At 42.3% G+C, this 142,423-nt stretch overlaps 4 protein-coding genes across 5 annotated transcripts; 3 read left to right on the top strand and 1 right to left on the bottom strand.

The window, feature by feature from the left end:
- Window positions 1–33,075: 33,075 nt before the first annotated feature.
- lima1a (LIM domain and actin binding 1a) lies at window positions 33,076–59,449 on the top strand. Of its 2 annotated transcripts, none has more exons than XM_069659814.1 (11): window positions 33,076–33,190; window positions 35,237–35,425; window positions 37,420–37,465; window positions 41,524–41,982; window positions 51,425–51,491; window positions 53,476–53,570; window positions 55,834–55,899; window positions 56,033–56,084; window positions 56,357–56,424; window positions 56,510–56,643; window positions 57,749–59,449. In XM_069659814.1, exons 2-11 carry the CDS (start codon window positions 35,301–35,303, stop codon window positions 58,776–58,778), a joined length of 2,142 nt encoding a protein of 713 aa, XP_069515915.1. In that variant the 5' UTR covers window positions 33,076–33,190; window positions 35,237–35,300; the 3' UTR covers window positions 58,779–59,449. The 2 variants fall into 2 exon arrangements, with proteins under 2 accessions (XP_069515915.1, XP_069515914.1); XM_069659813.1 differs by having other exon boundaries at window positions 35,199–35,425.
- Window positions 59,450–62,612: 3,163 nt separating this feature from the next.
- spryd3 (SPRY domain containing 3) lies at window positions 62,613–118,067 on the bottom strand. Its single transcript, XM_069659470.1, has 11 exons — window positions 117,981–118,067; window positions 116,813–116,940; window positions 115,779–115,854; window positions 111,807–111,931; window positions 110,903–111,038; window positions 110,587–110,775; window positions 90,437–90,586; window positions 78,898–78,955; window positions 70,010–70,129; window positions 69,371–69,516; window positions 62,613–66,150 (listed from the first exon to the last, which is right to left on the bottom strand). Exons 2-11 carry the CDS (start codon window positions 116,938–116,940, stop codon window positions 66,016–66,018), a joined length of 1,263 nt encoding a protein of 420 aa, XP_069515571.1. The 5' UTR covers window positions 117,981–118,067; the 3' UTR covers window positions 62,613–66,015.
- A 2,533-nt stretch (window positions 118,068–120,600) lies between these two features.
- On the top strand, window positions 120,601–123,317 carry igfbp6b (insulin-like growth factor binding protein 6b). Its single transcript, XM_069660306.1, has 4 exons — window positions 120,601–121,068; window positions 121,885–121,919; window positions 122,694–122,813; window positions 123,161–123,317. Exons 1-4 carry the CDS (start codon window positions 120,732–120,734, stop codon window positions 123,272–123,274), a joined length of 606 nt encoding a protein of 201 aa, XP_069516407.1. The 5' UTR covers window positions 120,601–120,731; the 3' UTR covers window positions 123,275–123,317.
- A 4,978-nt stretch (window positions 123,318–128,295) lies between these two features.
- pip4k2ca (phosphatidylinositol-5-phosphate 4-kinase, type II, gamma a) lies at window positions 128,296–142,084 on the top strand. Its single transcript, XM_069660663.1, has 10 exons — window positions 128,296–128,746; window positions 129,829–129,926; window positions 130,129–130,225; window positions 130,345–130,494; window positions 136,330–136,476; window positions 136,659–136,697; window positions 136,784–136,897; window positions 138,706–138,970; window positions 139,320–139,423; window positions 139,617–142,084. The coding sequence occupies exons 1-10, from the start codon at window positions 128,588–128,590 to the stop codon at window positions 139,695–139,697; spliced, it is 1,254 nt and encodes a 417-aa protein (XP_069516764.1). The 5' UTR covers window positions 128,296–128,587; the 3' UTR covers window positions 139,698–142,084.
- The last annotated feature ends 339 nt before the right edge of the window (window positions 142,085–142,423 follow it).

Here is a 142,423-nt window from a genome sequence, read left to right as displayed (position 1 = left end):
TGAATATAACCAGTGTCTTCCGAGTTGGACTGATGTGAGCAATATCAGATTCCAGTGTGAACTGTTCACGGTCCTGAACAGACCCACATGGGTAAAAGCCATTCACACAAACTTCACAGGCAGCACAGTGTTGTACAGATACAGTACAAATGAGCAAAATACAATGATTTAGGGTGCTTTTTCTTGCAGCCTTTAGACTTGTCGAAGTTCGAAGCATGGCTGCTATGAACAGCATAAAAGATGGCAAAGTTGTACTTAACTCTCTCAGTAAGGTGTGACAGAGTTACCCTGAACCAGCATGCACAATACAAACCATATGACTGATGTGGCTGTTTGCCAAAGAAAATAGTGGAAAATGTCCATCACAATTTCCTATGGACCAAGGCTACATGCTCAAATGACTTTTTGTTCCTAATCAATCAGCTTCATGTCACATGAGACACAGGAAGAAGCAAATTCTTGATTTAGAAGCTGCCACTTGGGAACTTTTGGTAATTTGCTTGAAAATTAAACATCAACATAGTAAATCAATTGCAGATTCATTTTCTATAAACATTATATCCTTGCCTCTACTTACTAAAATAAAGCTATTTATAATAAAGCTAGCACTATTTCCCTCCTAAAACGAAGAGGTGCAATTTCCCTGTAAGTGTGCCAGGAAACCAAGTACCTGCTGGTTTAACGGCATTCAAAGCAGCCTGCCGAACAAGTCCCTTTATTCATGAAAATGCAGAACTTAAAAGGCTTCCTGGCATTTTGGTAGACATTACATTGAATGTGAGCAGAAAAATAATTGGTACAAACTGCATGTAAAAATAGCCAACAGCCCCTGAACACTACCAACCAGTGCCTGAGCCAGCTCGACCCCATCTCACATCCTGCTCCTGCACGCAAGCTACAAACCGTACTGTTACACATCTAACGCTGAACCAACTGCAGCATCTGATTAAATATTTCAGTGACACATTTATGATTAGTAACACAGCTGGATAACCTTGAGCTTCTGTAATGAATGCACCCATCTAAGTGTCCTCTTCTCCTATCAGGCTGCACATAACAGAGCTATTTATGGCCGGCTCTGACATCAGCTGTGCTATTGTTTGGGCCAGTTACCTTAAATGGACTCGTGGATAAAGATATACAAACCACGCAGGCACTTCACATTAAATATGCATCTATATTTGAAGAAAGGCTGAGTAATGCTCGCCTGTACGCGAGGACAGGGAGAAAAATAAAGCACCGTCAGTTTTGCAGGCCTAATAAACCACAGAGAGACGATTCAGTTAGCGTTGTAATAACTAATGAACAGCCAGGTGTCAAGCTGCCCTTCATGGCATTAAGCCTGGATCATGTTGTAAACAACCGTGCTCCTGCAATCATTACACTGTCACCTTGTTATGGTAACTGGTTTACTGTGTATTTCCTGTCTCTTCACCACAAGGAACATGGTTTGCAACCAGTTACAAGACAGACACAAATTTGGGTTAAACTTGACCAAAATGCTGCATAAAACCCAACCGATACGGGATCTCAAAGGCCGATGCTGATTGTAGAGAGGGTAAAAATCACAGATTACACATATATGGGCGTGAATTTTTGAGCAAGAAGCAATTATCTTTTGATTTCTTTGCAACATTTGAGAGATGCCCCTCACATTCCTACCTAAACCTCGTTTTCTTTTACAAGATGGCTTTCTCTCTTTCATGTTATACAGCCAATAAATCCAGGTCAGAGAGGTCTGACTTAAATCAACAAGTGCAAGCGTGTGAAGCAACAAACAGTCAACCTGATAACATAAGAAATCAAACCGTCAGCACGCCCCTAATGCTCACGAGCATTCAGGAACTTGTCACTTCCTTAATACTCGTCTCCTCTGTTGGTGTCAGTTACCACACATTCACATTAACAGCTGACCAACACGCACTACAGACCTCCACATGAACCCCAACAGTCATAAAATAAACTTGACCTTGAGTTCAGTCTTCAGTGCATGTCTGTTTGATCCCACACAGTTAAAGAAAGCGCACAGTCAACACAGCCTATCAAGGCTGCAACGAACAATCGATTAGTTCCCAACTAAATTAAATCCATTGCCAGATATTATGATGATTTGATTAATCGTTTTGAGTACTTTTTAAGGGAAGAAAGTCAAAATTGTTCGATTTAAGCTTCTTAAATGTGAATATTTTCTGGTTTCTCTATGACAGTAAACTGAATTTCTTCAACTTGGGGACCAAACAAGACATTTGAAGACGTCATCTTGGGCATTTTCTGACGTTTTATAGGTTATACAACTTCATTTATCAAGGAAATAATCAACAGATCAATCTGCGTTTAAAATAACTGATAGTCGTAGCCTTAAACCTGATGATCACTGAATTTATTTACAAGAAGATATTACTTTATATGGGGTTAGTTAATGGTTATTAAGCCAAAAAAAGTCCCTCAACTTCCAACAGACAGGAAAAATAATTGATTTCAGCTGGGAAATCCTTATTTTCTGTCTCAAAATCTTCACAAGAAGCTGTCTGGACCCATGGGGTTTTCTAGGGTTGTGATTAAATCCAAAGAAATGTCACACCCCTCAAACACTACAGCCCACGCAGGAGAGTATATTACATCAAACGACAGGTCACGCAGTGGCCAGAGAGTGAGACTGGCAAACACTTGCTGGGCCTCTCGTGTTGCTCTCAGTACTTGTTTGCCATGAAGCTGCGTTCCTCCAATGAGCTCGCTCACACACAGGCATGCATACTCCCACACGCTTGTGCAAACACTCATTCATTTCTCTCTCGGGCTGTCACTAAAGCTTTCATCTGCCCCACTTAAGATACAATTTAAGAGGGGAAACTTTTAACTAGATTTCTACTAACCAAATGACCAAAGCTCAACTAAAACAAGTCCTATCTTTAGTGAGTGAACGACACATCTGTGCTAACGTAACCAGCGGTTTCCTAATCACGGGTCCTGACCTCTGCTGCAGCGCTGCCTTCCTGTACTGAGGAGGAATGTGATGACTACAGGAGTAATGCTTAAACCAACCCTCCTTTAGTTGTGACTTTAAGCACTCAGGAAAAGGCTGCAATGACTTCAAAACAAAACATACTTTTGAACCTGTCCTTATTAGATTTTACTTGATTCTCAAGGCTTCCCTGGGTTACAGCAATGGTTCACCAACAAAGAAAAGTCTACAGTAACATAATCAGCAACTATCTTGAAATCGGTAGAGTAATTTTTGAGCAAAAATACCAAACATTCCCCAGTTATAGCTTCTAAAATGTGAGGATTTTGCTTATTTTTTTTCTCTGATGCTAAAATAATCAAAATGTATTTGGATTTTTAAGTGTGGGAGGGAATAAACAACATATTTATTTAAATGTATACACAACCAAACCTAATTGAGAAAATAATCAAACCCTACTGACAAAATAAATGAATGTAATCATGCGTAAACATAAATTATACAGTTTCGAGCATTTAAACAGCATGTGTTTACTTGTGTACTGTGGATTTGTATCTGTTTGTGGTCACTTGTAATGTTTCTGTTTCTGCACCTGCAGACAGACAGCGGACACAAAGATTTGTGCTAATCCTGGCGTGTTTACATCCTGTGTTTTTGTTATGATGTTCATTAACCCACTTTGTCCCTATTAAATAAACAAATAGATGGTTAAATTATGAGTAAAAGGGCAGTCTATTAATACATTTCTGAACTGTCATTGTTAGTGAAACTGCAGTTAAATGGAATTAAACAGTTAAATGAAGAAACACATTAAGAAACAGGATGTTCCTGCTCTGCAGACCTACAGTAGTCACTGCATTATGAACTTTCATTTGACCTGTTTTTAGGCCACACATGGAAATGGGGTGAGCACAGGAACGCACTCATACGGATGTTCGCTCAACTTTCTGTGTATTTAGTGATGTTTGACAGGACAGATCAGGATGACACTTACACTGATGTAATCACTCCAGTTACGACGCTGATATGAGGTTAATGATTGTTTCTTATATTTGGGGCCAAAAACGTGGACTTTGAATGGATCCTACAGTGATGAGCACGGTTAGTATTGATGACTGACTGATGCTGACAGCTTACATAAAAGGCTTTTATGTGTAATGTCAATCAAATTTATATCAGAATGAATACTTGTTATATAACTTCCTCTGTGTACACTTCTGTGGAACCATTTAACACAATTTTACGCTACATACACCTACACTTCCCGACACATCAGACCGCCCCAACAAATGGCAATATATAGCCTATTGGTGCAAGTGTGTGTCCTCTTACGCAACTTTCTTTTAACTAAATCATGGAAAGGCTTACAGAAAAAAGGTGAACAAAATCTGCCATTGAGGATTGTTTTGGTTTTAAACCAGACACAACCCACAAACCTAAGGACCTAAATGAGGCAAGTTGTCATCTTTGCAAAGGTATAGTGTCAGAAAAAGATGGCCGCCTATGTTAACAGCCTCAAAATGAACACCCGGAGGGGGGAACATTACCACAGTTCTTGGTCTAAGAATTAGATACGATTAAGCACCACATGATTGGACAACTTCCACTAAAGAATGTTTTTTTTGTTATTTTATCACTGAAGAAAATCAGTGCAAGAAGAGCATGGAGAACATGGCCAAAATCCATATCCAGTTCTTTGCACACAAGATTTAAAGCGCACTTTAAAGATTAATAATTAATCGACTTCCTGAGGAGGTGGACCATTATATTAACAAAATAAAACATCAAAAATAGCCTCCAACAAATACCTCTAAAGAAACAACCGCAAGTGAACTCAGCCGATCACTTAGAGCTGAAGTATTCATCGCATTACTCTCCCTAATTCGAACTCAAACAAACACAGTCACTCCTGCCCAGCTCCAGCAGTTCGCCCTTGACTTCTGACACCCTCACCTCCCTCACAGCTCTCATGACCACCCCCCTCATTCTTCACGTGTTTCAGCCATGTTAATACCTATATGATATTTATATATGTGTGTGCCCGGGCTTCTGGCGGACATCCAGAACTGTAGTTATATATGTAACTCTGATTTAAACGTTTATACCGGCTGGTTAACGGCTCGCATTTCACTCATGACACATACGTGTCTCTTCACATGTGAAGCAGTGAAAGTGACTTTAGTCTTAAACCTTCACGGAGGGCAAACAGAGTTTTTGAGCCATTTCACACTTATGTTAACAAGGCTATGGAGGATGACAGAATAGAAGTAGGGAGGATGTAGTAGTTGAGGTTGTACTGCTGTAGTATTTACACTACTCTCGGTTGCAGACTCCAGATGTTCATATTGCAACTCTTCACTCTCCACATTAGCGATTTAGTTGATTTAGGGGGTGTTTAGAGGGTGGGGAATTGCAACAATTAGACAATTCATCAATTACTCACATTTAGAATATGAATTGTTCAACATTACAGATCATTTTAGGCAGAAACTGTGACTAAATGTTACATATATGTACCGGTTCCAGCATCTCAAATTGCAGGATTAGCTGCTTCTCTTTGACTATTTGACTTTTGGTCAGACAAAATCACACATGGTTGGCATGTATGCACGTTTGTACTTAAAAAAAAAATCATCAAACCATTTAGTTATTCCTATCTTTGAGTCCATTTGACCTCCATCTAACCTGGTCATGGACCGACTTGGGACCAGGAGTTGCTTATGAACTTGGGAACAGTGAGGTCACCAAGGGCCCAGGCTGGCATGCAGTCTTCTCAATTACTCCTGGGGTGACGAAAGGGAGGGGGAGGTACAGTAGACCATAACCATAATTCTCTTTCAGGGCTGCACAGTTAATCCAAAAGTAGCCTTTACAAAACAAGATTAACTTATGTTTCCTAGACTATAGTTTTAAAGAGAACCCCACATTCAACACAAAGGTCAGAATTAATTATTTAATGGCTGTGGTCCTAAACTTAATCGAGTGTTCACTTGCTTGCACAAGACATAAAGTCCTAGCAGCCAAACAGAATTTTATTTCTTTTCTATGATCCTACTTGTAAACTAGCTCCAAGCTGCAAAACAAGAAAAATGCTGTTTCTAAAGTTCCATGTCTTCTCTATGTCTTATGTAGCTTCAGTCTTTCAGCAACTGTTGCCATCAAGTGGATATTAAGGATCCGTTTGACAGGGTTCTTGTTTTAAAACATGGAAACATTTCAAGTGTTTTTAACCAACTTATCAGGCTAGTGTTAGCTAGATAGCTACTCGGGATGGGTCATGGTTTCTGAATATTCAAATAGTCATTAATTTATAAATTAAATGTTCATGTGACTATCATCTCATCTTAAATAATATTTTTTTCCACTGTTTTTACCAGCACCTGGTTGTAATGCGTTGCTACCGTCAGACGGTGGCTGTACCAAATCTGAAAGATGTTTACTAACCGCTATTAAATAACAAGAGAAGAAGAAATAGTATTAGTGCCAGGTGCCGGTAAAGTGGTTGTGCCGCTGTGAGATTTGGAACCAGAGAAAAATGTGGAGACTTCTGCGGCTGTCGAAAATGAGAACAAGTGCAACTTTGTCATGTAAAACTAGCGTATAAGTGTACAACAATTATGCACAGTCATGTGAGAGCGAAATAAAACCAACAGAGTTGTGAAAACGTAAATGGGTCTCTCTCTCTTTATGTTTGCGTGTGTTTTAATGGTCGAATAGTTCCCAGTGAATATCGAATAGTATTATTGCTTGAAATGCCCCTCCCTAATAGCTACTGCTGATACAATCTGCTTGTGACAGTTGATAAAACCCCAACAGCTGCCAGCTGGAAATGAGAAACCTGCTTTTCTTAAGCCTTTGAAACCAAGGAGCCATTGTTTCAGAAATTAAAGAAAATGTGGAGTTATAAGTGTCACAGTTTTATGAATGTAAACTGTTTATGTGCTGTGTGGGAACAGCTAGCTTGACAGACTTGACAGTTACTAACAGGGGTGGGGATTAGCAGACTGTAAATTGCTGTGCTTCATAAATGTCCAGGCAAGGAGCTCATGTACAACTGGAATCATGGAGCACAGCGTGGGCTAGAAACCTTTCTACAAGTTTTATATATCACAGAGAGAGAGAGAGAGAGAGAGAGAGAGAGAGCGAGAGAGAGAGAGAGAGAGAGAGAGAGAGAGAGAGAGAGAGGACCCACATTAGTTGTGAAAACAGAAAAAAGACAGAGGGGGAATGCGATATGCAGTTGGATGCCAGGCTTTAATGGAGAGCAGGCTTCCCCACTGGGAATGGATTTATATTGCCATCACCCTCAGGACCCACTGCTCTGTGCTGGATCTCAGTTAGGTGTCTCTGTGTGTGTGTGTGGCAACCATGCAAAGCAGGACAACTCCTGAAGGATTATCAATGAGGCCATTCATTCTGCAGTAACAAATACTCCTTTAACCGAGGGCCAGAGTTACCTGGAAAATCCCTTGAACCAGTGGTTCTCAACCTTTTTGCCTTGAAGTAACCCCACAGCCCTGTGAGATTCCTTCACGTACCTGTTTAATTACTCCTACCTACCATGTTCAAACACTAGTGATTGTGTAAAAGTGAATACTGTTGGGATATATATTTCACTCTTCTGCTTTTTTGCATGATTTCTGGCTATATATCAAGTTTATCCATTACTTTAGCTAAATATTTAAACAGTTTATCCCCTTCCTCTTGCTAATTTCTAAAACTGTTTATCTACTACCATTTAGCTTACAATCTAAAGTCTTTACCCATTACTTTGAGCTAATCTTTTCAACCGTTAGCTAATTATATCAATCATTTATCCTTTGCCTTACTATTTCAACTGTCAGCCAACTCATGTAGCCGTTAATCCGTTACTTTAAGCCTATAATTAAACCGTTTATCCATCACTTTAAGCTATCCCTTTAGACTTCTCTGCTTACCTTAAATACACTGTTTGTGATTGTAACATGTATGAAGGTGCTTTAGCTGACTGAACACACGCATCAATTGTTTTATTTTAATTATTATTTCTATTTTTGGAAATAATTCGAGCGAATATCACAACATTTCTGGATATGCATAGTTGGAAATCGCTGCCATAGTTTCAGCTGATGAAATGTTGCACATTTTACACCAAATACAAACATCCCAAAGCCTCACACTGTAGTTTCCTGTACTGTTTCTGGATTAACTGACTCATCCAGCCATTTATTGATTCAACTCCAGGAGAAACAACAATCACAACAATGACTAAAGATGCTTTGTCTGTGTGTGCCTGGCCTGCTGGATTTCCTAAATTTACCAAGTGTTACACAAAGACAGCATACAATGGCACAGTTAGAAAACCTATGATGAGTGAGAGGAAGGAAGGAAGGAAGGGGGTGAGGTATTAGCAATGGTGCCTTTCACTCTCTTTATGAATGAGTGCAATTTTACAGAGTCATTGTGACTCCAGGATTTTACTCCAACTCTAAAACACTCAAATAAAGGAAAGACACAAGGAATGATCAGATCACAACACCTCAATCAGACGCTTCTGTGTTTAACACCTCAAAATAGACCACTTAGTCCTACAACTAAGCTATATTTGTTCTCTACAGTTAAATGTCTGTGTCATACTTGCTAGCTTAGCACTAATGACCGCTTAAACCTCACAGGCATGATGTTGCCCCATACATCCTTCTCTCACACACTCTACTGTAATCCTTATTGCACGAATGGTCATACATCCTCACCTGCTTTAACATGTGCAGCTTGGCCAGAACAAGAACACAAGAAAGCTGGCTCAAAGACTCTGAGTTGCACACATGTAATAATCGTTTTACATGTATTTACTTGAACTTGTACTCAGGTACTCTGTCTTCTTTCCATTTTCCTGTAAACACTTCCTGTGCACTGGCCCCTCAATGCCAGAAGACAAGTCTACTATGCAACCATGCTACTTTAGCTTTAGGGCTCTTTCCTGCTCCCTTAAACCCAATTTATGGTGCCCTTAAATGGGGTTTAGTTTTGGGCGCCCTGGCAGCTCTCATGGTAGAGTTTGTGCCTCATGTACTGAAGCTGAATTTTAACTGCAGCAGTCCAGGTTCGATTCAAAGTCTTTAATGTGCTGCATTACATTTCCTGTCTCTCTTTTTACTACGTGTAGGGAGGCACATTCCTTGGTCAATACTCCTTTGCGTTTCCATCATTACACTATCTGTTGGTTAGATCTGCTAAATTGATGGTCTCTGTGGCTACTAGATGTCTACAGTGATGTTAATTTGGTGTACATGTTGAGGTAGCTTAGCACCCTTGCGATCATGCACACAACTTCCCGTAATGTAGTCCTGACGAAAAGGTAACTCCATATGAAGGCAGCATTCATTTGTGAAATGTAGCTGGGTAACGTCTTGGATTTATAGGCCTATAAATAAAAGAAAGAATGAATGAATGAGGCCTGGCAGAGACTAACAACTTCAGACATAATCTCCCCACATCTGGTTCTACTTGTGGCTTTCTGTCTTAATCATTACCACACCACCTTTCACACACAGAGACAGTAAGAGGGAACAGCAACACACACCACTAACATTCTCCACTCATTTGCCGTCCCTTCCTCTAAGCTTCAGGCTCAAGCTAAACTCCATTTCAGTAACTATAGTCCAAACCAGCTCTCCACTTATTACACTGATGCACCTCTAATGTCTAAAGACTTCCCATGTCATCCGAATCCTCAGTAATAAAGCTGCTTCTCTGATCATGTATTTCAGACTGCATGGTTTCCAAATCACGCTCATAGTGGGCTAAATAAGCAACAAGTCAGTGAAGGTACATTTGTTGCAAGAAGCATCCTTTTCCTGGCTTATCTTTAATAGTAACAAGAAAAAACAATAAAGATTAGACACAATAATAAACCCACAATGATAAACTTCAAAGTACATTTTCTGCCGACAGCTAACCAAGCTGGAATGCCAAAACCTGTGCAATTAAAAGCACCCTGATGAACCAAATCCTGAGAACTGAAATGAATCAGTGAACGAAAAGAAAAATGTGACCCATTTCAAACCATATTCTGTTACGTAACACACTTACATCTGAAATGCTACATAACAGAAAGGTCAAAAACCTGAAACTACAAATAAGAGACGATGTTTTACTGACATCCAGAAGGAAAGATTCAAGGATCAGTCCACCACAGGGGACAAAGTCTAAGGCACACACCCCAGGAGCTGGTCTACTTACAACATGACAGCTACTTTGAACTACTAACTCCACATACCATATCTTATATTTATACATTTATATGCATCCTTAGATATGTTCATATGCATTTAAATATCCTTTAATCTGTACGACACAAATGTTATCTGCAACTACTCCAAAGTCCTTTCTATCGATAAGTGAAGTGTGTAAACTGAATGCAGTTTTTACTATTATTGCAACATTCCATCATTGCTGCTTGTATCTTTATTTCTGGCTTGTTTAATCTTTTACTTTCTGACGTTTGAGCTGCAGTAAATTCCACCCATGGTGGATCCATGAAGTTCACCTTCATCCATTCACTCACCAAGGGGAAACCTTAGCAGGGTGGATGTTTGGATGAAACCAGGTCCTGCACATGTCTTTCTTTAGATCACCCTACCATTACAGATGGAAAATTACATAGCAATCACTCACTTAGTGCACCAACATTAGAAAGTCACACACTTATTAATAGATAACAAGCAGCTCTGGCTGTTTGGGGGACAATGGGGGCTGCATGAGAGGCAGATGGCATGTGATCTTTCCATGAGCGTATACCTGGGTAGGGACGTTCGGGCCATGATTCTTCCAATATCCAACAAATACTTGGGCCTAATTGTTCTTTGCATTTATTTTGTATGTCTTTCATTGTTAACAGAGACTCCAGGCTGCAGTTAAGTTCATAGACTTCACTGATAAACCAACGTTAAACAGAGCTGCATGAGGCTTCATGAACAAATGAGAGGCATTTGTTGACTTGGGCCTTTGCTGCTATATGCATGCTGGAACTTCTCTCTCTCTCTGTGGAGCTAGGGAAGTACATTAGCCCTACATTTAAATATTTTTAAATCAATAAAATGAATGCATTCTTGCTCATTACATATTTATGCGTGAGTTACATGTGAGGAACATGTGAGGAACTTTGGGTTTGTGTTGATTTTGGTGACCCCTGTGGACAAAACCTTACTTCTTATCTTTTTGCTGATTTTTGTCCTGTACATGCAAAAGTGGTGGTTTTTAACCAAAAAAATAAAGGTATCCTGCTTTCTTTAACAGTCATATGTCTCACTCACTTTAAACTACTCAGAGATAAAATGACCATTTGAATAATGGAAGTTGAATGTGAATTCCATGCATGAAGTAACAATCATGGACATTTCTATCTCGAATAGGTGGAAAAAAACACACCAGAATACAGGATATAAAGGGTTTGACACAGAAACGTTCATGGTGGAGGACCCCAGGACCCCCCAACTAAAACTATGCGCCCTCACCAATACTAAAACCAAACCTACGCCCTTGGCTCTGACCCTCACAGAAGAGCCAGCATGTGAACCTCATTCAGCTCTGTACAGGGTAGATAACACATTAGAGGCCGCGGTCACATGCACTGTAACACAAAGTGGAAATCAAAGCTCTGGCGGAGGATCACCTACTCTCCTCTGTGTCTGTAAGCTGGCCGGGTTTTGGCTCCGTGCCGACCCCACTCGCTCTGTGACCCGGGGCGACAGGCTGTCAAACACGGCAGCACCCGGCCGGTCGGATGCGGGCAGGCTGCAGCCTCACATGTGAATGTAAAAATAGCGCCAGCATCACGCCACACTGAATGAAACAACGTCGGTTCAAAACTGCCCTATAAAAGCAGTTATTTAAATCATGAGGAAAGGAAACATTAGCTGAAGCAGAGATGAAGCATAGAGAGAGCTAATGGAGGAAGAGGAGCTAGCTAATTAACAACATAGCTGCCCAATTAGCTAAAGTTGAGGTACTAACAGATCTAAAACAGCCGTTAATTTCAGCAGCCTCTTTGTCTCGATACAGCACGCGCGGGCGGCTGGTCTACCGTTCACACGTTCACTCACCGAGGTAGTTCGGCTAGGTCCGGTAGAGGTTCGGTTCGGTGTCTGTGAGCGTCGTCCGGGGTGTCCTTGCTCTTGACAATGGCTACACGTAGATCCACCAGCAGCACGGGGTACCACAGACTGGACAACTTCTGGGATGGTGATGATGACACTAACCTCTCGTATGGCGCATGCGTACGAGAGTCTTGAGCTCCAGTGGAGGAATCTGACTGGACTAAACGCACGTGCGTGTAGAGGGGGCGAGACACAAGCTGAGTTAAATACAGTACAGCCCAGAAAGAGTTAATATCAAAGTAAAGGACGTATTCAGATACCTGAGTATAGGTAGGGATACCAAACAGTGAAAATACTTCATAACGAGAAAAGTCCTACACAGAAAATGTTAATGAAGTAAGAGTACAAACGTTTATTAAGGAGAATAAGGAATCAAAAGTAAAAGTTCCGGTATTCAATGCAGAGAAATGTCCCCCGTGGGTGTATGTCTTGTAGATGATATAGCACTACATAAAGTACAAAAACATTATCAGGAAAACGTACTTAGAGTATTGAAAGTAGAAGTGCAGAGTATCAAGTATCAAACGTAAAATGAGTCAAAGCAGATAAATGTCCCCTGTGAGTATATAAGCTATAATAATAATGATATACTTTATAATAGTAAAATGGAATTCATTGTGAATGCACTTAAAGTTAAAAGTACTCAATACATAAATACTAGTCTACATAAAGTGCATAAGTATCATCAAGGTAAAGTATTCAAAATAAAGGTAGTCAAGACTGACAAATGTGTAAGTATAAAATAGCTAATGATACACCACATAAAAGTACAAAATAATTATAAGGAAGTGTACATAAAAAGCACTTAATACAGAGAAATTGCCATGTGAGTGTGTGTAGTATGTAAGGTATACTCGACAACATAATAAAACAGTCAGTTTTCATATCAGTGTTGTTTGTCATAAAGAAACAACCCTCCATTGTTGTGTTTGAAGAACTAACTAGGTGGAAACTATTTGTTTTATAAACCTTTGGCTGTTATAGAGGAATATTAATTATATTAACCAGACAATTTTCTTTTTTTACGTAGTCATAGTTCTTTAGTGTGACAAAAACAACACAGGAAATAGATCCAAGAACGTAAGTGACATAAATAAGATGTTTTTTCTTTTTTTTAATATTCCCATCAACCTTTCTCATTATTGCCACCTTTCCCCTTGTTGTGCTTTGTAACTTTGCAAATGTCAAATGTCTTAATCGCAATCTGGAACCAAAGTAAGGAAATACATAAGAGATAATTGTGTTTGAATAAAAAGCCATTACAATGACTTCACACACTCACAGTTCAGAATGGAACATGCAGTTGACTCAACGCCTCTCTTGCACAAAATCTTGCATTGAAAAGAGGTCCAGGGTATTTTTTAAACTGCAAAACAGATCTATGATCTACAGAGTCAAAAAAAAAACTACAGTGTTGAAACCTGGTCTTTCCCTTTCTATTTCTAACGTTTCGCTGGAAGATGACGCAAAATTACCAAAATGGGAAATGACTTGAGGGCAAGACTGGGTGTGTTGCAGAAAGAGGCAGTACAGGATTATCAAATCAAAACTACACTGAAGCTGTAGTAAGAACTGTAAGTGACAGTCACCTTTTCATTCTGCACTCCTGCCCTTTTTATCACTTACAGGCGATGGCCTGTTATCCAAAGGAGCAGGAAAGGTATCTGTACTTTTTAGCTGCTGATAAAAATAATTCCAGAAGTCAAAGCCTTAGACAAACGACTGTAGCTTCTTCCTCATTCACCCGGGTGCGTTCATGTGGTGTCAGAATAATCTGCTCTTGCTGCTTTTTCCGGTTGGTAGCTTATCTTTTCGAATATTGCAACACATCACGGCTGCAGGGAAGCCTCAGGAACCCACTGAAGTCGGAAGAATTACCTCTGAGTTTATGTGCTGCTTGGATGCGCAGATCTCCAAAGTTGGAAATTAATTTTTCCAACTTAGTGTGTCGGGACGTTGGAGTCTTATGTGGGAACAACATGACGGTACAAAGATAATATGTTATGTTTTGTTAGCACTCAGAACTTATTTAGGTCACTCTACCTTGACAGCAAATAGCCGTGTTAACCAAAAACATAACATCCAACCATTCATCACCTATACCGCTTATCCTGTTCAGGGTCACAAGGGGGCTGGAGCCTATCCCAGCTGTCATTAGGTGAGAGAAGGGGTACACCCTGGACTGACTGCCCATCAATCACAGGGCTGACACATAAAGACCGACAACCATACACACTCACACTCATTTCTACGTGCAATTTTTTTGAGTCACCAGTGAACCAAACTGGTACCCGGAGGGAGAACATGCAAACTCCACACAGAAAGGCGCCCTACGCCCAAACCGGGATTCTAGCTGTGAGGTGACAGCGCTAACCATACATGACTTCATGAAAAGATTCTTACCTTCAACCCAATATTTGCTTTCGTCCACCATGTTTGTGGTTAAAATGAAGTCAAGTTGGATCCAACTATCCAAGTTGTTGTTCCAACTCGAAGGGCCTTGACGTGAATTTCACAAATCTGGAACAAATGTTTTAATCGTCCTGACATTTGATGTTTTGGAATCTTTCATGTCTGCCACGATCCCTCCGAGCTCTGGGAGGAGCAACATGCTCTTCCACCAACCAGACCTGTGTTCTCCTTTGCCTGCCAGGTGCGTCTACAGTGAGTTACAATTTAAAGGTATAATAAGTAGGATTTTTCCTTGCATCTTGTCAACAACACATTCAAACTGGGCCCCTCCTCCTGGGCTCTTCGTCCCCAGAAGTTCAGAACACACCCACCCAGCCGAGCTAACACCGACAGCGTCACAGTTGCATGCTAACTGCTGGTTACCTTTGCGCTAGCATGCTAACCGCCAGTTAGCTTGTCCTACCCGGTTTGAGGCACATACCTGTCCAACAGAAAGAAGGCCAACTCTGCATTGCTCTTTCACCATGTTCGCCGGTCTGAATGGGGCCCAGTTGCTAATTTGACTTATTATCCCTTTAAGGTTTATTAGTTTGATGATGCCGTTTATTTAAGCTCAATTCGACTTACTGTAGTGTTTAATTGATGTATTTTCCTGTGTTTAAATATTAATCCAACTTTGAGCTAATGATCATTTCACATGTTCATTGAGAACAGTCATTAAGATAATTAAAGACATGGATCTGACCATTATTTTACTCTCTGTGTAAACACAGACCCACCACTTGACGAGTTAAAGGTGCAACTGTTTGCCTAAAGAAAGTCCTTTTCTGTGGAATCTGCTGTCTCACTGCCCTTAATTTGGATGCCTCATGCCCATTATTCGACGTCCCTAAGCTCCAGCCCTTCTCGATTAGGTTTCACCTAAAACAATATGAATGCAGGGTGAAGCTCACAAACACTCTGAAATCTGAAGAAGTACGTCCCAACTTGTGAAATGGTTTTATCCCAGCAGCACACAAATGCAGCACAAATCTTTACTTTATGGCCTCGGCTGTGTACTCCCAACATACCACAAACCACTCTCATAGTTTATTGAATTAACATTCCTCACCCTAAAAAAAAAAGAAACCACACGCTCTTTACCCTCTATCAGTTGATGTAATTTGACCTGCCCTTCCAAAGACCTCTGACACTCCCTGAAAAGACGAACTCTCTGCTCTGCTCTGACGTGATTCAAGTGTCTGGACCTGGAACGGCTCCACCTGTTTTAATACGCTTTTGTCTGAATACTGCAACCGTCACCATCTTCTGTCAAATGTTTCCAGCTGACAGCATGGGAGGGAGCGCTTGGCACAGCGATGTGACAGTCCCTAATTGGAATATTCACTGTTTCCGCTAATGAGGAGAGGGAAGAAAGGGACAGCGACATAGTTTGGATGAGGACGCTTTTGTTTGTTTGAAAGGAGTTTGAACTGTCCCTAAAAATCCCAAATCAGGACTAAACTATTGAGATAGCCTTGATTTAGCTCTGACAGGGTCCTGCAAGTTCTGTTGGACTCTTTCCAACCAGGCAGCCGATTTCGCCTCAATATTTATCTGACCCTGTATCCCGCTACAAGCAGTCTCTGTTTCTGTCTGTCCGCAGGATTTCGAAAGACAATAAACAGTTCAAAGAAGATGAGGACACACTCCTGTTTTGTTGCTTCATCACAGACCGGGGAGAGAAAAACAAAGACAAGGGGGGGGAGACCTTAACGAGAAAACAAACAAGGGTGAGGAAGACGGGAACAGGGAAAACTGAGAATTAAAAACAGATTTAGTTTGCGGGGAGGTTCAGTGTGAGATTTGGGGGTGTAAAGGATGCACGCTGTGAGTGAAAACGGTGTTTGTGTGCCTGTTGTAATCTCTCCTTGTCCCTCGTTCCCAACAGTTGAGTCATTCCAGCCCTGTGAGAACAATGTTTCCATAGTTGGAGGATACTTTATCATAACCAGACAAACTCAGAGACCATAAAAACTTCCAATGTTAAAGTCCGCTGTCTGTCATTCACGGCACACATGCTCCTATTGAAGTAACACATGCATACACGCAGATGAGATTCTCTTACATGCAGGGGCTGCGATCCATTTGCTCTCTGTTGTATTTTCAGGATTCTGTTCCTTTGATTCTCTGAGTGTATTTGTTCAGTTAGTTAAATATACCTGAAAACATTCTCCTGCTTCTTCTCTGGATTATTGGTCAATGTTCAGGCTTATATTTGAAGTTGTCATGGCAACAAATACAGTATATACACATACATTTTGCACATACACATACAGCAGTTTGTCATGCTATCAGCTCTTTGAAGCTGCACTTTGGCACAGCATTAGCCCACTTTATGGTAATGCTAGCGTCAGCATTCTAACATGCTTACATTGATAATGCTGATGTTTAAGAGGTGCAATGATTGCCATGTTCACCATGGTAGCTTTGCGTGTTAGCGTGCTAATATTTGCCATTCATTTGCCATTCATTTAACAGTATAGACAAATTTCAAGCAGTTTTCAGGCCGTTGCCATCTTGGTTTTATGGAGCCAGAGGGGAATATACATGGATGAGAGGTTGACAGAAGTGACGCCACGGCAACCTGACCCCCTGACTGCTACAGTCCACATGTCAAAGTGTCCTTGGGCAGGCAAGACACTGAACCCCAAATTGCTCCCAAAGGCGTAGCCATCAGGTATGAATGTGCATATATCTAATTGGAGATTCACACTTTACATATCAGCCTTTGCCATTAGTGTATGAATGTGAGTGTGAAAGGGTGAATGTGACGTGTAGTGTAAAAGCGCTTTGAGTGGTCGGAAGTGGTCAGAAAAGCACTTTATAAGTGCCGTCAATTTACCATTTACCTAAATATAATTGAGTTTCGTGATTTAAATAACTAATTCCCCCATACAGTTGTCATGAATTGGGGAATGAAATCTAGACACCAAAACTGTTGTGTGCCAATGTTGTTACCATTTTTACTCCTGCTCTAAAGTGGGGCATTTTAAGATGAGGGCGTATGGGGATTGACTCACTTTTGGAGCCAGCCTCAAGTGGTCATTAGAGGAACTGCAGTTTGTGGCCCTTCTGTGTTGGCTTCCATTTTCAGCCTCGGAGGTTGCTGCATGTGTTTACTTTGTTTATTATCTTACTTTAGTGTTTATAAAGGCTAACATTTGAGGTTTTCGTCATAGTCACTGGTTTTGAAGGTGTCTGATCATCAACCACAGTACTGACATTTTGATCGAACAATGGCACCAAATGTCAACGAATCATCAGTCATTGGATTCATCCTCTGGTCACCATGAGTCTTTACTATATGTTATAATAGTAATGTACATCTAAGGTGTGGAGATTTCACTAAAAAACAACATTCAACCTCAAGTTGGCTTCATCCTCTCAAGTGGTGTCGACATTTCAGTTCCTACAGCAACTCCACAAGTTTGGCTAAAAACCAACCACAGTACGGACTCCTATGAATACATTTACGCAACAGGGCTTGATTAAATATCTTTTTTTTCCTGAATTATTCCTCTAAAGTTTCAAGGACGAGAAGCAGACTTCTTAGGGCCTAAACTATAATTCATACTTTCACCTTCATGTAACAAGTAGGCTACACAAACATCAGTAAGCATAGGCGTGCTGTTTGTGTCTGTACAGGTTGAGTCTACGTGCTTTCATGCGTAGATCCAAAAATGACATCCGCACTGTGTGAAAGATCAGAGAACACTGAGTTTTTTAGGTCATAGCTGGAAACTGGTCAAACAGTATTGATCTGTTTATCTCACCCACTTTGAAATTGAACTCTTTGACTTCCCCCACCTTTTGTCCTACAGATAGTCCCCGTCTACAGACCCTCTTACCTTTGTCCCGCTCACTTTTTACCCACATGTTACCCTCTCAACTCAATTCACCTGAGTCAGTAGGCTTCATTGGGATGACATTGAGCAAGTTTTGCCAAAGCATTAAAATTATGATAGTAAGAAAAGACAAAAACAAGTAGATAATGGAATCTTCCCATGTCTGTTCTACCAGACTTTGTCTTTCAGTCTGGATATTCACTGTCAATGTCTCTCTTCCATTCTTATCAGTTACTGTGGTTTTAGTGCCTGTTTATGGTCAAAATGTTTTTAGTTTTATGTTGTGAGCATGTAATATAATTTTAATAAGTCATGCATTTTTCTTCCCACCCTTACTGATGAATCATTCTCCATTTAAAATCTCTCCTTTAGTCTCTTAGACATAAAACAGCTTTTCAGTTTTAGATAAGAGCTTAATCTTTTTGGGGTCAAGGCCTGAACTTCTAACCCAATGTTTCCTGCAGTTTACATTCTCTGTCATAAAGTGTTTCCTTTTCAAAAATATAGTAAACTTAAAAAACAAATTCACATACGAGGCTACAACTACATTTCACTGTGAAACCCTGTGTTGTGAAATTGCTGTTGAATGGTAATAAAATAATGTTTAATAGTATGACAGACAGTATCTTAACTCCTTTATATTCTGTTGGGTGGTTTAGGGCCTGTGGCAGCGTCCACGACCTCTCACCAGAACCTACTGTTGCTAGGTTACGAAAGCTGACTGGCAGCACTTCCACTTTCCTTGGTAGTGACCAATGACTGTACTTACAGATGGACAACTCGTCTCCATCTGCTCTCACTGTACGAAATTGAAGCCAAAATAGCCCCAGTGAGACGCGAAGTAGAAAGATCCTGCACACCGACGTAGAACAGCAGCAGAACAGCTTCTTGTGTCGGTCTGAAGCAGATATTCACGCTTGTGGAAAGTTCAATGACTGTAGTGTTAGTGTTCGTTACGTCTCCTCTCACCGTTCCTTCTCTACTCTGCTACGGGAACAGAACGCTGCAGGAGCCCCATTTGTCAACAGAGCTGTCAATCATGAGGCCACACCCCCTTTTTATAGCATCAAATAACTAATTAAAAGTAAACTTGTCAGAAAAATGAACACTGTGACATAAATCAGCATGATAACAACTAACTATAATGACAGAAACCATGTTTGAGAAAAATGTATTTGACTAATGTATTTTGATTTTAAAGTTTGACTCATGTCCCATCTATACTGCAGCTAGTCAGCAGGGGGCGATAGAGAGGGTTCGGCTTCACTTTTAAGGAGCTGTCATGTTGGCCATCTTTTTATACAATCTATGGTAGTGAATTTTACAAAGAAAACATAAAAACAGTGGAAAGGAAGCGGGTCCTGGCATTAGCAGCAGCTCTACAACAGCAAACTGTACCCTCGAAAAAACGAAAGGATTAATTTCACCTCCGACATTGTTTTTGACAAAGTTGATATCTGAAGTCCCGCCCCTTCTTGATTTAGGTTGGTTGTAAAGTGACATTGACGAGCGTGACGGTGTTCCAAAAGTTGAACTATTTTCAACTATGAGCGCAGCGACAAGAAACAGCTGGCGCTGGAGGAGATCTTGCGCTTCGGATGCTGAACTGCATTGGTTCTTTACGGAAAATGCCAGCACAAAAAACACCGTTAGCGGACACAGGCCCTAAATCTACAGCAATGCATCATTTTATGTAAGATCAATATGCTCGTGGTCTTGTAATCCTGTGTGAACTTTATCTCTCTAGAATGCTTCGTCTCATGAGCTCAGAAACACTGCCCAAGTTTAACGGAAATGTTCTCAACAGATAAATAGACTTAATTGGTAAAGTAACTAAAGCTGGAAGACAACTGCAGTGGAGTGAACAGAAGTACAAAAGTTGCCTCTGAGATGTAATGGGGAAGAAATGAAAGATAAACGTACTTAGCATCTCACTCCTGCTTAAAATAAACATGATTCACATCCAGGAGCAGAGAAAAGACAGTAAGCAGGTCAGAGCGGTTTCACTGTCTCAAACTGCTTGGTCACTAAACTCCCTCAGCTCTTTCTGCTCATTCTGCTCATTCAGGCATGAAGCCACCCTGTCATCATTACACCAAACAACACAATGAAATACAGTTACAAAACAACACAATTACCAGTACATTCCTGCTTTTTTTTCCCAGCGCTGGAATCGTGTGTTTTGTGTCGGCCCACTCAGGAAAAAGCTGGATAAAGAGGTACATGTGTGCAGGAAAAAGGGAGGAATGCTGAGTGTTAAAAAAGAAGGAGTGGGGGTTGGGGGAACGAGGGAGGGTCTCTGGCCTGTGCTGGGGCTCTGAGCTGAGCTGAGGCCTCTGCTGTCTGACACATGAGTGAAATGACATTTATCTGGAATGGTGGCGCATGAATAGAGAGACTAGGACTTGGTGCTTAGGGAATAATACGGCATTAAAGTTCAAGGTCAGATGAAGTCACTGATAAAAGCAGGGTGGTCTACAGTTCATTCATTCAAGGGGGTATTTGAGAACAAATGAGGAGTCTGTACTCATGTTTTTCCATCTTATGACACTATTAATTCCTCTCCACTGCTTTCAAGAGCAGAGTATTTCACATTTTTAAACTCCAAAGATATGAAGAAAACGAAAACATGGCACATTATCTCGTCTAAATCAATTTGTTTATTTGTCAATTCATAAAAAAAATCGATCAGTTACTGCTTTAAATATAAATTGTCATGTTTTGTGCAAGAATGCCTGAAACACCAACACCAACTCTCCAACTGAAACTGGACTGTTGTTGCCAAGCAACCAAAACATTCTCCTGCACTCTGTGTCTACAGGTTACAACAGATCAGCTGTTTTTTATCACGATCAGTTATCAATTTGTTTTAATCTGTCATCAACCAGTGAAATAAGAGTCTGCTGTGTGATTCAGAGGTGATTAATGTAGACATACACAGGATGTGTCCCAATCCACGGGCTGCAGCCTTCAAAGGAGGCGGTCCACGGAGGTTGCTCCATTCATAGCCTGCATAGACGGTTAAAGCCGAACTGAAATGAGACGGTCTACCCTTCAGGCACCAAATGCCGCTCCTGTCGCCTAGCAACAGGTAACTAGCTAGCATAACTAACATCGCATAACCTATTTGTTTCAAGTGCCCTTTGGTTGACTTAAACTTGTGTAACACTGGCTATTCGACTGAGTTGAAACCAAAAACATTTACATTTTAAAGTGTATTCCTCGGCCCTTTAAAAGTCTGCCATTTCGTTTATATTGGTTCGCTATGCATCTTGGTATACAGTGGGCCCCCGATGGATCCTTAACAGCCCGGGAAACGGAGGACACATTTGTCGGCCGCATCTGAAGGAGCCTTCAAATGGGACAGCCTTCAACCCGCTTTAGTGACGCAATCGGCCTTCGAAGGATGCAGTCCCTGGAATAGGACACAGCTACAGTCTGCTGTAATGTTAATTAACAGTTTTCAGAACACCTGGCTGAGGCGGAGTGATACATAGAGTGATAAGTCCCAGTGATATTGTGCCTCTTGTCCAACCAGATTACTTGGTCAGAACTAGCTGTGGTGTAATGATTGATAAACAAAATAATCAGCAGATGTATCCCTAATGAAAACAATTATCAGGTGCAGCACGATGTAAAGAAGTTAAAATTAGCTTTGCCTGAACTAGCAGAGAAGTCTTTAAAATCAATGTATGAGAAATAATAATCTAATAACAGAGTATATGTTGTTTAAAAAGTTACATATAGTTACTTGGGTTAGAGACAAAGTTCTTTATTCAGATAAACTGTAGAAATCTTATATTTAACAACATAACTTTGTGTTTGTTTTTTTTAATGACATGCAGCAAAAGGCCGAGGGCGGGGGTCAAAGCTGCAGCCGCTGTGGCGAGGACTGTGGCCTCTATATATGGGACGCCTGCTCTACCCACTGAGCAGCACGTACTTTGTTTTTTATTTGTTTGTAAAACTTTTGAGTTAAGATGTATGTTTTTGTAAAAGAGAGAGATCTTTAACCCCATGTGGGCTGAGCCAGAGGCTTTGCAAAAAAAAGGTAAAGATTTACCCACAGAGGCCATTTCTCAGAGTACTTTAATATTCTTATAGTATGTTCTTTTTTTTAAGTGAGTAAGTAAAATGTATGTACATAGCACTTTTCACAGATATGTCACAAAATGCTTTACAGGGACATCACGCACAAGAATATAAAGAAGAAAGATAAGATGGTCGTGAGCCACACAAATAAGCGTGCAAAAAGTTTAAAACAATGTCCCCAGATTCCACACATACACAGTATTAACAATACGTCGGTTGATTAACCAATGTTTTGTTTTTAAATGAAGACGACAACAACAGATTCAGCCAAACGAAAGAATGTGGGCAGAGCATTCCAAAGTTTGGGTGCTATGGCCTGAATAGCTCCATCACCGCGGGTCTAAAGGTTTGTACACAGAACAGATGTAGCATGTTTGACCCGAGGGAGGGAGTTGACAGGAAGGGGTGAGTAAGTTCAGCCACATATTCCAGGGCCTGACCATGACGGGATCTGTGGGAGGGGTTCTAAGTATGGGAGTGATGTGAGACTCTTTCAGCAGCATTCTGTATAGACTGCAGGCGATTTAAAGCAGACATGCTGAGTGAGGAGAGAGAGCGTGAGAATAATAAATGCGAGATGAGAGGAAGGCATGTATGAATGTCGGACTTTTACTAGTGCTGGTGTACTTTTCCTGTGCGATATTTGTTCTTCTCGCTTAAAACATACGAGACAAGCAGCCACACATCACGTCTCTGATGATAGGGATGGTGATGATGAAGAGCATTACCATCAAGGAAATGAGTTCCAGCTGTTGAGAAGATGGAAAAAGTAGGGCAAACCTTTAACGAGCACAACGTAGATGCACGCAGTAACAATAAAGGCAAGATACGCATGTGGTCCTCTCAGCCAACACAGCACAACAAAAACCAAATAAAACTTAACGCAAACCAGATGAAGATTTCGCAAGGACACTTGGTGCACATGAGGCCTCAGAAATTCACAAAACAGTACAAGTAATCAACCTCAGACTGCTCGGGATGAAACAATTAGACACGATGGGTATTCCTTTTTTTTCTCCTCCTGACTTTACAACATTTTCAGCATGAAAAAGGACATCAAAGCCATGTACAGAATACTCCAATCACAGCAGAGGTGGAGCTGCAACGTCTGAACCCCCAAAAGTAGGTCGCTGCTTTTCTTTTTTTCCTCATGAGAACATGTGTTTGCATGTGACTTTGAGTCCCGTCCTTCATGCCTTTATGTGGACACGACCTTTACAGCAGGTCTTTGATGTCAACGTCCTCCACTGAACATGCTCTGTAAAACACACACATACTAACATACATACAGCAGCCTACTTATGTGTTTCTGCATGTTAACAGAGACATGCTCTCGTAAGCGCAGCATCATCTGCCATCATCTGTCCTTGACCTGGTAAAAAGCTCGCTTCGGCAGGAGTTTTGTCTCTTTCGAAATCTCTCATAAAAACGATGCAGTGACTGTCAGGTGTGTTGATACTATGAATTAAGGTATGCATGCACTAAAATAATGTAACTCTTGTTATAACAGACTGTTGCAACAAATTTGCTGTGTTTGTAAAATAACAATTGGGCGAGAGGCGGGGTTACACCCGGACTAGTCACCAGTCAATCACAGGGCTGACACACAGAGACAGACGACCTTTCACACTCAAATCTACGAGTCATCAATGAACCTAACGAGCATGTGTTTGGATTGTGGGAGGAAGCCGGAGTACCCACGCATGCACGGGGAGAACATGCAGACTCCACACAGAAAGGCCCCCTACGTCCAAACCGGGATTCGAACCAGGAACCTTCTAGCTGTGAGGAGACGGCGCTAATAAGTGTATCACCATTCTGCCCAAAAAAAAAAAGTGATGGGGACATATTGCAGAATTCAAACTGCTCTACAAACTGCACTGTGGTGAACTGTGCTGAAAATTAAACAGGAATATACTGTGCTTACGTAGAAATTTAAGGCACTTGTACTCTACATTAGTATTCAATTTTATATTTCTACTCAAACCACATTTAAATGTGAAACTAATACTTTTTAGTCCACAGTTCTACGTGTATGCGCATACTTACTTATGTTTCAGAATAAGATTGTACAGTAAAAAATATAATACACTTTTTGGAATTACAGTTCGAGGCCTACCAAACTTAAACTCTTTCCAAAATAGCAATGCTTGGAGAAAAGTGTTCAATATGAGTATGTGGGACTGCTGATTAGCAAATTAGCTTGAACGGAAATCTGGTAAATTTGTGAAATTAGCATTCTGCTGTTCAGTCCCTGACAACTCAAATGTAATAATAATAAACCTGAGGAGCAGAAATGTGCTCGTATCAAACGTATCAGTGCTGTATGCAGCAAAAAATCTGATATAAAGACTGTTTCTAAAGTATTGCAAACATATTTTGAATTCCTTTAAAACATCTGTGACAACCAGCAGCATTTATCGGCCAGGCTGATTTATCGGTCAGGGTCTAAATGTTCCCTCATTTCCCTCCGTGCATTCTGCATGTCATTAGCTGTAAATACCACATTAGCTCTTGCTTTGAGCATGAGGAGTCTAAAGTCCTCATGTTGTTGTTGTGTTACTGCTGAGTAGGAAATTTATGAGCAAAGGGGTAAGCAGAGGCAGGGGGGCCGCAGGAGTTGAAAACACCATAAAGAAGGTCATACATTCATGTGTGTGTTTGTGGGTGTCGGGGGCAGACACGTTCAAGCCTCGGACGTCTTTCAGTGGCACAGGAATTTCATACATGTGTGGAGGGGACGCACACATGTAGGAGACGGGTGGTTCCCAAATGTTTTCTGTCAGCCCCCCCCTTGAAAATTCTTCTACCATTTCCGCAGTGAACTTGAAAGAGTTCAACTGTTTTATGAGAACCACCTGTTTTTGTTTACACTTGTTTATTCACAAAGATAACAAAAAAGGCCCTTTTTAAAAAAATGAAGGACAGTGAGAGATTTCCTTCTTTATAATTAGAGTACTACCATTCCCATAATGCAACACAATGTTCTCTGCCTCCTAAATGTTCTCTATTTTAACCCATATACCTCCATTTTGCAATCACAAATTTATTTTAAAAAAGAAACAAAGGATGACATAACCCCATTGACACTATTCACAAAGCAGCCATTTTCGTCTGATGTCATCTTCAGGGTGGGAAGCTGAAATGTGCTGTTGTGCTCCAGGAGTTGTATAAATGTAGAGTCTCAAAATAATCATTATCAATGAACTGCTTATTGATTGATCAACAACTGAAAAGACAATGGATGATGAAAATAGGCAATCTGGCAATATTATGAGTTAAAACAACATATTTGATAACCTATTAGCTATTGTCAAACAACAGCTAGCATTCAGCTACTTGCTAGCTCATATTAACATAAGCCAGGAACTGGCTGAAGTCTTATTACATTTTACATTTTGGTAGTAATACACGATAAAATAGGAATGGTAAAAAAATGTGATAATGAAATGTTAGCAAAGTATTTCCAAGCTAACTTAATGTTGGCTAGAAAGGGGTTAAATGCTAATCTTAGCTGTAAGTAACAATCGCTAACTGGTAATCAAATACGTGGTTTTACTTTTAAATATTTCCCTCCACATTTTCATTATCAATTGTCTTTACATTTGCCACCTAATCAGGAAGCGTTGACATGATGATTTGTCAGATTCCCTACATTTAACAACCCTGGGATACCGCAGTACAACATTATAGGCCTACCTGCATTTGAGCTTCCCCCCTGAACTGTGTTAGCATTTAGCTTCCTAGCTTATATAAAAGCTAGGAAGTGGCTGAACGTTTACATTAAACTTGGGTAGTGTTACAGGATAAAACAGGAAAGGTATAGATTCTTAGATAACGAAATGTTAGCTAGAAAGTGGTTGAATGTTAAGCTTAGCTGTTTTCTGACAGTAGCTAATGGGATTTCAAATAAGTTGTTTTACTTTGAAAAACTGTCTGTTGTCCCGCTATATTTTCACACTAATTGTCATTTCATCTGCCCATTAATTGGGAAGCACTGACACGATGATTTGTCTACATTCCCTACATTTATACATTTTTCAACCTGGAATACAACAGTACAACATTAGACCTGCATTTGAGCTTCCTATATCAAATCCGTTAGCATGCAGCTACTTTCTAGCTTATATAAATGCAAGCTTGGAAGTGGCTGAAAGCCTAAATTACCATTTGGTAGAGTTCCAGGATAAAAAACGAAAGGTAAAAATTCCTAGACAACATAATGTTAGCTAGAAAATGGTTAAATGCTAACCTTAGCTGTTTGCTAACGGTAGCTAACAGGTTATCAAATAGCCTACTGTTTCAAATACTGTTTTACTTTAAAATCTGCCCATTAATTTGGCAGCATTGACATGATGATTTGTCAGATTTCTACATTTATACAATTTACAACCCCGGGATACAGCAGTACAACTTGATACCAGCATTTGAGCTTCCAACACAGAGTGTGATGACAGAGAAAAATGGCCACAAAATGATTAATTGTAAACTTGTCTAATTCTTTGGTCTTTGTCTCCCTGGTTTATGAAACTTCTGAAAATGTCCCTGCACAGTCTAATGTCTGCTTCTGTGTAAATGTTTCCCAAGTAACAAACCAAACAAACTAAATATAGTGATTAAGAGTGAAGCTGCAGGACACATAGCTTAGGTAAGTATGGAGGTAGGTTGCCAGGTATGTGGATTGACATAGAGAACAGGCCAGTCATTGTTTAAACTGAAAATATCCTGAGCGATGTTCCTCATAGATAGATAGATAGATAGATAGATGCAACACATACTGTTCATGCATGAAGGTCAGTCTTATGGTTGTTGTTGTCTGCCATCTAGTGGCAAAACAGAAACATTGCAGAATAAACCTCCCATACACTTAATTTGTATCCCTACAGCGCTACCTGCTGGAGTAAGGTGGGGGTTTTTTTGTCGTGCAGGTCCATGGAATTACTGCCAACTAGTAACCGATATACAGCTCCTAGCTTTTTCATGTTTCCAATGTTTACGAGTTGGTAGTTGGTAATTTTGATGAATTGATTGAGGCCTACTGATGTCACTGATTATCCTTATTAAAACAGTAAAGATTGGAGTAAATTGTATATTTCAAACTAGCTCTACCTTCACTAAAAACAGTAAAATGCTACTTATTGATCATCCGTACTTAATCACACATTACATAATAGGCTTTAGTTTATATTTATATAACATGTTCAGCGCTCTTAAGATTGAGTAAATTAATTTTTAATACCTTAAGTGCTCTCTGCGGATATTACTTAGATACTATAAATTAAGTAGGGTTTTGAATGCAGGACTTTTACTTTTTAATGGAATTCTTTTTTGGATATTTTTACTCAAGGTATGGGGCTGCACCCAGTACAGATATAGAATAATATCTAGTAGTATTGTCCAAACTGTGTCCAAAAAATAGGCCCTCTACATAAAGTACTACCCACTTCACAAGACACCAAAGCCAAACCATGAATTTTCCTATTTTATGGATTCATTTTAAATAGTAGTCCATAATGTTTATAGTTTTTTAATGTTTTTGTTTAAATTAATGTATTAATTAATATGTCTAATTAAATAAAGTGTTTTTTGATTGATTGATTTTTTGATGTGTGATTGATAAAATGTATAAAATTACAAATCTACCAACAAACGCCAAACTGACCGCAGAACAGCCCAGCTCAGGTATCAATGCGCTGACAAACAGCTACTTGGCGGAGGGATATCATTCAACCAACGCGGCCGTATCAATTATCGTTGGTTAAAATTGGCCGTTAATTGTTGTAACACTGAGCATCCTGTTAGCTAAAGCGTACCAGTGAGTCAGTGAGGAGCGAGTAAGCCCCTGACAAATTACCTGTGGCAGCTCAGGTGAGTAAGAGCGCCTTTATGAAACACGACTGATGCAATAAGTGCATGTGTAAAGAAAACGTGTTAAGAGTTTTATCATAAATCAGCGTTTTCCTGTCGAGACAAGAGCGTGAGTCAGTGTTCACCTGAGCTGAACCTGTCTCGCAGTCAGGTGAGACCACCTGTCTGTGTGATTGTTGAGTCACTCTTTAAAACGAACAACTTCAGCCTTTTATGGTGTGTTTTTAACTCAGCCAGAGTGAATGTAGCTATCGTTGGCTGGTGTGGGAAAAAGTGTTGGTTAATCTGGTCCTGCCTATCTGTCTCATCTTGGGAAGTGGCCAATAGTTTACAGCAGGTGTTTTTCTCACCTGTACACCTGGAGAAATATATAATATATCCTTATACAGACGCTCTACAATTAAAAGTACTTGTAACTCAAAGAAGCTACTTACCAAGGGGGTGTTAAGCTAACTCAGTTGTAGCTTCTTTGCTAGCTTTGTGTCTTTATATGGTTGGTTTGTTTGTCATTCTGGGAAGCATTTCCACGACTTTTTGGTGGATTGTCTTCAAATTAAATTCGTTGGTGCCTGTGGGATGAATTCAGGTGACTTTCTGGTCTAGTTGTCCTCTAGCGCCACCATCAGGTTGACATTTGGTAGCAGACATTCATGGTCTTTTGTTAACTGTCAACTTTTCTAAGTTTTCCAGTTTTTACCAAAGAACCTACAAAAATCCCCACTAATATTCAAAAATACTTATCATAAAAAATGTAATCTACAAACCTTATTATTTCATCATACTGTAGCCTCATATAAAAACTGTATTTCTGTATTAAAACGTAAAGGACTTTTTGGGTAACTCTTACTCAAGGTAATGTGTAGTCGCCATGTTTTTTTGACCCCATATTTTATCTGTAAATGGCCTTTTACATGAAACATTTGTTGAATTATTTACATTTATTCAATGTATTATTTATTGCTAACTTTAGCAGGTAGTGTGCTCAAATAGTAGTAATTCCAACAGACTTAGCTAGCGGCTAACTAGCATCTGTTGTCTCTAGGTAGGAAGCCCAAAAAACATCTTTTTGTTGGACTCTCCCTGATGACATCACCAGAGGTTACTTTCTCAGACTTTATAGCCTGTCTGGTGCCACAGAAAACATTGCACAACTGTTTATTTGAACTTCCTGTGAACTATAAACATACGATCTGGACTCCCCCAACAGTAAGTCATAACCAGGCTGTAGATATTCCAACATGGACTCTGTGTTACAAAAGCCTCTCTCATAAACATGAGCATTTTTTACTTTCTGTTTGTCTAAACTCTCTTTGTTGGGAGAGATCCTGGGAGGATAAAAATATGAGAAAGGATTCATTATTTCACTTTCTTGATGGCACTGTGAGTCACGACAGACGCTGATCTGTGCTGGTGATATCATACCTGAGATAAGTCTGATGATGGTGTCTCTACTCGCACTGTGAAAATATCTGTGTAGCTCATTGTCTAGCGTTTTACAAGTGAACAAGAGTCCACACAGGAAGTGGGTTTAGCTGCTAAATGGAACCTACATTTCAGACTTTTATGAGGTCAATAATGTGCTTTATTCTTGTAATTATGACATCAAAGGCCACTGGACTTTGTTGCTTCCTGCACGACCCAAGCAACTTCAAATGTGAGACATTTGGCACTTTAAAGTGGCATGGCATGAAATCATGTTTCAGACCTTATGCACCTCGTCGGAAATATAGACAGTTGGCAAAGGACCATGATTAATCTGCAGATTAGTTTAGAGTCAGAATCAGGTTTATTGTGTTTTGATGTAAAAACTATGAACAAAGGTAGTAAACAGCAGCATCCCTACTGTCAAAGTCAATATAAAGTCATAAAAACTATATGTACAATAGGTGTAAGGGAAGAGCTGCACACAACAAAGTGCACTGAAGCGACCGTCCTCGACGCCATCTTGGATCTTTTTTATGTAAAACTATAGTGAAAAAATTTCTGCCACAATTTTTCAGATCTCAAGGTGACTCCTTTTCAAAATTATTTTTCTCTGACAAACCGTACAAAACCTTAAAGTTTACAAACATGGAAGAGAAAGTAGAACCTCAAATCCCCGTAACTTCCTGTTTAGGTGCTCCATCAGTACTCTCTGTTTAACCAATTTACTGCTACCAGCACTGCCAGAACACTGAAGGTGGAACTGAAACAAACGTAAGCTTTTACCTTGAAATTCTCAGGAAGCCTGAGTTCAGTTATTGTGTAGGTGGGATGAGGCCCGCCCCTCTCCTCAGACGTCATGTGTTTGGGATTAGACTGACTCACTGTTAACGTGCCACTGATGGAGCTGAAAGTCTCTCCACCACAGAGGTCTAATCATCCTTGAGGGCCTGAATGCACCACCTCAAACATGGGGGCAAATAAGAGAATAGAAGAAGTTAGTTTTAAGATGATGATTAGCAGGTTTGTATAAAGAAAATTAAACGCCATGATCAGCAACTATTGTATTAACATTTTTAATTCATTTTTTGAAGCTAAAAGTCAAAATAATTGATGGTTTTGGCTTCTTACATTTTGCTGCCTCCAGTTTCTTGAATTTTTAGCTAATTTAATATTTTTGGAATTGGGACAATTTTGTCGAACAAAAAGAAACAAAGATTTTCTGACATTTTTCTCTATTTTCTGATATTTTATAGACCAAAAATAACCCATTGATCTATTAATCTGTGACATAAGTCTTCAGTTGCTGCCTTAGCAGTGTACAAGTAGGTCTAAAGATATTATTTCACATAATATAATATGACTACAGTCATTTTTGTAAAAGTTTCTAAAGGTAACAATGGCCAATCAAAACCTTATTTCTAAATAATTCAGATAAAATGTAATGACAAATCACAGTATCTTTATGATCTTGATGATTTGTCTAGTTTTACGATGTATGACAAATATTCCTGCGCACTTTCCAGCACTGAGTTTATAAGAAATCCAGCATTTTCAAGGAACTAAAAAAGACATAAAAAACATTTAGAGCATTTAGAACAATCACTTTCTGCTGTCTTCGGTGCCCATATGAGCATTAAAAACAGGTTTTACTTGATGTAATCATTAAACGATGGCTTCCTGTCATGCTTCAGTGCAAATGATGAGGGATGAAACCCACAGTCGTAGTGCAGACGTCCCACTTTTTGTTTCACAAGCAGTAGGTTCATTTCTGATCACCTGTTCTTTTATTTGCCTGTTAAATACGTACTGTTTATTTAAGTGTATTCAGTATGTTCCCGGTCAGTTGCAGCCATCTTGGTTAGTTACAAGAGTTAGGTAATGTTACTTTTACAAATGATCTCGTTACCTAGTGAGAAAAGTAACACGTTAGATTACTTTTACTTTATCAAAAATTAAACCCCCTGCAACTCGTTACTCATGTGGGTTATATAGTCAGGACGGCGTGTAGCCTGCTGTAAGTCTACCTCTGAATGTATTGACTCTACTCTAATTTGTAACTCTGCAGCCTAATAACATGGATTACAGACGCAGTATAACCTTTACAGCTCTTTATTATGCTAACAATCTGACAGTGAACTGGACAGAGGCATACAGTATTAGGCACAGCTGTTTCCATGACACAACACAGGCTCTTAGTCCCACCAGTGTTGTGGAGCTGTGTTTAGCTGCAGATTCTTCTTCACATTTGAAGTCGAGCTCTTCACAGATGACGAGCACTTCTCCTCCAGACACAGCTTACATTTCACCGTCATGTTGTTCTCGTGCCTTTCACCCAAACATTCTGAATAATGTGAATATGTCCACAAAATAAACGCTGTCCTCTCTGACATCTCGCTGGTACGCAGCGACCTGCCAAGAAAGAGTGAAACAGTGCTTTGGGGATTTTCTGATTCTGTGGAAAGAAAAGGAAAAGAGAAATACAGCATTTTATTTCCAGTAATTTTAGGATGGAAATCTGTCCATCTGGGAGGGGAGCAGACGTATCTGCCAGAGCAAATAAAATGTGAGTTTGCAGATTAGTTTGGTTCCTAGTCTAGTTGAGACAGACATAATTTGTCCAACATGTAATAAAGTTTAGCAAAGAATGAGGACAGTGAATTTTGTCCACCATCACTTGCATTGAGGGATGTTTTAATTCAAAGATAAACAGGAGGAATTATACATCATTTACAGACTGGTTCAAAACATTTATGTGCACCTTACTTTTATTTTACGGCTTTAAGCCTTAAATATGTGTCTATCCTTTAAATCAAATTTTCCCACAGGTCAGATAGTTACGTCTCTGTGCCTTTTATAAACCACTCTTTTAATCTTTTAAGCAGCGTGTAATTGTCTCGTTTCACCCCCTTTTCTTCCTTCAGTGGAGTCACTACGAATGTGTCACATCCTCTAAAGTCTTGACCTTGTGAAAAAGTAGGCAGTCATTAGTCTGCAGTTTGCTCAGTTTCCAGGAATCCATTGTGGGATTCCCCCCTCCCCCTCTCCTCAGTCCTCCCCCGTCTCCCCCCTCCTTCTCCTCCATGCTGCTTGTCTGCCATGTTGCTCAACGCCGGGGCCTCGGGCTGCTTGTCTCACATACCTCCATGTTGCTCTGCACTCACACTGCACTCCAGCTGAGCTGCTGATTGGACGCAGGAGGGAAGAGAGCTCGTACCTGCCAGGTGGAGGTGTATTCTGCTTTGTTATAGGCTAACGGGAGTTAAATAGTGTTTGGACTCCGCCTACTTCTCTTTTTCTTCTCAAAAGCACCGGTGGAAGCAGCTGAGGAGCGAAAAGAGGAAATATAAAAGCAGTGGACGTCTGAAACACGCAAGCGTCAGGGAGTAAAACAGCAGTGATAATCACAGGTAGGAGCTGTGTTTTTAAAGGTTTTATTCTCCTTTTTTTGACTTGATAATGTGAGAAAACGGCAGGTTGAGCTGTGTGAGAACTTAAGCTTCTTTACCGGGTGATTCTTTGAAGTTTGAAACTCAACGTCCAGCTTTTCTTTTCATCCTTAAAGTTTGAAATCAGGCAAAGCTGCTCGTTTTCTTCTTTTATGCTAAGGAAACATGTTTATTTGTTCTTGCACATTTCTTTTTGTCTTCTTTGATAACAGGACTTTAAAACGCAGCTTTTGCATTTGTTTATAATCTAAAACCTGTGAGCTGAACTGAAGCCTGGACAGAGACACTATCATCCTTCATTTGTTTTTTTACCTGGTGGGAGGAGACAACTGTTGCATTGAATCAGGTAGTGATGATGTGAGTTTGACATGTCCGTCGAGCTAGCTACAGCTGACATGATGAGTCTAATATTTGATAAGTCGATCAAAGAGACAATTTTAAGAATTGATGAATAGCTTTGGTTCTTTTAGCGAGAAAAAACATTCGCAGCTTCCTGCCTCTAAAATGTGAGCGGTTGCTGCGTTTGTGTTTCATTTTTGAGCTGAATATCTCTCTCGGGTTTTGGATCAGATAAAAGACTTATCTTTGAGTTTAGAGGAACAGTTGCCAAACATTTGTGGTTGTAGGAATGAAGTCCGAATTATTTGTGCCAACATCTTACAGTGTGTGAGAAGTGATTAATAGTTTTTACTCTTCATGGTTTAAGCCCGCGTTCCAGAATTAGCTGATCTCTCGTCCTCATATTGTTGAATTATTTGTTTTATTTTTGGGGGGTGTTGGCCTGTTTTTAAGACAATAAGACGTATTATGGCCACATTGGACAGGCATTTTATACAGTTATACGATTATGAACATTATTGTTGGTTGCTGCCTGAAGCATCTGATAAGGGACACCAGACGGTGTGTGATAAAAAGTTAGTGTACAAAAGTTTGAGCTGTTAATTGTTTTAAGTAAAAATGCTGAAACATTTGATGGTTTGAGCTTCTGTTGGAGGAGAATTAACTGATTCTTTTGTATTTTAATCATAAACAATTTAATGTTTTTGGACTTTTGCCAAAGTAATCAGTCTGAAAGTGTCATTTTGGGTGAGTTTTTTCACTCTTTTGTGATGTTTTATAGATGGAAAGATGAATGAATGAATCAAGAAAGAAATCGGAAGATAAATAAAATAAAACTACCACCTGTTATGGGTTTTAATATCTTATTTTAAAGTCATTTAAACTTTCCCAATTGCAAAGAATGCTCGCAGTGTTGTAGAAATCAACAGACCGATCTCTAACTTGACAACCTCCCACAATAGTCCACCTGCTGAGTGACGTAGGGACCCTGGAGGCCGTGCCGTCATCGCCCTCATTGTTTAATTCACCCGGAGCGTGTATAACTCACAGATGACAGTTACCAGTTGTACGCTGACGATGCCGCTGCTCCTGCGTGTGTCTGCTTGTTTCTCGGCCTCGAGGCTGTGAGGTTGCAGAGGAGGCGAGCAGGTAGAGACGTGTTTTTGTGTGTGTGTGTGTAAAACTACAAGAGAGGTTTTGTGTGGTGATGCAGGAGTATCAGTTGTCTAGTCGCCCTGGAGGCTCAGTTAGGGCAGAGTCACTGAGGGAACAGATGGTCAATGGCTGTGTGACGCGCTCTATTGACTTTCTGACTCAGACACAGGGCCCGTCCGTGCTGCAGTGGTGACACAATCAAATGTGTGATGTGGCAAAATTGATTGATTTCTGGGTGAAGTTTTGTACTGGTATAAAAACCTAATTGCCAGGTCAGATCGAAAGCCTTAACTACATGTATGAAGTGGTTTTAGCAGTGTGTGCAGAGTGTTTAAGTGTACAGGAAGGCTTTAGACCGACAACTGAAGGTGAAGTTGGTCCTGTTGGTTTCCACCAGCTCTTCTGCTCATTTGCCTTTGTTTTCCTTTCGTTTGGCTGAACCTGCTCCTTCTTTTTGTGTCCTCTTTCCACTCAGAGTTACGACGCGTGTTCCTGTGTCCTCTCTCCTCTCAGAGTTACGACGCGTGTTCCTGGCAACCTCACAAAGGCAGATTGATCGCTCAGACGTGCAGCAAAGATGGCCTCCGTCGCTCCGTTCAGCCGCAGACAGTGGGCGTCCCAGTCTCTGAGGGTCACCGCCAAGGAGCTGTCCATCGTCTCCGCCCGGGGGAAAAACAACGCCATCGCAGAGCGCTTCTCCAAGTGAGTCCCACCTCTCCTGTCCGGCTTCCTGCGGGAGTTTAATAATTCACCAGCAGCCACTCAGCAGATTATTTTATCTGTCACCTCACCCTGACGTCTCCTCTTCCTGTAAGAAATGAGGTCACTGGTCCTCCTCACAACACTTTCACCACTATGATGCTTTCAGTTTCCTCTTTTCTGAAGAGACGTTGTTATCGCAGCGTAGGAAACCAACCAGTTCTGCTCGTTTCATGTCTGATTCTGAGTAAAACTGAGGTGAATTCCATACAAATAAATACACAAGCATCCAGGGCTTCCCCTTTTACATATCAAGTCACTAAGTTGTAAAGGAAGCTGCATGGTAGGACGTTTCCTCTGTGCAAATACACTATCTGACCACTAGGAGTGAGTACAGCTCTGCATGACTGACAGACATTCACAGTTTGTCCTCCGTGTGTAAAAAAGTGTTTTCAGATATTAACTTCTACGTGTTAAAATTCAGGACTTCTGTCACTGATCTACATCTTAAGAGTATTTGGTCTTTAAACATACTAATAACATACTAAGAACAAAACTAATTCCCAAATGAAAATTATATTATTTAATAAAATACATTTTGCTGTATCAGCCTGAGAGTTTGAAACCTCGAGGGCATCATAGAAAGAAAAAGTATGTTCCTTCTGTTTGTGTGTTGTTGTCGTATGTTGTTGTGTGTGTGTCTTTCTGTTGTCATGGAGTGTGTTTTGTTTTAGTGGTGTGTTGTTGTTGTTGTGTGAGTCTTGTTGTGTGATTCTTGTTGTGGTATGTCTTGTTTTTTAGTGTTGTTGTTGCTGTTGTGTTGTGGTGTGTTGTGTATGTATGTGTGTCTTGTTGTTTAGTGTTGTTGTTGGTGTGTATCTTGTCGTGGTGGTGTGGGTCTTGTTGTTGCTGTTGTGGTGTGTGTGTGTGTGTCTTGTTGCTTTGTGTTGTTATTGGTGTGTGTCTTGTTGTTGCTGTTGTTGGAAAAATGAATTAATACAATAAACATTTTGATATTGGCCAACTCCCATCTTTGATGGTACAAATAATTAAATGAAAGTCATTAACTCGTGGGTTAAGGGAGTGTACGGAAAAATACAAGACATCAAGGGGTGAGCGTTATTTACAGTGAGCACAACAAAGGAAAAGTGTCCCATCATCTCTTTGTTCAGTTGTGAAAGGGTTTCCTGTCTCTAATCCCGGCTTCTCAAGAAGTTCTTTGAGCTCGTAGCCGGAGAGAGCAGGCCCGTTTCTGAGGAAAAATGTCTGTACTAACAAATAAAAGAAGAAAGGGCTCTTCAAAATAAAAGAACCTGGGGTTTAATGACCACATGCACAGGATATGAAATTAATTCTTCTTGCATTTGATAAACAACCTATTGTTTGTTAACAGTAAAAATGGCCTTGGAGTTCTTCTTCCCTCCACTGTCTCACGATCAAATATAAATCTAGTCTGGAGCAGGAACCCTTTTAAGATGTGCAATTTCAATTTGTTAACTTCTTACATTTAAACATCATGAATACCTTTGCAGATATGGACATCCAAAGTGTTTGTACATATTTTTTAGACTTTATCACTGGAAACTTCTGCACAATTTGGAGAGATAATAATCCGAGTAATGAGTCAGATGTGGTTAGTGAAACGTGACGTTTCTTAGGAGTCCGTGTTGCTGATGTCAGCTGCAGTCATGATCAAACTATTCTTGTGGTAAGAGGTTTTGGTCTTGAATGGCTGCAGCTTCCTGTCTGAGAAGAGTGGGGTGTTTAAGACAAAAGGTTTTCTCTGAATTTAGAGGCAGAGGTTGCTAAAACATCAAACCTACTCCTCACTTCCTGTTCCTCATCTGCGTGTCTAATCGTGGGCTGAAGATTTTCCGTTCAGACTAACAGCGACACATGAAATTCATGTTGATTTCCTGGGTGTGTTCAGCAGGACGAGACAGCACCAGAGGTTTGTGATAATAAAAATGTTCTCGTATTATCTCCTGTTCCTTTAGGTACCAGATGGCAGCAGAGGAGGGCAACGCAGAGAAGAAGAAAGCAGTATGTATCAAAGTCAAAGTGTCAGTGCTAAGATGCTACCGCAACAAAAGTCCTGGCTTCAGAAGTTGCCTTGATTAAAATTGCACTCAGGATTATCAGATGAATGAACTTAAAGTTATACATTAGATTTTCAGTTAAATACATTTCTGTTCAGTGTGATTGAGTGGGTGAAAGTGGACGTCCAGGTGACAGGAGGAGTAGGCAGGAGCTCTGTACCGTTGTTAGCTGCAAGTGAACGGTTAAAAAACAAAGAAAAATCCAAAGAAAAAGAAACAAATTCGACGTTAAGATGAAGACAAACAGTTGAAACCAGTCAGCAAGGATGCTGTTTGGATCTATGTTTCAGTGAGGTCTAAAACACTCTTGTAATTACTGCTTAAATCCAAAGGTGGCGCCACAGAGTAACCTGACTTTTTGGGACGCCATACAAATATATAGAGATAGATTGTAATTACTTATTCCTAAAATAGAAGCAGTATTTTTATGTAGCAGCTTGAAAGTACTTCGCTGCCTTGTACTTGTATGTTTATAACGCTCTGCACACTCCCATGTTTCACCCTCACGGGCATTTTAACTTATTTTAACATGTTAAGATGTTTTTAGGACCTTTCAGATAAATGTAGTGAAGCAGTACTTTGTAGTAGCATAGTACCGCAACCTTGCATTAGAGTAAATCTCCCCTCCCGGGTCACACAAACTGTTTAGTCTACTCGCACACCTGTTGATCCACGTGCTGCAGTTTACGGCTTATAACAAGCTTTATTAAGAGACATCAATCTCAAGGTGAAGCATCTCTTAAGCAGAGTCTCCAAACACACCAGCAGCTAAAGTAGGAGAGTCGTATTAGCATGTGCTGTCATGTAGCGGCGGTAACAAGACGCCTCTGCCCACCTGATCTGTGTAGGAGGGAGTGTTAGGAAACTCTCTCTGGGGAGGGTGCAGGGTCAGAACGCTTCTTTACAGCCTCAGGTAGGTTTGTTGCTCTTCATCTTCTTTATATTCTTCTTGGTTTAGTTAATCAGAGTAAGAGTTGTTTTTGACCTTTTCCCTGCATTCTGTGTGCATACTTTAGATACTTTGATTTTGTATTTCTGTGCGTTTCATGAGGTCCAACAGCTTTTTTTGTGTTGCTATTTACTGCCCTGTTTTTAATGCAGATCCTTGGTGCAGAACACTTTCTTTAGAGTACATGGATTTGTAGCAACTAGTCCTAAACATTGAAGATGTTAAACCTTGTAACTGTGGGCATGTAAGCATTGTATTTGAACATGCTAGTATGCTGATTTAGCATTCAGCTAAGAGACAAACTTTGGACTTTATACTAAAGTCCATACTGCATCTCTCCAAGCAGGTTCTTTCCATGCAGCCTGCATATAATCGGTGCATGCTTCTTTGTCATAACATTGCGCCGTGGCCCTCCTCGTTAAGCATCTGTCTAAGTTTGTAGTGCAAAATTTGAATATACAATGTTTGCCTTGAAGATGCAAAACAAACATTTTGCCCCTCGTCTCTCTTTGTGGCTACAACAATTTGACGTATTGCAGAGGATTGTGGGTCGGAATTGCAAAAAGAAAATGCGTGCTGGCTTACATATTATAAAATAGACAACCAGGGGATGTAGTAGGACATCCTGGTTATTATGGGGACACTGCAGAATCAGAAATTCTTTATGTATCCCCAGGGGGGGAAATTCGGGTGTTGCAGTTGCTCTTATAGAGGCAAGAAGCATGAAGAAATAGGAAATATAAATAGAGTAAAATAAGTGAGTTATAGATACATGTATTAGGACATGCTACATCTTTTTTCTGAGTTTTGAACGCAGCATGAAGCTTGTTTAGTTGGTGGTTACTTGACAGAAGTGGAAGCTTTTGTGTGTCTAGTTTTCTTTGTTGTACTTCCTGTTAATTAGTACATTTCCTGCATCCTTTTCAGTAGCAAAAGCAAACGGAGAGTAGAGATGGTCGAAGGTCTTACTGCTGAATCCCTTACACAAACACCAGATAGAGATAACAGTCAGCCGGGCTTATAACAAGTTTGTGTTAATCCAGGTTATTCTGCCCTCTGCTGAAGTCTCCGGCACTCTCTGCCTCTCTACCTTTTCTCTCATTTCCTGGACTTATTTTCACCGGCCGTCTCTGTTTCTGATTTTCTCTCCCTCCCCTCCCCGCCCCCTCACCCCCTTCACTCCCTCTCCGTTTCCTCCTTCCTCCCCTCTGTGTTGTAGGGGGTGGGCTTGTTACTTCATGCTGCTCTGATCACTTCTCAAGTCTCTCACATCTGGGACAGCTTGTAGCGTTTCCAGCCGCACACAGACACAAACGCACACACACACTGGGAGCGCACAACGCCAACTGGACAGCCGGGTCTTCAGCCTCTCTCTCAGGTTTTTAACTCTTCATTTTGGCAGCTTTTTCCAGAGTTTTTCCAGCTCTGTCGCTCCCCGTTGCGTCTCCTGCAGATCCAGGTTTACAGACGTGCATGCTCTTTGTCTTTTTGTGCAGCTGTTTCTCTCTCTTCCCTCTTTTCTCCTTCTTGTGGAGCTGGAGTCAGTACGTAGATTAACTTGTGCGCGCGTGTGTGTGGAGAGTGTTATATTTAGCGTTTTTTAGCTTCATTCAGCAGCGGATCGGAGGATCTGGTGGCTTGAGTCCAACATTGATGGAATTCATTGAGCAAACTAGAACCAGATTCAGAGAGCGGCTTACATCCCTCAGTGGGAGTCCTCTCTGACAAAGCTAGAAAAAGTGAGTCATCAGATATAAACTTTCTTTGTGTGGCTGGTAGTTTCTGTTCTCTTTTTTTTTCCTGCTGCGTTTAAAAAGTCTTTCTTACCTGCTCATATTCTGCACGATTTTCTGTATAGTCTTCATGTTGGACGTCAAAGTAGATCTATATTTCAGTTGCAGCGATTAGTAGGTCAACCGGTAATGATTGAAAAGTCTTTTCTATGTGAAAGTGAGCTGAATATTTATCTGGTGCAAACTGTTGGTCAGACAAAGATCTAATCTTCAGTCGAAGGGTTCGTGTAACCGAAGTTTCTTCCACTTTTTACAGTCAGATAACTAATATACAGTTCTTCACTCATTGTCAAAGCCAGCCTCTTTCTCTTTTAGATTCAAAACCTCCTGAGTTCATTCATTGTTTGGTTTTGGTTGAAGGAAAATTATATGGCAACTATTAGAAACTATGAACTTGATTTTCAAGACGTCAATATTTAGATAAAATAATAACAGAAATAATCGTTCAAGTTGGGCATGGGATGCTCTGGAAATTTAAAGTAATCTCAAAGCTTTTCATGTAAATAAAGGTCTGTTAAGTATCGCCGAATAATTTAACACAATGGGGATTGAGGCAATGGACCACTGATGAATAAAAGCCTTTGCATTTGCAGTATTACAGACTGGGTGTCTGTGGCGACATTAGTGGAAAGAAATCACAAGCGGCGCCCAGTTAGTGACGCGTTTTCCATCAGCCAGCAGTGGTTGGTCTGCCAGAGAGGGTAGGCGGAGCTAAGCGGCTGCTTTTCCGCTCTCTGCAAGTGTTGCGAGTAAACAGTAATCTACTATGGCTGAACAAACAAAGAAAAGATGGATGACTACAGATACAACTTCAACAAGAAGTGAAAATCCAAAGAAAAAGAAACAAACTCGACGCTCAGATGAAGCAAACAGTCTGAAAAGGAAAGCGACCGTCAGCCAGGAAAATCAAGAGTTACAACCGGAGACACTGTGTGGCTATCTGGGAAGTGTGCTCCTGCAATTACTGTTTCTCGCCATAGGAGCCGCCAAAGAGACTGAAACTGAGATCTTTGAGATTATCACTTTAAGAACCCCATATTTTTATTGAGTGATGCATAGGACATGCTTTTATTTTACATCCTTTTAGGACATTCATGATTATCCCGATTTACAATAATCTCGAAAATGAAACTTATCCTGGATTACTTCATTAATAATAAATAAAATCCCTGGGGCCCCAGATTAAAATGCATGTTGCTTCTCACACCTGATAGGATCTTTAAGTGTGAATATCAGCTGATTGTTTATGTTTCCCTGCAGGTTGCAGAGCCTCTACCCTCCACACTGCGCAGCGGGAATCTGAGTGTTTTAAAGAAACGCTGGGAACAACAACAGCCGAAATCCAGCCTCAGGGAACAACCCAAAGCTTCACCCTGCAGCCCTGCCGACCCTCAGACCCACGTCAGTCAATCAACAGGATCCCAGTCTACACCCACGTCACAGATCCAGAACCGGTCCTACTCCCTGAAAACCACCACACCATCACAGGATCAGGATACACCTGAGCCGGAGACGCAGGTTCACTCTGAGACCAGGGAGACGAGCTTCAACCAGCTGCAGTCGACTCACCTCGAGGATCTGACAGAGATGGAGGAGAAGCCCAGCAGAGATCCAGAGGAGCAGGAGGGAGCAGCAGCGCCTGAGATACCAGACGTGGAGAAGCCCAGCGTTCCTCTGAACAGCCTGAAGATGATGTTTGAGAAGGGAGAGACGGACAGGGTGAGTCTCTTTCTCTGCTGACCTGCAGGTTCGGGCGTTTTGTCCTCATCTCTCTGTTAACGGAATCAGACAGCTCAACAGGAAGTTCTTTCATTAGAAAGGATCCGGCAGTTTTGTTTCTTTTCTATGTGTTTTGTGTGTTGCATGTGCAGCTTTCATTTGTGTGATTTCTGCTCCTTCGGCGTGAACGTTAAACAATAGAGGGTCAAAAGTGAATGACGTGTACGTGAAGAGTCAGAAACAGAAACGGAGGAAGCTCCTGATTTGTTTCACTTTGAGTAAAACCATTCTGCTTCCCTTCAAAGAGGTCCGTTCCCTCCGGTGCTGGCATGCTGCGAGTCACATGATGCAGCTTCACCTTAACACACACACACACACTCAGCTGACTTGCACATCCTCTCCACAAGCATCAGTAAACCCGAGCCTTGTTTCATGCACCCCCGGGCAGCTAATTGTTTTTTGTTGAGTGTAAAAGTCTTAAACGCCCAGTCATGCGTTTCCTTGAGGCGTGTTAGATGTGAAGTGCTCATACTCGAGGTGTGACGTGTTAACAACGGCCACGCTGTGTTTCCTGGACACAGAGCGCTCATTTATGACGGGAAGAGAACATTACAAGCATTTTGTGGCTTCAAGAAGGGAACTGATGTTTCATTATTCAGTGTGTCTGGCTGAGTGGTGTGCTGCATGTTGTTGATTCAGAGTCAGCATGACTGCGTAGTATATCTAATCAATTTATTTCAAGCGTTTTACACTCTGCATTATGCACTGAATGACTGCTATTGTCGAGGTTTTTATATCAACAATGGATCACAAGACTACATGTATCTGAAGAGGCTCACTTCTAGTGACACACGTTAAAAAACTAACAATTCTTCAGTTTCCCTGAGGTCATCACGAGAATTGTTATGGTTCACTTTCAACACTTACTGGCTTCATGTATGGATTCAGGGTGCAGCAGAGTTCAGTCAAAAGCTCTGTAAGCCCTCTGTATGCTACCTGCAGAGCACCAAACAGCAGACAGACACAGTTAGCAGCTAGCTGGGGAAAAGAAGAGGAGCATTTAGCAGCTAAAGAGAAGAGAAGTCGGTGGAGACCAAAAACGGAGCTGAAAGGAAATATTGTGATAATTCCGTTAATGGAAATAATGACGATAAATGTAAATGTTCGCTGACGAGCTAAAAATAGATCTTTGATAATAACAACTCTGACTACACTTATGTTTTGTTTTTGCTAACGAGAGGAGACGGGACTAAAATGTTGTGGTGGCTGTCGGACATTTAAAATCCATATATCCTAGCCTCAAGCATCAGTTATTGATAACAGGCATCACAAAAAGGTGATTCTAAACTTTGTCTGTGAACTCAGGCTTTCTGCTTCAGGCTCTGTGCGCTCACAGAAAAAGGGGCGTGTCACATGTCATTCGACGCTTCTTCTGCACAAAGAGGAGCGATCGTCGGCTGTCTGCTTCAGTCAGACTGTTTCAATGAGAAGCGATGATGAAAAGTAAACATGCTGCGTCTGCATCGTTCTTTTACTGTTTGGATGATCTGCTGTAATTTAAAGTGTACATGAAGCTAACGGGTAAAAAAGAGAAAAGTAATGACTAAAATGTTTTGGGTTGTCATCGACTAAAACTAGACTAAAACTGTAAAGGGTAAAAATGACTACAATGTGACTAAAACTAATGAGATTAAATCTAAAATAGCTGCCAAAATTAACACTGCACTTACATTAAACAGTTGGACAAAAGATCTACCCTAAGTGAATGATAGACGACAGCAGCACATACGTTCTGCACCCATGTGAGAGGAAATAAGAGGTGACAGTGGTCTGTATATCCGCCGTCTTAGGTCTTCCAGTTTCTTCTAACCCTAACCATTTTAAAACTGTCACTCACCACAGACACAGCTTCTTAAATGGCTATTTCTAATCAATAATGTTGAATGTTGAATGAAACTGCAATCAATCCTCGGAAGAAGAAACGACGAGTCAACCAGAGTGAATTCTGTCACCAAACGTTCTGGACACACCGCAAAAAGTGAGGCCGCAGATGCTCACTAACAGCCTGACAGACGACTTTTTGCCTGGTGTGTCGGGGTCCTTAAGCTTATAGGTTCCTACTGAAGATGTTAAGCTCAAAACGCATAGTTACAGGGCGCCGGGTTAGCTCAGCGGTTAAATTCGAGCCACGTATACAGAGGCCACAGTCCTCGATTGTCCAGCCCCGCGCTCAGCTCCCATCCTCGGCCCTTTCCTTCCCCTGTTTCCGACACTATCCACTGTCCTCTGACTCTGGATAAAAAAAGGACTTTTGATAAAAGACTCAAGCCTGTAAACTTGTAGTTAGACTCAAACAGCCAAAGTTTATGCTACAAAAACATATCAATGTGTACAGTATATTTTGCTTCCCCTATTAGCTTAAAATCTGTAGTTGCAGTTTTAAGTCTGATATTCTCCGAGCGTCACTCCACCGAAGAGAGTTAAGACAAAAGAAATCTGAGAGCAAACACACTTAACTCTCTGTGTTATTTTTTTGTTTCTTTGCCTGATGGATGCTGTGAGCTGCAGATACCAGCAGCCTCATTAGAAAAAGTTCAGTGAGCAGATGATGCCTTCACACTCCTGTAACTTTCCAGTTCCCCAGGCAAACAGCCACTCCTTGAATATTTTCTGCTCCATCCATCTCTTTAACTTTTTATCTTATGAGCTGGAACATGTTTTTTTTTCTGCTGTCAGGTCTGCCAGATGAACAGGCTCAAACATTTCCCCACACAAGTATGTGTTGATGTTTTTGTATACTCTTCTTATCGTCAAAGTATCTCGTGTAAAGACCAGAGAGCAAGCATTTGTTACTCCTGCAGGTTTAGGAAATTGCTTCATGTTTGTACAAAAGAAAGAAACGGTAGTTTTTAAAGGAAGTTTTGGCATTTTGGGGAATTCACTCTTTCGATGCCACTTGCATGTCTGCAGGTTGTAGCTTCACATTTACTATACAGAGCGTTAGCTTAGCATAAAGACGGGAAACAGCTAGCCTCTGCCCAAAGGTAACACAATTATCCTCAAGCTCACTACTTAGCTTCCTGTTTAACCACAACTTATCTTTACACACTGGTTTTTGTGTGGGTTAAACAAACATGTTATGTATTAGACTGCAAAGCTAGCTGTTTCCATGCTAAGCTTACTAGCTAGTCGTATTTCCTGTACAGCTTTGACAGAGGTATCTTCTCATCTAACCTCAGAGAATAAGTGAACCGTATCGCCCAACATTTCAAGACATTCCTTTAACAAGTGTTTCTCAAACGGGGGTGAATTGTGTGTTCATACGCAGCAGAAAGTAGTTCCCAACAGATTCACATTTGTAGCTCTTGCACGTATTTAAAGAAACAGGATGGCGTATGCTGGACTGACTCCAAACACTACAGTCCCAATGTTCATCATGATGAATTAAGATGTCACCAAGTATAGCCGAGTGGCTCACTGATGTGCTTTTAATAGTTTTTGAACAACAATGGCAAAAAAAAAGATGTATCAGGCTTTAGTTAAACAGAAAATACTTTAAAAATGGGGGAGAAAGCAAAGCAGTTTCACCTTTTTGAACCTAAGCAAGTTTTTACTCAGATTTTATTGGATCCAGTACCAACAAAGGAACGGTTCTTGGCAGAAAAAAGCGACCTGTAGTCACAAACAAAAAAAACGATGTGCAGCTTTAACAAAGACTTCCAACTTAACGCTGACCTTCTATGTGGTCTCTGAAAAAGTAGATCAGGCAGTGCTGTGGGGAGTCTTTTATTGCATGTTGCTCAGTTGTCTTACGAAAGGCCGGATTGTGTAGTTGAATCCTTGAGGAGTAATAGAGGATCTTTACAGTCCTGTAGACTCAGAGTTGAGCGGTTTTGTACAATAGCAGTCACTGTAAAGCCGAAGCCGTCCGGGCCTCCTGCTTCTCTTTGTTGAGCTTCAGAGCACAGATGATGTCATGCTGCAGGCTGGCGGGCTCATGACTGCAGACAGCTGATCTGCACTCTGAGCCTCTTCAGACCGTCTCCCCTAAAGCCATCAAAGCTCCCCCTCCTCCCCTCCCACCTCATCAATCATTCCTGTTGTCCTCTTTTTCTCCGCTCCTCAGCGCTAAGTCCATCTTTTCACTGTTTTCTCTCTCACACTCCCTCCTCCTCCTTTTTCTACACATCTTCATAAACCTCCACTTTCTTCCTTAGCCACGCTAGCAGTGTCTTTCGGTCACTTCATAACTTTGGTCCGAACTGAAAAGTCTCAAAGGATGATGGAAGTTTTTTTCTGTGTTCATTCATGATTGCAGAGGAAAGACCTTAATGCCTTTGGTTATCGTCTGACTTCCCCCTGAAGTGCCACCATGAGGTTTACATCTGTGATGCTGCGTGAAACAAATCAACGACCGTAATATGGATTAACCATGAAATTTGGCACAGAAATCCTTTTCTCCCTTAGGAGGAAAAGTAACAACTCTGCGCTATTATTAGGTTTAAAGATTGTTTGTTTGGTTTGGGCTCCGGTTTAGCTCGGCGGTTAAATCGGCAGCCCGTGTACAGAGGCTACAGTCCTTGATGACGCAGACCCGGGTTCAACTTCGGTGTGTCACTCCACATTCTCTCTCTTTCCAACACTATACACTGTCCTAGCTATTTTTTCGCCTTTATTGATCTTTAAAAAAACGGCTTGATTTTTGACCAAATTCCTACAAAACAACATTCCCATTAGCCTCCAATGTTCTTCCGTTTTAGTGGTAATTAGTAAGTGTTAGCATGCTAACAAGCTAAACAACAATTGGTAAATGATGGCACGATAACTTATTAAGATTTTAGGGTGAACAAGGTAAAGTTCACCTGCATGCGTGTTAGCATGATACGTTAGCATTTAGCCTGGCTGTGCCAAAGTACACTGTCAAAGGGATGCTACTGTAGCATGGCTGTAGGCAGGTGAAAACTAACGCCCCCTTGCGGTACGGCGGTTAACCCCCGCCCCTGCCCCCGCAAAAAAAAACTCAGTATGTAGGGTTTATATGTTTAAAATGTTTTTTGTCCTACGTAAAAACATAACGACTTTAACTGATTAAATACGACCCAAGACCTGAGCCAGCTGTTTTTCTTCTGTTCCGACTGTAAGCCCGTCAGTCAGGCCTGTCCCTAGTCCCCTACAGTTTGTTTGCAGTGATGTCGTTGGGTCCACCCCGCGGTTAGCGTCACTAAGCTAACTGCGATATTGCGGTCATGTGGGCACCATCCCCGACAATTTTTCACCATTTTCCAGATTTTTATGGAGCAAAACATGAATGTAGAAAACTCTGAATCTGTTGTAAAATAATCATAGGTTGCAGACCCTCTGTCGACTCTTAGTCATCCCCCAGCACAGATGTTAATAAAATCCTCCTCCATCTTTCCCCTCCACAGACCAGGCAAAGCATGCAGTCATCAGACACTCTGAAATTAATTGACCCCTCACCCTCCTTTCCTAGCAATCCCCTCCCTCCCACACACCCAACTCAGCCCCACCCTTTCTACCTCCCCTCCTCGCTCTGCTTGTCCTCCCACTATCCCCCCTCCCTGCACCAGCTGCTCCATCACCACCACCCTCCAGTCCCACCCTGTACGCCCCCACCGCTTTATCCATCGACTGTGTGCACGGTGACACAGTAAAATAGAACAAAACCAACTGCACGCGCACAGATGGATACAGGGGGGGTAACACCATGGCACACTTTGCCTCCCCCTCCCGCTGTCATCCCCACCTTCATCTGGCCACACCCCCTTTTTGAACCCCCCCCCCTGTTGGAACACCTGCTCCCTGTCGCCTTTTTATTCCCGGTTTATGTTCCCCCCTCCTCCCCTAAACCATCACTGGAGACCCTACCCCAAATCTCCTCTGTCATAAGCCACATCAGGCTGCTGCGCTCAGTCTGAACCTCCTCTCTGCTGGATTCACTCTCTGGACTTGCTTCACCTCCGTCTGTCTGCTGACTCTTTTATCCCTTGTGGCCTTTTTGACGTTTTTCCTGCACAAAGGTAGCTATGCTGTTTCATTCATTTGGTTTCTCTCGCTTTCTTTGTTTGGCCGCCGAACAGACGCTCGCTTCATCGCCTAAAACAGACCCTCTACTTTTACTTTCTGTGTGTTTTGGTTGACTTGTCTTTGAGAGCAGATGAAGGAGGCCTTTTAGACGGCCCTGCTGTAATAAAAACAGCTTCTGAAAGGCCACTTCATGGGCTAACTTTATCAGTAGCTCCTTTCATCTGTGTTTGCGCCCTTAAAGCAGCATAACTGAGTCGCTTTTGTCGGGTTACTTTGTTTTAAGGCTGTTAACTAATGCAGTAGATTCTTTCTTCTGTCTTTGTGTTGGTAAAGGTATTGTCGTTTGTAAAGTGTGCGTGTGTGAGGTGTGTTCAGGGACAGGGTGGAGTCATGAAGGGAACTGCAAGTCAGCCGGTCTGTCTGAATGAGAGCTTTAATAGTATCAGGATTAGCAGCAGATTCTTTGTCTAGCTCGCTGATCATCCCGCCTCCTCGGACCTCGTTTGGTCCGGCTGCTTGTTTACATCCCGCTGACCCCCGCATGTTTACACCCCTCCGCCTCATGTACAAAAACCAGTCTGAGACCACCCCCCCCCCCCCCCCCCCATCCCCATCTCCACCAGTCTCTGGACGATAATCCACCCTGGGGGATAAAACCGTCATTATGACGATGATGATGGTTTCTTTTGTGTCTAATGCCAGACACGAGCACACGAACAGTCTGAGTGCTCATTTGAGTCCCTGCGCACAGTTATGATCCAGAGTAGGTGTGTGCTATAATGCATGTATATTATTTATGAGTGCATGCTGACTCAGACTTTCAGATTGATGCACTGGCCCTCACATGACTTCATCTGATCAAAGCATAACCTTTCACCTCAGAGGTTTTAAGATAACAAATAATGGAGCCTGAATTTGCTTTAATCAATATTCTTTTTACTAACGAAGGATCAAATTACTGACAAACGACCACAAACCGAGCTAAGAGGGAGCTGGTGCTCATGAACGGACAAAAAACACGGCTCAGATGAAGGATGAAGTCGCTCTGTATCTGTTGGATGTGTAAAGAGGAAACTTTTTGCTAAAAAATTTGCCATATTAACCCTAAAAGGTGATTTAACCTGCAGAAATACATTTCATTTTAAAATTGTGTCATGCACGAACGATATGCCCAGCCCGAAAAAGGCTTACAAGTCACCATCAGGAACAAAAAAAGGAACCAAAAGTAGACGGTAGAGATAAACCATCCTGATGTTTCTTCCAGGCTCTAGAAACAAAAGTGGCCAACTTATAAGAGTTAGAATTAAATACAATACATTAAAAAGAAACTGAATAAAAATGTAAATAGAAAAAAGCCTTAAGAAGACGTTTACATTCATGTGTCTATCTTTTCTTTTAAAGTGGCCAATAATCAGTGTTTGCAGGTTAAAGTGCTAATCTCAAAGATCTCAGTTTCGTTCTCTTTGGCGACACCTGTGGCGATTAATGGTAATTACAGGAGCACACTTCCCAGATATCCAGACAGTGCTGCATGTGTGACGTCCACGGTTGGCTCCGGTTGTAACTCTTGATTTTCCTGGCTGACGGTCGCTTTCCTTTTCAGACTGTTTGCTTCATCTGAGCGTCGAGTTTGTTTCTTCTTCTTTGGATTTTCACTTATTGTTGAAGTTGTATCTGTAGTCATCCATCTTTTCTTTGTTTGTTCAGCCATAGTAGATTACTGTTTACTCGCAACACTTGCAGAGAGCGGAAAAGCAGCCGCTTAGCTCCGCCTACCCTCTCTGGCAGACCAACCACTGCTGGCTGATGGAAAACGCGTCACTAACTGGGCGCCGCTTGGGATTTATTCTGCTAAAGTCACCACAGACACCCAGTCTGTAATACTGCAAATGCAAAGGCTTTCATCAGTGGGCCACAGGCTCAGTCACCATTGTGTTACCTCATTAGGTGATAGATAGTGACATTTATTTACATGAAAATCTTCGAGAGGATCACTTTATGTACTTTGTTCTCTACCTAATGGAGTTTTGACTCTATATATGAAACTTAGCGTACATTGTAAAAGTAGTTAGACATCTATTTGCAGCGCAGTTTAAAGGAAATGGCTGTGGATGCACTATATTGTTTATATTCTCAAATCCCATGAAAATCAACAATGTTAGACCCACTGATGATGTCATTAATATATAATCTAGTTTTTTTAAAAGGCATCATTTTCTCAGGCAACTGGACACTGTGATGTTACTCCAGCATGAAGGATTAGTGCACTTGTTGGGTCTATTTTCAGCGGCGGATTAATATAAAATTGGTGCTTGTGTGTGTTTTGGGGGCAGCAAGACGATGTATGTAGAAATAAAGTACAGCCTACAACTCTTACGTTCTGTTTTTTACACAGTATTTGTTGACAATAAAATGAATATATAAACCATCAACAGACTTACACTGTTGAATAATAACTGATTGAATATTAGACGTTCTTTTACGTGCAACAAATAGAAGCTATGGGTTAAGTTGTGTTAGAGGAGGAGAAGAAGTTGTTGAACTGATGAGCATCAACTTGTCCGATCCCTGCTTATCATATTTTGCAGTCTTCACCTGCCTAGTTTCACGTTGTGAAATCTTCCCCGGCTCTACTTGCTGCAGCCTGCAGACGCTCTTTTGGCAGCTCAGGTGATTCTTCATCCGTTGTGTGAGCCAAGAAGCGTCAGAGTCGAGATCTGACCTGTTGTGTAATCTGTAATTTAATTGGTCTGAGGAGAACGATGCGTCCTCATGACTGCTGCAGGAGAGTTGAGACTTGTCGGCTATCACGAAGAATATTCTTTTAAATTAGCTCCTTTTTATTTTGGAGGGTCGACAGTAGCAGCCCGTTTCTTTAGAGACTGACCAGATACTCAGCCGCCACGCACATCAAGTCCAGAGGAAGATTTTTAAGAATTCAAAGAGTTCAAGAGTCGTTTTTGTAGTTTTAAGTCAATTAAACGAAATGTCTGAACTTAAAATACACAAAAAAAGGATGATTTCTTTGTTTTGTTTTGGCGGGTGGCTGTGGACAGACGGGTTGTCTGTCTGACGCTCTGTCTCTCTGAGCTCATAAGGGGATTAAAGTGGTGCTGGACGAACACACACACACACACACAGCTCTGTACCTCAGTGATTCAGCTCTCGTCTTTGTACGTCTCGCTACACTTTGATCTTCCTGATGGACACTGCTCCTTCAAACCTTTTGGCTCCACTGGCTCAAACATGTGAGCATCAGATGGCCGAGTGTCTGTGTGTGCTGCCATGTTGGACCCAAGCTGATTCCGTTTCAGTCCCTTTGACGTCTGTTTATCGCCTTCTGCCTGTTTGTTTCTGCGCCTCTGACTGAATGTGTATGTTTGTTTGTTTTTTGTAGGCGTCCAGGGAGCAGACGAGTAGAGGAAGCAGCAGTAACACTGCCAACATGGACCAGCTTCTAGGAGGTACGGATTTTTATTATTTCAGGTATTTCAAGGTAACTTGATGCCTTTCATTAGAGAGATGAAAGGAGTTGGAGTTGGGGGTATACACTCAAGTGTGGCTGTGCTTAAGGATTGAAATCAGCTGATGGCCAGAAAGAAACCCTAACTGAATGCTCATGTTGTTAAAATAAGCTCCCAAGATGTTTGTCTTATAAACGCTACAGGGTGATAAGTTAATATTAATACTGTTTACCTTTAGTTTAATAAAGGTTAAATAAGAATATACACATAATTGCATGTTGCATACATCTATTTAAAAACTACCTACAAATGACACGCAGTATAACCTTTACAGCTCTTTATTATGCTAACAATCTGACAGTGAACTGGGCAGAGGTGTAAAGTATTAGGCACAGCTGTTTCCATGACAAAGGTACAACACAGGCTCTTAGTCCCACCAGTGTTGTGGAGCTGTGTTTAGTTGCAGATGCTTCTTCACATTTGAAGCCGAGCTCTTCACAGCTCACGAACACTTATCCTCCAGACACAGCTTACATCTCACCGCCATGTTGTTCTCGGCCCTTTTACCCAAACTTTCAGAATAATGTGTCCTCTCTGACATATCGCTAGCTGAATTAGCTAGCTACACATGCGCACTGACACAGCTGTGTTTACCTTCTGCTGGTGCGCAGCGACCTGCCAAGACGCAGGAGAGAAACGGAAACAGAGCTTCGGGGAGTTTCTGTTTCTGTGGCGACAAAAGGAAAAGAGAAATACAGCAATTTATTTTTCAAATAATGGATTACTTTTATGACAGAGTAACTAAATAACAGATTACTTAACTTGCAGAAGTAACGTTACGGACTGCCAATGTTCTACCTTATCTCTCTCCATAAGAGTTAGGCGGTGCCCCAGCTTGGATGGCTAGTCCTCACCTCGCTTAAAATGTAAACCAGCTACAAAACTACGACAAACTGTAAAAATGTCATCCTAAAATATGCGTGCAGACGACAGACGACGTTACAGACGAGAATAAACTTTAGACTGTTTTTGCTACAGCAGAAGAAACGTTAAGCGAGGCTACGGCTGCTTGCCAACAACGCATTACATAACAATGGTACATGTAGGCACACATGTAGGCACACATGTAGGCACACATGTAGGCACACATGTAGAATTTACTGCTTCAATTCACTACATTTTTCACAAACACTGATTGGAGATTCGCATAAAACAGTGCGATAGTTCCAATTAAAAAAAAAAGTGCAGGTTTTAACAAGAACTTGTTTCCACTGTCCCAGAAATAATCTGAAACAAAATTAACACATCATCTTTTTAAGAGTAAAGAGCTGAAAGTCTGTCTTCTGAATTATAAGAAGCAACTTTATGTAAATAAATTATGTTTCCATTGCAAACTTTTTCTTTCTCCAAGAACGATCTGCGATCCCTGTGATATTAGCTGCTGTAAAAACACCAGTCAGAGGCCAGCTGCTGTTTGACTCAATCCATTGTTGTCCAAGCATTTGTCGTCTTTTTCCTCGGGATGGATTACATCCTTCCCAGAGGTGAAAATCTCAGAAGTGACGACACAGACGGCCGTAGAGCCGCTGTAATCAGCAGACGGGAAGAGACAAACGCCTGTTTTCCCTCCAACACAGCACACGACCCCTGACCTCGCGTTCCTGTGCACAGCCTGCATGACTAACCGGCGCAGTCTGCACTCGGCCTGAACTGAGACGAGTGGAAAAAAAGTCAACGCTCACCAGGAGTTATTGTCCTGTAATGCAGAATTCACCAAACTTTCCCAACAATTAAAGGATACAGATGCTTTCAAGCTGACTGGTTTTACAAGCTGGAACGTCATTTAAAAGAACGATTACCTGCTTGAAAACGGAGCCCAAAGCCTTTAACAAATCAGCTGCAGTGTTTGCTCTCTGATGGAGGTTAAACTCTTAAAGTCTTAATGTATCTGTCATCTCACAAACATTGTGTGTTTTTGTACCAGATGGAAGTCTCGCAGAGTCCACTCCTCTCCGGGACAGGATGGCCCTCTACCAGGCCGCCATCTCCAAACAGGAAGTCACTCCCACCTCAGTCAATGTGAGTAGTCCTGTCAATCATTCTCAAAACAACACGTTTCGTTACAGCGGTTTTCTGCAGACATGTTACCGTTGAATGTGGCAGAAGAGATGCTCAAACCTTCTAGTTCATTCACAGAATATTTCTACTTTTACATTACCTGAACATTTGAGCATTTTTCAAAGTAAAATCACAAAAATAAAAGCGTCAAACTTTACTCAAAGCACTAAAAGTAAAAGAACTTTTCACGCACAACGGCTCGTCTAAAGGTTTAATATATTATTTAATTGGATCCTAATTCAGAAATAGGTCTCCTCACAGTCCACCAGCTGTTCTGTGTGTACGTAAAGATCAGGTGATGCACACAGCTCCGGATCTGTGAAAGGGAAAGCGGCTTGGACTGAGCGACACGACATGATTCAGCCAGTTAGCCACAGGTATCGTCCGTACACGGCACCCCGACCTCTGCCTCTGCTGACCCCTCTCCCTCCCTCCCTCATGTCCTCGCCTGAGAGGAGCAGAACTTAATCATGATCGTGATGGGAATAGCCTCCCTGATTAAAGCTGACTCAGCCTTGGCCAGCAGGCAATCCAGATTCACCATCTTGCTGTTTTAAGTGACTTGTTAGAGTCGTTTCCCCTGGCACTGTGCGTCTATTGACTTAGAGGGCGGAGCTTTAAAGAACGAGCGATGGAGAGGGTGTATTTGTTTTGATTTGGGTTCAAGTGTCAACAAAATATCATTTAAAATCAGCCACGGGGGGTGGAGCCTATCCCAGCTGTCATTGGGCGAGAGGCGGGGTTACACCTGGACTGATCTGCAGTCAATCACAAGCACATGGACACAGACAACACTTTACGCTCACACGACACCTACGGGCAATTTAGAGTCACCAGTGAACCTAACGAGCATGTCTTTGGGCTGTGGGAGGAAGCCGGAGTCGCTGCAGAACATTTAAGAATAAAACCCACGCATGCACGGAGAACATGCACACAGAAAGGGCCCCTACGTCTGAACCAGGTTTCGATCTAGGAGTCTTCTAGCTTTGAGGCGACAGCGCTCACCACTGCACCGGCCCTGGTTAAGAATCCTCCATTATTCATCATTCACAAGATTTTTCCTGGAAGCCGAATTATCCGGAGATCTCGTCCTCTCCAAATCGAAAAGACATGGACATTAAAACCAATAAAAACACTGACTGAAGCAGTTTCATATTAAAATTGATGCGTTTCCTGAGCGCCAGTTTAGCTCAGCGGTTAAATCCTGCGTCCCATTTACAGAGGCCGCAGTCCTCGACGCAGCGGCCCCGGGTTCGATTCCTACACTCGGCCCTTTGCCGCGTATTATCCCCACTCTCTCTTCCCCTGTTTCTGACACTATCCACTGTCCTCTCTCCAAATAAAGGAGTAAAAGGCCGACTCTCTGAGACATTCAACAGACAAAACACAGAATCAGTTACAGACGAGCAAATAAGTAACGTGAAGTGCCTGATCTCGATTTATCTATTAATCTAAACCTGTGCCACGTGTCTGTATCACGATGGCTGTTAATCCCTTCTGTCCATTATATTGTCAGTAAGTTTCCAAGGCAACCCCGGAATAAAGATTTTCCTCCGTGTTTTGGGGGGTATTTCATGCCTCCATTAGGGAGTCAACAGAGAAAGAGAAGAGTGTGTGTGTGTGTGTGTGTGTGTGTGTGTGTGTGTGTGTGTGTGTGTGTGTGTGTGTGTGTGTGTGTGTGTGTGTGTGTGTGTGTGTGTGTGTGTGTGTGTGTGTGTGTGTGTGTGTGTGTGTGTGTGTGTGTGTGTGTGTGTGTGTGTGTGTGTGTGTGTGTGTGTGTGTGTGTGTGTGTGTGTGTGTGGTTTAAAAGTTGAGGACAGGGAGGGTTTAACAAATCACATTATTGAGTTGCATCAGAGGATTTTAGGATCAAGGCAGTAAAAATCTGATTAGTCAAAATCAAAGCATTCTTGGCAGAGATGGATCCTGTCGGTTTGATATTCTACTTTCCCACGCTCCTGAAAGCACCACAGCACCTGAGGTTTCTTTACATTACATACACACATCTTCCCTACCTGGCCTTAAAGCTGGTTTAAGTTAACTACAAGGTAAACACTCTGCAGGGGCGGCCAAGATCTCATCACAGGCTCGTACACAAATAATCCTGCAGCTCAGTCAAATTATCAGTGATGAAAGTAGGTCGAGGTGTTGTGATAAGGAGCTCTGTGGGTCAGGTGCTCTTGTATCTCGTCACTGAACTTCCTGTCTTGTTTGTGTCTCTCAGAGCGATCAGCTGGACGGCTTCTGTGGGAAGCAGAAGGAGAACGTCCCGCCGTGCTCTCTGGACCTGGTGAGGAAGCCGACTTTAACTAAACCGATGAGACTGAAATGATTATAAACGACTTATTGATGCGTGCTATCACAATAAGGGCGAGCAGAAAATATGAAGTAATCCTGTTTACTTTATGTCTTTGTTGATGCAGAGTCTGGAGGCTGAACCAAGCAGCAGGAAAGTTTTAACAGCAGAGAGCAACGGTAATCAACTTTCCATGTCTTCATATGACTCGAGAGGACAGGAATTTACTCCTGTAATGAGACCTTGGCAGCTGCACCTTCATTAGAGGGGATGTTAATGGAAAAGTTTAAGCACCTTAATTGGATGATTGTCAATCGTAAAAATATGGAGTTATCGTTGAGTTATTCATTTACTTTATTTATCTACATGCCAGTTCATTGTCTTAATGATTAAACAGCTCCATCTAGTGTTCAGAACGTGTTACTACAAGCTGCTCATTCTCTTCACACAGGCTCTGCTAACAGCACCCCGTCATCCTCCAATCATAGAGACTCCTCTCAGGCCAAGACGACCCCCAAAGTGAGTCCTCACAGAAACACCTTCACATCTCCTTTTTTTTTCATTAATCTGTGGGTTAATTAATTAATTTTCTGTGTGTGTTCAGGGCTTCCGGCTGCCGGTGAGGGAGACGTGCGTGACGTGCACGAAGACGGTGTATCCTCTGGAGAGGCTGGTGGCCAATGAGCACGTCTACCACAGCTCCTGCTTCCGCTGCTCGCACTGCAACACCAAGCTCAGGTGAGGACGACACAGACAAACACATTTCTCAATAGTCAGTAATAATTTTCCTTCATTTGTTCTACTTTTAGTTTCTTCTTCTTGGTGCCTTTTCAGCCTGCTTTGGGCTGGGCATATTGTTTATGCATAAAATCAACTAATGTTTAAAAGTCCTCACATGCTTTCTTTACGACATGCAGCTCAGCACAACAGTTAAAACACACATCTCAGGAAGTGTCAAATCGTGTCATGCTTGTATCATCTATTAACCAGCATCATAACGTCTCCGACATCTGCCAATCAATTGTCAATCAATATTTCTTTATATAGCCAGATCATAACAAAAGCTGTCAGCTTAACGCTATGATCATCAAATTTGTGTTTTTATCACAAGGAAGGACTCTGCAAATCAAAACATGAACGCACACCGATCGTGTCACTGAACACTGATTGCTGTTTAAGGTTCTCAAAGGTTCTTTAAACCCTGCACGAATATCCACTCTGACTGAAGTAGACGGCAAACGTGGTCAGTGTGACGTGTGAGACAAAGTCTGGGTTTTCTTCCTCCCCCTCTAAATGACGCTCAGCTCGGTGCTGCCCTCTTGTGCCACATCTCATGAATCACACCCTCATTTTACTGAATTGTTTTGAACATTTTTCTGGTACAGGATACAAATCGTCCACTCCAGACAACTTACATTTTAAAATAATATCACTCACATTTCAGCAAAGCAAACAAGATATCCTTCACTGACCAGAATTCATCCAAGTTAACTGAAGGAGCCCGCACTACGTTCTCTGGAAGCTCGTTCCCTGCTCTTACAGCATGGAGTGTGAAAATAAGGCCACTTAGTCACAAAGCAGCAGATTGACCACGACTGACTGGAAAAGCTCTTTAGGTCTGAAAAGGAAACGTTTGTGTACAAATACAAGGACATTGACATGAAGTTGCTCTCAATGTTAGATAGACAAAAAGGACAACAAGGCTGAACAGAGGTTAAAATCAAACACAGTAGAACTTCTGTGCCCAAGGAGACAATAAAGGTTCCATGTTATGTTGGAAACAATTACAGCTCATTTATATTTTCTAATCGCATCATTTTGTATTTCTCTTCTCCACCTCTAGTTTGGTGAACTACGCCTCCCTGCACAACAACGTGTACTGCAAGCCGCACTTCTGCCAGCTGTTCAAGGCCAAGGGAAACTATGACGAGGGCTTCGGCCACCGACCGCACAAAGAGCTGTGGGAGAGCAAAGGGGACAGCGCTGAGACCTCCCCTCAGTCCAACACTCAGACCAAAGCGAAGAGCCAGAGCCAGACCCCCGTCTCCGACCTGGAGAGCCCCAGCGTGGAGGACTCCCCGCTCGCTAAAGTCAACGTGCTGATGGCCACCATGGAGGCTCTGGGTCAGGGTTCATCAGAGAAGAGCGAGAGACCAGCTGAGACCCGCAGGCTGAAGATCTCCTGGCCTCCTCGAGCAGAGCAGGAGGACATGACCAAGACCCCAGACGGGGGCTCCGCCAGCAAGCCCATCCGAGCAAAGTGGCCCCCAGAGGACGAGTCCCCCTCCTCCCCCACTGAGCAGACCAGAGAGCCGCCCAGCCTCCGCCGCACCTCCTCCCTGAAGGAGCGCAGCAAGCCCTTCACACTGGCAGGAGGAGCCAGCAATGCTCCTGAGGCCAGAAAACAGAGTCCACCTCCTCCTGAGGACCCCCGACATCTCAGTCCCGAACCCTCCTCCATGGAGCTGCAGCACCAATCCTCCGACAGCCACACCCCCACCGAGGACAGCTGCGCGGACGTCCTCACCAGCTCAGGAGACGAGGAGCAGGAGGGCGAGATGAAGAGCGACAACAATCCCGACACTCCCGATGAGCAACCTGTGCATGAGGAGGAGATGGAGGAGGAAGATGGAGGCGTGCTGGAGGAAGAGATGCCTCCTGTGAAACGTCAGGAGACACCGACGGACATCTCCTCTCCTGAAGCGGAGGTGGAGGCCAGCCGGTCGTCTCAGGATGTGGGCTTCTGGGACAGCGAGGAGGTGGACGACAAGGAGGAGGAGCAGCAGCAGGAGGTGCTGACGGTGGAGGAGATGATCAAACGGAACCGATACTACGAGGACGAAGAAGAAGAAGAGGAGGAGGAGGATGTATAAACTGATGTATCAATAACGCGACAGCAGCCATGGACTCTTAGACGACTTCACGCCATTCCTTCTTTTTTAGTCTTCTTCTTCCCTGCTTTAAACAAATGTTGCTGCAGTGACTCGTCTGAACTCTTTGTGCCTCTTTCACTTTATAAAACCTTTAAAGCCATTTCTAAGGGATAGTTTTTACAAGACTTTGACACGATTTGTTTTTAAATGTACAATATTTAAATAACGCCCCGTGTAATAAATATTTTTAGATCAGAAATGTCCGATAATTTAGACGCACAGAGGAGCAGTTTTATTTTTGTCTACGTGGCTTTTGTAATTTTCTATCGTCATTGAACGCCTCCTAAACTGAACTGACACACCGAGTATTACAGCTGATGTAGCTCTTGTCACTAAATGGCCTTTAATGGAGAATAGGAAGTTAGAGAAGACGTGTTAAAAGGCCGCTCTGTTTGAAAAAGACGCCCAGCACTTCTCAGAATAATGGGTTCGGTTAGTCACTTTTCTTTACAGTTGCCATTCTGTATGTACATGTGGAAAACACGCTTCATGTCCCTTTTTTGATTTTCAATTTCAAGAGTAAGAACTGGATCTGAAAAATGTTGTACTGTTGTTTTTAAACCAGGGGACCAAATATCCTAGATTGCTACTGTTTAAATAAATTGTTGTATACAAAATGTTTTGTTGGAGTTGCTTATTGTTTCAGTCAACTGAAAAAATGCTTCGACAAGAGATATAATCTAGAAGATTTTCATGTCAAATGTTTAAGTCACTATCACCAAATGAGGTAACACAATGGTGATTGAGCCTTTGCATTTGCAGTATTACAGACTGGGTGTGCGCAAAAATCCGAACCGGCGCCCAGTTAGTGACGCGTTTTCCATCAGCCAGCAGTGGTTGGTCTGCCAGAGAGGGTAGGCGGAGCTAAGCGGCTGCTTTTCCGCTCTCTGCAAGTGTTGCGAGTAAACAGTAATCTACTATGTCTGAACAAACAAAGAAAAGATGGATGACTACAGATACAACTTCAAGAAGAAGTGAAAATCCAAAGAAAAAGAAACAAACTCGACGCTCAGATGAAGCAAACAGTCTGAAAAGGAAAGCGACCGTCAGCCAGGAAAATCAAGAGTTACAACCGGAGCCAACCGTGGACGTCACACATGCAGCACTGTCTGGATATCTGGGAAGTGTGCTCCTGTAATTACCGTTTATCACCACAGGTGCCGCCAAAGAGAACGAAACTGATCTTTGAGATTATCACTTTAACCTGCAAACACTGATTATTGGCCACTTTACATTCATGTGTCTATATTTTATCTTTTAAACATCTTAAGGCTTTTTTTCTATGTACATTTTTATTCAGTTTCTTCTTAATGTAAAGTAATGTTAACACTTATAAGTTGGTCACTTTTGTTTCTGGAGCCTTGAAGAAACATCAGGATGGTTTATCTCTTTAATATCATTTCTGTCTACTTTTGGTTCCCCCGCATTTTCCGTTTATCGCCGTAGTTGCCGCCAAATAGAACGAAACTGAGATCTTCGAGATTATTACTTCAAGTGTAACATATCTGCACTGGAGAGTCTGTTACTTGGAATATCGACATCATATCTAAGTGATCATTTAATACGTGTAAAATAATTAAATTAATTAAAACAACTTGGCAACAACAAATGTCGTTCTAAATACTAGACTATTACTGATCAGTAAAAGTGTTAAATATGAAGTTAACTTTAAACCCTGTTTTACAGAGTGACTTGTAGAGTAGTTCCACATTTTGTAAAACAATTTCTTCTTTAATGGTACATTTCTATGGAAGCCCTAAGTGGACATGCCTCCAAACATTTTATTTTCTCTGTTTTCTTGTGATATCGACTAATTCATCTCGAGATGTCAACGCTGCACCGTTGAGCGTCAGACGATCATAACTCTGAAAAAACACAAAACAAACACAGAAACGGGCTGAACTGACCTCAGTAGTGTGGGCGATGGCAGCGTGGCATGTCCTGCTCTGTAATATCACAGTGACCCGCCTGTTTTGTTTTCTAGATCAACAGAAATTTACGAGAAAACCAGCTTTGATATCTCGAGAAAACAACCGGAAAATGAGTCGTTATTACAGGAAAACCGAGTGAACAAATGTATGGTTGTATGTCCGCTTAGGGCTTCCGTACATTTCACACAAAACAGTCCATTACTTTCTTACATTACTGAAACCTTTATTGATGATCACACATGAACTGAACAAGGCCTTTATAGTGCAAGTCAACAAGGTGAGGATTATTACAGGAGTCCTTGGTGAGTAAAGTCAGAGACGCTACAAAAACATTGAAAACCAGATTGAACTCTAATTTGGTTGACTTTTAAAACATTTTGTAAACTTAAATTCTGAGTAAACTTTAACATAAGTGACTTTAATACCCTGAACTTCGACGCGGCAGACATGTCCACGTCAGTGTCTCATTAATATCTTTGCTCTGTCTAGCTTTACAGTTTAACAGTTCAGGCTGCGACAGCCTGTTTTTAAGTCTCTATCCAGCCCTGCAGGAGAAGAAAACAAGACCGATTAACATGAACACACACCTGTAGACCTGCTAACATTGTTTCAAACGGCTCCACAACAAAAGCTAAAAACAAACATTCAATCTCCAGCAGATATGTGATTTAATAGTTAACCCTGTGTAGTCATTTTACATCACGTTATAAGCCTAGCTCTTGTATCCTCGTGTGTGACGTGCGTCCGGTCTGAAAGCACGGTTTCTTTATGTTACAGGGCTGCTGAAATTGTAACGGACTACTACAGATGATGAGGAGTACTGATGAAGAGGTTAGCTAACCGTTATAGCTGATACAGTATAATAATCATTCCCTTTAAACAGACGGACAGAAAACTAAATCATCATTCTGAGTATTTTGTGTGGAAACCAGCTCCCACTGATGCGATATTCACTCTGCACAGATAGTTTCAGCTCTGAGGGGCTGTATCACAAAGGAAGAGGAGCTTAGTCGGTTTCTGGATGACCTGAGGGGTGGACTACGAAGCGAGGTTAGAGGGTCTGTCGGGTCTGTTTTCAGGGTCATGAAGCTCTCTTTTAACCCGGCTGGATCACCATGGTAACTTCCTCTGTGAAGCTAACGTGGTTGGAACCCGGTTATGTTCACAGTTTCGGCTTTAAAGTCGAGCTGAAACGGCATTTCCGAGTGAAACAGGACGTGCAGGCGGGACATATCATTAGAGGGATTTGATTTGATCGTTGAGAAGTGGGCGTAGACAGACGTTCTCCACAGCGCAGTAGCTAGCTAACTGACCGAGCGTTCTTGGTGCTCTGCGGCTAAATGTTGCAGAGTGATTGGTTGAAATTGTTTGGTGCTAACTTACGTAAGCACGCGTGAAATTTAGTTTCACCGGAAGAAAAAATGATCGGATTTTGATATAAGAATACGAAGAAATGGATTTTCTGTATTTTTTTTGGCCTATATTGTCAAATAGACGCACAATATTACCGGGGATGTGATCTAAAAGGATTAAAATGACATTTTTCGTTTCACCTCAACTTTAATTCGCCTACAATCTCAGAACCCGTCAGCTATCGTCTGACGACCCTACATGCCTCTCGGAACGACGGCCAACTTCTGTGTATTTCTGGTTTAGCGATAAACGACTTCCAGCTCGGCCTTCCTTCTCCGTGCGCTGCTTTGTTTACAGTCCAGTCAGCAGCTCGAGAAGCGACCGTGTGTTCAGATCAAAGTGAAGTGAAATTCTCCCTCCAGATATGTCTGCAGAATAAATCATCTCTTGGTTCGTCCCATCCCCCGGAGGAGCGCCCGTTCATCTGAGTCTCAGTCTCACTGTAAACAGTAAGTTACACAGAGGCTGCACTCTGGCTCACTTCAGCGGGATGAAGTCCAAACAGAAACAGATTTTCTGGTGATCGACTTTAATTAACGGCTCTTCAGTTTGCTGAAAGAACATCAGGATGCAGATTAGGAACAACATGAAGCTTTGTCAGGTCTGTCCTCAAGAGGAGAAGAAGACGACTTTAACATCAGACGTTTGTTGAACAGAGGGCGGAGCCATCGTTTCCGATGCATTCGAGGAAGTCTGGAAATCTAAACGCTAATTGAATTGAATTTTTGATCTAGAGCAGATCGTTAGCTGCACCAACATGCAGAAATCTGTTTATAGGGATAAAACAATAGTTGTCAGATGACGCCGATGGGAGCCGGGATGTCATTACCGCTGATTACTTTCCGCCTGATTTTGCTCTCTGTTTTTCCCGCATACACAGAAGCCTGCTTGGACTACAAACGTACTACAGACAGAAATATAATAATCTGCATGTCGAGATTCTACATTTTCATGTAGAATCTGTAGATAGAGATTAATTGGGCTAAACGTGTTAGAAATGCCACAGAGCGCAGCCGTGCAGCGACAGCAGAGCAAACTGTTCATGCATTCAGTTAGTGATGCACAAAATCTGATCCCTGCAGTCTTTAGACAAGAGTAAAGCCCATAATGCACTGGACCAGAATTACCTACTAATCTAACGTGAAACTAAGTCTGTTACTCGGAGTATTGACGTCATATCTCAGCGATAATTTAAAGGTCCCATATTATACTCCTTTTCAGCAAGTTCACGTAGGTCTCAGAGGTCCCAGAACAGTCAATCTGAAGTCTGTTGCCTAAAAACCCTATTTGTTCCTGGACTTCAGCCAGCCTGTAACTCCCTCTCCTGAGCTCTACTGAGAATAAGCTGTTTCTGTGTCTGTAGCTTTAAATGCTAATGAGCTGTGCCTGTCCACGCCCCGTTCACGCCCCTCTCTGGAAGAGGTTGTGGCTTGCGCTCCGGTACTATGCGCTAATGTTTACGGGGAGTGCGTAGGTATGGCTCGTAGAAGCGCTGTGGTTCAGCCATATCAGTTTGATCCAGAATCTGGTCCAGAAGGAGGAAATTCAAACTCTGCGGCTGCAGCAGGACGTTTCGGAATGGTTAGTTACAAATATTATGTGTCTTGATATTTTACTTTGTTCGTGTGTGTTGTTACACAGTTACTTACATGTAGCTACGTAACATTAGATAGCGAGATTCTTGCAGTCTACGGAAAAAGTTTTGTCTTCAGAGGACTGTTACTAGCCTCAACTACTAGCCTATGCTAACTTAGACTGCTACAAGCGTGTAATGTCGAGACTACTAACATTTGTGATCGATGCTGACAAAGTAGGCCTAAAAAAATCTTGCGTAAAAAAAAAAGCGTAATACTGTTAAGGGGCAACCACATAACTCTCAAGCCTGTCGAGATACATCCCTCTCTCAGTGCTGCCACTCATATCATCCTGAGATTTCACTCCTCTGACGGCTCTGACTTTGCTCTTTCTATGAATCTGTCTCCTCCTGCAGAGCAAAACGAATTTACACCTAAAATTATGTTCAAACTTTAATTTGTAACGAGGCTTCACTCTGACAGGAAGAGACAAAGAACTCGACCCTGAATCACCAAAATGACATCACGACCTGTGTCATTTCCCCCCCGTTTGCTTCAGGTACTTTGAACACCTCGTTCACGCGCTGACAGAATGACGAGGCAGCTACAAACTGCGGGTCACGTTTTTACGCTTGGTCCTGATTTCCTTACACTGCTGCTCGTGCAGCCACGACGACGATTAGAGGATTGATTAGTCTGTAGGTATTTATCACAGATTATATTTCATCCATAATTAAAATCTTACTATGATTTGGCTGCATGTTACGGCGACTTTAACCCCAAAGAAAGATGGCGAACCAACCAGTCTACCTTTGTGATACAGGCCCTGCAGACGCTGCAGACACACATCGATACAGTTTGTTTTTTTAACATGCATCACACACACCGACCGAACATCATTGTCTTTATCTTTTAAAAAATAACATCCAGCAGTTAATTCATCACGTATGGCATCACAGAGAGGACGTCATCCTCTGATTAATAAAGCAAAGATTTGTTTAAAGTCTCTTGGCTCTTAATAATCTTTTAAACTACCTGCAAAAATATCACATTATTCTAACTGACTTGTTAAAGACGAGGAAATAAAGGAGGGAGATAATCCTTCATATTGAGGGTAAACATGCAGTAAAAGGAGAAGAAAACAATAAACACAGTATAACAGACGACAGTCTGATGCAGCCAACCGAACGGCCTCGCTCCTGATTCTTCTGTTTTTACTTTCAGAGCTTTTAACTCTGTTGTTATTTTTCTGAGCAGTGATCGAGGCGTCGAGTTGAACTGCGCTGTACTGGAAGGCCTTTTTTATAATCACGTCTCATCTTCACGTTCCTCTCATGTTCTCAAAGTGCAAAAAACAAAACACATCCCTGAACTTTGACCCAAAAAGATAATTTCAAACGTATATTTTGCAGATCGATTGTAGAAAATATACCTGATGTCTTTTTATTTATAGTCTGGCTCCAACAAGAAACTATAAAAACACTCTCTTCATTCTCACGCTGCTCAGCATCTCAGATGTGATGTTGTGATTACCAAACGTGTAATAACCCTCTTTACTAATAACAGATCCACTGCTCACGTCCAGCCAGCTCCAGGAGAGCAGCGAGCGAGGTGGGGCAACAGCAGGTCCCTGATCGCTCACAGGAGGGCAGCCTCACCCAGAGAGAGAGAGAGAGAGAGAGAGAGAGAGAGGGAGGGAGGACAGGGAGAGGGAGGGTGAGAGACTTAAAGAGGAAGAGGAAGAAAGAACAAGGGAGAGAGAGAGAGAGAGAGGGAGGGAGGGTGTGTTCCCTGAAACACAAACCGCCGACGAGCTCTGACTCGGCACAACTCCTGGCCTCGCTCTGCTTTGCTTGGGGTCGTGACAAAAGAAATAAACAAAGTGTGCCAGACCTCATGAGAGGGATTTAACAGCTCAGTGTGCATGCAGGAGGAGGTTAGATGTGAGGATGGGAGCGGTACAGATTGCATAGAATTAACAGTAAATATCTTCCAGGAGTTTTAATCTTCGAGTTGCAGCTGCAAGCTACACAGCCCACGCACCGTCTCCGCTACATTACAACCACATCTGATTGTAATTCATTGAATGTACAAGTCTTATAAATTAAAGCCGAGGCAGTGTCAGGGAAGACGTGCATGAGTGCGGCTGAGCTGAGTGTTTTCTGGCGAGTGTTAGCAGCATGCTAGGCTACCGTGGGTGAGCTCTACAGTGCAGCCAGCTGTTTGCAGGGCGTCACATGTCCGGTCAGCGCCCTGGGCTCATCCACTGAGAGGATGCAGGTCGACCTTGACCTTCTCTCCGCTGCTCAGCATCCCTACGGTGGGGTAGAGGCCGCCGGGAGGAACCGCCATCTCCCTACGACCCATCAGCTTCCCGTTCCTGGTGAAGAACACCTGCAGGATCACAGGGGGGCGACAGCGAGTTTAAACACAAACGTGTTCGAGAGGGGAACAATTAGTCATGAGAGGAAAGTCTTATAAACGACCGATAGTTACAGAAACTTGATTTGAGCGAAGCAGAGACGGGAATTATGTGCAGTTAGGAAATATGGTTAAACAAACAGGTGACAGAGTAACGTCTGCCTTCTTACGAGGGGAAAAAAAGCCAATGTTTACAGTACATGTCTGTACCAACTCAGCGAGTGATGAAGCATTATCCAGCTGTCCTCAAACGAACATCAACAAGCTTTTCAATGCTAATACCGAGGGCTTCTTTCCAAGTCTGAGAGCAAATACCGACACACTGAAACAACAAGTGAAGTAGCGAGGAGTGTGTGTCTCCGATAAATCAAGCTGAGTCACATATCAAACATTTACTGTACCACCCACTCGAAAAAAGAAAGGCTTAACCGCTATTCAATTACAGATGAAGGCTGAGTGTAACCCCCCAACACGTGCAGCCGTGCCCACAGAGGCCTCGCTAACGTCGAGCAGCGCTGCATTCAGGCTAATTTGTCCTGCTGAATAAATATTGACAAATCCCTGGATTACGGCTCGGCCTGTTCTGTTCTCACCCACTTGGGTTTCAGTGCTGCGTGCGCTCACACCCGCTCAGTGACCCCCCGGCCTCGAGTTGCACAACCGTGTGGGCAACTTCTTCCAGCGGCTACGAGTCAAGACAAAGTGAAGCACGGCAGTAATTAAAAAACGATCACAAACAAACAGCAGAAGATTCAGCGGTTAGGCGATCGGAGGGTGAAGTTACAGGCTGGACGGACGATGCAGAGAGGCGTGCAGGAGGTCACAGCGATCGACCAGAATGTGGACGCTGTGATGTAAGCTGAACTCTCTGCTCCTTGAAGTCTGCAGTAATCCTGCTGTTAGATTTGCTCCACAAAGTCAATAATCATAGCCATGATACTCCACAAACCTTTGATGCTAACAGCTACTGTTTTGGGCTTTTGTTGCCCTCCACGTCTCCACATATAGAAAAACAGGAGTTCATAAACATATACATAAGAAGTCCAACATGTCTGAGCTGGTTGGAGTCTTTCGGGGTTGGAAAAACCTGCTGACACACTAATGCAGCTTGATCGGGGCCCTGAGGGATTGTGGGATAAAATAAGGTCATATTTGAACTCCTTACTGGATTATGGGTAATTGGTGTGAAATGATGAGCTACAACAAGAATTACTACGACTAACAGAAAGGAGGGAGCTTATCTTGCATCTTGTTAAAGATAGAATGTCTCAGAGACACCTGTGGTCAGAGATATCTTCGATACGTGCAGAAAAAATGGGATGTAACGCATCACATATCCGAGATTAAGCACTTTAAGACATTAAATTTCTCCTCGAGGACACATTTGAAAACCACTAATGTAGCTTATTACACGGACGAAATCCATCCAAGCCTTGTTTAGTGGTTTGCAGTTTTCCTTAATTCTCCTACAGTTTGGATTTTGTTTACATTTTCCTTTTTGGCAGAGCCGTCCTCATTGTGATCTGGAATGTGCTGCAGAACACAAACCAGCTGACTAAACTCTGCATACATCTAATGCATCTTTGCTGTTTAAAGCTGCACTAATCAATATTTCTATACCAAGAAAGGATCAGATAACAGGAGGTGATGTGGGAGGAGCGGCTGGTAGTAACAAAACCACAGAAAAATCCCCCCACTCTGCAGTTTCCCTCAAGTTCTCACTGCTCTCATTAACCCAGTTTTTCCAGCAGCAGCAGGCGGCGGAGGAACACGTCTAATTAACCCTCCGTCCTCTACCTGCGCAGCTATAAACAAAAACTGGAAAACGACCATTAGCTGCTGGTAAGCTCATCTTGTTTACAGCTGCTGTAGGTACAAAATTCAGGAAGTCGTAACACGTAAACACGTCAGCATTGGCTGAACGTCGGAAGCTGCACAGATGCTGTTTTATTACCCTGCAGGCTTCTCATTGTGCAATTGTTTGTTCAGAGGACAAGATTATAAAATAAATCTAACAGAAGTTACAAAGTAAAAACAAGAGGATATATTTTCAAAGGTAGATTTTTTTGTTTTCTTGTCATTTACAAAATTAAACTGCAAACGTCAAAGTGCTTATTCAAACTTAAAGGGATAGTTCGGGTCTTTTAAAGTGTCGTACGTACGTAGATAACAGTCAGCGCAGCCCCTGTTAGGAGCTCCTACACAGAAGGTATACGGTACATCATAGACTCTATAAAAGATGGCTGACATGACAGCTCATTAAAGTGAAGCCAAACCCTCTCTATCGCAGCAGCAAACTTCAGTTCTGACCTTTGGGACAGACGGTAAGAACAGGTCCTGGGACCAAAGACTGGAAGCTCTTCTGACTGATGTAGTTTAGAAGTTACGAGGCAAGCATACCTAAGATCGACTTCAGAATAAGAACACACCAGTGTTTTAGTCTGCGTGTGGACCATAGACTGTATAAAAAGATGGCTGACATGACAGCTCCTTAAAAGTGAAGCCAAACCCTCTCTATCGCCCCCTGCTGACTGGCTGCAGTATAGCTCATAAGCCCCGCCTCCTCCATGTTAACAGATGGGACATGAGTCAAACTATAAAATCAAAATACATTTTCTCAAACATGGTTTCTGTCATTATAGTTAGTTCTTATCGTGCTGATTTATGTCCAAGTGTTCATTTTTATGACAACTTTTAATTAGTTATTTGAAGCTATAAAAAGGGGGTGTGGCCTCATGATTGACAGCTCTGTTGACAAATGGGGCTCCTGCAGCGTTCTGTTCCCGAGTAGCAGAGTAGAGGAGGAACGGCGAGAGGAGACGTAACTAACACTAACACTGCAGTCATTGAACTTTCCATCAGCGTGAATATCTGCTTCAGACCGACACAAGAAGCTGTTAGTAAGTTAAGCAGTGTTTTGGTTAGTGGAAGTGGCTACGCGGGCTCCACTCGCCGATCTCTTCACTTCTCTAAGATCTTACCCTTTGATTCAGCCTCAAAAAATCACCAGGGTCTAAGTTATGAAATTACTGCATGTATAAGTAACTACTTTAAACACAAGCACAGCAGACAAATGTTTTAGATTATGTTGCCCCACAGTGGCACAAAAAGTAGTTTGCTTCATCATAAAATCATGCTGTGTTTATAACATGTAACAATGGCTCCTGTGTGTGTGTTTACGAGTGTTCCTCACCGTGACCTTCCTGCCCTCCTGTCCCTGATCTGCTTCTTCCCCTTCTTCTTCCTCCTCCTCGTCCTCCTCCTCTTCGTCGTTGAGGTACAGAACGTTCTGGACGCCCGCGGGACCCGGACGGACGTCCAGCCAGTCGTCCATGTCACCTGAGGACAGAACAAAGCACAGTGTGTTTGAGTCACAGGTTGTACTCGCTGATTAATTACCAGGACTGGAAGCGGGGAGCACACTCAGGAGGAAGCAAAACATGCTGGTTAATGACACAACCCGAGAGAGTGTGCTTTGTTTCATCTTTTAAACCTCTTCTTGAAACACACTTTTTTGTAAATGCATCATAACTGTCATGATCAGTTTGTTAATTGAAAAACGGATGTTCTGAAACCACCTGAGAGCAGGAAAGCCCATATTTGTCTCTCCTGGAAATTAGAGGAGGGGGGGTGAGGAATTTCCCCTTTAAGTGACTGTTTTTTTTTTTCCGTGCGGGGGATCTTGGTTTTCATCCAGTTTCTTTCCCACACGCGAAACAATGTACCCAGTTAAGACCGAATGTTGCCTACGCTAAACCACGATAAGCCTCCCACTGACGCACCAACCGCAGTAACGAGTGTAACTGCAGCACCTGAAACCCTCTGCCCTCACCTTCTCCGTCCAGGATGTAGTCGCGTGGGAACATGATGCCGCAGCCCATGATGTCCCCTTTGAAGCAGCGAGGGCCGAAAGCGTCTCCGACACCGCTGCCGTGGAAGATCTTACCGTCATCTGTCAGAGAGGAGGACGGAGAGTGATGGCGATGTAAATTATAAGACTTAAAAAACCTGCATTTTAATACCTGTTACAAGAGTATGTAGACTAGAGAATGATTGAAACACCAGTGCAGAGGATATGGCCAAGATTTATCTATTATAACATCTTTTGGTACCTATTTGGTTAACCTGACGTAAAAGAGATCGATGCATTAAAGGGATTGTTTGGGGATTTTTAACCTTCCATCTGAGTTAGATACAGAGTGTGAAAAACACCTGCGTTCGTTGTGTCTGTGGAGTTGGTGCCCAGCAAGAACTACAGACTATCTCTGCACTGCAAACTTTCATCGAAATGGTACGATGCACAGCAAATATGGTGTCCCAAAAAACAAGTACAGATGATGTCATGGAGGAGTGTAATAAAGATAATAACTTTATTTATACGGCACCTTTAAACACGAGAGTTTACAAAGTACTTTGACAAACAAGCGATCGTGAACACAGTAGGTAACAAAAGAACCAAAACAACATGGCGGACACAGCGAGACAATTCAAAGCTACAGACGATATGAAGTTAAAGCAAAAGGACAAAAGATGTAAAAACACAGCAGAGAGAAAAACAGCATAAAAAAAACTCTGGTTGCTGCCACTTCTACGTCTCTGGACACTGTGTGTGGAGCACTGAGGTTCATCACTAATTTTAAAGCCCTCACTCATCACTGTTTGCTGTACGCACGTGTTGGGTGGTCTGCTTTGTCCACACCAATGACTGTATATAAAGATGGACGACGCGTCTCCATCTGCTCCCATTGTACGAAATTGATGCCAAAATAGCCCCTGTGATAGGCGCTGCCATCTTGTGATGGTGACGTCATATGGAGCCAGCGTCTGCGCAGTAGAGATCTGCGGGTGGCTCCGCCATAACCCAAACACAATGACTGTGTGATTGTTTTTGTTACGTCTCCTCTCGCCGTTCGCCTCCACTCTGCTAATCCAGAACTGATCGGCTGCAGGAGCCGTATTTGTCGACAGAGCTGTCAATCATCATTTTTACAGCATCAAATAACTAATTAAAAATAAACCAGAAAAATTAACACTTGGACATAAATCAGCATGATAAGAAGTAACTATAATGACAGAAACCATGTTTGACTAAAATGTATTTGACGTGTATTTTGATTTTATAGTTTGACTCATGTCCCATCTGTTAACATGGAGGAGGCGGGCTTTATGAGCTATACTGCAGCCAGTCAGCAGGGGGCAACAGAGAGGGTTTGGCTTCACTTTTAAGGAGCTGTCATGTCATCCATCTTTTAATACAGTCTGTGGTCCACACATAGACTAAAACACTGGTGTGTTCTTCTTCACAAGTCGCTCTTAGGTATGCTTCCCTCGTAACTTCTAAACTACATCAGTCAGAAGAGTGCAGGAGCTTCCAGTCTTCGGCCCCAGGACCTTTTCTTACTGTCTGTCCTAAAGGTCAGAACTGAAGTTCGCTGCTCCCTACACTTGGAAGGAATTACAGAAAGACCTGGAACTGAAGGAACTGGTCTCATTGGATGCTTTTAAGGTGCTCTTGAATAACTCAGAGGAAGACACATCTGGCTGTAGATGTTCTGCTTGAGATATTAATGATTGTGGTTGTTTTAGACAAAGTTGGACTGGTTTCACTCGTTATTTCATGTCTTTTATTGTATTATAGTCACGTATTCTGTGTTGTGTTTGTATGTACAGCTGCTCATAGTTTGTCTGAAACTTTGTTAATGTGCTGCTGGCTGTCTTGGCCGGGACACTCTTGAAAAAGTTTTAATCTCAAGAACTTTTTCCTGGAATTAAAAACAATAAATGAAAAAAGAATGAAATAAAACAAATACAACAAAAAATAAACTGCCAAAGAAATGCAGCAGAGTGAGGCTAAGGCTGAAGATGCTCCCATGCAATGCATTCTGGTATATGTAGGCAATATTCTAATCTGTTTTATTCAATTCAAATGATTAATTGAGGCTTTGCTGAAAATGAAATACTCTACCCAAGGATTGAACAGCCATTTGCAGCACTGTCACAACAGTCAGTTAGTTTAAGTTATAACACCTCCAGACAGCCAATAATAACTAAAGTTAACGCACACTGCCAGTAAGCAATATTTGAGGCTTTTGAAAATACCTACAAAGTCTCAAAAAGTCTTAGTAGGTCTCCTGTGAGGTCATTTGAGCCCTCCTGAAACTCATCCCACTGCTGAACGTGACTTCCAGGACAGCGCCTACACCGCGTCTGTAATGTTTTTACCACAGCGTGCAACATGTGCCCGTACAATCTAGCGCTAACGTTAAGGACATCCTGACATTCCAGGCAGATGATGATGTGTAAAGGCGAAAGCAGCGCTAGTAAAAACACTTAAAAAAATCGACAACATCCAAAGGAAATCATCAAAACAACACATACTACAGTTGTGAAAGACAACAATGGAAAAAAGGGCAAAAGAAAAACATTGCAGAGGTAGCCTGCAGACGAGCTCTCGTCAAGCGGAGCGGCGTGGCTGCTGCTGGTAAATATTTATGGAGTTGTCATGGGACCCGTCCCCGGCTCAGGATACTGTTTAAACAATCTGTATCTGAGCACCAGGAGGGAGACGGAGACACTGTATCATTACGGCTCCCATGCGGGCCCTTGTCACAACACCACACACTAGGCAAACAGTGGAGCCACGCCGGCACAGGCGCAGCGCGACTAAAAATAGCAGAACACGGCTTTGGAGAGTGAAAAGGGCTGGAGCTGGAGGTGAGCTCTGGAGTGGAAGTCCAGGTTTGGGCCTGAGGATGGAGGCTAGATCACCGGGACAGAAGAGGCAGGAGAAGCCTGGAGGAGCGACAAAGGCAGGAGGGATGTGCGCTGCAGTAACGCAAGCTACTTCTAATTTCTTGCAGCTTTTCTGCAAAATGTATTCATGGATTAAACTGCCTGAACTTACTCTGAATTTTACACTGAATTAATGTGATAAGCCTGTAAACAGCTATAAAAACAGGACTGTTCCTCTCCCCTTAACTGAGGAGTGTCTGTAAACACTGTCTGCTGTAAAAGCATGTGATTCTAACGACAATGTTATCTTTGTTCTGTGTTTACAAATGTTTATTTCTTCAATGTCCTTAATACATAATAAGATTAGAGATGGAAGGATTTCAAGATCAAAAGGACATTTTTATAAAACCATGAGGGTTGGAGCGGCTCCGGGAACATGTGACGGGTACAGTGTAACATTTGAGGAGGTTTAATCTACGCGACCTACCAGCAGTTAGCAGCTAACCTTCAGCGATAAAATGTCCCAAAATAAGGGAGACAAAGAGGTCAGGAAGCTTCTTCCCCTTTAGAGGAGAGGAAGAAATGAACGGCCAGATAACAGGGCCGGGGTTTGCATGTTCTCCCCGTGCATGTGTGGGTTCTCTCTGAGTACTTCGGCTTCCTCCCACAGTCCAAAGACGTGTGTGAGTGTGAAGGGTTGTCTGTCTCTTTGCGTCAGCCCTGTGATTGACAAGCGATCGGTCCGGGGTGTAACCCCGCCTCTCTCGCCCAATGACAGCCGGGATAGCCTCCAGCCCCCCTGCAACCCTGAGCAGGATAAGCAGTATAGATAAAGGATGGATGGATGGATAACTAACAGGAACGATAAAGGGCTGTTGTTATTGTTCAGAAAGAAATGCTGCTGACTGACGTGCAAGTTGCACACTATAAGTCACAACAGACACCGACGCTGTAGCATTTCACGTCACAGCTCTTTCTGAAAGCCGGCATGCTGTCTGAAGTCTCACATTATAACAGCAAGATACTTTTCCAGATTGAAACTGCAAAACTGGCGAAAGCTGTGCCTTTTTAATGGCTTTATTATTGCAGGATGTCTGTTTCAAAAGGGCAGATTAGAGTACTGCAGCAGTTTATATTTGCACTTAAGTCCTTAAAAAGACTTCTTTTAAAGAAAGGGTCTAAACTGAACAAGCGACTCTTTTTGTCACTAGTGTTGCTCCCCCTGATTGTGACTAAAGTGTGAAAGTTTAATTAATTGTTTGGAAGAATTCAACAAATGATTAGCAGATTATAAAATGTACCAACACTCGCAGAAATGAGCAGATATTCAGCACAGCAAACATTGTAATAGTTGGGGATATTCTAAAATTAACTCTGGCCCACAGTTGTGTAAGACTACAATAAAATGTTCTGTTTCTCAAATGTGCTTTGGTGCTTCAAGGTTGGAAATCGAGAAGCAGGAAGCAGACTCGACTTGGAGCTACACTGTGGCGGAAAAAGTTATAATTTGTGTTGGAGACTGGAGAGTTTAAAATTAGCATAGAGGTGTTGACCAAGGTTTGGCTCTGAGGCCGGTGAGAGCGTGTGGCGCAGAGGTCTGGTGATGGTGTTAATGCAAAAGTCAAGATCATAAAGTGAGGCTGTCGCTCGGTAAAGCCAACAATGGCAGCTACTGTGACGGCCACCAGGTGCTGGATCTTAGAGGGATCCGAGCAGCGAGAGGAAGCTGAAAACTGGAGCTGGTTTTTGGGTTTGGAGCCGGGCCCGCAGGAGGAAGAGGGAAGGCTCCACGGCTACGAGAACCTGACTGAGCTCTGAGACCAGCTGGGAACAAGAAAACAGGCTTTCTGGTAACATGAGAGTTTGTCTGGAAAGGACTGGGCTTCCCTGCCCAGGGAACAATGACTTCACAGACTCCTAAAACAAGGATATTAAAACTAAATATTGATATTCCTTCCATGATTTCACACACGTGTGTTCACACATGTTCCTAAAAATTTACTATAAATTCCATTATGCAGCTGCCACATGAGTTTACTTAAAACAGCCTTTGGTTAGAGAAGCTGCAGAATGAAGAAGCACAGCCTGAGTCTTTTTAGCTGCTGTACAGACTCTTGAGTTTTATGTCACTGGTCAAGTTCCTATCGTCTGTTTAGCAGTGTTTTGGTTTGAGGGCTGATGTGACAGGAAAAGTAACTTGAAAGCAGTTGCACATAAACTTAATACCTCTTAGTTTTGGAGAGTTGTAAGAAGACGAAGAAGAAGAGGTTTTTCTTTATTGCTCCTCAGGGGGAAATTCAATGTTTTCACTCTGCTGTTATTAGAAATATGCTACACACACAGGCCTAACATGCACAAACGCACAAACATGCATGAATGGAGAGATGTCAGAGTGAGGGGGCTGCTGTTTTCCATGATCGATAACATCGTGCATGTCTCTGAGTTTCAGACAAAGCACTACGTCAGCTTGTGCTTTAGGAAACTGCCATTCATCTTTAATAACGTTCAGCTACTTAAAAGACAAAGATAAGTTGCAGATTAGTCACAATGAGATAATAGTCCCTTGTACATCCTGTGGTGGTCGGGGGAACATGCTCCGTTAAGATAGCAGTGATCAGAATCTCTTCGTGAGACTCGTCATCCATTTTTGTCCCATTAGGTAAGAAGGTAATATAATCCCCCGACACGACATGATGGTGTTGGATATTTTGTTTGCACAACCTGAGCTGAGATCAGATTAGACCCCGTCACTGATAAAGAGCAGTTCGACTGAGCTCTATTATCTGGGCTCGGTGTTTGATGGCCACCTCGAGCTGCTGGCGTTGAGTCATAGCACGTGTGAGTCACTGATGGAGGGATTGGAGGGGGTGATGGGGTTAATGAAGCTTACTGAGGAGCACTCACTGGTTGGATGGCTGGTTGCTCCTGATAGGGTCCACAGGGGCGCAACAGGGGCCCCGCGGTGCCCCACGGCCCATTATCTAGCGGAGCCGGGTCGAGCCAACGCGCGGGATGGAGGTCCGCACCGGGCCGGCTCCCAACACAAACACTCGCGGTAACACCAGCGCCGGCCAAAGAACTCTCAAACTATACAAGCTATACAAAGGAGCGGCGATACGTTTGGCAGCCCTCTGTGTGTATAACTGGAATATATCTGGAGTAAAATCACAACCTTTAAAGTTTATAACACACATCACATGTGATCCAGGTCAACACTGGTCGCGTGCCCAATATAACGCACCATAAATCCGGCTGATAGAAACGCAGCTCAGTGGTCAATCTGTACATGCAAAGTATAAATAAGACAAAGAGGAATGCTGCATCAGATCGTTATGTAATTTATGTGTTATGGGAAATATAAATCTACAGCCACTGTTTTCTTTGAAGCCAGCGATAAAAACCTTACAAACATTCAGAGTGCACGAAGAACAGCTTATTAAAAAGAGCTTTAACACTCTATATGAAGATTAGGCCTGCCAAGAGGACTCTGGCAGACATTTGGCCCGCTGAAGTCAAACACAAAAACTGACCATAAAGTTAATTTACAGAGGAACCACGTGTGACAGAAACACCTCTCGCAGCATTCTTGGCTCAAACACGCAGAAAAACCAAGGTAACAAAGCTAAAGTCATTCCTGCTTTAAGCAATTTCTGCTGTGGTTATCTGACCCGGGGTACATAATACTGTGTATACATTAAGTCTCTGTCACTCGGCCAAAGATTGCTGTATGAAATTCTTGAGGTTCCTGAGCGGCTCGGTAGATATCTGCATGGAGGAGACTTGAAGAAGAGGCCCCGGCTGTTGATTTTAAGTAGCTGGATCAGAGCCGGCACCTTAACCCAAGCATGGGAAGGCAGACCTCATACGCACAGCGTGGAAAACCGCATACATCATTTTAGTCTCTAACAAATAAGATTAATGGGAGCTGTGCCGGGGCGTGCACATTTCTGTGGTGTCAAACGCACAGCGGCCAAACCAGGCGCACCGCAGCGTTAGGCCTCTGGGACTGGCATGGTGAGCCCCTGTGAATGACTGGCCCCGTTTGTCACTCAGCGGCGAGGTATCATCCACAGGCCCCGGCAGGACGTACAGCATCAACTGTTATTATTATTTAAGTATCTTAAGTATAAATGGAATCTGCAAAGGGATATGGGGGATTCAGGACTTTAAACATCTTCCTGAAACATGAGAGGAATGTGCCGAATGAAGGAGAAAATGTGTTTTGATAGATTCGGGGGTCAAATGGAAGAAAATAACCGTCTAAAAATAAAATCACGCACGTTTTCTGGTGGAAAAACTGGCGACAGAAAGTGACATTTGTGGCGTGTGAATCATTCAGAGCGAGAGCGGCTGAAATCCCTCAACAATGGGAGGCTTCAGACCAAAGTAATGCTGATAAAAGTCAGCTAGAGGTCTGATTAGACTAACAAGATCTTCACTGTGACAGCGGGTTGTCAGATAAAGAGCCGGCTACCTACTGTAGCTTGTGCGCTGTAATAACAACCACCTACCTCGCTGCCGCCATTCTCATATCATGGCAGCAGCGTTTGATAGCTAATCTCTTACTGATAGTGAGGGGGGGGCTGAGGCCTGGAAGGGGAGCTGTGGTGGGGTCTGTGCAGATGCCTGTACGGATAATGTCCACAGGCCTGTCGTCACAAACAAACGTGTGAGTGGGCGGCATCATAGGAAGATAAAGATATCTAAACTCAGATTTTTGTGTCTTGTGTTTTTTTGGTTCACTGCATAACGAGATAAAAAGATGACCAAACGCCCACGGAGAGAGAGGAGAAGAAAGAGCGGTGGAGATACGATCCTTCTCCTCTTTCTGATGCTGTCACTGTCTGCTGTATCTCTTGGCATCCTCCCTGATCTCTGTTTGTGCCAGGCACCTTGACATCCTGCACAGATGATGCCCCGCGATGTTTCCAGCTAAAAACGCGGTAGATAGATGCTTTAGAGGAAGTAGATCAGATTTATGTATTTCATTCAAGGGGAATTCCAAACTCGCCGAGTAAATAAACACACAACTTTCTTTCTGTGTAGAAAAAATGGACGGCATGATTTGGTGATATTTGCCAGCCAGCCTCTGTCAGACCAACAACCAGTGACTGTGTATATATCTGGTATGAGTGTGGCATGCACAGGAGGCTGGGGGGGGCCAATTTCCCAAGTAAGTAGTACCGGCAAAATACAAAGGACGTCTTTGCTGGCAACCTCCAAACGAAAGAAACAGGTGGGGATAAAATTACTATGCGATTAAAAAGTCTGAATGCAGTAATTGGTTTACTCCTCAAATACAGTTTATAATTTTAAGCTGCTTTTCAGCACCAATCGATCGGACAGCAACCACTAAAGACGGCTTTATTGCCACTAAGGCCGTGCCCTGTTTTGTGAAAGATAAGAAGCAGTGCAACAAAAAGATGCAGATGAATTCTTTGGAGTCGAGAAATGAGAAATTTAATTTTACACTGGCTCCCTGTCTATCAGAGAACAGACCGATACTACTGTTGGTTTACAAAGCGCTGAATGGTGATGAGCTACCGACACAGTACGAACCATCCCGACCACTCAGGTCATCCGGGACGGGTCAGCTTTCTGAGCCCAGAGTCAGAACCAAACATGGAGAAACATGGCACCTGTTCACAACTGCCTTTCATTGAATTATTTTAATACATTTATTTAAATAACTAGTTTAATTTTTTATCACTGTAACTTATATTTTGGCTTCTGTTTTCACTGTTGATATTTTATCTTCACTTTGCCTTTTAATGTCTTGTTTTATGATGTGTTTCTTTGCTTCTGTTGTCTTGTGTAAAGCTCTTTGAATTGTCTACTTGCTGAAATGTGCTAAACTTAATCCTAAATTGGTCAAATAAAACGACAAAAATCACCTGAACTTTACAACCAGCTATGGTCACTTGGTATCTTTGCCCAACCCTATCGTAAGGAGAGGAAGAGAAAGAGAAAGAGGGCTTGAAACCTCACCAGCATGGTACGCCACCGATCCTCTGCTCCATCCCGGGTGTCTGTTCCTGGGGTAGTCCTGCACACACACAAACAGTCACACAGGTTACAAATACAAATCAAAAAGTTTTTGCAGTTTTAATTTATACAAAAACAACACCAGGTAATTTTACTGTCTACCAGGGAGCAGAAGCCACATCCACAGCAACTTGGGAATGACAGTCTTATAAATACTTTGTGGCATGATTGCAGAGCTGTGAGTTAGACTATAAAAGCTTGGAGGTAATACTAGGTTACTACTCAGGCTGAAAATAATGACTAATGCATTCTCAATCGAGCAGTTTAATCGTTAAGGTTATAACTTGTCTCTTACTGATGTGAACATATCACTGAGTGCGCTTTGGACATCTGTCAGTGGCTGCTTCTCCTCTCAGAGGTGAGGATCTGTTTGTCTCTCTCTCCATCTGTCTGCATGTACAGTATGTGAGCCTCTCTCCAGGTCGCACCATGCCAACAGAAATAACCAGTGGGCCAACTCTGGGATAAGATCAGAGCATGACTCAGATATAATTACAAGAGATTTTTATCTGTCCTCCAGGCTGCACCTCCATTACTCTAGAGACACACAACTGAAGAAGAGACAACGGAGGAGGCAACGCTTCATGAAAAATGGTGCTGTTTAATACAGTAGTGTAAACAGTACAGTAGTATAAACAGTGTAATAGTCAAGCAAAATGACCAGCAGTGCATAAGAGGAAAATATTTCTTCTACAATTCATTCAGTTAACGGCCTTTTTCTCAAAGTGCAAAATAAATGCAACGACTGTCGTTGTGTCAAGAACGGAAAGTAACTGTAGCTGGGATCAATGTAGACATAGAGTGTGAATAAACTACACTACTACTGCATGCACGTCAGAGGAAACCTGTGTCCTTCAAAATAAAAGCACAGCACTGAAAACAGCTCTGCGACCCACTTTTGGGTCCCGACCCACAAATTGAGAACCACTGATTTAAAACATCATAGTTTTGCAGCCACAAAGGCCTGTCCCTGTTCTCACTGATGGGGTATTATGGTACAATATTATTGCATTAGAATTAAATAAATATGTACATGCCGGCGCAAACAGCTGACTGCAGGCGGAGTGAAAGCAAACCTAATTGAGCAGCTTAAAATGCCGTACAGCTACAAGTAAGTAAATGTGGCTAATGTTGCGCTAGCTAATCAACAGACACGAGACAAAACAGCAAAGATTTGTTTCAACAACAACAAACACCTTTAGTCACTGGCACGGGAGGATTTTGGTTACATGATGAACCAGGCGGTTGTTCAAGAAGGATTTCCATTACGCAAAAACAAAGCTTTAAAAAAAAAGTCACTTCCAGGTGTCCAACATCTTCACGATCACCATTAAGTTAAATGTACTCAAATGAAGATCATACAGAAATAATGACATATGATATAAATAACTAGTTAAAAATGATATTCAATCAATCCACCTTTATTTATACTCGAGAGACCATTGAGGGGGAACCCTCCATCACTGAAGCAAACAGAAGACAAAGCGTTAAAAGAACCAGAGAGATGATAAAAGGCCATTAAAAACATAGGTGTGTAAGAAAAACCCTAAAATGTACTAAAGTAATAATTAAATTAAAGCCTTGTGGTTGTACATCTCCATCATTTAGTCAAGTTTTCTCCTTCTTGTTCGTTAAACAGAGCAGGAGAAGAAGTGTGCACCGTCTTTACATTGAGGCTCCCCAGAAGGGGATGTAATCCTGTCAGGGGCATAACACCTGCTTTCTTAATTTTTACTTGATTAATAATAAATAAACAAACTAAAGAGTAAAACAGAATTTTCTCAGGCCATTTATAAAAGTACCTTTTGGATATTTCTATCATTTTTATTCATCTTGTATTGTCTGTTTGAACTGTATCGTCTGTTAACTGTTACGGACAAAGAAATGTTGGGATGATTTCATGATTTTACACAACCATGTTATGAAACAAATCAGTTGTGCTAAGTCAAATGCTAACATTCTTGCATCCCTAGTATTAACAGACAAAAGGGCATCCAAAAGATCTTTCATTGTGACTCAAAGAAATTCTAAATATGACCAGGAAGACGTCCAAAAAACAAAGAGGGAAAAAATGGGCAGCCTGAAGAAAGTCACAGTTTAGAGAAATATGCTTTTAGTGCTGCTACTGATCCGAAGACGGAGAGCGGAGAGCCAACACGTAACACAGAGACAAATCAGAGTTGAAGTTATTACAATAAGCACTTGTATACAGCAGTGAAATGAGTAATAGGGACACTGTCTGCCTGGACCGACCGGCCTGTCTGTCTGCAGAGTGCAGCATTTGAGGACAGGACATCAGGGAAACATCCACGATCCTGTCTGACTGCCCCATTGGGGCGACAGAAACAGGAAATGGAGATGGATGGGGGAAAATCAAGAGAGAGACGTAGAAGGACGGAGTGAGACATCAGCAGAGGAAGACAGAGAGACATGGAGGAATGCAGCTACTGCTCCAAGCCTGAAACCCCTTGATCCGCCAAGTCTGCTCCTCTTCCCCGCTCGTCTCGACCACAAGCCGAGGATTCCTCGGGCTGACTGGCATGTGGGCAGAATCTCCTCGAGGAAGACAGGAACGTCTGGGGGTTTTGCTCCCTGATTGATGACCCACAGGCACCGTTCTGATCAGGACGAACATTAGAAATGGCTACAGAAGAAACGGGTGGATTAACAGAGCTTTAATGTGAACCGCAGACTTGTGTCTGATAAATGGATCAACTGTTAAATGCCTGTTTTCATAGCTGCCTTCTTGGTAATTGTTGTGTCCATCATCTCTAATTCAAAACATCTTCTCAGAGTGCTCGATTCATCAAATAAATATGGTGGTTTAGTGAGAATAACTGAGACAGAAATCCCTTCTGTACACTGAAGCTGAGTTACAGAGTCTCTTAGCAATGAAGAGCGGGATAACAATGTCAGTTGTTATAAGACTGGTCATTTATTAGCTGGCTAGCCTCAGCTGAAAGATCTTCTACTGACGTGAACGTTTACCTCAACAAGGTTGGCTCAATCAGCAGAAATAAAACGCAGCGTTAGTTGACCTCTGACGACACGTAGTTGAGTTGCAGATCTGACATTGCCATCATCATGAACTGCATATGCAATGCAGGAAAGCTTGACAGGTGTAGCGCCTGTAACAAGGGTGGGTGCGGTTTAGTACAGAATCATCCCTCCATTATCTATATCGCTTATCCTGTTCAGGGTCGTGGGAGGCTGGAGCCTATCCCAGCTGTCATTGGGCGAGAGGCGGGGTTACACCTTTGACTGATTGCCAGTCAATCACAGGGCTGACACACAGAGACAGACAACCTTTCACGCTCACACTCACAGGCAATTTTAGAGTCACCAATGATCCTAACGAACATGTGTTTGGACTGTGGGAGGAAGCTGGAGTATCCGGAGGGAACCCACGCATGCACGGGGAGAACATGCAAACTCCGCACAGAAAGGCCAAACCGAGGTTCGAACAAGGAACCTTCTAGCTGTGAGGAGACACCGCTAACCACTTAAATAAATGTGCAAAACTGCAGCTGCTTTTGTCGACTCGATACCTTAAAAATAGGTAAAACAATCCACTTTGCTATGTAACAGCAGCCCATGTGGAACCACCACAAAAACATCCTTATGAAATCTTGTTTTTTTGCCAAGTTTTTATCATTCACTGTTTCACAAAAGGGAAAACATTTTTATACAGGATGTTCAAGTACCTGAAAAAACAATTTCATGGTGTAAAAATAAGATTTTAATCTTTTGACTCTTCTTAGTGTGAATATTATGTTTTCTTCCCTCAGTTACAGCCCGCATAGATTCTGTAAAGCAGATAATACTGTATTGTTTTGTGGGACTTGGCTTTCCCCTTCATAAAAGAAACATTCAAACTTATTGTGGTTTGGAAATTACAACATTTAATGCTGTGATTTCTGTTTTTCAATCGGTGGTGGCGCCACTCAATCATACATACACTCCTTCTCTATCAACATATGATGGAATGCATGTTAGATATTGGACGCCATGTTAACCAGCCGTCTCTCATGAATTGCAAACTTTCAAAACACTTCTAGCGTCGGCCTGCAGAAGCCATCAGTGCAAATAAAATCTGCTTCTAAGAACAACAAACACCTGTGTTTCTGTCCACAGCATGGCGGGGCGAAGGCTGCAATATCTGATCCACAGCAGCTACACCGGTGTCATCAGATCAGCCTGCATTTCCACACGGTGGCAGAGTAAACAAGTCTGAAGATGCGGGCGAGAAAGAGAACCATGAAGTAGCAGATAGCCATCATCCGCAGCAGCTATCACTCTGGGATATCTCAGAGCCGACTAAAAATATAACTAAAGCCATGAATTACAACAGATATGAGTGTTTGGGTGTGTTTTGAAGGTAGAGTTAGCGGGGATGGAAAGTAGTGTGTTTCTGTTTGTACGTGCCCACACGACCTCACCTATAGGGGTTGGGCACAGACTGTAGTGAACTAATGCAGGTCTGTTTGTTTAACCTCGTGTCATCAGGCTAAAACCTTCAGCTCCCCACGCGATAGCAGCAGCCGTCTGACATTAGCTGATGATCTGACGGGAGTTAGGAGAACAACAGCCTGTGTTTGGGCATGTTCATCACTCTTTATGGATGCTTGCCTGATACAAACACATTAAACTAATATTACTAGGTTTGTTCTGTTATTGTTATTGGGTGGAGGAACATCTGACAGGACGGAGTGCCCATATACAGGAGCAGTTAGCTTAGCAGGGTTGTACTAACATTGACCTGCTGTATACGTAAGATAACGTTGCACTATATAAATAAAAACTGATTGACTTCTTGATGTAACACAACAAATTCCCTATTTGAAATCTGCCACATTTAATTCTCTACACCTTTTGGGAACCTTTTAGGGTGTTCACTAAGGTAGCTGGTACTCTCCAGAACCTTTAAAGTAGAACTGAAACAGCATTTCCAGAGTATCTAGCTTCCGTATCGTGACGTATTTCCGAGTGAAACAGGACGTGCAGGCGGGACATATCATTAGAGGGATTTGATTTGATCGTTGAGAAGTGGGCGTAGACAGACGTTCTCCACAGCGCAGTAGCTAGCTAACTGACCGAGCGTTCTTGGTGCTCTGCGGCTAAATGTTGCAGATTGATTGTTTGGTGCTAACTTACGTAAGCATGCGTGAAATTTAGTTTTACCGGAAGAAAAAACGGATTTTGATATAAGAATACAAAGAAATTGATTTTCTGTATTTTTTTTGGCCTATATTGTTTAATAGACGCACAATATTACCGGGGATGTGATCTAAAAGGATTAAAATGACATTTTTCATTTCACCTCAACTTTTGAGGATGAGTTTCCAGGAGAAGCACAAGCCATTGGATGGCTACAAGGGAACATATTTCAAACTGAAAGTAAGCAATTGTTAGTTTTATTATAACCTGACAATGCATTAGCTTATTAATCAGTGAATCGTTTCAATAATCGATGACTTGTCTGCTATTAGAACAGTCGTTAGTTGCAGCCCAAAGGAATATGTAGATGTATTGTTTACGGATGCAAAGTAAATGCTCTTTACTCTCAAAGTCTTTAGGCCTGTCTATCAGCAGTTTTTATAGCCGTGCAGTTGTGCTTCCTTAGCGGCCTGATGAGATGACAGTGAACATGTGGACGGTACCTACAACTTAAGTTGTCCACTCGTCCACAGGTTGGACGTTTGGATTCTAGCTGTGTCTGTTTTGGTGCTGAGCTGGTTTTAGTGCCTTCTCACTGGAAACAGCTGCCGGCTCGGCTGAAAATGATTACACAAAGGAACACCTTGTACATTTTTGAAGTGCAGGTTGTTCTCTACATGTTCTTCAGCCGCCAGTGGCACAGTGACCTTGCCTTTGTTTATCCTTGATTGACCCTCTTAGAACAAACAGTTCGACGGAAGCGGCGCTTAAACACGGTTAGTAGGACTGCTGCATCACAGGAGGAAGAGGAAGAGGAAGAGAGCTGTTCCCAGGACCCGGTCCCGGGACAAACCAGGACAGAGGAAACGCCGGCAGCGGTTTTATGTCTTTTTTTGTATATAAGAGTACATACCGTTTCTGTGTGTGTACGTTTATGACTGTTTATGTTCATGAATGAGTCATGAGACAGAGGGTCATGGGTGAACTAAGAAAACCATCAGTTGTATGCAGACTGTGGTGGCAGCTGAATCCCAGATCTGTCCCTTCAGTCCTCCATCACAGCTGTGACACCAGTCCATCCATCTTGAACCTTTTTTAATCGGATTTTAAGGGTTTGGACACGAGGCTTTTCCTGCTTATTTCCTGTATTTTACATTTTCAGAATAGCTTCTCTTTATTTCTCTACCTCCAAACTTTCTACCTCACTACCCCACCTCCTCAAACCCCCCCTCCACACTCCAATCTACCAGCTACACTCTTCCACCACATAACTTAGCCTAGATCTCTGTTTGTCCCACAGCCTAGCAACCGCTGTGTGTACCGGATGAAAAACAACCGTGCTACCAAGCATATGCATGCTGTACATTCATGGAGACTCTTATCTGCACAGGAATGAAGGAGGAAGCTACAGGTCATGCCAGGTCTTGGAACTGCAGTGGGGTCAAAACAGATCTGAGATTACAGGCGCATAAAAACAACACATTTACCTTACACACAAAGCATTCAAACTTATCACATAACAGAAATTCCTCTGACTTCCTTATTGGACAGGAAACTGGCAACAGTGGCTGAGGGGATTAAAAGAATTAACTTCCACCTTTTTTAAATGAGTTAATTTGATTTTTACGTGTTCGACCTCAACTTTCACTTTGGCATCTTTGGATTTTCACAGCACTGAAACAAATCACATTCAGGGCAGTTGTTTGTCATGCAAAAAAGACTCAAGCCTGCAGTCACGCTGGCAGCTCTGCGAGGCTGTACTTAGGCACAGAACCAAATGCATTATTACACTGACAATGTCAACATGCACCACCTTATAATTAGCAGGTTATCAAGTCACTATGAAGTCACTACAACCTCTCTACATTGTCCTACGGTCCACCACAGCATGGACGGTGATCGTGGCAGAGCTCACTGTCCCATAGGAGGGAGGGATGGTCTTTCAGCTGAATGTAGAAAAGCACGGTGGTCAGCTGTCAACTACCCTGTGGAAGTCGTCAGTAGACGCTTCATGGCAACGTCCACCCAGCGCTTATTGAGGAGTGTGGGAGTGTCTGGACCTAAACTCAAGAAGGCCCTCAAAGATCTGGACGAGGAGGCAAGAGCAAGGTAGCTTCTGGTTCTGGCTTAGGAGGCAGGATCAGGCGTGGGGAAGGCAAGGGTGCTAGGGACAGCTTCAGGGGGCGGTGGGGAGACGTCCTACAGTTGCTCCACCACCACCAGATGTTTCAGGGTTAATGGAGAGAAAGATCAATGAAGGGGGGCACCCAGCTGATGACCCTGCAGCTTTCCCAATGGCACTGTCGGAGGTGCATCAATGCCCAGCAGGTAGCCTTTTACCTGTGCTTCCATCCATGCTCATGTTAGGTAATAAGAACAAAACTGGTCGAGCATTGTTCCCCATGTACTAAAGGCTGTGTCCTCTCTCTCCTCCCTGCTTCCTGTCTCTCTATAACTTTCACTGTGGTGAAGTGGATCAACAAAGCAGGCTTGACGGTGTAGTTGGTGTTACATGAGCTGTGTCTCAATTCGTGTGCTGCATCCTTTGAAGGCAGCGGTCCACGGAGGATGAGTCATTCGTAGCTTTGTGGACCGCTAAAGCCGAGCTGAAATGACACCGGTCTGGTCTACGGAGGATTTCCTGTTTGGGTCACCAGCTGTTCCCGCCCTGAACCTTGCGTCACCAAATGTGTCGCCAAAAGTGTATTCCTCGTCCATTTAAGAGATCGCCATCTCACGCAACGAATATTGGGATACGTTGGCCTGCGAAGGATGCACTCGATGTATCCTTCATGGCCCTGAAAAAAAGGGGGGTGCATTTGTCGGCTGCATCTGAAGAAGCCTTTGAAATTGGACAGCCTTCGACGCAGCGCTGTGACACAATCGGCCTTCAAATCCGTCTTTTAAAGGATGCAGCCCCTGAATTAGGACACAGCTATTGAGTTAAGTGAAGACACAATACAAACCGATTAAATTAATTGTCCATCAACGTCAATATTGTTTTTCCTACTTTAAAAGCATCATCGACACATACAGTAGTTGGAAAACAACTCATCGGAGCAAAAGAATAAAGAGAGTTAGCTACTTGACCAATAAGACAGTGGCAGAGGATCTGTTGTTAAGATAGGAGCTCATATTTTAAGGCTCATCTTTCGTCTTGTAAAATGACTTATTTAATCTGTAATAAAAATGTTACCAAAACTTTATTACGTGTTCGTAAACTTCCTCACCTCGGCATCCCTACACCAAAATAAGCTTGGGGGAAATTGCAAAGTGGGAAAAATTGAGTGCAAAGTTGAGCCTGAAGTCATCAACCACAACAAACAGGAGAGACAGACAGACAGAGGGAGAGACAGACAGGCTGAATGTGACAGTCTGAGATGCATTAACGAGTGGTTTACATTCAGGCCAGCTTTCTTACCGGGGGATGTTACGTGAAAAAAAGACCAGCATGCACACTTGAGACTGCTGTTGAGTAAACAGTCATTACCCAAGCCCTTCAATTTGCTGCTTTATCACCTCTCCTGGACTTAAGCTTAATGTCTTTATAATGAAACCCAGATGCTCAGAGAAAAGTAGTGGAGCAAAAAGAACGGAGAGGAGAACTCTGAGGAGGTAATGAGACTGGAGTTATCACCACTCAACTTCTTCCTCACCCGTGGGAGCAGCGTCTGTGTGTGTTTAACTGAGAGCATGTGTGTGCACATTTGTTGGCTGCATCACGGACATCATGGAGGTATTTTCTTTAAATTTACAGGCAACAATTCGGTCGAGACAACCCGAACAAGAGCATCGAAAACAGATATATTTAGAGACGAATATCTACTAATTTTCCAAACTTGCACGGCTTGCATGGAAAGCTCTGAGTGGGGTGCACACCTACAGAGCAAGTATATTTCTTCTGCTCAGCCTCCCCTGTCTGTGTGCATCTATAGCTGTCATTCTGTGCATCCCTCTGTGTTATATAAACTGCCTCTGAGACCTTGAAAGATGTTGTACAAGTTTCATCTTTTATTTTTGTTATTAAAAGGAGCAGAGTTTTGACCCTGGGAGACACAGTGCTGGCAGCGCTCCACGGGCCTTGGCTTCGGCAGTCGCTAATATTTCACATTCATAACACTTTCGAGGCTCGACCTACGGCGTTTAGAAAACTCACAAATCATGACCCCATACTGTCGAAGAAACAGTTCCCGAGTCACAAGAATAACATTAAGGTAAAATGGAATGCGAATCCATCATCAGACATTTATACGAGTATAATCCTGTCCTTTACATGCTTAGTAAGGAGAATTCAAAACAGCTGCAAGACCCTCAACTATTACAGCGTAAACATCTTTGCAGCTGTGCATTGATATTTCTTCATAAATAGCTTTTGCTCTACTGTTTCTCTGCATCTATTAGTGTGTTTCAGTCTTTCTGGATGCCTAAATAAAACTACAGGTTTGTCTATATTATTCTTCAAAGCTGCTCAACATGGTAATAGCCACTTAGAGCTGCAGTGCTAATGCAGAAATGGGAACCGCATGTGCATTCTTTGGAAAAAGAAATAAAGGCTCAAATGAGAGGTGTTAAAATTTCTCTAATTGTATTTTCCTCTTGGAGGTGTTTCATCTACCCAAAGAAGGCCATTAGATCCGAAGAGAAAAGCTAAGGTGCTGGATAATGGGAAGGAAAGTAAAGCTTATGAAACGCCACATCAAGTTGGTTTTTGACCAGCAAAAGTCACGGTTAGGACCTGGTGCCTTGTACATTTTTGGTATCAATTTGCCTGAGGTTGCAAGAAAGCTCATAGTTGTTAACCCATGTGTGTGGAGGGTTGGTTGTCAATTTTTGTTGGTCACAACTTTAATTTGGCAAATCTTTTTCTTTGCATGTTAAACAAGGAAATCCAGGTCCGTGACAGTGACTTTGTTTCCTGCAAACGCTACGTACACAGCATGCCGTTTAATACGTAACAAAACTTTCATGAATAAAAGTTCATTGATTATATCGTGCTTCATAAAGGTTTTGCTTTTTAGTATCGCATTGAGGACACAAACACAGCTCAGAACTGCTTCTACAGCAAGCAGGTACTATGTGCAGTGGAGAACAAGTAGAGAAGAACCCATCCCAAGCAGAGCCTATACAGTGCTCTGCGGAAAAATGGCTGAAGTCAGTGTCCTGTAAAGTGGGGTACACACTACACAATAATCAGGCCAATTTTGGGCCTGATTCACGCCTTCACACAAAAGTAAGCAAAGTCCCGATTTTTCGATTATCTTGCCAGATGTTCCTGTGGTGTGAGGGATGTTTAGGGTGATTTTACTTCCCCCGATCTGCTCGGAAGAACGTCGTGGCCGCACCGATTTCAAATCGTAAATATTAAACATGTTCATTATGTACAATCTGATATCCTGTTGTGTGGGGGGAACCCAGAGGACAGCCGAGCACGCGCTCTGTGGATCGTCATGTGGAATTAAACAATAGCCAAATGGGAAGCAAGCTGACTGAAGAAGGAAGCACAACAACCTTTACACCACAACAACATGCACAGCCCATGTTCACGCCGTCTCCACCACTTCATCCACAGTTTGTTCTTTTTTCTTCCTGAATTTTCAGTCAAAAGTCCAAAAACTATCATCGCCAATTCTTCCTGCCTGTCGGCCGCCATGTTTGTTTACTCTAAAGTCTGGTTTCACCACGAGAGATTCTGTGAGATTTCCAGCTGTGAGAGTCAGACTCTGGTTTTTGGTGAATGAATGTGTTAGTGTGTGGTGTGCTGTTTGGGTCATATCATTGCTCTCCGCACACTACAGGAACAAAACTGTTCAATCAATCATTATTGGTCGTCATGTGTGGGCTCTCTCACATTTTCAACATCTGTTAAGATTTTAAGAATCTTTTAGTTTGGGCCAGGTCTAAAAAGGGCTTTCATACTCATACGATATAATCTATTCTTCATTCACTACAACTTGAACGTATGCGGGGAATCACACCTTTAAACTGACAGGTGTTTTTCTGCTTGTCTTCCATCAGGACAAGTTTAAAACGTTACCCAGAGAAGGCCTGAGGAACACTTTGCACGTGCTTATTATCTGCCCTGTCTCAAAGTTTTCCATCATTGGCTTGTTGTTAGCACAATGACCTGTTGAAGTATGGGGCTAAGAGGCAGGGAGTGTAGGAAAGCAGAATGGTGGAGCCCTCATCCCTTGTATTCATTGAGCTACGCTGCTTTATGCGTGAAACTGTGGAAAAACAAGGGGAAAGGGCCAAATGCATAAAACCTGCTTCTCCGTTGAGTGTAGGTGTGTGTAAAGCTGTCAGGCGATTTTCCTAGAGAGCTCACCCTTCTTGCCAGGCCGAGGGCAATGTAGCACTTCTCCCCAGCATCAACAATCTCCAGTTCATAGTAGTGGCAGCGGGTGGTGAGTGGCTGTCGGGCCTGGGCCAAACCCACGTCCATGATGCTCTTTCCTTTGCCAACGTACTCCAAGAGCTGAGGAAGGGGATAGAGGAAGAGTAGAGAAGAAAGAATTGGGTTTAATATATTGAGGAATAAAAACAAAAATGTTCTGACATGGACTCACATTACCACCTGAGTTATAGCCTTAGAAACCCAAACCATGAGGCTCGTCCACCCAAAGACTGAGAAGTTGCTCACTGTCATAATAAAGGATAAAGGTGTTCATGTATCTCAAACTAAGTGGTCCCCTAAAACCCCCTCGCATCACACCTTTCCAACACTTGCATTAAGAAGTCAAACACATTTTATAACTTTCCAAGATCAATCCATAAATCACTCCCACTTCACACAGCGTTTGGGTCGTCTTTCTCACACTCTCAAGCCAAGTCGCAGCACCTAATCGATCCACCACATCAAACTGAATGTCTCAAAAACGATGCTCTCCAACGACGGCGTAAAATGACTTCCCGACAGTTCCTCGAGCACTTCCATGAGGTTGATGTTTTTGGATTTTGGGAACATGGCTTCAAACTAACGGATGGATTTCCAGGAAATTTGTTTCCGATATCCAAGGTACCAAGAGGATAAAACCTGCGGACATTGTTGCCATAAAGTCAGTTTAGTAAGTTGGGCTACAGCTTTGCAACTTGAGCCCTGTTTTAACTACCTCTAAATTACTTAGTTCCCATTGTTTGTGTACCTGTCCCTCTCTCCTCATGCAGCACCTTTGCCTCACGTCTCTCCCTTTGTACCCCTGCTAAAAGCCCCAAGAAAACCTTGATGAAAAGTCTATGAAAGTCTCGATTTTACCTGTCCTGTTAAATCTCTTGCCAGCTTCAGGATGGATTGGCAGAAAATGTGGTTTAAAGATCAACTATCAAACATCTTCTTGACTGTCCAAGACGATGTGTCCTGCTGACTCTTGTGAATTTGTCAGTTTTCCTCTAGCGCCACCATGTGGTGATGGTTTTTAATGAAACTACTGTTGGATGGAAAGTAATGAAATTTTGCACCCCAAATATGGTAAATGGTAAATATTCACCCATTCACACACTGATGGCCTAAGTGCCAATCACCAATCACGATCGATGCATTAATGGCTATGCCTTCTAGAGCAATTTGGGGTTCAGTGTCTTGCCCAAGGATACTTGGACATGTGACTGTAGCAGTCAGGGATCGAACCCCTAATCTTCCGATTGAGAGACGACCAACTCTACCACTGAGCCACAGCCGACCCGTCGAATCATCAGGTTTAATTTGTCAAATGCTTTTGTTTATGATCAAATACCTGCAAAACTAAAGACAATACCCCTAGCTAGGGGAGACAGTCTGTAGGGAGTCGGCTTGGGAACCGGATGGTGGCCGGTTCAAGTTCCAGTACGGACCAAACATAGAATTGGGGGTGGTAGCTGGAGAGGTGCCAGTTCACCGCCAAGGTGCACTTGAGACACAGACTGCTTGGGGCGCATGTCCATGTGCAGCCCCCTCACATCTCTTCCTTAATGCATTAGTGTCCTGTTTGTGCGTGTGTGCATTTCGGGCCTATGTGTGTGTAGCATGTTTGTAATAGCAGAGTGAAAAAAATGAATAAAGTATCTTCAGCTGTTTGTTCTGTTTTGTGCTTTAAGGCTTTTAGCAACATGCTAACATGCTTAACTAAGATGACCGACATGGTAAACATTATACCTGCTAAAGCATGCTAGCCATGTCGGTGTGTGCGTGCCATGCTGATGTTAGCATTTAGCAACACTTTGCAGTCTCACAGAGCAACTAGCCAGACTCTAAACAAACACTTTTGTTTCTTTGTGTGTGTACAAACAAGTGCAACACCATTAATACCCTTTCAGAAAAGAGAAGTGCCTCGCCCCTCTCTATAGCAGCAGGGCTTTAACCCCACCTGTAACAGTGGCCATTCAGAACAGCTATAAATAATTTAGCCCTCAGACGAGGTGGGGCCACATGTCATTGAAACGACTTTGTTTCAAGCATACCTCGGCCTTAAGTTTCTCAGTAAACCTTTTTACTGCTGTTATATAATTATTCTGACTTTCTTTGCTTCAGCTTTACTTTATTTGTCAAGGCGACCAGGCCCAAAGCTAATTCCAGTCTTTGTAAGTGGGTAAATTGATGGGAGACACAGCAGATCAAGCTCGGGCAGGATCTTCACCCCGAAGTTTTCCAGAGATGAGGGACTTTACCACGCAACTTTTGCAAGTGTGTCCTAAGTGAGTGGGCACCGTGACAGACTGACACTTCCAAACCCAGTCAAACCCGCACTGAGCCGCCCATGATCGCTATCCAACAAGTACCGACATACACTTGAGGTTGCATCTACAGTACCTGATGATAATGCAATTACTTTCAGGTCTATTTTGGACTTAATCATCTAACAGGTGAAGATGGGTGGGTACAGGTGAGTAGGTGGGCAGCTAGGCAACCACAAAGCCTTTAGGCTGCGCAGGGTTTCCACAGATTGAGTGTGTGAAATTGTGAGTGTGTGCACAACCAAGAAAATGGCCCCAGGTTGAAAGGATAGGATGACAGACAAGGTGGGGGTGGACGAAATTACTTCTGTATTAAGCCGTGTGTGTGTGTGTGTGTGTGTGTGTGTGTGTGTGTGTGTGTGTGTGTGTGTGTGTGCGTGTGTGTGTGTTCCACTGGCCAGACACTTGAAGGACACACCTGGTGGGAACAGCTATTCAACATCTACGTCATGAAAAAGTCAAGTGTCTCAATTAAGTTATTACCATTTTCTCTTCTTGTTATTCTCTGTTGCTTAGTGATACATCAAAGACATTTGAAAAAAGAAAAATCATTTCAGCCTGTGAAGTTGATGATGGATTAAAATGCTGAGAGCAGAGCTCCACAAGATTCAGTCTTGTGCAAACTTAAATTTCAAGTGATCAAAAACAGGTTGTTGGGAAATGCATGCAGCACTTAAAACTGCACAGACACGAAGAATATGCGACATTTTATCGATGCTTTAATCTTCAAAAACATGAACGACTGCGTGTAAAATCATTTACATAAGACGTATCATGGTCCTTTATCGCTTGCCATCCTGATCTTTCTCTCCTCTATTTTCCTGTTTGTCTCTATTGTAGATTTTTAATCACATAACAAAAAAAGTATTAATAAAAAACACCTTTAAAGGGACATTTTTAATGCATGTGTAGCTGCCCACATCCAAACTTTGCTCCACAGATATGCAGGTGGTAAAAAACTTAAACATTATTACTGTCAGAAAAAAGCAGCTAAACAGAAGTTTTCTAAGTGATTTCTTTAATTATAAGTGCAGGAATATCATATAAAATTAATATTATAGTGTATAAGAAATAGTGCAAGCTCTAGAGTTGGCTTTGCATCATCTTTCAGCCTGTATTTTCCATCAGCTACATCCAACCTGGTCGCATACAGGACCTGTGTCCACTAACGACATATTTTGCGCTGTCAGCGCCCACAACCTCAATTTCAGAGCGTTTCTCACAGACGCTTTATGTTGCTAGGTTACGAAGTTGTCTGGCAGCACATCTGCTTCCCTTGGTAGTGACGGTTAAGTCTTAGTTAATCGTTCTGTATCCTTCATATTTGTTTTTATTCAAGGACATTTTACAAAGAAAACAATGGAAAGGAATCGTGTCCTGGCGTTAGCAGCAGCTCTACACCTGGAAACTGTACCCTCAAAAAAAGAAATGATAAGCTTCTCTTCCGCCATTGTTGTTGACAAAGTTGATATCTGAAGTCCCGCCCCTTCTTGTTTTTGACTGGTCAGTGAGGGAGAATTGACATTGACGAGCGTGGTGGTCTTCGAAAAATTAAACTATTTTCAACTGAGAGCGCAGCGACAAAAAACAGCTGACACAGAGGGCGTTTCTGTGCTGAGGACACTGACCTGCACTGCTTCTGTATAGAAAACAGGCCCTAAGGCTGCAGAAATATTCTGTGTATTGTTTGGTTGAGGTCCATTTGTTACAATTTCAACAGCAAGGAAAATGCTGGCAGACATGTGCATCATAATCAAACATTAACATTGTAAGAATAAAGTAATATGTAGTTCTGTACTTTGTCTATTGTAATTAAAAGAACACATTTTTGTATCTGTAGTTCATTCTGCAGGATAAAAGTTGGTGCCAACTTCTCCCTGTTGTCCTTTAGCAAGGCACTGTTGCTATGCATTATTAAACTAATAGAAACAAAGGAAATCTCGTCTGATTCCTGGAACCAAAACAATATTTCTTAATAGTTTCTTTACAGCACTGGGCTGATTAATTGTTCACGTGGATAACAGTATTAGCCTCCACCTATTTGTTAAATACTGCCCTTTCATGTGTACTCTTGTGTCTCCCTAACCTGCTGCACTTTCATGCCTGGACAGCTGCACTTCTTTTGGGAGAGGAGGAAAGAGTTTCGATGCGATGAGCTCTCAGTCACGCCTTTTTTTTTTTTTTCTGCTTCTTGCTGCTGAGTAATGGAAGGAGGAGAGCGACAAGAGGGCAGAAAAAGAGACGTAGCCTTGAGCAAAGCATGCCTCACTGAGATCGCTGACAATCTCTCTCTGTCTCGCTCTCTCCTTCAGTCCTGTAATTGTGAGAATGGTGATGGTGGTGTGCAAGGCCGTGTTTTGTTGAGCTGCTGCTGGGAAACATGTAACGCCCAGAGGTCGGTCCTGCCAGTTTCCTGTCACACCTAATGGGAGAACTCAAAGAAATTTGAAACTGAAATAAAGAGACATCATGTTCTTCCTCAAGCTGTCAGCTGAAGTCTGATCTGTTTAGATGTCACGTAACATTATTAACTTCTGTTTTTATTACTTTCTGTTTTGTGGGTTTACGTCTTTGTGTATTTCTTACCGTCTGTGGTCCTCTTAAAGTGCGTTTCGTTGTTTAATTGTCGCCTTTTTCTATCTCCTATCTCTCCTAAAAGAAATCCTTACAATTTCTCTGTTTAAAAACCACAACATGGACATTAAAATGTTAAAGATTTGGGCAAAACGTGCTGCTTAAATATGAGCAGAGGCTGTTCCCTGCTTTAAATCTTGGGTTAGCTGCCTTCTAGCATCTAAATCTGACTTGACCATCAATCATTTTGTGTGCATGAGATAATCAAGATGAACGAGGGGCTGACACCCTCCGCCATAATGTCACAGCCGCACAGTCACATAATGCCACTCTGTCATTCCTGCCTTTGTAAAGCAGCAGCAGCTAACAGGTGATGTGTGTACTGAATGCATCCACTACTGCTGAACGGTGTTAAAATAACCTCAACAATGGCATTAAAAAAGATCAACTGAAATACAACATGGGAATGACGTTGTTTAGCTTGTTTAGGACGAGGCTCTTATCACCAAAACAAGATGCAAACATCAAAACACAACCTGTAACTACCATGGCGCTGACCCGAGAGTGAGGTATAGCTCCATGAGCGAGTATTTACGGTTGGAAGACAACACGATGTTTGCTTAGATACACGCAGCATCCCTTCTGGCAACTTTCTCACCACAGCAACACTGTTTAGAAGTCTGCAAGCTGACTATCTTTATAATCTGACAGTGATCGCATACAGTAAGACACACAGGCAATAACATCTGAACACTACGCAACCACCACAAGTTATCTAACAAAACAGCGCCCTAAAACAATCAACACACGTGATCACTTTGCAGGTTTCATCAATCAATCATCCCGCTGTGATTTCTGTCGAGACCTGTGAGAGACAAAAATCAACACCGTCGCCCCTCACCAACAGCTCATCACTCAGTGGCCAAGTGGAGCTTTTCATCACCTGTTAATACACTTCTTTTTTTTTTATCTCTGTTATCACTGCAGGGAAGATAAACCTGAAACTCACATGTTGACCAATACTGGCTTTTCCGTATGATTCAGTTATTGTTTAACAGGAAGGTTGCCAGCTTCGAAAAACATGTCAGTTAGTTAGTCATGATTGAGAAATAGCAACAGATAACACGCATGGAAAGAGATACAGAAATAAAATCCCAGTTGTTGTACAAGCAAGAAAAACCAGTGAACCAGCAACCAAGTAATGGGTGGCCAAGGCTCACTGAGCCCTGGTGTCAGAACACACAGAGCATCACAGTTTGTTGTGTATGAGGCTGCGTAGCCGCAGACTGGTCAGGGTGCCCATACTGACCCCTGTCCACCACTGAAAGCACCTACAATGGGCACGTGAGCATCACAACTGGACCACGGAGCGATGGAAGAAGGAGGCCTGGTCTGATGAATCACGTTTTGTTTAACTTCATGTGGATGGCCGGGTGTGTGTGCGTCGCTTACCTGGGGAAGACATGTCACCAGGATGCACTATGGGAAGAAGACGAGCCGGCAAAGGCTGTGTGATGCTTTGGGCAACGTTCTGCTGGGAAGCCTTCAGTCCTGCCATTCATGTGGCACCTCGACACGTACCACCTACCTAAACATTGTTGCAGACCAAGTTCATGGAAACTGTATTCCCTAATGGCAGTGGTCTCTTTCACGCTGCAACACACTGCAAAAATTTGTGGTTTGAGGAACACAACAACGACTTCAAGGTGTTGACTTGGCCTCCAAATTCCCCAGATCTCGATCCAATGGAGCATCTGTGGGATGTGCTGAACAAACAAGTCCGATCCATGGAGGCCCCACCTCGCAACTCACAGGACTTAAAAGGACCTGCTGCAAACGTCTTAGGGCCCGATACCTCAGCACACCTTCAGAGGTCTAGTGGAGTCCCTGCCTAGATGGGTCAGGGCTGTTTTGGTGGTAAAAGGATGTCCTACACAATATTAGGCAGGTGGTCATAATGTTATGGCTGATCGGTGCACTTTAAGTGCTGAGCTAAACCAGCGCAACTCTAACAGAAATCAAATCTTAAACAATGCCGGAGCTTGTTTAGATGTAGAGAAAGACTTTTGTTGGCCGTCCTAACCCTGATGGTTTGCACTCAGATTTGTTCCAACGCCTTTAGAAAGCCTTTAAGAATTGCCTGTCTGGAAATGTGCCAAGAAAGTGCATTCCTGCACAGCGAAGAGATGCAAGCAGTTTAATTCTACATAAAAAAAACCTTCTACTAAAAGGAATGTAATGAGATAATAAGATAAACAGCAACATGATTAGTAAGTGTAATCAAATCATATATGTATTGTTGGTTACTGTAACTGATTTGTTTTAAAAGTATGTGTTTAACACAACCTCACTCTTCTGTCAGTCTGACAGTGACACTCTCACTGACCCCTGGAGTTGATCAAAAGGTTTAACTCTGGTCATCTTGTGTGACGCAGGTCCATTCTGCCACAACCAGCCAGCCAGCATCCCCTCCAACTTTCCTTGAATCAAACTATTCGTAGTTTCCTCTTTTCTCACGCTGCTCACTTCACAAACTGGTGGCGACTGCGATGGTGCCACTGCTCCGCCTGGAAGGTTTCACCCACAACAACTTGATGAGAAAGTCGTGAACTTTCAACCAAGAGCAGTGTCATGTTGGGATCCATGACTATTGTTCCCAAAGGAAGGAAGGAAGGAAGCAGGCAACCTCAGAGGGGCGTTGGTACCAAACGGGCTCTGGCTACTGGAAACGGTACAACAAGGAACGGAGCAAAAGTTATTGTAACTTGTCAATGATAAACTTTCAGATGGGACAGAGGAGGAGATGCTCTGGAGAGGAGTTTAAAAACTTTTGTGCACCTCTGCAGCACAAAATAATGTGACCGAAGGTAAGATACAAACATCTTGAAAGACCTTTAATCTCACCCTGGATGGGGGAGGTGGAGAGAGGGGTGGAGGTGAGATATGGGCTGTGAGGGAGAGCTGGTACACTTGGGAAAACTGATAACTGCAGACTCAGGTGCTGTCCACTTACTCGTGGGCCCGCTCATCCGCAGCTGAGGGGATTAAGTTGGTGGGCACAGCGACTGCTGTGACAACAGGAGGCAGAGGATTGGAGGCTCGTGTTCGCACTGAGCCGCACGTACGCAGTGCAGAGCCGGCCAAATGTCTCCTCGTAATAAAAACAGCCGAGCAGGAGCATGGTGGTGAGCAAAAGAAAACACCATTCATGTGGATTATTATCAAACATGTTGCCTCAGACACCTTCAGCTGACAGTCATGACAGAGAAATAATGTATGTGCGATGATGTCATCTTATAGAAATCAAGACGTCAGATCGCCTGCAGAGGAACATTACATTTATGGTGTTAAACAAAAGTGTTGAGGACCGACGCCAACAGATCAATCAAATCCTTCTCAATGTGTTGGCGTCTTGATTCGTCAGAGAAGATTAAGCTGCTGTTTTTAGTTTATTAACCCATAAGAACAGACGCACTGCAGGCAGACCCAGGAGACCGTTTGTACATACTCATACATAGCGGAAAGCCTTTTGCATCATCATGTTTTTGATGATGTCATTACGTTAGGTTACTTGCGGTGGAAAACAGGGTGTTAACCCAAGCGTAGTCGCAAGATCATCGTTAACATAAACCTGTTCAAATTCCTCTAAAATATAACAGCTACAACCCTAACAGCTCGAGCTTTTATTCCCTTACCACAGAAGTATGAGGCTTCTGTCTTTCACGTCGTGATGTTATGCTACATACAGTGAAAAACATGGTGAAAACACACACGTGGCGGAGGGCAGCTGTAATCTTGTTGCGTATAATCCTTCACATTCTTTTTCCAGATTGTTGGAGAAGAAAAACAGTTAGACGCTAACTTACATAACCTTTAGTTTTTACAGATTATCGTGTAATGACGCATTTGTACAACAAGCTCAAATACCAATGTAGGAGACGGCGGAACATTTCCATTGCAAAACAAAAGCTGTAAGGGTCAATGGAGTAACATTACAAAACTGCATCACTGCGCTGACCTGCTTTGGTTGAAAGGTGAGTGTCTGTTGACCCAGTTTACTGTTGTCACTTGAGGTCTGTTGTGCTTGTGAGCACACTTTAACTTAACCTTAGAGGTGCTAATAAACAAACAGCATATAATGCTTCTCTGACCAACCTTTTGCCGTCAGGTTATGAGCTCTGACAGAAGTAGTAAGTAAGGAACATCATTCAACCACATCGGAAATCTGCAGTGTTTTTAGTCGGTCCAAACGGAGGGCAGAGTGAAGAGCCAGCTGCTGGAGAGGGACGAGACGTTTAAATACCGGGCACACTTTCAGACAGTCTCTCCTGGAAGGTGTTCAAGTGTTGCACTCAATTGTTCACATGAAAAGTGCCACAAATGATTGTGTAACAAGTGAAAAAAACAAGACAGCTAGAGACAGAAATCTATCTTACTTTCTCACCTCCGCACAGCCGGCCAATCACAAGCTAAAGAAGGGGGGAATGTTGAATGAAGTGTTTTGTAAAGTTACAGGAATGTTTGGACTGGACTCGTCTAATTTTCATGAAATATATCAATCAATTAAAGTTGTCACGATACCAGAATTTCAAACTTTGATACGATTCTAGCAAAAACAAACGACCTGTTTCGATACCGCTGCAATAAAAACAGAAGTTTGTTTTTAATTTCCACCTTCACACCGTGCTGGTACAGAAAAGAGTCACTAAACAGACCGGCTCATTTGAGATACTTTAGTTTCCAGTTATTAGTAATGAAAGGCTTAATGAGCAGGGTGTTTCATGTTAAAATATTCCCTCTTAAGCATCACTCATCATCCAGGAGAAGTGTGAGCTGGTGCCTGTATCTGCAGAGGATCTGCCCTTCAGCTGTGTTTCTATTGTTCTTATTATTCTGCGGTGTTTGGGACATTTCTAGACGTCCATCACCGAGCAGTGGACTGGAGCTAAGCCAGCAGTCCGCAGGTCGGGACTACATGAAAACATGGCTGTCTCTCTGCCCTGCTCTCTGTCTGTGTGTAACAGACAGTATTGTAACTTTTGCATCTTTATGAGACGTGATTTGTCGTTCTGTGAATGAGAAAAGTCTGTGTGTCGCTGCTGTATAAGAGCTGCAGGTGTGACAGAGGGCGTAGCAGACAGACACACACAGTCGGCAGGATGAAGCGACTTCAGCATATAAAAACAAAACCCTGTACCTTCCTGCGGGTAGTATGGAGGTGTAGGCGTGTTAGTTTGTTGTTTAACCGCAGTGAAACATCTCGAAAATTTTACTGCTTTGTTTTCATCAACGGTGCTCACTCTCTTCACTTCCTGTCTGTCGCTCTTTTGCTCGCGGCAGCTCTGGGTCGAAAGTCTGACTGAAGATCTGTTGTTTCTTTTCAAAGCTTCGGTTCCTTTAGATACTATCAAACGTAAAAATAACAGAGATTTTAAAACACGTGGTGTCGAAAAGTATCCAAGTATTAAACATTTTGTTTTGTTGTTGCAGCTCTCCTATATTTTATAGTGGTACAGATTTAACCCACTGCCCTTAATTACCATAAATGCATTGTTAAGTAAGGTATTTAGTTACAAATTAGAGGCTATATTAAAACCGACTTTGTTGTCATCACACCACAGAAAGATCAACCTTAAGTTCAAGTGGAGTTGCTCTGAAGGAGAGTTTTCTGCTGCTTTGGCAGGCGTCACAACCATTATGTTTACAGTTTGGATAATGACAAACCTGCTTTCATCACATATCACGCTGCCAGTAAAACTCTTTATAGGCAAACCCGAGCCAACAAGGGCAGAACCATTACATAAAAACTCACTCAATTTACTTTACTTTCCAGACAAGTCGAACCAGGACGTCTGAATATTCATCACCCCGACCAACACGGCCTTCAGATGAGTGATAAAAAGTGGAGAGGAACAGAGTTAAATAAAGGGTGATGAAATGAAAGGGAGGGAGGCCAGACAGAAAACCTCCCTGAAAAGTTTTCTTTTATACCAACTTTATCCGAGCAGTTTCAAGGGCAACAATATTTGATAACAGACAGGCAGAAGACGACACAATAGAGCAGGAGGGGGGGCAATACTGGGCAAGGCAGGTATGATGATAGTGGGCAGAAATCTAGGATCAGATACCCACCTATCTAAACTCAGCTGCAGACGAGTCACTACCTTCACCATTGTCCTGTGTGCATTCTGCGGCTTTGCACCTCTCAGCCCGTCTCGTCAAAAGCATACCAGTCAGAGGAGTCATTAATCTTCCAGCCGTCTTTTCCGTCACCCCGTTTCCCCCCGTCTGAACAATCAGTAAGGATGGCTATCGTACGGAACAATTTGTAAACAGCAATGTGTGAAAGCTGTTTAGAGGAGTCAAGAAAAGAGAAGAAGGGAGGGGAAGAGAGAAGACTAGGATGGGAAAGGAGACAATGAGATGGAAGGGGAGAGGAGTAAAGGTTAGAGGTGAGGGGAGGATTAAAGGACAGAGGAAAGAAGAGGAAGAGAAATAACGATGGAGGAGAAGAGAGCAGGAGAGGAGAAGATGAGTCAAGAATAGAGGAGAGATGAGGAGAGGAGAAGGGAGAAGACAAGGATGGGAAAGGAAACAAAGATAGAGGGAAGGAGAGAAGAGAAGAGGAGAGAAGTAAAGGTTAGAGGTGATGGAAGAATTCAAGGACAGAGGGGAGAGGATGTAAAAGAGACAAGAAGAGAGGAGAAGAGAGCAGGGGAGGATGAGAGGAGTCAAGAAAAGAGGAGAACAGAGGATCTAAGGGTATATGTGAGGGAACCATTCAAGGTCAGAGGAGAGAAGATATGTCAAGGACAGAGTAAAGGAGAGGAAAGAGGGAATAGAGGAGAAGGAATAAGAGGAAATGAGACAAGGATAGAAGAGACGAGAGCAGGAGAGGAGGAGAGGAGTCAAGAAAAGGGGAGAAAAGAGGAGAAGAGAGAAGACAAGGATGGGAAAAGAAACAAGGACAGAGGTTAGAGGTGAGGGGAGGACTGAAGGACAGGGAAGAGAAGATGAGTCAAGGACAGAGGGAAGAAAGGGAAAGAGGAAGAGAAACAAGGAAACAGTAGAGTGCAGAAAAGAAGTCAAGAATAGAGGAGAGGAGAGGATAGAAGAGTAGTCAAGGATGGGTAAGGAAACAAGGATAGATTAAAGGAGAGCAGAGGGGAAGGGAGGAGTCAAGGATAGAAGAGGAGACAAGGATAGAGAGGAGGGGGGGAGTAAAGGTTAGAGGTTGGGGAAGGATTCAAGGAAAGAGGAGAGGGGAAGAGAGGAAATAAGATGGAGGCGATGAGAGCAGGAAATGATTAAAGAATAAGAGGAGAGGAGAGGAGAGGAGACAATTCAAGGACAGAGGAAAGGAGAGAAAGGGAGAGGAGAGGAGAGGAAAAGGGATAGAGTACAGGAGAGAGGAAGAGAGGAAACAAGGATAGAGAGGAGAAGAGTAGAGTAGAAGAAACATAGTTGAGGCCAGAAGGAGGCGAGAAACAAAGATAGAGGACAAGGAATGAGGAGTGGAGAGTAGGAGATGAGACAAGATGTCAAGAAGAAACGAATATATAAGAAGAGAGAAGATCAGACAAGAGGAGAGGAGAGGAAAGGGGTCAAGATGTAGGATAAGAGACACGGATAAAGGAGAAGAGGAATGAAGGGAAGGGAAGAGAGACGATAATGGGTGAGAGGTGAGAAGAAAGAAGAGGACAAGCAACAAAGAAAGATGAGAGGCGACAAAAGAAGAAGAAAAGGGAGGATAGAGGAGAAGAGTCAAGGATAGAGGAGAATAAAAGAGGAGAGGAAATAAGGGGAGAAAGGGAGAGGAGGGTAGAAGAGAAGAGATTAGGAGAGGAGGAGAGGAGACAATGAGAGATAAAGGACAGGAAACATGGATGCAGGAAAGGAGCAATGAGAAGAGTCAAGGAAGCAGGGGAGAGACGAGGATAGAAGGAGAGAAGATGAGTTAAGGGAAAATAAGACAGAAGAGAGGCAACGATGAAAGGCGACAAGAGAAGAGGAGATGAAACGAGGATGGGGAGCAGAGAGGATAAGAGGAAAGAGGGGAGAGAGTTGGGGGAGGCAATTATATAGGAGGAGAGGAATGGAGACGAGAGAGCAGCTCTAGGTTCAAAGATCCAGAGTTGGAAAAGTAGAGAAAAAACAGAGACGGTGAAAGTTTCTGGTTAAAACCACACAATGAATAAAATGAATTAAAGTCTAAACCGTTGAGGAGATTAAGTGAGACCACCTTGTGCCTGACAGACCGTTCTGCCCTTAAAGCAAAATCTTTCCTCCAACTAATCCTGCTCCTCAAAGGTTTCTAGCCTTAAAAACAAACCTCTTTTATCCTTTCACTTCTGCTCCTATCTGTTCATTTCCTCTGCCACACTTTCCTTTTCTTCATGCTGCTCTACAAACCAAACTTTCACCCCCCCCCCCATCCTTTCCTGTCTTCATTCCCTAAAACCTTGTACTTGCCCAAACTTGACAGGCTTATCTGTTCGAGCATTATCACCTGCACAATGGTGACAGCATCCTGGAGCTAAAGGCTAATAGTAGCATGAGAGAAAAACAAAGACAGAAATTAACTTCTGGACGTCTGAGTGGACCATTCAGACGGGCACCCCAGCTGTGAAAACCTCCAACCACATGAGAGAGAGTAAAAGATTCCTGCGAGTCCCGTTACTCCACTTATTGAATTTTTACAACCTGGTGGACGGCCAGGCACTTGGCTCCACCGACACACTCCATGCCATCGCCGCCGCTCGGTCCAGAAAAACAGAAGGAGAGACGGCGAGCACGACTGCTGGTTGAATCATCCCTCTCTGCTTTTATGACCCGTCTGCTTTGAGAAAAGACGATAGCCTCTGTTCTGTGTGTGTGGCAGATGATCGTACCGCCGCGGACAGACACGTTTATCACGTAACCACATACGGGACCCACACGCAGCCTGGCCTCCATCCCTCCTGTGTCAATGACAGACCTGCTTTTAGTCTTGTGGTTACTTTCAGAGGAACCTGGAGGAGGGGGGTGAGAGCTCACACCTTAACGCAGAACAAAGGTGCTACAGTTCACTGCTGTACATCTGTTGGAATACGGCATTGTGATACCGCTGATGACACAGCAGCTGTTGCCAACTCTGAACTCGATTGAGCGACCGACAACAACCACCTGAGTCATAGTTCCAACGAAAACAGCCCTGAACCGAGTGTAAATTCTGGCAGCTGTTTTAGATTTAGTCTTAGTCTTTAGATGAAAATGCTGATTAGTTTTAGTCGACAACTCAAAACATTTTAGTCCAGTTTAAGTCAAGAAAAAGTCACATTTCAGTCGTTACTTTTAAAGCTTTTCTCTCTTTAAACTTCAGGTTTCAGAAGCAGTGTTAAGTTTGTTAAAGAAAATAATGTTCGTCAACGATCTTTTTTCCATGACGATGACGAGACGTTGACGAGCTAAAAATAGATGATTAACAAAAATTCTGAAGAAACGTTTGTTGTGCCACTGCGTGTCTAATCTGTCTGTCAAAATACATGTAAATCAGTAATCCAGTTGTAGATATCAGGTATCACAAAGGTGGTGAACTTTCTGCTTCAGGCTCTGTGCGCACTCACAGAAAAAGGGGCGTTTTAAGCGTCATTTGGCGCTTCCTCCGCACACAAAATCATCTGTCGGCTGCAGTCAGACGGTTTAATGAGAAGCGATGATGAAAAGTTCTTTTACTGTCTGGATGATCTGCTGAAATTTATAGAGGTAATTTTACCTGAAGCAAACGAGAAGAGGGAGACTGGACGGGGGGTCATATTTTCTCAACAAAGAAAACGTTAGACTAAAAGTAGTGACTCAAATTTAACGACTTTTTATTAACTAGCAGCAGACAGCCAATGATCGCTCCTTTTTGTGCGGATGAAGCATCAAATGACGTGTAAAACTCCCCATTTTCTGTGAGCAAGCAGAGAGCCCGAAGCAGAAAGCCCGAGTTAGCAGAAAGTTCACAACCACCTGCACGATACCTGTTATATCCAAACAGGTTACCGAGTTACAGGAAGGAATTGCTTGACAGACCGATTAGACGAACAGGGAAGATATGCATCATCACTAACATGCCTTCAGAGTCTTTATTAACCATCTATTTTTAGCTCGTCAAAGTCTCGTCATCGTCATGGAAAAAAGATTAATGACAAACATTTTTTCGTCATTATTTTCGTAAACGAAATTCGCTTCTGAAACCTCTATTAGGCTAATAAATAAGTTTTAAAAAGGGAAAACGTCAAAAAGTAATGACTAAAATGTCACTTTGTATTGACTTAAACTGGTTTAAATTGTCGACTAAAACTAGTCTAAAACTAATTTTCGTCTAAAGACTAAAATAACACTGATCAGGAGTTGGTATCAGAGTGTTTGAATGTGTAAAACACCATTTCGCTCTCTTTACACTTTTACTCGTGTAATTCCTCGTGGATTCCTTACCTTAGATAATCTAGCCTTGACTCTCCCACCGATTCTTCCCACATCATTTGTAGCCACAGGGGGTCTCTCCGTGTCCCCTCACTACAGTGCATTGTGTTAACAATACATATATCTGCTTCTCGTGCTAATTTATTTTTTGCTAATTTTCACACAAGTGTACCACTATTATCGACATTGTAACCATAAGTAGGGATGCACGATATTGGATTTTTTGCCGATATTTTACAACTCATTTAGCCGATTACCGATACCGATATTTTTTTCCCGCACACCTAATTGCAGAGATCATCAACTCTCTTCTGTATTGGAATTAGCGTACAGTATAATGGTGATACTCTTATCACATTTGTTACAACGGTCGGGGTGACGGGTCTGGAGATGGTTAATCAAGTTTGTAGTGTTGAAAGACTTTGCCTTGGCTCCTCCTCGCATCACCGAAGCTGAGCAGTCATTGCAAACAGCAGTTTTGTTATCTATTTCGGACACTTTGAAAAACTTCCACACCACGGACATTTTGGCTTCTAACTCTCTCATGCTGCAGGTAGACACACGTGACGTCATCACGCTGCGCCGCACAGGTGTTCTTCGCGCCGGGGGACATTGCGCCGAGGTCGGGCATTTAATCAAGTATGCAGCAACCCATTATTTTATCAGTTTATTATATCGGCGGATATCGGCGATAATATCGTGCATCCCTCACCATAAGTATGTCTTACCTGTTGTTGTTCATGTAACAAGAACATATGTTGTTGTTGCTCTCTTTGCCTGTCTCTATCCTGCATCTCCTTCTATCCCATTTTTGGCCCATCCAGTCGAGGCAGATGTTCAACATGAGTCTGGTTCTGCTCGAGGTTTCTGCCTGTTAAAAGGAAGCTTTTCTGCCAATGTGCCGAATTGCTAAGTGCTACTCATGGTGATTCATGTTGGGCCTCTCTTTAAATAACATAACAAAGAGTCGGTCTAGACCTGCTCTTTCTGTAAAGTGTCTCGAGATAACTCTGGTTATGATTTGGCGCTATACAAATAAAATGTATTGATATACATAGAGTGTGTGTAGATATCTGCTCTTTTTGTTCATGTAGTTGTCAAGCTGCCGCTTTGGGACATCATCACCGGTATGGCTGGGTCAGATTCAAAGGGATCTGCACACGCCCTTCAACCAATTCAAGCAGTTACAGAATGCTTTGCTTGTATTTTGACAGATTAGACGCACAGCCGGGAAACTACTAAGATTTCGTCTCGCCTCGTTAACAAAACCAAAACATACATGACGTCAGAGTTTTGATTTGTCAACGATTAATTTTCATCTCATCAATGTCTCGTCTTCGTCATGCCTGAACCTTAGCTCCAATCCTCTAAATCGACAACCAACAAGGCCAAATATCAGTCAGGATTAATCACTGTTAACGCTTGACTTCAGCTTGGAACAAAGAGAAAGCAAGAAGTTACAATGGATGGACGTCAGTGTATTTTCTTTTCAGTGGCCCGACACCCACTAATCAGTAATGCTAGGAATAATAAAGGTGACAGAGTCAAGGATGCTCTGAAGTCAATTCTGAGAAATCCTGCACACCCACTCTCCAGCCTGGAAGTGATTCAGCAGAGCACGTCCAGTCACAGGCTGATTACACACAGGTGCAGGACTGAGCGCTACAGGAAGTCCTTTCTGTCAGCTTCCATCAGGCTTCAGGAATAAAAACAACAGTGTACACTCATGTACAGGAAACGGCGTAAATTTATACATATAGTTCCTTATATTGGGTTTTTTAGATTTTTAGACAATAGAGCCTCTTTTGCACACTGAATACTCTTTATCACATTTGTTAAATTTCTTTTACTGTCTCATTCATAATTTTTAATCTGATTTAGAGACTTATTTAAGTATTTTTAGGTGCCTAAATGTTTTTATGTTCAGTGTACGATGTGGTGTCTTGACTGTGATTGAAGCTGCTGTGACAGAATGATTTCCTGTAAAGAATTAATAAAGTATTTATCTGTCTAATAGCTTTCTGGTGTTTCTTCATAGAATCAACCGAAGTTGTTTATTCCGTCTTTGGCTGTATGCAGGAAAACAGTCTGTGTGGAGACTAAAGAAACAGAAGGCACTGGCTGTATACATACAATCCCCAAACCCCTCAACTATTGTCAGCTTTCAGTTCATCTCTGTACGCAGATATCTGCAATGATGAAGTGACAGCTAGTTGTTGTGTAGTTTTCTTTTGCGACAGCAGTCCAGCAGTCGGTGGTCAATGGTAGCGTGTGTGCACCGGCACAGTTAGCTCATGCTTCTTCTCCTCAAAGGGTTTTTCAATATGTTTAGCCAAGCATCAGCCTTGAGGGATCCCCATCGAGCTCTTTGAGTGGCAGCATACTGGTCTCAATCTTTCAGCGCACCATTTGGGTGCTGGCTTTGGACCAGTGTGCATCACACGTTCTCCTTCCAGCGAGCAGCTCAATGATTTTTGTTTGCCAGCGAAAAGCGAGTACTACCACTAAGATGACAAGTTGCATCATATGATTAACATTTCACATATTGCCTTAAGAGGAAACGTTCCCACACACAGCTTCTTTTGGTACGCTTCATTTTTCAACTTTACAGGTCAGGCGTTGTTTTCTAGTTAGTTTAGTTTTACTGTGTGGATGTCTTTATTGTGACCTGCCAGGGAGTGCAGACGAAAGTTAGCTTCAAGCCATTTCTGGTACAATATCAAACAGCAAAGTCTATCCATCCATCCATCATCTATACGGCTTATCCTGTTCAGGGTTACGGGGAGCTGGAGCCTATCCCTGGACTGATCGCCAGTCAATCACAGGGCCGACACATAGAGACAGACGACCTTTCACGCTCACATTCACACCTACGGGCAACTTTAGAGTCACCAATGAACCTGAGGAGCATATCTTTGGACTGTAGGAGGGAGCCAGAGTATCAGGAGGGCGCATGCACAGAGAGAACATGCAAACTCCACACAGAAAGGCCCGCTAAAACCGGGGTTCAAACCAGGAATCTTCTAGCTGTGAGGCAACAGCGCTAACCACTGCACCACGGTGCAGCCCCAAAGCAAAGTTTATGTTTAAAATTGTGCATGTTCATGTTACAAATAAAACAAATATATAAAAAGTAGACAAATAAACATGGGACTATTATGAGTGCAAATTATGACTGCAATCAAAATGATACCAATGTAGTAACCTTTCTACAACGTCCGGCAACCAAGAGACAATTTGCATCAGACGGGTCTGGAGGTCCCGTCCCGATTTCTCTGTACTTTTAGCTCGTGTGCTTGAGCTGTTGCATAATCCCCGAATCTTATGCAGAAAAAAAGGGAACAAAACAAACACGTCTTCACTGTGAGTCTGCTGTTGTGCTGCTGGACTTGTTCTCCGCAGAGTGCAGAGGAAAATCCCTGAGCTGATGTCATGAAGCCGTCTGTAAAAACATTCCCAAGGTGACCCAAATCCAGTCATGACAAGATCCTACAACAACTGAGACAATAATATTCAAGTTATTGTGTCGAGAGCTTTCCTTGAATTTCAGAGAGCATTAAGTACAGTTGTCAACAAAGAGGGATTTGCTGCAGAACAGACAGCTGAAGGATCTTGTACGAGTACAAAACAAACATGGGGGACTGGCAACAACTAAGCAGACGTACAAGCAGCAGACACACTCTAATCCGTCCCATTCAAAAGACATATGCTACAAAAACAAACAGTATATATGCAGGGTTTTTTCTGCCTCGGAATAGGCCACTTCCAGAGAAGGCACTGAGTGTTACCTTATTTGACAGAATCTATGCATTTCCTGGTATTTTTGTCCCTTTGAAAAACTCCCTTTGAGTTGTCACACTACATTTACTCGCACAAGAAAAATCCCCAGCTTCTTTTTAACTGGCTGAAACATTGTTGGGAAAAAAGGTAACTAAGCTCTTCTTGTTTGCATGCGCCAAATTGATTTAGGACACGCTCAATTTATAAGAAAAACACAGTTTATGTGGTGTTTTTGTCTGGCTCAAATGGTCATTGATCTTCTGTTGACTGGCTTCTGGTCAGATCTGACTCAGATAAGACTAATGCATCAGTGATTTAGATTTTAGAAGTCGACCCTTGGACTGTATCTGAATCAGAAGTTTCCAATTCCACTGAGTCACCAGTGGTGGTTGAGTTACAGCAGCCGCCCAACACTAAGTCCAAGATGAGTCTGTTGTACCTGCAACACTCGCTATATAACCTAGTCCTCTAACAGCTCTGTCAGCAGGTGAATCATCCTTAGTCAGGGGAAGAGGAGGTTTACAACCACTTTACTAACATTCAGCAACGGAAGCAGCCAACAGAAGGTAGTCGTGTGCTCTGCGTGTCTCTGCTTACAACACAGCATGTACTGAAGTATCTGAGACACAACTGAGTTTGTTAAAGCTTACAGTCGGCCATGCTGTTGTCCTTCATTGCTTCAATGTTCAATGACTCAATGAAAAGAAATGCAACGATCTGATGCCATGAGATCCACCAGGGGAGTTTCCTAACTGATGATTTGAATCATAGACGTTTAGGGGGCGGATGATTAAAAATGAGTGTTACTGGCAGTCTTCTTTGAGCTGTATTTACCAGCTCATATTGACGATTGTAAGTAAGTTGGTCACATATAAACACTTAGCATAAGATAACTGAAATGTCCCTCAAAATGTCAGAGTATTGATTTACCAGTGAGGGGGGGAAAAAAGGTTCTTTTCTACTCACCGTGCCGCTCACCCTGACGTCGTGAAGCCGCCCCCAGTCATCTTCATGGCTGTCCACCATCATCATACTATCATCTTCCTCCAGGAACCACTCGGCCTGCAGGTCAACCTTCACCTCCTCCCCCATGGAGTGCATCCCCACTGCAGGGAACAGACCCTCTGCAGACACAGGAACCTCCACTGAACCCACCTGCACAGAAGAGAGGTGTGAGGAAACAATAGGTTAAAAAACAGAGACACTTTACGTACATAAAGTCCGGCTAATGCATGTTTGAAATAAAGAATTACAAAGTGCCTTCACGATTAAAAACACCTACCTCTTTGCCGTTTTTGGTGAAAAAGACTGTCGTAAAACCTGCTTCTATATTCTCTGAGTGTATTCCGCAGCCGACGCGGTCACCACGAGCACACTTTGGCCCAAATTGCTGTCCCACAGGGTTGCCATTGTATAACCTAGGACAAAAAATAAAGAGATAAAAATAAGGTGAAGTGCTTCCAACTTAACACAAAAAAATAACATATGATTGACCCTAGAGCTGAATTTAAACGTGTGCACTATAGAATAGGAGGTTATGGCAAAGCAACAAAGAATACTTGTGTGGGCTAAGCTGCAGATAATATGCATCCTCTCAGAAATATACAGCGAGTTCAGTATCAACCAGGGACAAGCATAACAGCTGGTCAGCTTCCTGCTTGTGTTTTCTCCTGCAGGTGTACAACACCAGAGGAGTAACATATGAGTCAGGTAAAAATACAAAACAATTACTTTTCCCAGATGCTAAATAAACTTTTATCTGAAAGCTCTGAGTGCCTTTTTTCTTTATTAAACCAGCACTAAAGAAAAGCAGAGTTTGCTAACTTCCGTCCCCAATGTCTGATGTGTTCTCTAGCGATTTCCTTGTTTCCCAGGTAGATAGGTACGCAAAAGTTTAACATATTTTATGTTTAATTGGCCAAACAATTAATCGAAAAGGGAAGAAAAATCATGAAATTAACCAATAATAAAAATGTAGCTGTGCAAGGTTCAGAAGCACTCAGCCAACATTTCATTTTTTTCCCAGTTAAAAATGAAAATAAAAAGTAAGCGCGATGGAGAATGAATTACTGTTACTGTTGTAGTTATGTGTGGAAGCAGCATGAGCAGGCCACAATCCATTATGTCAAACCGTGCAAGAAACCAGAGCTGCACTGTAGAGTATAGATGACTGTGGTTTGACTTACTTGCCGTTGTCAGCGTGGTAAGCTACAGAGTATGGCAGCCAGCCAGGCTGGTGGTCCAGCCTGTAGAATTTAGGCACCAGGCCCACAGCAATGGTCCCCCTCACCCCTGTGTCTACTATTGTCACCTACAAACACACACAAACACAGTTGTTAGAGGGTATCTTAAAACCTTTATTTTGAAAGAATACAAGTTTTACTATTTCAGTGGAGTGAAGTCTGATGTGAGGAAAGTGTTTTTTTTGCTTATATGGACGTTCCACAGATAATAAGAAAAGCATGATATGTAATAAATAAGTGTTTATAGAACCACTTACAGTTTTTTGATATATACTGTAACCGTACTGAAAATTTGGCAATATCGTCCGACCCCTAACAAAAAGTTAAAGGGCCAGTTTGCAGATTTTCAACCTCAGCCCTATCATGTTATTATGGCGAGCAAATGCATTTATGGTCGGAAAAAAAATGTGTTATGCCTTTGGAGGACGCTTTCCACTTCTCCAATGGGCCCAGGAAAACCTCCGGTACGCTATGTAAAGCGCATCATCTGTCGGAGCCTGGGGAGCTCGCTAAACTACACTTCCACCTTCCACCACCTTCGATGTCATGTCTCCTTCAAAATCGTCAGACGATCCACCTGTACATTCTTGTCGTATTTCACATTCTGTACCGCTCTGAGCCATTGCCTGCTGCGAAACGGTAGTATTTCACTTCAGTGTCTCTCGCTGGGTCATTCCTTTCGGAGGGAGGGGCGCAATGCATGCTGGGTGTTGTAGGAATGTAGAATCCCCTAGAAACCACATGGTATTTGTACAACTTTCTCCACAGCTATGGCGCTAATTTCAAATATTATTGCTTCTATTGATTACAGAAAACACCAGCTTTGACTGACAGTGGCTTTTTCCAGGGGTGAACTTCTCCTTTAATGATTACCCTAACACTACCTTTAACTTTGTTATTTTTGGCCACAATCACAGAAGCATGTCAACATTGTACCAGTACACATTCCTGGTACAGAGCTTCTGCAGCAGCAGGGGAAAACATCCACAATCACCTCACCAACCCTCAGACACAAAGCCAGCCTGCTAGCTGAGCCCAATCAGAGCAAAGTGACACACGGTCAGAATTAGGTGAAAGGTTAATGCAGGCAAACACAGGAGAAGAGCCCCATCCGGTCTGCATTTGTTCCCTTCCCTTGTCAATGACCTTTCCAACTCTTGGGCCACCATCCACACTTACCTGTCCTCCCTCATTCTCTACCTCCTCTTCAGCCCAGACTCCCAGCTCACTCCTCCTGTAAGACCACTATCAATTCATGTGAAACCCTACTCTTCGATTTTCCCTGACTAAAAATTCCAGGCACAGAATCCTTCCAGTTTCCAGGTACTTTAAGGATAAAACTCTATACCACTCTTTTGTAAGAGAACTAGATTCTTGTCCTTGGCAGGTTACCACTTCCACACTCAAACTGTTTAAAACCATTTGTGTCAGTTTGAGACAAATAAATATGTGAAAAACCTGAGATTAAAGAGGAGCAGGAATGTGCTCACTGATGAGCCGTTAAGTTATGTTCATTTGAATTTTTGGAATACATCTTTTTAAGCGAGTGGAACGCTGCAGGTGTTCAGCTGCATTTAAAGAAGATGGATGACTAAAGCTGGAGAACGTGCGGCAGTGATGACGGAGGTGAAATGGATTCCTTGCGAAAGCAGAACGAGGAGAAACACGAGGATACCGGTGACGCATTCGGCGACGGAGGCTTGACCTTTACCTGAACAAACTCGGCCAAAAAATTCAACATATCTGGGAACTGACTGCATGTGCGTCACAGTGCCGAGCATAATGTAGCATAAAACTCTGGGTAATGACCACACTAAAATCCCCTTGTTTAAATGTCAGGGAGATCTAGGAGGACTCAAATGTGATTCTCATTTAAATAGAAACTTTGTTATCTGACAGATTTCCTCGCTAGGGAGAGAACAGAGAGATCCGGAGGTCAGAGACTCAGAAACTTGGGCGACACACCGTCACAGGATAATGTGTAGCCCAAACATTTATAAAGAAATGTCACATCTGGCCCGGATTTGGGACACATCAGAGGCACAATAAATTTCAACAAAGCACATTGTTAGCGGCTCGGCCTGTTTAAAATGATACTGAAATGTTTCAACACATGTCCGAAGTCGTGCTTCTCATCTCAAAAACAAATCTGAGAAAAAAGTGGGAGAAGTGACTCATTAAGAGGAGAGCTGGCTACAGCTGAGCGACTCTGACGCTGCATCGTGGTTCCTGTCTGGCTCTATTTGCAGGTCAGCAGAATGACGTAGGTTCACAGGATAATGTGTGGCCCAATATTGTTCTCCTGAAGCCTACAAACACAGACAAGGAAGTATGCCTGCATCACGTCACAGGGTCTGCTCTGACGCGCACCATCCACAAACAAGCTGGCTCATAAATAACACACTGCAGCTCAATGCAGCTAATTTATGACTGAACTTTTGCAACTTTCCTGAGGTAAATCTCCGTTATACTTTTTCCAACCGACTTTGTTACGAGGCAGAAAACCTCAGTCAGGTGCTGCAGAGATTTGTGCGCTCCCATTCCTCTTGTTTCACCTCACCACCACCGAAAATGGTCAATTTAAAGTACATTATAATAGCTAAGAAGGAGTAAACAAACGCTGTGGAAGCAGTTCCAACTGTAGAAAGTATGTGACGTACGTACACATGTTCAAATAAATACTTTGAGTCATTTATGGATTGATTTTCTTAGGAAGAAGTTGTGTGAAAGGCCACTTCCTCTAAACCCACATTTTGCCTATTCCATTCAAAATGAGCAAACTTCCAGACTCCTGGGTAGATATTTCATGTTTATTGAGTGGATAAATGGTTTTAAAATCGATCTTGTAGCATGTTTGTTACATTCTTGCTAGGTATACTACCATGTTCCCAGATATATGTCATATTTTGTATGGTAAATCCAACCAAGATGCATTTACGTACTGCGGCCGTTCAGTCCACACTCCTTTCTGTCCAAATGAACCAGCTATAATCTATACACATTGAATAAATAATATTGTTTTATTGTTCTCTCCATATTTTTATATATAAAAAATATATATAAACAAGTGGAAAAAAAACTTAATCTAACTTTTCGGTCGCCTGTGTGGCCTTGTTTATTCCCTGAGTCAGTGGAAACAATGAAGAACGCAGCCATTAAGGTTCAGTCTCCTTATGTAGAAAAGACGGTCCATTTACTTTTCTGATAACTACATCACTGTATTTCTCATAACAGGTCACAGTGTTTGGCTATTTGTGATGCTTTGTATGTTTTCAATTGCCAAGAAAAGATAATACAAAAAAATCCTTTTTCTTTAACTATTCTCATGAAGGAATTTACAAAAATCAAATCCCACATTATTCAATACTGTGCAGTCCGTGCAACCGTGTAATCAAATGTCCGATTGTTTCTCCTGCTGTCAGTCTGCCTGCCTGTCTGCTAAGAAAACACTGTGCGTTAGAATAATCTCTGTGCTCAAAGATACCACCTAACCCACACCCTCTCCCTCATTCCAGTGCAGCGAGGACATTTTTGAGGTAGTGGTTTTGCACTGTTGAACTGGGACTGCATGGGGGCACTGTGAATTTAATATGAAGTTGAGAAAATTGTCAGCAATGGAATTCCAGGGGATAAAATTCCAGGGTGGATGGTAAAGCAATCTTGGGCACACCACATACAGGAACGATGGTATGCGCTATCATATCATGAATAATCCCCCCAACCCCTAAAAGTTTAAACCGTGCAAAGGACCAACAATCTACTTATTTTCTAATCATTTAAATGCATTCAAAAAAAGTAGATAAACAAAAAGTGGGAGATTGGTTGCAATCATGTCTACTAATGATGCACAAACTGTTACAATTACAGTGTCAGATAAAAGCTGCTTTACAACATCACAATCAATTTGAGTCTTACCTCAAAGTAGCAGTTTCCCTTTGACAAAGGATGGCCAGCCACATAGCAACCCACCTCCTCAGAGTTCCCTTGGTAACTAAAGAGAAGAAATACAGGTTAACAATAGGTGACTTCTAATAGGTCAGACGGCTGAATGCACAATCAGTAAAACAAGAGCTGGCTCATCTTTCGATCAAAAGACTGTCTGGTTACAATCAGTATAATCACACACATCAAAAAGTACAAAAGAAATGAGACAAGGATATGCACTCAACATTTAAAATGATAAGACAGTTAAGGCTGATTTGGGTCCGTTATTTAGCCAGATGATGAGAGGAATATATGTCACATGACATGCACATAACTGTTTTAGTTATGAAGGGAGGATAGGTTTTGTGCAAGACAAACAAGGATTTTCCTAAAAACAAAGGATGCACAAATACTGGAAATGTTATTGAAATTGCATGATGGGCAAGTTCAATTTCAAACTTATAAAAGCTGCCATTTTTTGATAAAGTTGATATTTGCAACAAAACATTTTACTATGAAGTACTGTAGTGCTGCAAAGGTAAAAGAAATCTTGTTCTATGTTTGTTTGGGACAGACCCCAACAATTGTCACACCATCATGATTTTAATAGTTGATTTAATATCTTATCAATAGCTATAACACTACTTGTTGATCAAACCAAAACTGCTACATGCATCAAAAGTACATTGCAATAAAACTTTTTTCCATATCATGCAGCTTCACAAGGATAGCACCGATCTAATCCATCTTATCGTATCAGCTCAGGTACTGACCGAAGCCCCTCTGCATCCCTACTTCTAGCACAGGGTGGGTCAGGATGTCAATGTTCACAGGGCAAACCTTCAAAAGAGCTTCCTTACCCTTTTCTTTACTAAATGTATTGAGACACATGGCCCATAAGCATCACAAAATAAGACCTGACTGACTACCATATAACCATATGACTCCAGTTTCTACCAATCAAACAAAACCACACTATCACTCCAGTTCAACCTTCACTTAAGCAAGTTCAAAAACAGACCAACCTGAGTATGTCTCCATCCTTCTGTAACCTCATATATCGTTCCTGTGCCGGCCGTCCATCCCCGATGTCTCTGATTCGACGCCTCAAATTCAGAAGGCATCTGTGGTGTAGTACATTGATGTCATCCATCTGAATAAGGAAAATGGGACAGTGGAAAAAATGGCACTTTACCATGATTTAAATACAATGTACCACCTCTCCAACCTCTCCCCATGCATGTGCTTTAGATTCCATTATACAGGAGTTGCTTGAAAGCTTCTTAAATCCACCAAACTATCACAGAAGACATTTAAAAGCAGCATTGGTTTGGTATTCTATCTTTTTTACACCCTTTTGTACTATTTTTTATTTATACATGGTTTGATGATGAAGAAATCAGTTCTGCATGTTTATAAATCCCACATGTGACGTAACTGTATGCGACGCTATTCTTTGCTGTATTTCCCTACAGGAAAAAGTGATGATTTAAGTCACTTTCTTGAGGCAATACAATATGTATTTGCAAGAAGGAATAGGTGACAAAATCCAGAGAAGCACTCACACAAGAAGCCGCCGTAAACGATACCTATTTCAAAGCAATAACTGGAATTACCGTAATGAGCTGCCTCTGGTTTGGGAAGTCGTTCAGTGACGTTCAATGATGTCGTAAGGGCTTAGCAAACACGTCAAACTTCCTAACTGTGTGACACTCTCCTCTTAATATCCTCAGATATGTACTCCAATAATTGCAAGAAAGATATAAGTCAAACTTTGACACATAACATGTCAAAATGCGGCAACTAGAGAAAGTGGGCGTGTCATTGTTTACATTTAGCGCTGTCAAGGTTAGCAAGCTAGCACCATGCTAACGATAAATCTAGTTTAAGTTCTGCTAGCAAGAATATTCCGACCGATAACAGCTACCATTTTGAATGACAATTGTATATAGTCCAGTGTTGATTAACAATAATTTCAAAAAGGTGATTATATATTCTTGACTTGGTGACGAGGGATCAATTTAAGCGCATAGTTAAAGATGAGTTAGCATTATTAGCGGCTAATGTGATAGCTTCTTTGCTTGAAGCTGAGGTTCGCTGCTTAGCAAGATGATTACGAAGGTCTGTTCATCAGAGTGAAGAGCAGAGCAATGATTAATTATAGCTGTCATTATCGATAAGTCGATCGCTTACCTGTTATCTAGGCGGCTAATGACATACAAACTCACTTTTCTCCATCAGCTGTCCATAGCTCCACATATAAAACTTTGTAAACTAGAGTTCGGCGCTTCCAAGTGACGTCACACTACCGTTAGTGAAATAGCCAATCGCATCAAGTGTTTTAAAAATGGTGAGAAGCATTTAGCCAATCGTAGATCTCAAATCGTCTGGTATGCGTTTGTACTAGTTTGACTTGACTCCAATATGCCACATTTACCAACATTTAAGATTTCGACATTCCCCCGGTTCCTGTTGTGTTTAATGATTACAAACTGAAACGATATTATGTATTTCTTTTACTGCTTTTATTGCTATCTTTAGGTAGGTAGTTGTTCAGCTAAACAGAGAGTCAGAGGGATACTACTCAAGAGGGCAGAGAAGTTTCCCACCATAAGATTTGTGAGCATTTTTATCACTGTGTTAAGAGCAGAAGTGGCAGGAGAGAGATTTCCAGAGCCAGCTGGGATAGACCTGAGCTGGGGAGACAGAGAGGAGGAAGAAACTGATGAAGAAAGTGTGTGGCTGGCTGGAGGAGGAAAAATGTACAAACCCAGGGCCAATGTGGAAAGGAGAGCCCCCGTTGGTCTGGCGTGTGTCTTGGAACATTCTCCTGATATGTGGAAAGCTGCAGTTCCCAAGCTGATGGGAACACAAGACGGCAGGTGATTTCTACCCTCTGTGCCAAGATTAATCAGAACAACAAGCTGCTGATGGCAAAGCAGAATTTGGCCTCATATAACCCTAAATTCCAGCAATTACAGACAAGTGGGTATGTGTGTGTGTGTGATCTGTCATGTTTGTGCTACAGCAGTACTACAGCAGGAGAAAATGACCCAGTGCCAGGCAACTAGCACACAGCACATTTTGTATGTGTAGGTAATTACACCCAAATTCTGTTTATGCTCTAAAAATATATGGCTTCATGTTCATGTTGCATCTGTCCTCAGAGCACCGCTGGCTTCAAGGAAACGGCAGATAACACCGGAGACAATGAGACACTAGATAAGAGAGGAATTCCTCCACAGTCTTCATACCGCACACCTTTAACCGCACACCAAATCCTTGACTTTGCTTTCTATGTCTCTTTTAATACATAGTGTATGCACATGTATGTTTTTTCAGTGCCATAAGGTTCTGTGCGGACAGTAGAACGTAATTACCAAGTAAAACAATAGCAAAACTACTTCTGTGGTTATGATCAAAAACACAAAATCTAGCTAACTGAATGTTTTCAGGAAATCACTAAAAAAGTAGTACAGGAACACTTGCCAGGTCAGGTGTATTTTAACTGCAGTCATTGCAGAGTTGCTTTTGGAATCTGTATGAAAGAGTAGAAGATTTATGACTGGTGTATTTAAACAACATAATTAATGCACAGCAAATAACCTGTATTTCTTCATCTGTAAACCTCACAGAACTGTGCAGACACAGAAGTTTTTCATGGCAGGACCGAGTGTTGTGTGTTGAGCTGAAGCATAAAGGACTTTTGGTCTTTTTGAAGACGGAAAATCCAAACTGGCTGAGTGGAGAGTAATGGATGGATTACACTATTAGCAGTGTGGCTTGGGCTGGTCGATGTGCATTCCTCCTAAAGTAAGTCCCCCCCCCCCTCCCCTCGTTTCTCCTAATCATCTAGATGATTACTCTTCCAATCCAAACAACTGGTGAGCTATAGCCTTAGCTGGCCTCACACATAAAGGTGTGATATGGTCCATGAAGTCAGGTAATATCTTATAGCTGCTGAAATGTAAAAAAAAAAGTTGTCCGGCTTCATTAAAGACTGGATTAGCCTTTTTGTAGAGTCGATGCATTTCTGACTCATCAGATTTAAATGTGCTGAATCCCAGTTAAACTGTATTCTTCATGAAGTAGTCTCACATTTGTATGTTACACTTCTTTTTGGTAATTATTCTGAAGTAAAATCAGTCTTTATTTCTTAACTGTTTCATTGGTTTTGCGTACATACATAGGAAAAGGCTTCTTGAGTACAAAAGGAAGCTGTTGAATAACATGTCGGTGCAGGAAATATCCCCTGTAGCAGGATAATTCACACAGCTGTGCATGTATTGTAGCAAATAGCATTGCAGTGGTGAGGCTGATTGAAGCACATACTGTATATGTATTTCTATGTGTTACCATGGCAAATATTATTCCAGAAAGGTCTCTGACATTGGAAAAAAGTGCAAAAAGCTTAGCATGAAAACTACTCTTTATGCATTTGTAACATTGAGCTCAAGTGTAAGAAGAAGGGCTGGATGTATGTGTTGGTATAGAACAGGAAGGGGTGGGGAGATTTTGATAATTTCTGAAAGGAACATAATCCACCCCCCACTTGCTCTCTCCCTCCCTGCCACCTCCCTCTCTTTCTCTCTCTCTTTTTCTCTCTCTCTCTCTGAGTCCCAGCCCCTGAAGGTGTCATAACTGTGCTCTCTCTCTCTTTCTCTCTCTCTCTCACTCACTCACTCTCTATCACCGCCTTTCAGATCTTTAAAAGCCGGTGCTTTGCTGTGTCTCTCTCGATCTCCATTTGTCTCCTCTGGCACTGCAGGGGACTCAACCGGCAAAGCACCAAGGAGAGCTACTGTATAGAAACGGGAGGAAGACTAAGGAAAGGGGAGAGAAAGGGAGAGAGAGAGGGAGAAATATATACATCCAGAAATAGCCTCAGCCACATTTAACTGACAGAGAGTGACAGAGTGGAGAACCTGAGACCTGGACAGAAAAATGCCTATCCTTTCTAACTTAACAACCGTTGCTTTGTTGCTGATTGCTCACTGCGGATCATGGACCGGGGCAAACCGCTTGGGCCCCTTCAAGGTCTGTCCCTCCTGCAAGGATCCACTGGGGGCAGGCCGGCCCCCCAGGGACCATAACGTTGCTGGCAGCACATCAGTGTTGGCCCAGGGAGAGCCCTGTGGTGTGTACACCCTGAGCTGTGCCAAGGGGCTCCGCTGTGTCCCCCCGCCGAGGGAGCACAGCCCTCTGCAGGCTCTGTTGCAGGGAAGGGGCATTTGCGCCAAGCACAGCAGGACTAGTCCCACTGAGAGGCCCCACCCCACAGGTAAGACACTGTATACACACACACACGTGCATGAAATCATGTATGCACACGTACATGCATGCGCCTACAGACGGCGCATGCATGGACACTGCAGGTAGACTTGTATTTACAGTGTGTCTCCTGTGTTGCATGTGATGCTGTGTCACTCACCAACAAAAAGAAAGGCCAATTAGTGCGTGACATTTAAGCCTGGATGCATTTTGTGCAGCACAGATGAATTTGCAAACCTCCAGCATTCAATACTGCTCAGCAGTGCCTCTGGAGTCACTGTGATAAAAATGTCATTTGTCATTACAGGCGTATTGTAAAGATCACACAAAACGAGCACCTTTTATGTCTTCTTGGCTGTTGCAAAAGTGTATAAGTGAAAGATGCACATCCCAGCTTTTATTTGTTTGCACAGTGTCATATATTTCATTCATTTCAATGACAGGGTGCATGGCAATGATCTGTCCTACAAGTGAGCCTCTCTGAAGGGAATTTCAAATGAATGTGAAACTGTCACAGTGTCACCTACATCCTGATCAGGCTGCTTTTATTGCAGTGATCTCCATCTACTGTTCAAACGGAGATACTGCGATTAACAATCTGAAAAGGAAATATACTGATGGAAATTAGGTCTCTCATTAAACCCCCTCAGATACATCTCATCTCACTGACTGCTTAGTAATATTTAGTGGAAAAGAAGATGCAAAGATAGATACAAAAGTCTAAATATTGGATGTGCAGCATAAACTGTAAAATGTGACATTTCATGTGGTTTGATGTTAACAACCAGCTATGTTGGTTTAATGGCACATTCTCATTTCCTCTCAGGTCCTCATCCCTCACACAGTGGTGACATTGAAAGAGTAAGTTCATGTTCTTATTTTACAATCTTTAATGTGTCATTATCCCCTTAAATGATCAAACTCGTGACATGTATAAAGCATTCTATCTAACAAGATCGCATTAATACACCTTATATGTGATGGAAAGGGCTGCATACGGAGCTGCATTATATTATAGAGAGTTCTAGCCATAGATCCTGTGCTGTTTGGGGTGTTGCAGTGGCATGTACACACACTGCCCTGAAGCCATGCATTATGGTGCATGATGTGTGTGCTGCTATGCGGCAGAACTAATTGAGCATGATGTGAATCAGGAAAGTTTCAAGACGGCCGCTGCCGCCTCAGATTTTTCACTTTGCGAGCCGGCTGATCTGCAGCTTTCAAGCTCAAATGTACAGTATGATATCATGAGAACAGCTGTCGTCACAGGATTGATCAAGATGACACAGTTTCGTCTCACAAAGTGACACACACACAAAAAAAACGCACACGTCACTTCATTACATTCAGTGACCTGAAAAGCTAAAGCATTGTGTAACAATATGGTTATATAATGTTATACAATATGTGACATCTGATATATATATAAATATATACATATTCTCTGCTGCTTCTGGCTCTAATGCTGCATCACTGTAGCTAATCCTTTGTGATTCACATCGACATGTGTTGCAATCAAAGCAGATTGCTGCCAACACAACCACCTGAGGGGAGATAGCAGCTTGCCACTGCCACTCTGTAGATGAAGACAGGTTAGATGAAGAAGTCACACTCTGCATTGCTGTTGTTTTTTAGGCACCCTGCCGCAAGCTGCTTAACAGTGTCCTGAGGGGTCTCGAGCTGACAATCTTCCAGTCTGACCGTGACATCTATATACCCAACTGTGACACTCGTGGCTTCTACAGGAAAAAGCAGGTAGAGTGTTGTTGCAGTCACCTGAAACATCATGAAACATATTACTGGAACTTTATTGGCTCTTACATGTGTGTGAACGTGTCTCTGAAGCACTGTGACTCTATGCATATCTGAGAGCTGCACTCCACTGCAGCTTTCTGAGATTTCTCTGTGAGAAAAATTGACACTTCTCTCTGTGAGCCTCTCAGCTGTGAGCTCAGAGAATCAGTACTGCGCTATGATGACATATCATTTTCTCTCTCTTCCTCTCTCGCCACCTTTCCCCTACTCCCCCACTCAATCTCCGCCCTCCTTCCCCTTTTTAAAATCTCCCTCTCTCTCTCTCTCTGTCTTTTAATCTCACACAGTGCCGCTCCTCCAAGGGCATGCAGCGTGGCCACTGCTGGTGCGTGGACGAGCTCGGCACACCCGTGCCCTCACGTGCCAGCGAAGATGGTACAATACCGTGTGATGGCGAGTGAGGGATGAGGCTGTCCTATTGCTCTGAGCCTGGAGGAAGAGGAGAAGGAGGAGGAGGAGGAGGTGGTGGAGGAGCAGGAGCACAGGGAGAGGGGGTGGCTTTAGCATGTGCTAGACACTGCCTGGACAGGAGGTAGCAGGGATAAACCACTTCCTATGGAAAACACACACCGGTTAAAGTCCTCTCTAGAAGCAAGACACACACACTCTCACAGTCCAGCAGCAGCAACAGCAACATCTGCCTGAATGTTCAACAGTTGCAGCAGCGTCCTCTGCGTCGTCCGGTGACATGCTGCATGCTCACATTAACGCTCCGTGAACTGCCTCAGTGATCCAAAGCGGTATTACTCCGAATGATCTCTATATTCCCTGGCTCTTGTCCTGGCTTTCTGGTAGATCTCTGTTTTTTTCCTTCTTACTTTAGGATAGCTGACACTGCCTGTGTTTGTTCTGATCTCAGTGGGCTGAAATACTGTTACGCAGGTGATGTGACACAAACGTTTAAAAAAAAATGTGTCTCCCTCACCGTCCTCTCTCCCTCTCTCCAAAGATACACTGATATCAACATACCTAATCGACAGAATATTTCTTTTCTATTAATTTATTTTTTGAGTCTGTATGTCCATCCAGTACTGCTTGAATCTTACAGTATCTTATATATGTGTCGAGTCAGAAAAAATAGTCATACGAATATGATCCTGGATGCTTCTGTTCATTTACTTTGTCAAAATGGCGTTCTGACTGCTTATTAGTTGATTGTTTGTACATATGTTTGAATTTTGTGGTCGACTGTGTGTTCTGAAGTGGCAGACTAAAAGCTTACGGCTGTTACCCTTTTCAAAAAGTTGTAAGGCATATTTTTATACACGTCAATATAATATTTTATATATGAATTGTTGGTTTATTTAATGAACTACAGTACAATGCCATGTATTTTTATATTGTCAGCAGTTTCTTATTTAAAGACAGAGATTATTTTATTTCATGTTAGGGGAAGTGTTGTGCTCTAAAGGCACCTTTATGGCAAAACTCATCACATTCATCAGAGCTCTATTCAACTGCTGCACATCTTATGGTTATATCTCATGTTTTTAATTTGACTGTTTTATTTATGCTTTGTTTATCTGAGAACTGAGAATGTCCATGTTACACTTATGTTTTATTTTTGGCACATTATTCTTTCAAATTCTGATTTTAAACAGAGAAAAAAAAAGGACAAATTTGTTATTGTTATTGTATGTCTTTCCCGAGTCCTTGCAAAAGTCATGAAATTGTGTGCTATTACAGTGTGATTAGAATTTATCTATTTCTGAACAATCTTGTTGTGCCAATGTGTGTGCCGTGATGAAAGGTCCGTGCACAAAGGACCTGTAAGATTTGCAAATATGAAAATAAAACATAATGATAATAAAAGTGGAGAAGAATAAAACATATATTAATATAACAGCGGCTGTCGGGTGTGTTCTTATGAAATGAAAGATGGACATTAGAGATGAGTTTTATGAAGATGAGAGAAAGATGACAATAACAATTATACTCATCATGAAAGGGAGTTTTTATCTACCTTAATTTAACCAGGAAAGCTTAAATGAGTAAGCACACACAAGCACATACATCATCATTCAGATATTCACAAATATGCCCCACATAGTAATTTTGATGTACATTCCTGAATCCTTTAATTTAATGCTACTCTACTTCTGCTACAGAACATCATCTTCTATACCGCTTAGCCTGTTCAGGGTCACATGGGGGCTGGAGCCTATCCCAGCTGTCACTGGGTGAGAGGCGGGGTTACACCCTGAACTGATCGCCAGTCAATCACAGGGCTGACACATAGAAACAGACAACTTTTAACACACACATTCACACCTACTGGGCAGTTTTAGGGTCGCCATGGAACCTAACGAGCACGTCTTTGGACCATGGGAGGAAGCCGGAGTCGCTGCAGAACATTTAAGAAAAAAATATTACACCTTTTAAACCTGTTTATGTATTTAACAGCAGCAGTAAAAGTAGTTTCAGATCAAACTGAGCAACAGATGGTAAAGTAGTCAGAATAATCTTGACAGGCTTCCACATTAGCATGCGGCTTATTGCTATTGTATTGTAATAATAGATGTAGCACTATGAACAATATAAGGAGCGAATTTGCAATAAAACGAAACATTTTGAACGCATGACTTTGCAATTATAAGATCATGAAAGAACAGCATGTTTGTAGAAGAATCTGCAGCCATGACACCCTCTGAGGCGGAGTCATCTCTGTGTTCGCAGGGCTCTCTGTGCGCTAATATTGTAAGAGACAGACATCTTTGGGGTTCAAATTGCAGAGGACTCATCCTCTTTGCACCCTGAATATCTGCACCAGAAATCCATGGGAAATAATCCAAAAACATTTCACCAGAAATGTAACAAATGTCAACCTCATGTTAGTCTGTAAGAAAATACAGAGGTTTAATATTGCATTAAGAGCCAATAATCTCATTGCTGGACCAAAATGTTGAACCAACCAAAGGATGGACTTTACTGTTCCAGCAGCAATGACACAGAAATAATTTATTACATCTACATTAGACTGTAGCTGATTGGAAAGACTTAGTTTGATATCTGCAGTAAGCAATCAGCAACAAAACACGTTTGCTAAGTTAGAAAGGAAAGACATTTTCTGCCAAGCTGGAAGATATTAAGGCCTCCTTTCGAGCATTAAAACCCAATGCCATCTTCTTCTACAAGCTGCTGAACAGAGCTTAACTCAAAGAGAGTCACCTAGAAGGATTTATGTATACGCAGAACGCTATCGGATAAGCTGTGCAAAGATTTTGAAGGAAGTGCATTGATGAGATTGTTTTATTTCATCAAAGTGTGAGTGTCCAACCTTTTAAACAGTGCAGACGGTTCTGCAGAGTCACTCCTGAAGCTGCTGGTGCTGCACTGATGTTTTCTCTGAATCATCAGCAGCACATGAACAGATTTCTGTGTATCAGGAAGTCAAAAAGCCTCTGCAGTTCGAGGCTCATATCCACTCGCTGTGCTTGTGAGAATCCCCTCTGCAGTGAAATAGAAATTAAACATTAGAGCACATTAGAGTCATGCTGCTTTGCTGCCATTACCAGGCACATAAAGGATCATTTTCTCTTCTGCTTCGCAACACAGGGACCAGATACATGCCTGTTTCCAAGGTAACAGCATAGAATATCTCATTGTCCATGCATAATATAAAATGTAGGAAAAAAAAACTGAAGGAGGAAGCATGATCCTTTGTAGAATCACACCACCACACGTCCTACTTCTCTATCTAGGGTGTTTGCTATTCTTGGAGATTCTTTTCTGTGCATTGAGCATGAGATGAAGCCAGTTACATGTCTGTTCGAGCACAGTATATCCACCTGCTGGTTTGTATCACTACATTAAAAAGTGTGCAATTACGATGTGAGTGAAGACAGCACATTTAAGTTTGAAAATGAAATCTTCCAATCGAGAGTCTAAGATGCAGACTGACTCGATTATCTGGGTCAAAGTTTAGAAAACGTACAGATGTTAAAGCTCATAATTAGCAGAAATTGCTATTATTTCCAAATATTTCTATGACACATATTTGATCTCAAGCACCTGGAAAAGTCCTTAAAAGAGTCGTAACAAGAGATTGTGCACTTATTCTGTCATTATTAATATTCTGAATTAATTAATTAACTAATATTTGGGGCAAAACACACAAATTTATAACATCATTATGCTATAAATACTGTGATGAGATGTTTCATAGAAAGAAAAAAGGGCTTGTTTTCTATAAGAACCTCTTCACAGAGAGAAAATATATGTGCAGTTTGTTGGAATCAGTGCTGCATTCACAGCATTTGGGGAAATTGGAACTTCTGGCACAAAAACTTAAATTTAAACTTTAAAAAGTTCTTAAATTTGGAATTAAAGATTACTTTCATATATTTTAATAGATTTTTCTATAGAAAATAGAAATAGAAAAAGAGTGACTGAAACACATAGTCTGTATTTCTGCCACTAGGGGTCTGTAGTAAAGCGCATCACATTGCTGCAGCGCCCCTTTAATGAGAGAACTGAAACAATCAGGCTTCATGTAAAACTGTGGGAAGCTCTGTTTCCGTCAGACATCAAATGATGTTGTGACTTTGTTTAGGGGACTTACTGCCCCCCAGAGGTTGAAAATCTCTTTGGGTATACATAAAGGAAGATGTTGTATCATGCATTTGCATACATCTGGGTTCCTGTATTAAAAGTAGGACGTTAGTTGCAGACAGTTTGGACATAGGCTACATTCACTCATTAACAATTTTGTGACATTTTACCAGTTATAATGACAGATACAAGTATATTTACTTTACATGTAAGCAGCATTTTAATTTTAACATAAGCTAAGCTTGAAACTGGTTATTTAGACATGTGTTTTTGCTGTTCATATTTAATTATGGGTGATTATTCTTGCTCAAGGTACCAGTGTTTGTCACAGAATCTAACAGGTCACAGATGCTACAGGTATATGAACCCAACCCTTATTTGACTGATCTTATGGCTGAACTTAGGTCTCTAGTATATTTGAATTGCATATATTGAATTGAAATTTTGAAGATCTATAGACTTGAAACGCAAATCGAAAAAAAGAGTTCCTTCGGGACAGAAAGAAAACATCTGTGAGATCAAACATATTTTACTAGCGTAGCTAACGGTGGATGAATGGGGTGAATAATGTTTTATTTATGTGTTGAGCGTAACTGTGGCGAAACTGTATGTGTCCTGAAACTGAAATTGGCCGAATGACCGAGTAATGTAGTATGTAATATGAGTGCTGCATTCAAGTATTGGAGAGATAATAATTCCGACCGTAATCTGGACCTGAACGCAGCACGATATGGCGTTGTGCCCGCCTATCTCTGGTCACCTGACTCAATAGCCTAGATTTTATTGGTTTCTGCGAGCTGTCAATTACGAACTCACCACGTGGTTGATAATAACATGGGTGGGCTCGAGGGGGCGGTGGTGGACTGTCAGCGATTATTCGGAAAATATTGTACGTAGTCACACATGGATGAAGTTAAGTAATGATTCATCTCGCGGGTTTAATCGTTAAATTTTTCTTCAGAAAAACAGCTTGGGTATAACGCTAACGACACCCGACAGTTGACCTTTGGTTTGTTTGTCGTCGCGAGTGATCCGGGGAGGAGCAGCGAGAGGAACGTTAGCTAATTTTGCTAATTTAGCTTAGTAACGGTAGCTATCAGGAAGAAGTGTCACTGCACTCGCCAGCTCTCTCAACAGGGACGAGGAGAAGCCAGTCTGCGGTCATGGCTACCCTCGGTAACTCGGGGTCCATTTCCAGTCCCATGGTTGTCCTGGCGCCCAAGACTAAAACGAAAAAGAAGCACTTCGTGCAGCAGAAGGTGAAGGTGTTTCGAGCCAGCGACCCCGTCCTGAGCGTCTTCATGTGGGGCGTCAATCACTCGGTGAGTCAGTGGAAGCTAACGTTGCTGTAAATGCTAATGCTGAGAGTAACCACAATGTAACTGTGCCATGTAAATTTAGCTAGCTCAGCTAGCAGGGGCGTTAGCAAGCTATGAGATGTTGCAGGGAATTATGTGACACCAGGGGTCATCTACAGAAAATACACAGCCGCTTTTAACATATATAAACAGGTTATGCGGACGTAGCGGCAGGCTAATACACGCCTGGGCACCTGTTTCTTTCACACAGCCATTTAAATATTTGACTCAGCACTCATTAAAGTGGCCTTTAGATACTATGGACTCGCAATTTTTCACAACAGCTATCAAAACCCATTAACAGACCATGGGAAAACAGTCTTTGTAGTTGTAATTCCGCTACAAGGTGTTATCAGTTCATTCAATCAGAAGGGAGAAAGAATGCAATATAACAGGTGTTACATCAGCTAACGTTACACTCTTAGGTGTTTTGAGTTGGGTTTGACCAACAATAGCCAGTCATTGTAGCGTCCCGGTCAGTATTGCAGCATTATAAATCATCCTTTCAAATATAAAAATGTAATTATAGACTACATCTGCAGTTTATCAACAAATAATTAAAATATAAGCTTAATTTAGACTCTGCAGCTTTATGTTAATCATAGTAAATGAAATATCCTTACAACAAATGAGGGAATTTTTTAAAAGACATTTATTCTTAACTTTATAGGCAGATTAGGGTAACTAAATGTTAGATCATTCATTTGATTTAATTGATAGAAAAATACCAATATACAGCTAAAAATATCAGATCTACAGTGCAACAATGTTCAGCTTATAATCATTTATAACAGAGAAAACTGAGACATTTGAGAAGCGTGAACCAGAGAACCTTAATTTAGGCCTGGTACAATAATTATGCAACAATTAAAACAAATAAGAAAAGGCCAATAATCACTGAAAACTATTGCACTCTGAGATGAAGTTAGTTGATGTAACGACTTAGTTAATGTGACAGTGAAGTAAACATTTGCTGTAACCCTGGTTTAGCCTCCAAATTCGACTCTTTAATGATCATCTTTAAGCATTAACCTTTCTTCTTGCAGATTAATGATCTAAACCAGGTGCCCGTTCCTGTCATGCTGCTGCCGGATGACTTCAAAGCCAACACCAAGATCAAAGTCAACAACCACCTCTTCAACAAGTAAGACACACAAATAAAATACACAGTGAAATAAAGTACACAGTGGACCAGGATTGAAATGTAAATAAATTAGATATGTGGCTGACTCTGAAGCTTTCCAGTTCCCTCTCCTTGTGCCTGAGAACATAAACAGATATTTGCCTGTAGGGTTCGACAGATGTTCAGCCAGATGTTGAATTCTCCCACGTCTTCTCCTTCACAGAGAAAATCTTCCAGGACATTTTAAGTTCAAAGAATACTGTCCTCAGGTCTTCAGAAATCTAAGGGAACGCTTTGGTATTGAAGATCTGGACTATCAGGTGTGTGATTTAAGAACAGGGATGTGTCTATAAGAACCCAATGTTGCTTTAGAATTCTAAATTCACTTAAAATGTAGTTGATAATAATCATTGCATGCTTTTGGTTTCCCGTTCTCCAGGTCTCGTTGACCCGCAGCTCCCCGATGAGGAGCCTAGACGACCAGGGAGACTGTCTGCTCCTCAACTCCTACGACCGCACGCTCGTCATCAAGCAGATCTCCAGCGAGGACGTCGCAGACATGCACAGCATCCTGTCGGAGTATCACCAGGTGAGTTCTGCATGTTAAAGGGAATCGCTCCTTTATTTCTTATCGTGAAGAAATGTCATGAAAAGAGACCAAAACAAACACTTGTATTTATATTATGAACGCACAGGTCAGGGTTTGTTGGTCGTCATAATAAGTAGTGATCAGGTAGCAGTGTTTGATTAATAAGCTGTATGCCTTATTAGGGCAGCACAATTAATCAAATATAAATCCTGATCATGATATTGTCTTAACATGATTAAATTAACATCGTTGACGGCGATATTGATGTTTAAAATGTGTGCTCCTCCGGCAGAAAACTCTGCTGCATATCAAATCAAGCGCCTTCTAAACTAACAGCCACTCCCTCAGGGGGTGATCAGGAGGTTTTGGGGGAGCTGGCAGGTCATGAGCACCTACCTTACAGCAGCAGTTTAGAGTGGAAGAGTAAACAACAGAGACATAGTGCAATGTTAACTTGCATCTTTAAAGGGCCAGTTCGATTTTCAACCTCAGTCCTATCATGCTGTTATGGGGAGCTAATGCCATTATGGTAGGAAAAGAATACAATTTCGCTCTGTGCCTTTGGAGGATGCTATCTACCCTGGAAAACCTCGTCATCTGGCGGAGGCCAGGGAGCTCGCTAAACTACACTTCCTCAATCTAGGCTGCCCGCCTCCGATGTCATGTCTCATTTAGAATCATCAGGTTTGAAATGTAGACCGTAGACCTGAAGATTATTTAGATGATCCACTCTTGTCGTATTTTGTTCTGTACCGCTCTGACCCACTGCCTGCAGCGATCAATGTCCTTGACTTGTAAACGGTAGTATTGCACTCCAGCGTCTCTCGCTGGGCTGTTCCTTTCAGAGGGAGGGGTGCAATGCACGCTGGGTGTTGTAGGAATATAGAATGGGTGAAACCACAAGCTGTTTGTGCAACTTTCTCCACAGCTATGGCTAAAATTTCAAATATTATTGCTTCTATCGATTACAGAGAACACCAGATTTGACTTGACAGCGACTTGTCCAGGGGCCAGGTGCTCCTTTAAGCTGAATGCGACTGTGGTTGGGAAGAGAACCAAACCATCAGTTACCCTCAGATTAACTGTTGTCAATTTAGTGGTGATAAAAAAACAGGAGATGTTACAAACACAGACTTTGTGTAAAACACGCAGAACAGCAGATTAGATTATGCACTCTTCAATATTTGTTTATCGACATTGTTTTTCGCAATATTGAAATATGAAATTGCACATTGCAAGAAATATTCTTATAGCTACATTTGAATTTATTCTTTTTTTTGTTTTAAAACCGGGTACTGCCAATTATTTAATGCTCCCAGATATTTGCAATCTCCCTTTTTGAGTGAATTTGAGTCACACAAGTGACCGGCATATGTGGTGAAATTCTCTTAAAAACCTAGCAAACTGTTTAATGATAATATTCCATGGAAATACTGCCCTCCACCTGACCTCTAAAAATGTGTCAGACTAGTGTTTAACATGAATAACTGCAGTGAATATACAAAGAACAGACATTGAAAATGTTGTCTTACATTTCTGAGACATCCTCCTCTATCTCTGGTTCAACTTCCAACTCCTCTTTTTCTGGTTCAATCGGTCCAGTTGTTCAGTCTGAAGTGTGTGGTTCATGTGGGGGGATTTGAATGGGGATGTTTTCCATCTGATGGGTGAACATAATCTTGTGTTACCTGTTAATTTCCTATATGGCGGTCATTTTTGACCGGGAACACCACAGGTGTTACAAAGTTGACTAAACTAGAGGTGATCAGCAATTTTATATGTTCGAATGCCTAGTGTGGCTGATATCATGAGACCTGGAGGCAATCAAATTTAAAACACAATATTTATGATTGATGAAAGCTGTGAATCAGTCAGATTAAAAATAGATAAAGCAATAAAATCCAATATAATGAGGTGTGTCCTATTTGTCCAGGTGAGTATTAACATCTGACATTGATTTAGAGACTCTAGGTCACATGACATGGAAGTTATTGAAATAAAAACGTTAAAATTCTTCTCATATGATTCAGGCCTGATTCTGCCCAGTGCTTTGTTGACATCTGAAGAGTATAACCTGCACTTACAGATGTATGTAAACTTATACCTGATATAGCTATCCGAGTCAGTATCTAAATAATAGCGGATGTCAGTATAAGGGCCATGCATCCCTAAATAGGTGATAGAAAATGAAACTGCAATGAAAACTCAGTCTGCTTTCTGCTCATTCAGTCTTTCCCTCAGTCGCCCATTCAAGGTTAGCCTGTCAGTCTCTCGACACATTAACATCACACACACAGAGCCAGGATCTTTCACCTCCTGTCTGCGTTACTGAACCTTGATAAAAGCTGTGATGATGTGTTTCCTTCATGCAGTATTTTGTCTTCAACCTTTGTTTGGACCCGCTTTTATGGCTAAAAAACCTCGTGAGAGAATTTGTCACAGAGTTCCTAAAATGAGAACTTCTTCCTGGGGGAGCATTTTTCTGCCTGGTAGGTGAGGAAAGTCGACCCAAATATGACTATTTTTAGTTTTAACGTCTTGCCTGGAGCGGCAAAGTGGCGCAGTGAGCAGGGAGATTGGTACATTTTCAACCAGAGGACGGAGAACATCTGTCCTGCTGAAGTGTCCTTGTGCAAGAGCCAAATCTCTGGCTTTAAGGTGTTTAAACTTTGACCTCCTCTTTAGGCAGAACAACTACAAGGTTAAAGCAGGACTAAGCATAGAGGACAAATGCTGTGTTATACGATCACTGGTATATTAAAGATATTCAAATGTTCATATCTACACATCATGTAAATAGTCGGAGTACATTAGTAGGAGAGATCAGAGCGAGCTGACACTTTCACCTCTGTGTTGTTTGTTTCTATTATTTCACATATGCTGGCCGGCCTGTTATCACTGCTCATACTTGTGTGGCTGAGTCGCGTGGGTACTTCAGAACTGGGTCTCACTGGAGGCTAAAATACCACTGAGCAAACTTTTGGCCGCTTTGAGCTCGTATTGGAATGTGTAGCCGGTGGTTACGCGGCCTACAGAGAGCAGGGAGGGAGATGAGGAAAATGGCAGCTCTGTTTCAGTGTTTTTGTTTTTTTTAACGCACTTGGCCCTGAATGAACTCCTTGTTAACAGAGCTCCTGCGTTGGCATCACACAGTTTCCACAGTAGTAGGACAGCTGGCAGATTGCAGTTTATTTTACTGGCTTTCTTGTAAACATTTAGAGTTACGGGCACTTGTTTTGCATGTCAAACAGCTGTTTCGTATTAGTGAAATACTGAAATATTTCGGTATCTTTTGTTTTTTAGCTAACCCTGCTCAGCTGAGGAACTAAAAATGTAGATGCTGTGCTTGAACAGGCTTTATCTTTGTTATACTTTTTGCTTTTGGGCGTTAATGGAATCATTTCAGGAACATTGAGGATCTGGATTCATGTTTTTTTTTTTTTGTAGCTGTAGGGATTTATTCTTGAGACCAGCTTTTCAACCTTTGGATCCGTATTTGACATCATTTTTGCACTTTGTAGTTGTTTTTGAACACACACATTTGTTGCAAATTAGTAAGATACTTGCCCTAATGATTAGGATAAGTGCTCAGTGAAGAAACCCCTCCCCTTGTGCCCTCATCCCAATACTTATAATTAACCTACCACATGATCCTTAGTGGTCACCGTAGCCCGAGCAGCATTGCCACCTTCAACAGACCCAGGCTTCGATCTGGCGAGCTCCAGGTATTGACAACGCCGATACTACCTACTCTACCACAAGGCTTCTAACGGCCCCCACTAGTTGTAGTTAGTTGGCCAGCAAGAGCCAGCACATCAACAGGGTTATCAAGGGAGGCTCAACAGTTAGCTCTGGCGTCCCAGATATAATAATATTGAGTCTTGATTTACAATGACAGGTTTTAATTCAGTAGTTTGCTGGGGTGTTGAGCAGGATAGGATTATATTGAGATGTGTAGAATATCAGTTTAACACAACAACTCAAACTCAAAGTTATTTCCCGTCTGACAGTGTCAACTAAAACAGAAATATTATTAGCTTCTTAAAGGCTTCTTAAATCCATGGCAGAGCTGTTTATTGGGTGGCATTACATTGTACGAGTGAACTTAATAAACTGGCGGGAGAGTTTGGATTATAGATGAAAACTTGGCTTCTTATAGCTTCTTACAGGCTGTGCTGGCTGCAATCCATTTGGAAGAAGTCACCTAAGTTCTGGGAAATTGTGATGGGCCTTTTTTAAAATAGGTTTTTGATCTTTTTATAGACCACATGATCGAGAAAATAAATGATAGATGAATCTGTATCAAAATAACCAAAGATTCAATCTCGTAGCCCATCGGCTATAATCTGACGTCGATATAGCCTCCTGTAGGGACAACGAGGAACATGTCGGGTGGATTACGTTCTGCCTGCTTTTGCTCTTCACACTGACTGTTTTTCCTGCATTCGCCGCAGCCTGCTGATACGTGATTGGTCAATACTACTAGGACTACAAGCGTATTACAAACAGAAACCAGAACACTTGCCATACCAAAAATCCACACGCCTAAATGGAGAGTACCATAGATTGCCTCCTATAGGGACAGCAAGGAACATGTCGGGTGTGTCTGGTTTAGCCAGCGGTTAGCCATAAACGACTTCCAGTCAAGACTTCCTTTTCCACATTGTTGGTATGAACCCGAAAAAGAAGCCGGCTTTCGTAAACTGTAAATCTTGTGATTGACTTTAATTAACAGGTCTTACGTTGGCTGAAATAACATCAAACATAACATCATGCAGCTTTGTCAGGTCTGTCCTCAAGAGAATGAATGAACAGAGGTCAGATCGATCATTTCTGACGCATTCGAGGAAGTCTAAAAGCTGAACGGCTCTCGGGACACAGCGTCAGGGGAATATATCTCAAGATGTCTGTAGAAGTTAATAAGAAGCTAAATCATTGTCAGATGATGCTGTTGGGAGCCGGGATGTCGTAACAGTGGATTACGTTCTGCCTGCTTTTGCTCTCCGCACCAACTGTTTTTCCTGCATTCGCCGCAGCCTGCTGATACATGATTGGTCAATACTGCTAGGACTACAAGCGTACTACAAACAGAAAGCAGAACACGTGCCGTACCAAAAATCCACACCCCTAAATAGAGAGTACCATAGATTGCACGCAGAAGCGTTAATCCAGCGTTACAATTCTCATACACACATATCTGATGAAGACAGAGCTGCCGTGCGCAGCAAGCCCCATATCTTGCCAAAGGACACTTCAACATATGTACAGCAGGAGCCAAGGATCTAACGGCCAACCCTGTGATTAGTTGACAAGCAGCTCTTCGTCCAGAGCCACACTCATCCTACCGCTGCAGTCGGCGTCGTTGCCAACTTTAACTGTTGCCTGAGGAGGAAATAGACTGCCAGGTGTCTCCTCTGACTCACATGTAGTCACCGATATATTACAGAGTCACGTACAACAGGAAGGACTTAGATTACAGCTCTGACAAAAACATGATCAGCTGTCCACCATTTGTGGTCACTCGTGCTCTTGGCTGATCCTGAAGCGCTAGGGGAGTGTTTTTCCTCTGTGCCAGAATCCACGCACAAAACAAAAACAAGTGTTTAGACATGTAAAATTACGCTTTTAACCTCCTACTGTGTGTTTCAGGGGACTCCTTCAGGGGGATAGAACCAGTAACTTGTTTAAATGTTAGCCTGTGATTCTTCATGTATTAATCCGTCATCCATGAATCTGTCTTCTACTGTTTAACTTGATTTTACTTCTTGCGTGTTCATCATTGAAGGCATTAGTCCATCCTCTGCACCGTTCATGCTAATTGTTTCCTCTCTGCAGCACATAGTGAAGTGTCACGGCAGCACCCTGCTGCCACAGTTCCTGGGTATGTACCGGGTGAGCGTGGACAACGAGGAGACCTACCTGATCGTCATGAGGAACATGTTCAGCCACAGACTGGTTGTGCACAGGAAGTACGACCTGAAGGTGAGGAGGAACTGCACGCACATTTAAATCACACATCCCTCTTCTCATCACTGGTTCACAAAGAAATAATGAAGTCGTGCAGAAGTTAGTTCTCTCTAATGCACAGGAAATAAAACAAGCTGCCTTTGTTTTCATTCAGAAGTGGTTTATTCTGTTTTAGTCACAACTATTTGTTCTTGCAGGGCTCTCTGGTGGCTCGTGAAGCAAGTGACAAAGAAAGGGTAAAAGAAACCTCTCCCCTTCGATCTCTTTCATATCATTTTGCCTCCCACCGTCTCACTGCTGATGATATATTTTATTCCTAAAGGGAAAAGAGCTTCCTACCTTCAAAGACATGGACTTCAGGAACAACATGCAGAAGGTGTACGTCACCGAGGAGCAGAAGGAGAAGTTCATGGAGAAGCTGAACAGAGACGTGGAGGTAGGTGACCTGTCTTTAAATGTGACTCCTCATTGTTGTTGCACGCCGCTGCCACACAGCGGCAGCATCAGCACATCAGAGATCCTCCTCTCCTCGTCTCCTGTGAGGCCATTTTGGCAGCAGGAGGACGAATGTGAAATATATTTGCTAGTGAAGGAGGTAAATTTAAATATAACATGAAACGATAAGTAGATTATTTTAGTGCTCAATTAATACAAGATTTATCAGAATCTCTTTTGATATTGATAAAGTAATTTTAAATGCGAGTTTCTTTAATCAGAATATTTCAGAATGAGACAAACTTGTTGTCCGTTTGGAGGTGATTTGCAGGATGTTTGTCTTTGGCGTGGCACACACAGGTACACACACATTACAAACATACAACAGAGGAGGATTCAGGAGTCGCTTCAGCAGAGATTTTGTCTTCTGTGATACTAAACAAATATCTTTGTTTTGGACAGTTGGACAGGTTAAAGTTGAAGACGTCGTATTCAACATGAGTGTGCTATTTGCTGAAAGTTCAAAGACTAAATGCATTATTCAAGAAAAGAATCTGTTAGCTTTGGTTACTTTATTTGTACCTGCAGGTAGATTTGGTTTACAGTCAGAGTCGGTCTCCTTTTACACACTCAGTCAACAGCTCAAGACAGACTTGGTAAACATGATACAAAGAGTGACGACTGCTCAAGACTAAGAGGGTAACCCTTCGTAAAAACAAGATAAATATATGCCATCAAGATAAAATATTCGTTGATATATAAAACAGAATTTTGCTGTACCTGTATAACTTGTTGATCTCACTGATGTAGAATAATGAAAACAATGATTATTTTCCCATCCGAGCTGCAACTTATATTTAGATTAATATTTTATTGATCTGTGTTTCAGTGCATCAATTTTCTCGCAGCACAAGTCGGCATATTGAAATAGTTTTGTTTCTTTCCACCAACTGTGCAAAACTCAAATGACCATAGAAAAAAAAAGCATCTAATCCTCACATTTGAGAAGCTGGAGGAAGAGACTTGTGTCCCGTGTGCGGGGGCTGCGGTCCTCGATGCGTCTGCCCTGGGTTGGGCTCACACCCTCGCTCCTTTGTCGCTTGTTCCCACTCTCTCTTCCCCTGTTTCCAGCGCTATCTGCTGTCCCCTCTCTGTCTCAGCGGAGGCATAAAAGGCCAAAAAAATAAATTAAAAAAGAGAATTTACTGAAACAATTAGTAGATCAAAATTGTTTCCAATTACTTTTCAGTCAATTTAAAAAAAAAAATACCGTACAATCTGGAATAGACGCAGTGTGTTTTGGGGGATGTCCCAGAGGGGAAAAGGTTTTCTAAAGCTGTTTATTAAAAAAACGTGTAAACAAGTCATGTCATCACCATTTCAATTCATTTTTATTTGAAACACATTCACAACACACAAATCACAGCCAACCATCTGTTTTAACCATGTCGAGTTTGCATTCCTGCTAGCTACCGGTGCTTTAGCTAGCGGTAGCAACAATCAAGTTAGTTTTCCTCGCTTAAAACAGCGAGGAACTCAGCACTGAGGCATATTGTACACAGGAGATGTTGGAGCGGCTTTGACCCAGAAATGGTTTAATGCAGAGATGTGACGTCACCACTTAACATAAGACAATAACATACCTCTCTCTGCATTTTATACTGGTATATTGGTCGCAAAGGTATACTTTTTTCAATTCTAGTTTTATTACGCACTTTTTTTAACTTTCTATTTCCCCCTTTCACTAAATTCTGTGCAGACTTTGTTGTAAAATCTTCTCAGCAAATGTCCCTCTCCTGTTCACTCCAGTTTCTGGTGAAGCTGAAGATCATGGACTACAGCCTCCTGCTTGGTATTCACGATGTGGGTCGGGCAGAACGGGAGGAGGAGGAGGGCGAGGAGGTTTCTAACGAGGAAGACCCAGAGGCGGAGAACGGCCTCACACCTGGAGCCACGGTGGGGTCTTATGGCACGTCTCCAGAGGGAATCGCCGGCTACATGTCAGCCTGCAAGCCTTTGGGGCCCGGGGAGTTCGACCCCTATGTAGACGTGTACGCAGTCGGGAGCTGTGCAGGTGAGATGTTTTAAAACAGCATAGAATATTGAACACTGAAGCAGGGACTCACAAAAATATCTAAGGCTGATAAAAGCTTTACGTTCATCAGGGAAAGTTAGTCGTTAGTTTTGGTCTGTTCAGAACATTTCCTCTGAATTCTTCTTCACATGTCTGTGTGCTCAGCTTCCCTTTTATTTTAAGGCCATCTGGACAATTATTATGATATACTTCAGAGGTTTTATATTTCATTCAATCTCAGGGAGCTTTAATCTTGATGATTGTTGTGTGAACCCTGTCACCGCCAGCACAATAGTATCAATACAGGCCGTACAACACAACCCTGATTGTTCTCTGCCTTTCATCTCAGGAGCCCCTCAGAGGGAGGTCTATTTCATGGGCCTGATTGACGTACTTACTCAGTACGACACAAAGAAGAAAGCCGCTCATGCAGCAAAAACTGTCAAACACGGGGTGAGTAGAACGAGAGAGGAAGGAAAGAGGTGGAGGGCGGCTGTCAACATGTTCACAACACTCAGGTCGTACCTGCACGGAGGGCGAACCTTTGATGTTTGCTTTAATGTCATGTCATGAAGAGGAGCATGTATACAAATCATGCTGATGACCTTTCTTTGCTCTGTTTCTCCTCTCTCTCTCTCTGCTGCAGGCGGGCGCTGAAATCTCCACAGTCCACCCCGAGCAGTACGCCAAACGATTTCGTGACTTCATCTCAAACATTTTTGCGTAATGAACTCTCCTGTAAGTCCAGCGAGAAGTCTATTTTACCTATGACCAAAAATAGTATGCACACACAGGTCGTTATTTAAAGATGGTGATCTGAGACAAAGACTACTTGTAGCAATATGATGTTCTTCTACTTCTGATGCATATATTTATTTTAAGGGTTAAATAAGCGTTTCTTACCGTCATTAAACGCTCTTCAAGGACTAACTCTGGAGCAGAAGGGTACATGGAAACAAACTGCTGTTGATCAGTGTTCAAAGTGTTGGACCGCGTTAGTGTGAGATCAAATATCATCTTTGTCTGGTTCCCCAGGCGTAGACCGAACTTACAGAGTTTGACATTTTTAGGAGTCAGTTTATTTGTTTTCCTGCCAAAAGTAAGATGAGAGGATGCACCACACCGTGTGTCTGTTAAAGGTTCCCTTTGGAGTTTTTGGCCTCTAGTAGCACAATGGAACAGGAATTATTTTTATGAGTAGGCCACTGTTTTGTTTGTCTTTTGCATGAGGAAAATTAGATATACAGTGGACACAGAGTCCTGCTTATGGTGCGTCACTATTTCTTTAATCTACAAATAGCGGTAAAAAAACAGGCGTGTAGGAGAAGCCTTGTAAAAAAGGATGTTAATACTGGACAATTTATTCGAGAAGCATTTTTGTTATATTTGTCTTTAATCCGGAAATGTTTTAATAAATCAATGGTCTGACAAAATAAAGGAGGACAGTATCCGTGAACTTTACAAGCATGTAATAAGCCTGTTGAATCATTTCTCTGGGACTGAATGAAGCGATTGCACGGCTTTCTGATCCGCCTTCCTGCTCGCGCTCTGCCTGTGCACTCATGAGCAGACTCTTCCACCAGGCTAGGCAGACGAATGGTTAAAGCTTGCAAGCTAGTCGCACAAGAATGGCAGGTAAACGTAGTTCATTACGGCTACCGGTGACGACGATGCTAACCCTTCCCTCGTGGAATTGTCCTCCTGCAGTGGTCCGGCACTGCGCGGTCATGATTGCAGCTTTCTGAGAGGGGAGGCCTGAAGGAAGAGAGAGAGCTCACTCTTGCTGGTTCCCAAAGTTCCTTACCCCTGCTTCTAAAGTAGTAGTCAGCCTTTGCTATTTTCTCAAGGATACACACAGTGGGTTTTGGTGAGTCACACTGTATGTAAACATTACTTTCATTTGTTAGAAAGAAAACTCCAAAGGGCGCCTTTAAATATGAATCTATCAGACGACATGGAGACAGTTAGCACAGGTTAGCTGAATGACTGGAGATGGGCGGGGAAATGCTAGCCTGGCTTGGTAATAAAATGAACCTGCTACCACCGCAAACTAATTAACATAATATGTATACTAAAAACGTCAGAGCCAGGCTGCCTCTCCAGGCTGTTCCCAACCTTCGTGCTAAGCTAATCTCACCTGCTGCTGGCTTTGTGTCAATGTGTTTGTCTTACTTTGGTAAGAAAACAAATAATCTCCCAAAAATGTCAAACTGTTCCTTAAACTCTAGAATGATCTATGATGTAAGTGGGTTTCAAACAACAATGGAAGTCTAGTCTCTACTCTTGAAAGTTAATATTTATCTATTGAAGCAGGCTGTTTTGGTGTTTAGAGTGCCAAATGTGTGGGATCAAAGCTTTACCCTGCAGGATTTGCACTTTGCATACAATTATATAAACTCTGCTGTAACAGAGTGCTTAAATTAAACACTATTCGAAAGGAACAAATCCACCAAAGTCTGCACTAAATTTAAAATAATATGTACAGAACAGCTTTGTAAGTTGAAATGGTAAGTGTGTGGTATTTAAATAGAAAGCATATCATATTATTTAAACATGTGATGCAGCCCCGTGTCTCTCAGCTGCAGCAGCCTGTAAGGAGAATGTGAGGTGGCTGACCTTGGAGCATTTCTTCACCCACAGCGCTGGGCGTGCGTTAATGAAGCGACTCATCCGACTTCCAGGATCAGTCCGGCCTTGTTAATGAAATGCTTCACGTGTTCATGTGAAATTGAGCTCCAAAACACTTTTGAAAATGAGCCCGTCCATGATTCCTCTGGACAGACTCCTTTTTGAACTTGTGGTGTAGTGTGCATTAAAACGGCTAATGTGCGCAAAGTGAATCATTGTGATAGGATGTAGAAAATATAGCAATAGAACTAGGAACTATTGTCTGTGCATTGTAATAATGACATCCAGTGATAACCAGGGTACTGTGTAAAACATTGTTAACACTACATTTCCGTAGCTCATGCAGTTAGCCTTAACTCGGTGATATACAGCTCAGCACTGGCAAGGCTGCGTAGATACAGATCAGTCTGTATGAGGCCTCATCTACTCAATGATTGCACATGTTGTTGTATTTTTGCAAATCAGCTTTTGGACCAAAATATATTTTACAAAGAACTTATGAAAAGTGTCTGACTCATTATTTAATCATGTGTGAGGAAACGTTTATCTGGAAATAATGACTGTGATGGTGTCTCACTTCCGTTAGCACACTTCCATGTAGCACGCTACGCACAACTTACTTCCTTAGTGTCAACAGGATACAGCGTCTAAAATTAAACACGGACATTTAGCTTTTAGCGGAAATCAAGATTGCAACATTTGGCCTTCTGTGACTGCTTCTTCTTTTTAATGGCAAATTGGAACAGGCTGAACTTTGTCGCCAACGTAGGCGTTCCAGACAACTGGGAACTCGAGAAATTTCCAACTTCCGATGGTGAAGTCGGG

This window comes from Semicossyphus pulcher, unplaced genomic scaffold, assembly GCF_022749685.1.
Source record: "Semicossyphus pulcher isolate SPU_LCO1_2020_fin unplaced genomic scaffold, fSemPul1.0.p SCAF_13, whole genome shotgun sequence".
Taxonomy (NCBI): Eukaryota; Metazoa; Chordata; class Actinopteri; order Labriformes; family Labridae; genus Semicossyphus; species Semicossyphus pulcher.
Note: the sequence above shows the minus strand (reverse complement) of the source record. Positions and strands in the feature narration are given on the sequence as shown.

What these genes read in the sequence shown, in the direction of transcription:
- lima1a (XM_069659814.1), top strand. Translation starts at nt 35,301, where the DNA reads ATGGCCTCCGTCGCTCCGTTCAGCCGCAGACAGTGGGCGTCCCAGTCT. An exon ending in ATCGCAGAGCGCTTCTCCAA is followed by an intron (nt 35,426 to 37,419) that starts GTGAGTCCCACC and finishes CTGTTCCTTTAG; the next exon opens with GTACCAGATGGCAGCAGAGG. An exon ending in ACGCAGAGAAGAAGAAAGCA is followed by an intron (nt 37,466 to 41,523) that starts GTATGTATCAAA and finishes GTTTCCCTGCAG; the next exon opens with GTTGCAGAGCCTCTACCCTC.
- spryd3 (XM_069659470.1), bottom strand. Translation starts at nt 116,940, where the DNA reads ATGGATGACATCAATGTACTACACCACAGATGCCTTCTGAATTTGAGG. An exon ending in ACGTCAGGGTGAGCGGCACG is followed by an intron (nt 90,587 to 110,586) that starts GTGAGTAGAAAA and finishes CCCCTTCCTCAG; the next exon opens with CTCTTGGAGTACGTTGGCAA. An exon ending in ATCGGTGGCGTACCATGCTG is followed by an intron (nt 70,130 to 78,897) that starts GTGAGGTTTCAA and finishes CCTCTCTGACAG; the next exon opens with ATGACGGTAAGATCTTCCAC.
- igfbp6b (XM_069660306.1), top strand. Translation starts at nt 120,732, where the DNA reads ATGCCTATCCTTTCTAACTTAACAACCGTTGCTTTGTTGCTGATTGCT. An exon ending in ACAGTGGTGACATTGAAAGA is followed by an intron (nt 121,920 to 122,693) that starts GTAAGTTCATGT and finishes GTTGTTTTTTAG; the next exon opens with GCACCCTGCCGCAAGCTGCT. An exon ending in GCTTCTACAGGAAAAAGCAG is followed by an intron (nt 122,814 to 123,160) that starts GTAGAGTGTTGT and finishes AATCTCACACAG; the next exon opens with TGCCGCTCCTCCAAGGGCAT.
- pip4k2ca (XM_069660663.1), top strand. Translation starts at nt 128,588, where the DNA reads ATGGCTACCCTCGGTAACTCGGGGTCCATTTCCAGTCCCATGGTTGTC. An exon ending in TTGAAGATCTGGACTATCAG is followed by an intron (nt 130,226 to 130,344) that starts GTGTGTGATTTA and finishes CCCGTTCTCCAG; the next exon opens with GTCTCGTTGACCCGCAGCTC. An exon ending in CAAAAACTGTCAAACACGGG is followed by an intron (nt 139,424 to 139,616) that starts GTGAGTAGAACG and finishes TCTCTGCTGCAG; the next exon opens with GCGGGCGCTGAAATCTCCAC.